Source organism: Meriones unguiculatus, chromosome X, assembly GCF_030254825.1.
Source record: "Meriones unguiculatus strain TT.TT164.6M chromosome X, Bangor_MerUng_6.1, whole genome shotgun sequence".
NCBI lineage: Eukaryota > Metazoa > Chordata > Mammalia > Rodentia > Muridae > Meriones > Meriones unguiculatus.
Window position 1 is genome coordinate 75,175,191 of NC_083369.1, and position 144,179 is coordinate 75,319,369.

The 144,179-nt window shown below is 38.1% G+C and overlaps 1 protein-coding gene across 4 annotated transcripts; it reads left to right on the top strand.

Annotated features, from left to right (window-relative positions):
* The first annotated feature begins 1,585 nt into the window (after nucleotides 1-1,585).
* Wdr44 (WD repeat domain 44) lies at nucleotides 1,586-117,526 on the top strand. 4 transcript variants are annotated; one of them, XM_060375566.1, is made up of 21 exons: nucleotides 1,586-1,712; nucleotides 2,016-2,201; nucleotides 32,563-32,596; nucleotides 55,407-55,481; nucleotides 60,624-61,257; nucleotides 61,991-62,121; nucleotides 63,089-63,184; nucleotides 66,930-67,066; nucleotides 67,825-67,908; nucleotides 85,325-85,431; nucleotides 88,123-88,274; nucleotides 90,720-90,858; nucleotides 93,103-93,167; nucleotides 101,046-101,159; nucleotides 107,462-107,584; nucleotides 110,457-110,648; nucleotides 110,798-110,899; nucleotides 111,098-111,213; nucleotides 112,203-112,330; nucleotides 113,790-113,924; nucleotides 116,384-117,526. In XM_060375566.1, exons 2-21 carry the CDS (start codon nucleotides 2,125-2,127, stop codon nucleotides 116,476-116,478), a joined length of 2,736 nt encoding a protein of 911 aa, XP_060231549.1. In that variant the 5' UTR covers nucleotides 1,586-1,712; nucleotides 2,016-2,124; the 3' UTR covers nucleotides 116,479-117,526. The 4 variants fall into 4 exon arrangements, with proteins under 4 accessions (XP_060231549.1, XP_060231548.1, XP_060231547.1 ...); XM_060375565.1 differs by lacking the exon at nucleotides 1,586-1,712 and adding an exon at nucleotides 1,720-1,933; XM_060375564.1 differs by lacking the exon at nucleotides 1,586-1,712 and having other exon boundaries at nucleotides 1,720-2,201.
* Nucleotides 117,527-144,179: the final 26,653 nt, after the last annotated feature.

The window sequence follows — 144,179 nt, forward strand, 5'->3', positions numbered from 1 at the left end:
GGATTTTATTCAGGGGCGGTGGCCCACACTTGTAATCCCAGCACTTAGGGAGGCAGAGGCAGGTGGATCTCTGTGATTTCCAGGCCGGTCTGGTCTATCAAGTGAGTCCAGGACAGTCAGGCTACACAGAGAAACCCTGATTCTAACTCCCTCCCCCCACCAAAAAAGTTCTGGATTTAGGCCTTCATTTTAAAAAATAAATACATATTCATATATATATATGTGGCCAGTCCTAAAAAGACATATGAGCAACATAAACAGTCTCAGTATGTTGTATTCATCTATTTATCATCTATCTATCTATCTATCTATCTATCTATCTATCTATCTATGACAATAATAATTTATAAAAAGGAGACCTATCATTGGGTCAGGCAATGACATGGGAGTGGGTGGAGGGAAAGGATAAAATGATATGAATATAGCACAAAATTTTTGTTTTAAGGAACTTATTTGACAATAAGTTCAGTAGTTAACTGAACAGAATGAGGCTGTACACTAATTTTTTGTTTACTCATATGAACTATCTTACGTTCTGCTGTAAAATATTGACATTTTATTATGTTGTGTTTTTCCTAACCCTTCTGGGATGTTTCAGAATCTATCTTATAGTATTTAAATTTATATAAATCCACCAGACCACACTAGACCTTGCCTGGTGTTGGATTGCTTCACAATACCTAGAGAACCCTATTTCTAATCTCTGAGGCTATGTTCCTGGTTCCAAGCTTTTCTACTGCCGTCTTGATTAACGGCTACACAAATAGCCCCAAAAGCGTATCATGACGTCAGTGGAAGAAATAAATGTGCCTCACGAAAACACTGAAAGTCAATATTATCACTTTAACAGGCAATGAATGATCCTTTGTTTCAGAAAGAATATCTCAGTCTTTCAAAATGTATCTTTTATTTTAGTCACTGGACATTGGGCAGTTGAGGATCAGAATTAAGTTACTGTGTGAGCATTCTCTCTCATATAAATGTGTATATCAATCACATATATATTTCATACACATATATCATATGTATGTAATTTGGCGGGTGCACATCTTGGGCAGTATAGAATTTCTCACATTGTGGGCAGCAACCACACATAACTATTGAGAAAAAGTAATTGGAGGTCTTATGCTGGCTCAGGTTCAGCAATAAATCCACCATTACACTTTGGAAATGAGACACACCCCAGCTATCTCTTTCTTATGGTCTTTGTCCTTTGCCCTTCTAGATCATATGTAGAGAGCTCAAGGTAATTGAATAAGACAGGTCTATCTCTATAGACTAGAGATGGTGAAAGTGCTAAAACCTATGGTGGGATATTTCAGACTTGGCCAAGACGAATAAGTAAAATGCAGACCAAAATGCCGACACCGTTCTTTCACGATAAACGGAAGAGACTCAAAATCATCACTTTCAAAGTGCTTTTCTTTGGGACTGCAGTTAGTAGAATTAATGACTAAAACGATAAGCGAAACCCCATATAAGTCGGGTGTGGCTCAGAGTTTTGGGAGCCAGCTGCTCCTGCGCAGGTCCTAGACTCCTCCCCTTCGAGGGCTAGCCACCTCCCTTATTCCCGCTACTTCCGGCCTCTACCAAAGCGCTTGCGCCATTTGACAGGCTTCTCCCGCATTAGAACATTGCTTCTCTGGGACCGCCTCCCGCCACCATCGCTGCCCCGCCCACGTTTTACCGGCCAGACCCGAAATCTCGCGAGGGTAGGTGCGCGTCGGTATTTTGCGGACTAGTAGCTTTCCCAGCAACTGTAATTGCTGCTGCGGGAGAAATTGGAGCTGTTGTCGCCGGCACGCCCGCTGCTTCCTCTCCTGGACTGAGAAGAGCCACAGCCTCTTCTCTAGCGCTTTTCATACACCTAGCACCCGGGACACCAGCAACAGTCCCAGACCCACTGCAGCCACCTCAGGCAGTCGCTTTGCAGGTCATCCCCTTAGCCCAGCAACTGAGGGTGGTCCCCTGTCCCTAACCGACTTTTCACTCCACGTCATCTGTGCCCTCCTTAGCGTCGCCCGGGATCCACCTCTCCACACTCTAACTGACAAGAAGGAGACGCTGAGAATCACCGCTTATCCAGGAGAAGCCAGCCCCCTCACCCGCGGGTGTGTCCTATAAATGGCGTCGGAAAGCGACACGGAGGAATTCTATGATGCCCCTGAAGATGTGCACCTGGGGGACGGCTATTCTGTAGGGTAAGTAACAGAAGTCCGGGCCCAGAACTCGGACACCCCAGTCTCTTGCTTCTCCCTATCCTCCCTCTACTCCTTTCCCAAATCCCGCTGTGTCCGTCACCGCTGTTATTAGTCCCACTTGGACATCTCATAACCAAGACTTGGGACTTCTTAGAGCAGGATGAGTTGGAGAGGGAATCCTCCTCCACCCTTTTCCCTAGTGAAGGGCCCAGGGACTCCTTCGGAAGCCCTCACTTGTCTTAGCCAGCCATTGGGTGGATGACATTTGTGTCGGAGAGACGAAGACTTGATTTGGGGGTTGAGAGCTTACCTTTCCAACATCTGTTTTAGCCCTCAGTGACCAAAAGGAGAGGTAGCAGGAGAAATTGAACTTCCTTGGCGCTCTCTCTCTCTCTCTCTCTCTCTCTCTCTCTTTAACCTCTAGGTTACCTATTCATTTCCAAAGCGGCTTTTCACCTTTTCTTTTACATAAAAAAGAAGCAGGGAGAAGGCAGATACTTATTTAAGAGAAGTCCTCCAGCCAGCCAATGTGTTCGGCATCAACTGTGTTTTACTGAAATAGCACTTTACTGTGCGCCAGAGGAAATTGTAGACAGGATCCTTACCATTAGAGAGGGTGATGTGGTTTGACTCGGCAGCGGGACATAAATGTACACAGCCGAGTACAGATGTATAAACAAGTGCTGAGTAATGTGGTCCTTGGAAGGAGAGCCCAGCTTTGTGCCCTTTATTTAATTTTGCAAAAATGTTTTACTGGTGATTAATATGGGTAGCTCTGAGTAGGAAGTTCATTAGTTGGAAAGCTTCTTGGACCATGATTTAGACTTACCTATTTCACTTGTCCACTTTTCAGAGTTAAGATAGCGCATAAAGTAATTTCACAAACTCTTCCCCTGACATGTCTGCAAACTAGAAGCAGTGAAATATATTCCCAAACTATAAGATCTTAAAAATTAATTGGTAAAATGTGTATGTTAGCATATGATTCTTGGAGTTGAAGTCTCTTTAGTTTTTATAGTTACCCCATGAAAGAAATACTCTGATAGAATTTAACTTATAAGTACATTTTAGAAGTCCTGAAAAATTCTGCTATATATAAAATGCACTCTATACCCAAAAAGTTACAGCAACAAGATCAGAAAGAAATGTATGTCGGTAGATTAGTAATGTGTGTGTTTCCAGGGACCTGTTTGTCACTATTGTGAGATTTTGGGATGATAATGATATACCTTGGGATAGCCTGAATGTCCTTGAATTTCAGTATATGATTCAAGTTCATAATGGTGTAGAACAGGGTAGAAAATGCATTTAGATTTCCAAACGTAATGGATTCTCTTGAAATAAAGTTTCTTTGTGGCTGGCTGTCCCTTCAAAGTAATGAACTGTCAGCTCAGTTTAAGTGAGAGAATAAAACATTTAGTAAGCGTTTATCTTTTTTGTTTTTTCTTTTTTTAGTTGGGAAGGAGAAATAATCAATTTTCACTACTAGCAATTCAGAGCCATGTGGATATTGTTCTTTCTCACTGAATAAAGTAAGTTTAATGTAGACAGGACAGTTATTTCAGAACCTCTGTGAAACTGCTAAGTTCAATACCTGTCACACAAAACGTATTCAAATGTGAATTCTTCCCTTCCGTTCTTGGGATTTCATGTGTTAACTTTATACAGAGATTACTTTGGGAGGAAGTATGCAGAACTAAGAACTGTTTTACTTATCTGAATCCAATGAGTCATTATGATAGAATTGATAATCACTCACACACACACTCCGGGATGATATAGCTTCTCAAGAACTTTATACTTTGATAGTAATTGAAAAGTTTTCTTTTTTAAAGTCCTTTGGGACCTAGCTTTCTAAATTTAACTGTAGCTTAACCCAAAACTGAGCATGTTGAGAGCTCCATAGATAAAATGACAAGATTTCTTTGGAAGAAAATAGACTTATCTGGAGAATTGGACCTGAAAACAGTAATATTTAGAGGACAGGGAAGGGATGGCATTGTTTATATTTTTCTCTATCCTCTGTGGCAGATTTGTAAAGTACTGTGAGCAGACTTAGCTTGTCAGCTAACAGCTTAAAAAACTCAGTGGTGAGAAATCGTGATTTCTGAAAACAGGTGGCATCACTTGCTAGTCGATCATAAGAAATGTGCTCTGTTCCTTGACATGAACTGAAGTGCAAACTCTGTGCAAACTTAAGAGACTAATTGAGTTAATTTGGCCACTTACAGAAATGATTATTGATGTTTATGTATTTGGGACTACACGGAGCATTTCACCAAATTGTACTAAATTGAGTAGACACTTGAGGCACCTTATGTTTTGTTAATCAGCAGAATCTAAATACACAGTCTGTTTCCTAATATTGATTTATTCCTTACATTTCTTATTTATTTGTTAATCTGTACTTTGAAAGCAATTTAATAAGCAGCCCAGTTTTTAGAATTTGAGTCCAGTGAAGTTATATTTCCACAGTGGCTGATCATCTCCTACCAAATTTGTATTGTGTACCATATTGGTTTCTTTTGATTGGTACTTTCTCCACTTTAACATATAAGATGTTAGAGAAGTGAAATACATTGTTCTAGGAGAAACAACTTGCAAGCAACAGAGCTGGCATTTGAAACCAGCTTACCAAACACTAGTCCAGTGTTTTTTTCTAATACGTCATAACTGTTGTACACTATGTAGAGAAGGGGCTTTCTCCCAATAGATCCCAGAGGAAAATGCTTTTGTACCAACCTTTTAAATTGAATTGAAACGTCTATTTAGTGTCAGCAGCCTAAACCTCTCAGTTCTCTTGGCTACAAATTCCCATTTTCTCTTTCAAGAATCTATATTTTTATTTTATTATGTAGGATTTTTATAATGTCATAGCTGTTATATCTAGAATGGCAATTAGTTAAACTCTTACAAAATGTTAAGAAAACTGTAGCCCAAAGAAAGTAGCTTATCTATGATGCCACAGTGAATTAATAACAGAACTATGTCCCAGATCAGTTTTATAATGTGGTATTCTTTCTGTTCTGCTGCTTAATATAACAGGAAAGGCAGGAAGAACTTTAGTATAGTAGAAAAGAGTCCCACACTGTGAGTCATCTAGTTCTTCAACTTTAAATTGAAATTACACTTTGAGAACCCTTTGAAATGTCTGTCAGTAGTGTGTGCTTTTATTGATAAACTTTTGTTCTTGGAGAAATTTATGGGTATGCATATATGTGTGTATATATATATATATATACATGTATGTTTCTGGTGTTGTTTTTGTTGTGCTGACAAATGAATCTAGGGTCTGATGCATGCTAGATATACTCTGCCACTGAGCTTTATTCCCAGATTAATTTTTGTTGTTTAGATTTTATTTTAATGTGTATCTGCTGTTGCCCAGGCTGGCCTGGACATTTGTAGCCCAGGCAGGCCTTAAACATTCTGACCTGCCTCAGCTTCCTGAGTAGCTCTTACAAGCTGGTTCCACCAGGCCTGGCTTACATATTTCCATAACCTTTTATTTTAACAAACATGATGGATTTGATACATGGCTCAGAATCCATAAATTAGAAATCATTTACTGCATAAATTACATATGAGTTGGATGCCTCTTCCAACTGTGAATTTTACCTACATGTTCTAAAGTTTACAACTGAGAACATGTTATAAAAATAAGTGTAATATTTTCAACATTATTTCTTTAGTGACCACCAAAGTGCTAGACTTTCTAGGCCTCAAGGCCTTAAGAAGAAGGATATAAACGCATGCATTTGTGTAACAGGAGTTAACTACACATAATTTGGCTTAGCCTTCCCATTTAACTGAAAGTGAAACCTAGACTCAGAGAAGGAAGTGATACATTACTTAGTAGGTCAAACTAAAATTCAAGTCTTTTGCTTCCTTATGTATGTGATGCTGCCACATTAGAATAGAGAGAATTATAACAGCTTATCTACAAACAGTGACTATGTAGTTTTATTTCACTTTTAGGAGTCTTAAACAGCAATCTACCATATTTAGTCTGGAGTAATGGTAAAGTATGGACTGAATCATGGAAACATAGATAAAAGTATCTGGAAGAATTGTTAGGTCTAGCTGAGCATAGTAACTTACTCACGTGTAATCCTAGCACTCTGGAAGCAGAATGACAAGAGGATCACTTCAAGTTGGAGTGATCATACAAGTTGGAGTATGCCAGCATGGTTTGCATAGTGACTTTGAGGCCAGCCACGACTATATAACAAGGCCCTGTCTCAAAACAATAACAAAGCCAAGCAAACAAACAAACAAAAAAAAAAAAAGAGCAAGACAGATGGCTCTCCATGAATACTTGCTATGCAAACAAGAGGATCTGAGTTTGAGTACAGATCACCCAAATTCAAGCCCTGCATGGCTGTGCTTGCTATAATCTTAGTGTTGGGGTCAGAAGCAGGTGGATTCTAGGAGCTTGTTGGCTAGCCAGCCTAGCCAAAACAGTAACCGTAGGGTTCAGTGAGAGACCCTCTCTCAGAAAAAAAGTTAGAAGTAAAGGAAAATCCCTTGTTAGCCTTTATATGTACATAAACCCATATACACATGTGCTTATATTCTGTACATATAACTATAGAGAAAATTAAAAAAAAATAAACAGAATTGTTATGTCTAAAAACAATCTTAAATCGAATAGCTTCCTTTGTTGAAAACTCAGTTTTCTCCCTTAGGCATCAGAAACATTTCACTCTGAACTGAAAATGTATATTTGTGTGTTGACAGTGACTTATATATAGCTTTGGTTGCCCTCAAACTCTTGATCCTCCTGTCTCAGCATCCTCAGTGTTGGGATTACAGGCCTGATCTATCACACCCACCTCAGCACACATTTTAATTTACAAAATATTAGTGTGTTATACATTCAGGAAAAATAAATCCTTGGAAGTGGATATTTTAGCTAGGCGTAGTCTCTCAAGTACTGACTTCTAATGTCAGTACTTGAGAGACAGAGGCATTGAGGATCAGGAGTTACGGTTCATCTTCAGTTCTATGGTGAGTTTCAGGCCAGCCTTGGCTACATGAGAACCTGTCTTAAAATAACAATGAAGGGGGGGTTAGAGAAATAGCTCAGCAGTTAAGAGCACAAACTGCTCTTCCAGAGGACCTGGGTTCAATTTGCAGCACCCACATGGCAGCTCACAAATGTCTGTAACTCCAAAATCTGACAGCATATGGGCAAAACACCAATGCACATAAAATTTTTTTAAAATAGTAAATTAAAAAAAACCCACAAAAATTGTTGTTTCTGTTTTGGCATTCAATAATAGATTATATTGATTGCTGTTGGCTCCGTGGATTGATAGAAATATATTTATCAATGTAGTTTTAACATACTTGTGTAATATATTGAAGTTGGGAAAAACCTTCTACATACTAATTAGTAAATTCAGGTTCTAAATTTAGTGACCTCCAACTGTCAATTGGTGACTCATGGAGGTAGGACAGTTGGTAGCAATATGGCAATTTGGAGACAATTTGAATCTGTACAAATTCCTTTAAGTTGAAAACTTTATTATTTTATGATATCTTATTTCATAAAATAAGACATAAAACATGATTTTCTAAAAATGTTAAAAACCAGACATGGTTTATACCTGTAATATTAGTGCTTGAGGAAATGGAGACAGTAAGAATCATGAGTTCTAGAACAATTTAGGCCCTATACCAAGAGCTTGTTTCAAAAAGCCAAAGCGAAAACAAAGTAAAATATAAAAAACAAGTAGTTATAGGACAAGGTAATAGGTGGTCTTGTTCTTTATTTTCCAATTGTTTTATTTTTAATTTTTATTGTTGTTGTTCTGTTCATTTGTTTGTTTCTGAGACAAGTTTTTCCTAGGCATAACTGGCCTGGAACTCACATGCAGCCTAAGCTCACTTTAACTCATAGAAATCCTCTTGCCTCTGCCTCCCAAGTACGGAAATTAACACTTGTCACCACTGTTCCTAACTCCATTGATTGTGTACATGTGTATGAAAAAGAAAAAGGAAATGAGAATGCTCTAGTGGGTTCATGTGCTTATGGAGACTAGTGGTTGATGTCAGGTTTCTTGCTCAGCATCTCTTTACCTTCTATTTTGAGACAGGGTTGCTCACTGGACCTCCATTATTGGGCAAGACTAGCTGCTCACAAAGCCCTAATAGGTGATCTCATGTCCCCAGTGCTAGGAATATAGGTACATATCACCCTACCTGTCTTTTTTAAGAAAAGATATATTTATTTTATGTGTATAAAATTGTACTGCGTGTGTTTCTGGTGCTTGTGGTAAGCAGACAAGGCAAGAGATCCCCTGCAACTGAAGTTTTCAATGGTTGTAAGCTGCCTTGTGGGTTTGGGGAACTGAACATGGATTCTCTGAAAGTGCTCTTAACCACTAAGCCATCTCTCCAGCCCCCATTCCTGTCTTTCAAGCCTTCTGGGTATCTGATGTCAGGTCTTCAAGCTTACATGGCAGGCACTTTATAGACTAAGTCCTTTCCTTGTCCCCTCATTGGTAGTCTTACAGAACAGATCATGTAACGCTGTCACAACAACCACTATATTCTATTCAATTTTATTCATTATTATCACTTTGATAAAGTCTGATACCTTTATCAACTGAGGGGATTTTTTTTCTCCTTATATTCCTGCGGCAAATTTGGTAGCTACTTTCTAGGTGTATAGTGGAGATAAGATGAGAAGGGTTAGTAGTTTGAGATCATAGAAATTGTGCTGGAAATGGAAGAGGTGAATGTCAACCCAGGTACCTAATATAGGGACCATATTTTGAGCTACATTCTGTGGCCTGACAGCTGAGATATGTTATAGTCATTTTTGTTACAGGGATACACATATGCAGTGTTAATTAAGTAACCCTTCCTATAAAAGATTAGTACCTAGTTTAAACATTGTTTAAAGTAATTAAATTTGTAACCACTTTATGATAACCTACTGATATTTTGCTTGAATTGATAACCTGTTTCTTTATTCTATTTACAGACATCTAAGTTATTTTTCATGACCTTCCTTCCATCAGTTCTGTTCCCCTCCTGCTTTGGGATATTTTTCAGCTAAACAGCTAAATCCTTAATTGGTTGCTTTCTTATCTTCAAAGTGGAAATCTCTCTTCTCTTATTTCCAGTTAAACAACAATCTTTATATTAGTCTACTCTCATGATTCAAAATTGAAGGAAAAGCAACCAAAATATAATATGGATTTCATATCTTATAGCAACCTTGGTGTTTTTTCCTCTACTCAGTATACAAATTTATCTTAGTTACTATAGCAACCAATCAGTCTACCAGTTATTCTTCTAGCTATTTTGCCTTCTCTCGGATTCTAGGATTTGCTGTATAATTAGGCTCTGGGAATGTGCTTCAAGGCCTCAGCGTTTTATTGCTGGCTGCAGCTGCCTAGCAGTTTACAATTTGTCATTACATCAGGGTTGATTGCTCTCAAGTTCAGTAAACCTTTTTGTCTCCAAACATGTAAAAAAATGTTAACGTACAGAATTAACAACAATAAAAACTCCATGTTCCTTATACTATTTTTCTGTTTCAGTGATAGCCTCTTGAAGACTGAATGCACTGCATCACTACCACTCATGTTTATCTCTTTGTAATGTCAATGAGAATGAATTCCAAGCCCAAAGGTGACCATTGAGAAAGTACATTTAACCAATAGGGTTTTGGATACAGCATCATCACTAAATAGCTGAAGCACCTTGAAAGAAAGCACCTTGATTCACCAACAACTACCAAATAAATAATCTGGCTTTTTAAAAAATAATTTTTTAGGCTGTTGGAAGACTGCTTAGCCTTCAAATTAATTCATACTAATTTGAAAAATGTTTTCTTTCTTTTGTAACCTTTGAATAAGAAAGGAAAAAACTGAATAATTATATGAATATTTAAATTTTTCCTATTCACTTAGTTAATTTTTGTCTTCTATAAATGTCATAACCTATGTGAATAAAATAGCTTTAAAATACACGTTTATCCTTCTGAAATATAAGGAATATTTAGAATATTCAAGTTGTTTCTTTTAATGCATGGTTTTGGTACTAATTGTTAATCCTGCAAGGTGTAGTAATAGTTTCTGAATGTGTATAGCTGTTTGGGCTGAATGCATTTTCGGTGGTTACTCTGTCAATGACAATACCGATATAGATGTTATTTCTATACATAATGACATGCTCCATTTCTTTTTAAAATCAAAGGAATTTTTTTAAAAAAAATCTGATATGTAAAAATATACATGGCTGTGGTATAGTATGATGTTTTGATATGTGTGTATATTGTGTGGTGATTGTCTCTATTTATTATTTCATTATGGTAAAAACATTTAAAATCCTTAACAGCTTAAAAACATTACAGTCACTACTCTGCAATAATACACGAGGATTTCTTGCTTCTGACTAACATAGCATCCATTTATCAGGCATGCCACATTATTCCTTCTTTGTTCTCTAACTTCTGGTAACCATGACTCTACTCCATCTATACGATTTACTAATTTGGCTTCTATATGAATGTGCTAAAGAAGTACTTACCTTTTGTCTGGTTTATTTCACCTAACAAAATGATATCCATTCCCACTTCAGTAGTCATAAATGATAAACTTTAATCCCTTGCTATAACTGAAGAGTAATCTGTTGTGTATCTATACCATGTTTATCACTTCATCAGCTACTAGACACTTATATTTTCATTTCTTGGCTATTGTGAATAGTGCTACAATAAACTTAGAGGTGCAGACACATCTTTTTGGTAGACTGATTTCATTTCTTTTGGCTATCTAATACACAGACACACACACACACACACACACACACATATATACTATATAAGGTTGTTGGATAATATAATAGTTCTGTTTTTAACTTTTAACGAAATTACATGCCGTTTTTCAGTGATAGCCATACTAATTTACATTCCCATCAGTTGGATGCAAGGATTCTTCTTTACTACTGCCCCAGCCATTTGTTATCATTTGTCTTTCTTTTAACTAGCCAATCTTATTAGAGTGAGGAATGCCTCGTTGTTCTGATTTGCATTTCCCTAATGATTAGTGCTATACTAATTCATTTGCCTTTTGGTAGTTTGTATATATTCTTTTGAGAAATTCATTTTAGGAATAATGCCCATTCTGTTTTGGATTACTAAGAATTTTATTTTGGTGTTAATTGATTTATTTATAGATTCTGAGCATTAACATTTTTGTCAGGTGGATAGTTTTCATCTTTTCCTATTTTGCATATTGTCTATTTATTGTTTCCTTTGCTGTGTCGAAGCTTTTTAATCTAATAAAATCCTATTTTTGTTAAAAAAAATGCATTTGTCTACTGTGCTTTTGGACTCCTATCTAGAAAAATCATTGCTTATGCCTCTGTACCTTAAAGTGTTCTCCATATTCTGTGGTCTAGTAATGTCAATTTCCAGTTTTATATTTATGTCTTTAATCTATTTTCAGTTGATTGTTTTGGAATTGGTAAGAGACATGGGTCTAATTTCATTCTTCTAAATTTGGATATGTGATTTCTCCAACTCTATTTATTGTCCTTTCTCCAATTTGTGTTCTTAGCACTTTTGTCAATGACAGTTGAGAATAGCTGTGTGAGATTTCTTCTGGGCTCCTGTCCTGTTCCATTCAGAAGTGTCTTTATGCCAGGGCTGTGCTGTTTTAATTACTGTAGCTTTGTAATTTGTTTTTAAATTAGGCAGAGTGATGCTTCCTGATTTGTTGTTTATGCTCTGGACTCTTGGCTGTTTCAGGGTTGTATGTTTGTGCAGGTGCGCATGCACAGCTACATAGGAACTTATGTTGTACTTGTCAGCAGTATAGCCCAAGATGGCCTCAATCTCAGTGCAGTCATCCTGCCTCACCTCAGCTTCCCAAGCATTGGGATCACAGAAAGGAACCATCACACTTCACTCCTTAGGGACTTTATAATGATTGGTTTTTTCCCTGTTCTATGAAGATCACTGATATTTTAGTAAGGATTACATTGAATATGTAGATCACTTTAATATGGACATTTTAGCAGTATCAATTCTTATAATTCGTGAACAACATGAACACATCTTTAATCAGCAGTGTTTTATAATTTTTATTGTAGAGTTAGTTTGATGCATGTGCGTACACATGTGTGTGTGTATGTTTCTTTGTTGAGACAGGTTCTCATATAGTCCAGGTTGGCAGGAGTACATAGATGAAGATGACCTTGAACTTCTAGCTCTAAAGTGCTGGATTACAGACAAGCCACCATGCTCCATTTGAAGAGCTCTTTCAATTCTGTACTTACTCAATTCTAGGTGGCTTTTGTTGCCATTGCAAATGGAATTGCTTTATTTCTTTTTTAGATAGTTCACTTGAAATATCTAGCAACACAATTGATTATTGTGTATTTATTCATTGGTTTTAAGACAAGGTCTCACATAAGCCAGGCTTGCTTTACATTTCAAATGTAGCTAATGATGGCGAACTTTTGGTCCTCCTGCCTCCCCTTTTCAAGTGCTAGGATTACAGGTATATGCCACCAAACCCATTTACTAGAACTTAACCTTTAATATATTGAATGCACTTTTTTTTAATTCAGTAAACCAAACAACTAGGTGTAACAATGTCCTATAGCTCTTCAAAGAGCAGGGAAATTGCAAGTTCAAGGCCTGTCAAAGGTAGAGATGGAGATCAAGGCCACTAAGAAGCTACATGATACCTGATCTTAACAGAAGGTATTTGCCCAGCATGTGGGAGACTCTAGGTTCCCTAGCTAGAACATTAAGTTTTTATATTTGAATTTATTCTTTTTCCCATATTTGGTGATGACTAATAGACTCAGAAGAAAAATCAACAGTCTTAAGTCTGAAAAATAAGATTACTATCAAAAGTATTTTTTTTAAACATATATGTATTTAGATTGGGGGGCCATGTCAATGTGGGCATACACTATAGCACAGGAGTGGCTATAGTGTATAGCCACTGATCAGAGGACAGCTAACCTTTAGAAGACAATTCTTCCCTCAGTCTCAGGTCATCCAGCCTGGCAACAAGAGCCTTTACACAATGAGCCATCTCACTGGAACCCAGAATAATTTTAAAAATAGGAGCTTTTGACAGGTGCTTTAGAGGCCCAATTTTTGCTTAGAAGTTACTAGTACTTACTTTTCACGACTAGAACTTCATTGATTTTATATGCTATAAAATTATATTTATACTTGATAAAGCGTTTGAAATATGCTGTTTGTTTTACCTTTTAAAATATTTTTTTATTAATTACAGTTTATTCATTTTGTATCCCAGCTATAGCCCCCTCCCAATACCATCCTCCCTCCCTCATCTCCTCCCGTGTCCCTCTCCAAGTCCACTGATAGGGGAGGTCCTCCTCCCCTTTCCTCTGACCCTAGCCTATCAGGTCTCATCATGACTGGCTGCATTGTCTTCCTCTTGGCCTGGTAAGGTTGCACTCCCCCCTCAAGGGGAGGTGATCAAAGAGCCAGCCACTGAGTGCATGTCAGAGACAGCCCATGTTCCCCTTATTAGGGTGCCCACTTGGAGACTGAGCTACCATGGGCTACATCTGTGCAGGGGTTCTAGGGTATCTCCATGCATGGTCCTTGGCTGGAGTATCAGTCTCAGAAAAGACCCCTATGATCAGATTTCTTGGTTCTGTTGTTCTCCTAGTAGAGTCCCCTCCAGGTCTTTCTATCTCACCCTTCTTTCATAAAATTCTCTACATTCTGCCCAAAATTTGGCTATGAGTCTCACCATCTGCTTTGATACCCTGCTGAATAGAGTCTTTCAGAGGTCCTGTGTGGTAGGCTCCAGTACTGTTCCCTGTTTTACCTTTTAAAAAAGGACTTAGCAGGCTTATTTATTTATTTATTTATTTTATTTCTTCTTAGCAGGCTTATATTAGGTCTAACTTCTCTAAGCAGGTAAACATTTATCACTTTCTATCAGATGTATTAGAGATTACTTTAAACTATTAATAGATCTCATTTTTATTCCAACCCACATTGACAAATTGTGATATTGTGATAATGCCACATTACTTTAATGGTATTACTATGTGTGCTTATTGAGTGGTTGGAAATGTATACAAGAGCATAGTTTAGTTTAGAATTTTTAAGTGAATTTAGTTTGGAATTTTTAGGTGAAAGGTTGTTCCTTATTTTGTTTTTGGTTATTTTATCAGTAAATATATTAAGTTACTCTTTTAGGAACATGACACAAAACAAGGCTACATAATATTTTTTGGAAAAGATCATATTGTTTTAGGCAAGATACAGTTGTTTAACTATATCTTTTATGTTTGTAATTTATACAACTTATAGTGACAGGTATGGATTTCAAAGTTTTTTTATTTAATTACACTTTATTAAAAATTAATGCCACAAAACCTTCTTTCGGGAAACATATAACCATTGTGTCAAATTGCCTCACCATCTATTTCTATTAATATCATTGATAAGTTCCTATTAGTTATTTTTGTATATACCCCAGTTCAAGGATTTCATAGTATTTAACATATTAAACAAAGTTTAAAAAGATGTTATAATGAAATTATAATATAAAAAAATAACATAAAAATAAGAAACTTTAAATTACCAAAGGATAATAAAAGTAGTGAATCATATCTTTAGGATTCAGTTAAAACTTATTTGATATTTGTAGTTGTATTCATATATATTTTTATCTTGTTAATAAACTAGCATTGGCTGTATACAAGGAAATCTGAGTAATAATTATTGTCTACTAGTTAATTAAAACATGACATTCTGAGCCTGGGGAGATGACTTAATGGATAAAAATGCTTGCTGTGCAAGCATGAGGACCTAAGTTTCACTCCCCAGCACTCATGTATAAAGCCGGACATGGCTCTGACTGGCTATAACTTAAGCGTCAGAGGACAGAGATGGGTGGGTATAAAATTTACTACTTTGCCAGCGCAGCAGAAATAGTGAGTGACTTTCTGGTTCAGTGAGAGTTCCTGTCTCAAGGCAATAAGGAGGATAGTGATAAAGGAAGACACAGGATGTTCTCTTTTGGTCTCTGCACCGTCAGGTTCATGTATCACATGCACATCCATACCATACCACATACATGATAAAAATGGCTTCTTGTAGTAAAGTAAGAGTAGATTATGATTGCACAGTTTATCCTACCATTCCTAGATTTTATAGGTTTTGCTGATGGCTCTTTTTATACTAGCAAAGTTAAAACAGGACCACGAGGAAATGGTTGTGGATGTGGTTATGGTTTGTGTTTCAAAGGCAAAGCAACTCATTTTTTTTTTTTAGATGCCATTTCTTTACTTTTAGTATATTAGTAAGTTGGAGGTTTTTTTTTTTTTTTGAATGCCCAGTTTCTATAAAAGATTTTATAAGCATAAAGTCAAGTAAAATGTTCCATAAGAATATAATAGCTGAGTGGTGATGGTGCACACCTTTATTCCCAGCATTCTAGGGGCAGAGGCTGGCGAATCGCTAAGTCCAAGGCCAACCTGGGCTACAGAGCAAGTTCCAGGACACCACAGAGAAACCGTGACTTGAAAAACAAAAAACAAAAACAAAAAGGCTGTAACTAATAATGATTGATATACTTATTTCAGTGCCAATATACAATATTACAAGTGAAATTTAAAATTCGCTTAGACAAAGATTTAAAAAGGAAGGCAAGACAGTATTATCTTGTTCTGTAAATTTGAATGTTTTTTATTTTTGAGGTTATAATATAATATATAATTATATAATTTCCTCTTTCCCCATTTCTCCCTTCAAACCCGCCCATATACCCTCCTTGTTGTCTTTAAAAGTTTTGTGCTTTCTTTCTATTAACTGTTGCCTCTGCAGGGATATTATGTATATACCTATATATTGCTAAATATGACCTGCTCAATCTGTGTATTGGTTCTTTATATGTTTCCGGGACTGGCTTTTTTTTTTTTTTCTTTTTTCTGTTCAGGATTGATTGTTTTGGTTGTACTTATTTATCTACTTATTTTTAGCTTCTTTCTCTTTTTTTCTTGCCTGCACTCTTAGGCAAAAAAAAGAAATCCTTATATTAGTTTTCAGAGCACCAGAAACTTTCCAAGTTCCTGTTTAAACTTTACATTTTAGTGTTGGCCTTCGTTTGCTATCAGATTTTATTGTTTCAGCTTTCTGGGCTTTAGAAATCAAAACCCTTGCCTTTGCTTCTTACTAGAATATATGACATGGGCCTTATCTCAGTTCATGCCCTATTCACCTCAGGGAACTTAGGATCCCAACACTTTCTTTGTAGGAACAACTTGGTTTTTGCTCTGCTTGTTTCAGTTGCTTGTTACACTGCCTTATCTTACTTTCATATTTTCCATGTGGCAAAAGCACAAGAGAATAAAGGGCAAAATGAATCTACAAAGGTGATTCTTGTTAGGCAGTTCTTTGTAATTACCTTCCTATATGAAATGTTTCCTAAGCAACCAGCTGTATTCTGCTGACTCACTCTAGGCACTTTCCTTTTGTGTCATTGTCCTTTTTACCTCTTTAGAACTCTGTCCGGGATTTTGCAACCTGGCTAGCTACCTAAGACCCAACCATCTTTTTTTTCCCCTCAGGACTAAAATAGACAGCTTTTTATAAACAGAAAGAAAAAAAAAAAAACCCAGTTTTTGTTTCTTTGTTTTGGTGTTTGTTTTCTTTTCCTTTGACTTTTGCTTGTTTGCTTGTTTGTTGGTGGTGATGATAGTGGGTAGGTGGGTGGGTGGGTTAGTGATTGGTAGGTTGGTTGGTTAGTTGGTTTGCAATACTGAGATTTGAGTCCAGGACTTTTCCTGAGCTAGGAACTTACTCTACCACTAAGCTACACTCCCAGGTTTTGGCTAGTTGTTTTAATATGTTTTCGTACGAATAATAAGGAGTGAGTACTAGATGATGAAAAAAAGAAAATAAGGAATTTAGAATTAACAACGTTAAGGATGAGATTCCTCTTGGCTGTTGTTTCTGCACACACACAAAAAAAAATGGGGGGGATTTTTATAAGAGGTCGCTTTGGAGTTTCTTGTTTTTTAATTGGATATGAAACAGGTGGCAAATGTAGGATTAGTCTGCTGTTTCCTCTTTGTTTGCCAAAGACTTACAGATTGTTTGTTTTCAGATAACCTTCAGGTAAGGGGAAGAGAAATAACAACCCCTACACCAAAGTAACTGTGGCTAAATGGGCAAGAAACTTTATGATGTTTTATAAGCTCTGGCTTTTGAAACTGTAAACATTTAACGTTCTGTATAAAAAGTAGTTTTTAGCAATTACCATTCATTTTAAGTCCTGATAACTCAAGGCATGAACAATGAAGATCTGAGCTTAAAACTGGATAAGATGTTTCAACAATAATTATCTATAAGCAGGGGTGCCTAAGGTACACAGGCTACATGGACCTAAAATTGTAAACTTATTTAGAACATTATATGATTGTTTTGTGGCCAGTTTTTGTAACTTGACTGTGTGATTTTTTGAACTTGTTCTTTATACATGACAGTGCTGTGTAACAATGTCACACAAAATAAATGTATGTTTGTTCTCACAGTCTAATGGGACATAGGTTGGAAAATCGTCCTGTGAGCAAAAAGCAGTTCTACTTTCAGTATGGCTTAGGGAACTAAAAATTTTGGACAGTCTTGGAACTCTAAAGGATCCCCTCACTGAAGCTCTGAAGGAAAATTAGTTAAATTACTATTATGATCATATCAACAGCTGCTTTCAAAGTGAGAGTTTCCCAGTGTACTGGGAAAGGCAGCCTTTGGGGCTAATTATACCTATATGAGTTCTTTTTTATTTTTTCAGTTTATTCATTATATATCCTAATTGAAGCCCGCTCCCTCAACTCCCCCCAGGTCCACTCTCCCTCCCTCTTCTCCCCAAATCCCCTTCCCCTAGTCCACTGAAAAGGGGAGTTCTCTGCCATTGCCATTTGCCATAGCTTGTTAAGTCTCATCAGGACTGCCTGGATCCTCTTCCTCCATGGCCTGGCAAGACTGTATCATGAGGTGGGAATGAACAAAGAGCAGGCAACGTAGTTCATGATAGAGGCAGCTCCTACTCCCCTCACTCAGAGATCCCCATAGAGACTGAGCTGTCAATCGGCCACATCTGAGCAGGTGGTCCTTGGTTGGCACATCAGTCTCTGCAGGAAACCCTGGCCTCAGATGTTTTAGTTTTGTTGATCTCCTTGTAAGGCTCTTGTCCTCACAATATCCCTCTATCCCCACCCCACTCTTCTTCCGTAAAACTCTTTGTGCTCTGACCAAAGTTTGCCTGTGAATCTCAGCATCTGTTTTGATCCCCTGTTGAGGGTATTCTTTCAGAGGACCCTCTATAGTAGACTCCCATCCTGTTTCCTCTCTTCTACCCCTTCTGGTATCTATCCTGTTTGCCATTCTTAATAAGATTTAAGCATCTTCCCTAGGGTCCTCCTTAGTGTTTAGCTTCTTTAGGTCTGTAGATGGCTATATTCTACAGCTAATATCTACTTATAAGTGAGTTTATACAAAGGCTGTCTTTCCATTTTGGGGATACCTCACTCAGGATGATGTCTTCTAGTTTCCAACATTTGCCTGCAAATTTTATGATCTTCCTGTTTTCAATAGCTGAGTAGTATTCCACTGTGTAGGTGTACCACAATTTCTGTATCCATTCCTCCATTGAGGGACATCTAGGCTGTTTTCCAGATTCTGGCTATTACAAATAAAGCTGCTATGAACATAGTTGAGCAAGTGTCCTTATTGAATGGTGGGGCATCTTTTGGGTATATGCCCAGGAGTGGTATAGCTGGCCATTTAGGTAGTGCTATTCCCAATTTTCTGAGGAAGTGCCACATTTATTTCCAAATTGGTTGCACAAGTTTACACTCCCACGAGCAATGGAGGACGGTTCTCCTTTCTCCAAAACCTCTCCAAAATGCATCATCCTTTGAGTTTTTTTATCTTAGCCATTCTGATGTCTGTAAGGTGAAATCTCAGGGTCATTTTTGATTTGTGTTTCCCAAATGACTAAGGATGTTGAGCATTTCTTTAAGTGTTTCTCTGCCAATCAGTATTCCTCTGTTGAGAATTTTCTGCTTAGCTCTGTACCCTATTTTTTAATTGGATTGTTTGTGTTTTTTTGTGTATAATTTCTTTAGTTCTTTATATATTTGATATTAGCCCATTATCGGATATACGGTTGATTAAGACCCAGTCTGTAGGCTGTTGTTTTGTTCTGTTGACAGTGTTCTTTGCTTTAAAGAAGCTTTCATTTCATGAGGTCCCATTTATTAGTTGTAGTTTTTAGAGCCTGAGCTGTTGGTGTTCTGTTCCGGAAATTTGTCACCTGTGCCCATGAGTTTGAGGTCCTTCCCACTTTTCCTTCCAAAAGGTTTAGTGTGTCTAGTTTTGTGTTGAGATCTTTGCTCCACGTTGACTTTAACTTTGTTCAGGGTGATAGATATGGGTCTATTTGCATTTTTCTACATGTGGACATCTAGTTAGACCAGCAGTATCTGTTGAAGATGCTGTCTTTTTTTCCATTGTATAGTTTTGACTTCTTTGTCAAAAATTAAGTTTCCATGTTTGTGCTTTTATTTCTGGGTCTTCAGTTAGATTTCATTGATCTACCAGTCTGCTTCTATGCCAATACCATGCAGTTTTTATTACTGTTGCTCTATAGTACAACTTGAGATCATGGATGTAGATACCTCCAGAAGATAACTGTAGAGGATTGTTTTAGCGATTCTGGGGTTCTTATTCCGTATGAAGTTGAGAATTTTTCTTTCAAAGTATGTAAAGAATTGTGTTGGTAATTTGATGGGAATTGCATTGAATCTGCAGATTGCTTTTGGTTAGATGGCCATCTTCACTGTGTTAATCCTACCAAGCCATGAGTATGGGAGATCTTTCCATCTTCTGATATCTTCTTCAGTTTATTTTTTCGGAGACTTGAATTTTTTTTTTTTCATACAGGTCTTTCACTTGGTTTGTTAGAGTCACACCTAGGTACTTTATGCTTTTTGTGGCTTTTGTAAAAGGTGTTGTTTCCCTTATTTCTTTCTAAGCCCATTTTTCTTTTTTTGCTGGAGGGCTACTGATTTTTTTTTTTTTTTTAATTTTGCATCCAGCCACTTTACTGAAGGTTTTTATCAACTGTAGGAGTTCCTTGGTAGAATTTTTGGGGACACTCATGTATACTGTCATCTCATATGCAAATAGTGATACTTTGACTTTTTTCTTTCCGATTTGAATCCCGTTGATCTCCTTTAATTTTCTTATTGCCCCAGCAAGAACTTCAAGTACTATGTTGAAGAGATAAGGAGAAAGTGGGCAGCCTTGCTTTGTCCCTGATTTGGGTGGATGTGATTTCAGTTTCCCTCTGTCCAGTTTGATGTTGGCTGTAGGCTTGCTGTATATTACCTTTACTATGTTTAGGTATGTGCCTTGTATCTCTGATCTCTCCAAAACTTTAAACATGAATAGGTGTTAGATTTTATCAAATACTTTTTCAGCATTTAAAGAGATGATCGTGGGTTTTTTTTCTTTCATTTTGTTTATATGGTGTATTACCTTGATCGATTTCCATATATTGAACCACCCTGTATACATGTGATTAAGCTTACTTGGTCATGGTGGATGATATCTTTGATGTGTTCTTGGATTCAGTTTGCAAGTATTTTGTTGACTATTTTTCTGTCAATGTTCATAACGAAGATTGATGTACAATTCTCTTGGGTCTTTGTGAAGGTTAGGTATCAAGGTTACTGTAGCTTCATAGAATGAGTTCGGTAATGTTCATTCTGTTTCTATTTTGTGGAATAGTTTGAAGAGTATTGGTATTAGCTTTTCTTTGAATGTCTGATAGAATTCTGCACTGACACCATCTGGCCCTGGACTGTTTTTGGATATGAGACTTTTGATGACCTATTCTATTTCCTTTGTGATATAGGATTTTTTAATTTGTTTACCTGGTCTTGATTCAGCTTTGGTAAGTGGAATAGATCAAGAAAATTTACCTTTTATTAAGATTTTCAAATTTTGGGGCGTATATGCTTTTGAAGTAGGACTTAATCATTCTTTGGATTTCCTCAGTGTCTGTTGTTATATCCCCCTTTTCTTTTCTGATTTTGTTGATTTGGATAGTGTTTCTCTGCCTTTTAGTTACTTTGGCTAAGGGTTTATACATCTTGTTGATTTTCTGAAAGGACCAGCTCTTCATTGATTCTTGGAATTGTTTTATTTGTTTCTATTTTATTGATTTCAGCCCTGAGTTTGATTATTTCCAGCTGTCTACCTGTATCTGCTTTTTTTTTTTTTCTATTGGAGAGTTGAGTTCATTCATGTTGAAAGAGATAAATGACCAGTAACTGTTAGATCCTTTTATTTTGATGTTGATTGTGGTAGTGTTTGTGTGCTTGGACACTTTTGTTAGGATTGTGCAACAGCGGGTTCACAAATCAAGCCATGTGACTCATCCCAAGTGGGAGTTTTATTAAGGGAAGAAGAAGGAGTCACAGAGACCATTCTCTGGGCAGGGTAGGAGAGAGAGAGAGAGAGAGAGAGGAGGGGCTTCAAGTGCTCTTATAAGGTGACCCTGAACATGCACAGGTAGTTTCAGGTGGTCCGTAGGTGGTCCATAGGTGTCCTCACAGATGCGTGATACCAGTTTGTCAGGTCCCTTTGGGCTGGCCCTAGAGATGCCTGCTTATGGATTCCACTATTCCTCCCTTTTTGTTTTATTATAAAGTAAGGAGCTAGGAAGGGGTGATGGTGGGGAGGGCATAGGGGCAACCTTTGCTCTTCAAGCTACTTCCTGTTGATTAGGGGCATTGTCATTCTCAGGGTATAGCTGGTCCCCAGCATCAGGGTCAATGGAAGGTCATTGACATCTGGTTCTGTGGGCAAAGGTTGATAATCCTGTAAGAGTAACTGATTAATGGTTTGGTTAGAGAATTTTTGCATTTGTTGTTGGAAGAATGTAGAGAGGAAGTTAATTAAGCAAGATGCAAAGAGCAAAAGCAGAAAGAAAGCAGAAGAGTTGTAAGGAAGGGCAGAATCCATTTCCATATGGGGTTCTCAAAGGCCCAAGATCTAGTGGCCTCGTGGTGTTCCCTTTGCTTTTGTAGCTCTGTCTGGAGTTGTTGGATTTTGTCTTTTACTATCCTGGATTGGTTGACATAAAAACAGCATTCCTCCTGGAGGTAGATGCAAAGGACACCTTCTTTACCTGGAGGAGATCCAATCCACGTCAGTTTTGAAGTACTTTGCTGCCAGCCAGTTGATCTGTCCTTGGAGAGTTAGTATTGTCTGAGCCACTTGCTGGAGGGCCTAGATGTACTGGGAAGAAAGTTGATAATACAAAGTCAGTGGGCTTTCTCATCTCTCCCATGGTACACCTTAAAGGCCAATACTAAGACTTCTGCCTGTGGAGTCAGAGGTTCTCTCTCCAAGCATTTAACTTAGCCTTGGTATCAGGGTAACTCTGGAAGAAAAAATAGGTTATCAGAAGTTGCCTGCCCGGTGTATTTTCGGGGTCTAGATTAGTATGTTATAAGTGGGCCTTTGTAAGTCACTCTAGGAATTGAGACTGGTTTTCATTCTTGTCCTGAACGATCTCCTGGAGCTTTTCAAAACTAACTCCTTAAGGGCAGCCTTGAGGAGAACAGCCAGGAGCCAGGTCATGAACTGATCCCTGGCTAAAATGCCTTCCAGGGTATTGTAATCCCATTGTGGATCCTGGTCCGGCACCACCTCAGCCCCAACCATGTGTGCTCTGTTTGTTTGGTGAACCTCATCTGCATGCATTCTAGCCTATTCACAAACTCGCCTGCATTCCTCAGGTAATCGGTTATTGGTAAGAATCATATATATCATGGAAGGTAAGACCATAATATTGAGTGAGATACTGAAATTCTTTAACGAAACTAGAAGGATTAGAGGTATACGATCCTAGTCTCTTTTCTACTTGAGAAAGTTCAGTTAATGAGAAGGGAACATGCACCCTAACTAAGCCATCTACACTGGCCACCTCCCGCAAGGGAAGAATTGAGGCTGGTTTATGCTGAGTAGAAGAAGAAGGGGGCTTTGCTATAGAGTGAGGGTCGGTAGCTGGGGCCTAATAGCTGTTGGTGGGGTGAAATGGGGTGCCAAAGTAGGATGACTAGGACATCCTGTTGCTAGGGAACGGGTGAGGGTTCTGGAGAAGTAGAAGAAGCAGAGGAGAAAGTAGAGGAGGAAGGGGAAGATGCCAGAGGTTGGGAAGAAGCTGGGGGTTGAGAACGACCTGGTGGAGGTTCATCCACAGGGTCAAATGTAGAGAACTCTTGAGGTTGACACTTTATAGCTAGAAGTTGGGTAGGATAACAGGAAGAACAGAGAAGGTTTAGGGTGGAAAAGAGAGAAAGCTTGAACATAATATACCTCCTTCTATTTATCAGATCGCTGACAGTAATTAAAAAGATCCTGTAAAATATTGATATTTAATGTGCAGTTAATCAGCCAATTCAAACCATTATGTAAGGAATATATAGGCCAAGTTTTATTACAGAGGTATATGAGTTTAGAGGCCTATAACTCAGGGTCTATGCTTAGGGCTTTTAAATTCTCCAGAAGACATCCCAGTGTGCACACTGTAGGAATGGATGAATGCACAGTTCCATTGGGAGGATAGGAGTCAGTGACTTGTCCATGCATCCCAAAAGCAAGGTTTGTCCCAGTAGATATGTTCCTACCTGATCAAACAGCTCATCAGCTTTGGCCAGAGACCAGGGGCACAGCTGCCTGTTAGGAGACACAGTTTACCTAGCGCTAGGATTTTTGTAGGCACATGTGTGGGGAGAAACTGTGTACGTAGAGGGAAAAAAATTCTCTCCCAAAGGAAAGAGGAAGCCCTAAATGGAGGTTAGCAAAAAGTGTCAACCATAGGCAGTGAAGACTGTGGTTGGGGGTACCTCTGCCTCAGAGCGTAGTGGGGAGTTTCAGGATGTTAAATGTTCAATGGTCAATTTTCTCCTACCAAGAGAGACGTTTATGTCAACCAATGAGGGGAACTCACCAATCCAGCCAGTGTTGCATGCAGCACATTCTGGTTGCCAGAATGTGGGTCACAGGCAGATTTCGAATGAAATAGATTTCTAGCAGCTCCGGTGGGGTGCTAACATGTGGCCTGCCTGCTGGAGGCACCTATTCCAGGCCAAGTGCACCAATGTTAGGATTGTGTAACAAAGTTACACATTGGGCTCACAAAGCATACCACATGACTGGTTCCATGTGGGAGTTTTATTAAGGGAAGAAGGGAACACAGAGTCTATCTCTGTGCAGGACAGGAGAGAGAGAGAGGAAGGGCTTCAAGTTCTCTCATAAGGTGACCCAGAGCATGTGCAGATGGTTTCAGTTGGTTTGTAGGTGGTCCATAGGTGGCCTCACAGATGCCTTCACAGATACCTGATCTCCAGTTCGTCAGGTCCCTTGAGGCTGGCCGTAGAGATTCCTGTTTACAGATCCCAACAACTTTCAGTTTTGCTGTAGTGAGTTCATTCATTTCTCGTGTTTTTCTGGTTGTAGTTAGCTTTCTTGGGTTTTATTTTTCATTGTGTAAGCTTGGATTTATGTCTAAGTAATGTTTAAATTTGCTTTTGTCATTGAACATATTGTTTTCTCTTTGTGTGACAATTGAGAGTTTTGCTGGGTATAATAGCCTGGGCAGACATCTGTGTTTTCTTAGGATCTGTATGATATCTGTCCAGGCCCTTCTGGCTTTCATAGTCCCTGTTGAGAATTCAGATGTGATTCTGATGGGTTTGCCATTATAGGTTACTTGGCCTTTTTCCCTTGCAGCTTTTAATATTTTTTAGATGGTCTGTATATTTACTGTTTTGATTATTATGTTGCAGGAGGATTTTTCTTTTTTGGTCTACTCTATTAAGTGTTCTGTAGGCCTCTTGTATGCTGATAGGCCTCTCCTTTAAGTTCAGGAAATTTTCTTCTATGATTTTGTTAAAAACATTTTCTGGGCCTTGGAGACAGGAATCTTCTTTTTCCTCTATTCCTGTTATTCTTAGGTTTTGTCTTTTTATGTTGTCTTGGATTTCTTGGATGGTTTGTGTCAGGAATTTAACATTTTCTTTGACAGATACATTGATTTCTTCCATTATATTTTCAATATCTGAGATTCATTCTTTCTTGTAGTCCTTTGATTATGCTTGTCTGTTTAGTACCTGTTTTTTCCCCCTTAGTTCTTCGTCTCCCTGATTTCCTCAGTTTCTGTTTTCTGTAATGTTTCCATTTCTATTTTTAGATCTTGTACCCTTTTTTTGATTTCCTTCACCTGTTTGTTTTTATTTTCCTGTTTTTCCTTCCATTCCTTCACCTGTTTGTTTGAACTTTCCTTTATTCATTTTATTTCTTTCCATGATTCAATTATTTCTCTGTAAAGAATCTTCCTGTATGTATTCACAGATTTTATTAATTTCCTCCATTATCCTCTTTGTAAGCATAGATGTAAGGTCACCTTCTTGAATTTCACTTATGTTAGGGTGTCCAGGGCTACTTGCCCCTGGATAACTGAGTTCCATAGATGCTGTATTGCTTTGGCTTTTGTTGATTGTGCTTTTACGCTGGCATCTACCATCTGGCTGTCTCAGGTGATACCTGTTAGTTTCTGGTGCCTGCTGGAGTTCTGGTGTGGGGAGAATCCCCCTGGCAGGAAGATAGTTGTTCCTGAAGGAGCTCTCTTCAACTTTTTGAGTATGATCACCAAATGGCTGGTTCTCTCCTCAGGTGTATGCTCCTATGTGGTAACTGGGCTTGTTTGGGAGTCCAGTTGCTCCAGAAGTCCTGGAGACAGCTGCCAGGGTTTCTTACTTTGAATTTAGTGAGCTGCTGCTGCTCAGACACTGTGTTTGCTTGGTGTAGCCCCTTTGAAGAACCAGAGAGCCCCGCAGTTTGGATGGTTTAGCTACGGAGACAGATTGAGCTTTGGAGCAGCATCTATGGCTGATCCCTTGGGTTCCAGGCTTCTGTAGGTCTGAGGTTGGAGCTCTGTGCCACAGTACCCAAGAGGTAACCAATGACTGGTGATCCTAGCACACAGGAGTGTGGCTTGGTTTTTGAACCCCCAAGCCTAGGTGAACCCAGTAACTTTTCCTGGGATTAGCAGGGTGCCCTGAGGTCAGACCTGATATTTAAACCCTTGACAGGAAGACCAAGTCTATGGTGTTTTGGGGCTCTACAGTTAAGTCTGGGGTGGTGATCAGAGCATGCAGGCACAGGCGTGTTGCTTCTAGCAGAAGACTGTGTACCTGCAGGAACACAGGAACTTTTCCAGGGGGTTGGCTGGATGACCTGAAGTCAGTCCTGAATGCTTCCTTCACTGTGGGATTTCCTCTTGACTGGGAAGCCTAATCTCTGGTGTTTGGGGGCCTATACATCTGTCTGGGAAGGTGAGTTGCATTCACAGATGTATGGTTCTGGGCTGGTGACTGAGAGTCTCCTGGATCCCGGGAACTTTTTGGGAATGTTGGCTGGCAGACCAGAGCTCAGTCAGACCCAATTGCATCCTTTACTGTAGTGTTTCCTTCACTGTGGGGTTCCCTCTAAATTGTAAATCCAGTCTCTGGTGTTGTACAGCTCACAGTTCAGTCTGGGATTGTGATTAGAGCACACAGTTGTTTGGCCCTGGGCTGGATATAGAGCGCCTGTAGGGAACTAGGGAACGCCTCCAGGATTTAGCTGGGTGACCTAAAATTGGACCTGATTGTTTCCCACACTGTGGTTTCATCTCAGCTGGGGAACATAATCACTGTTGTTTTGGGGGCCCAGAGTTCGGTCTGTTGGTTGCTGTGCAGTCACTGCTGACCTGTACATAAAACACAGTGTCCTCTTGGTACCACCATCTTGGATTTCCCCCACCAAAGTTTTAACAACTTTATACTTAAAATATGCTTTGAGAAGAGGGAGATAGAATGACCTGGAGGGGACAGGAACTCTACAAGTAGAACAACAGAACTAAAAAAGCTGGGCCCCAGGGGTCCTGCAGAATCTGATACTCCAACCAAGGACCTTGCATGGAGAGGACCTAAAACCCCTGTTCAGAGGAAGCCCATAGGCTGCTCAGTTTCCAAGTGTATACCCTAGTAAGGGGATCAGGGACTGTGTCTGACATGAACTCAGTGGCTAGCTCTTTGATTACCTTACCCTGGGTGTGCAGCCTTGCCAGGCCATAGAGGAAGATGATGCAGCCAGCCTTGATGAGACCTGATAGGCTAGGGTCAGATAGAAGGGGAGGATGTCCTTCCCTATCAGGGGACCAGGGAAAGGGTATAGGGTGGATGGGCCTTGGAGGAGACGAGGAAGGGGGCTGCAGCAATGATACAAAGTAAATAAATTATAATGAATAAATAAATTAATTTAATTAAAAAAATAAAATATGCTACGAATATGAGTGGTTTTGGGTTACCATGTTTTTGTTTAATAATATCACCTATTAGTTAACATTTCATTTTAATCACCAACTCAGTGTAATATGACTTTCTTTACTGTTTTGAAATGAGTTGTAGCTTTATAGACTGTAGAGTACCCTTTTGGGTTCAGAAATTAGTTTTTGACTCCTCACTACTTATAGCTGCCAGAGTACCATGGAAAAACCTGGAACAGTGCAGTTTGCTAAAGAAAGTACCATGTACAATGTATGTCTTCATACATTCTGACTAAATCCTCATATCAGTCCAAAGTAGTAATTTTTAACCACCTTTTGAAGAGAACAGAACAGCGTACCTTGAAGAAACTGAATCATTAAATGAAATTATCATATAGCACAGTGTTCAAGCAAATTTAGCCTGCTTAAAAGACTATTTTACTTGAATTATTTATTAAGCCACCGGAGTTTGTTTTAAGTCCTTTTCTCAGGTAGCTTGTACTTGAATTTCTTAATTCAGAACTTTATTAATCACCAAAGATAATCAAGCCATCTGCACCTTCTCCATAGCATGAGGACATTTCATATTTAGCTTTGTGTGACTGGCTCATTCTTAAGTCTGTAAATACGAAACTTTAAAATCTAAAGATATATGATTATCAAATATAAAGATATAAGAAAAGTGCTAACATATTTTGTACTAGGGGTTGAGATTGTGACTTAGTTGGTAGTGTGTGTGTGTGTGTGTGTGTGTGTGTGTGTGTGTAACTTTGAGGAACTAAGTTTAGATCTACAGCACCCAAATAACACAACGGGTACAATTATCATAATCTTTAATCCTGACGCTGAGAGGAAACTGGGTGGGAAAGTGTCGTTGAGCTTAACTGGCTAAATAGTCTCGCTTCAGAAGTAAGCCTCTGTTTCAGTGAAACACCTTGTTTCAAAAATGAGGTGGAGGGTGATTCAGGAAGACCACTAGCACTGATCTCTGTCCTTCACATGTACATATACACATGTACATCAATATACCATGAATACATACAAATATATCTACACAGGTTATTTTTACATTGGCAATAATTCAAGTTTTGTGAAATTGGCGAAATATAATGGGTGACATTCAAAAAAATTTGGTGATTAGCATGAATAAATATGAAACACACACATACACACAAAAGACTACTTTACTACATCCCTTGCGTCTTAAGAGGAAGTATTTGCTGTGTATGATCTGGAGTATCTTCATGAATGTCAACAACTGGTCAATAACTTAGATCCTGTGAGTCAACAGCCAGAAACCCATTGTATGCAAGAGATAAGTATAGCTTCCTTTCTAGTGGATGCAGGCAGTTAAGGAACCTGGCTAAATTCCTATAGGCATAAGGATTCTGGGGTAAACATAATTTCCTCCCTTCTCTACTTCATATGGGGTTCATTTATTTTGTTTTTGTTTTCAAACCACTTAAATCTTCTTGCTTTTGGAACTGTATTTGAAGGTCTGTACCTCTACATTTTCATTCAGAATCTGTGGCACATGGAAATTTGAGCTTTTGAAGGTCTTTTTTATTTTGATTGTACTTATTTGTTAGAAACACCATTTATATATAGTCTTTTCCCCCCCTTTGGAGTTAGACTAGCCCCAGTCCTAACCAGCTTTCTACATATAGGATTTTATTATACAGAAATATAGATTTGATAGAGAACCAAATGACTGTCAATTTGCCAGGAATATAATTCTGGAATTCAGGAGACCGAGGCAGGAAAATCTTGAGTCCCTCCTTAACAAAACAAAACCTGTTTTCATTTCTGGAAATTGTCCTCTGTTAAGACAAATTTATGTGGAACATACACTGTTAGTTAAACAAGCACTGCTTATCACAGTTAATTTTGTGTTTTTTAAATCAACCCTAGGAAAACAAACAATTGTCTAATTATTCTCCTTATCTTTAGTCTTGGCACATAGTGGTGTTCTATAACTGTTCGTCCAGTGAAGGGATTGGATGTTCTTTGAAAGTAATTTTGTTTCTCATTAAATTTTAATTAGACGTTGAAGATTACTATAACAACATCATACAAATTTGGCATATAAAGAAAAAGGTTAGTTTTGTTTCTGCCTTATATATGACTTTGAGAAAAAAAAATCAGCCTTTTTTTAATTTACTTTTTTCTTTATTAGCTCTTTGAGAATTTCATATAATATTTTTTTATGATACTTAGTCTGGTCCCCCAACTCCTCTCAGATCTACCACATTCCTACATACTTAATTTTGTATGCTCATTTAAAAAATCCCATTAAGTCCAGTTTGCTGCTTATGTATTCTTAGATGTATGGCCTTCCAACAATTGTTGAATTTCAGGCTACATCCTTAAAATTGACTTTCCTTCCTGCATGTAAAAATTGTCAATAGGTCCACAGATGTCTGAGGTGGTCATAACCACTGTTCACATGGACAGCTTCTTTGCTGTGAAAACAAAACAAAACAAAACAAAACACTGTTTCTACAACCTCTGCCTCTTACAGTCTTTCTGTCTCTGCTTTTACAATGATCCTGAGCCTTGGGAGGAAAAGCTGTGATATAGATATGCCATTCAGGGCTGATAATTCATCAGTTGCTATCCTCCACACATTAGCCACTAGGGGCTTCTGTGTTGATCACTGTCTACTGTACACAGAAAACTCCATTGAGAGGTTGAGAGACATACGAATCTGTGGGTATAACTGTAATCACTTAGTTTTTCCTGTCTGCACAGAAACACTGTGTGATTAAACGGTTTTGGTTAAAGCTTCCTTTCAACCCAAAGGAGTATCATCTATGATCATCGCTTTTTTTATTTTTCAAAATCCAGGAATGGCATAGTAATTATTTACTGTTGCTGTGTAGCACTGAGGTATAATCAGCAGCCATAAATCTGTTCTTTTGATTCTGCTTTGAAGCAAATATTAAACTGTATTTACTTGGAAAAAACAAAAAAGTTAGGAACAAATCAGTGAAAACAATTGGTGAGAAATTACTTACAAAATTACTTTATCTAGAGTAGTCTATGTTTAAGGGTAGAATATTTTTATTAATGTATTAGTTTTTCTTTTATTAAAATAGATTATTTTCTTAACTAATACATTCTGATTACAGTTTCCCCTCTGTCTACTCCTCCCAGTTCTTCCACACTTACCCTCCCATCTACTCCATTTCTCATTAGAAAACAACAAGCTTCTAAGGGATAAAATTAAAATATAACAGAATAAAATATAAGATAAAACAAAACAATCACATCAAAGTTGGTCATGAGAAGCCAGCAGAAGGAAAGGAGCCCAAGAGAAAGTGCAAGAATCAGAGACCCACTGATTTGCAAACTCAGGAATATTATAAACACTAAACTGGAAGCCTTAATATAAGTGCCAAGGACCTAGAGCAGACCAGTGCAGACCCTATGTGTGCTGCTTTAGTCCTTGTGAGTTCATACGAGCTTTGCTCATGTTGATTTATAAGGCCTTCTTCTCCTGGTGTCTTCCATTCCCTCTTGCTCTTACAACTTTTTTGGTGTATATTTTATGGGGTTCTCTGAGCCCTGAGAGGAAGAATTTGATGGACATATCCTATTTAGGGCTGAGTGTTCCAAGGTCTCTCACTCTCTGTGTAATGTCTACAGTATCTCCTATATATGTTTCTATCTGCTTCAGGAGAAAGCTTCTCTGATGATGGCTGAACAAGGCACTGATCTATATAAGTATAGCAGAATATCATTAAGAGCCATTTTTTCACTACTTGTTTTCCACTATTACACCAGTAGTATTTGGTTTTACCTTAAGTAATGGTAGAGTTTTACTCTAGTAGAAAAGCTGAGGTCAAAACAAAAATAATTCTCTCTCCAAAATCAATACATATAATGCATATGAAAAATTTCAGCCATCATCGAAATCAAAGAAGTGCAACATAAGACAAAAATAATATGTACATTTGATTATCAAGTTGGCAAAGAGTGTAAAAGGCTCTCGTTTTTGGCAAAGGTATAAAACAGACATTCTTAAAGCAATGAGAGCATAAATGAATGTGGTTGTTCTGGATAGCAACCTGAAAGCTTCCCCCAAATTTGAAGTTTTTATACTTTTGACCCACCATTTCATATTTAGAAAAATCGTTTTGTGTAAGTTTATTGTGGAATTCCAGAGTTTCTTAGGTGCACAGCTCCATATACTATATGCTATATATATATGAAGATAAATGGTAGGCTTATAAATAATTGCTTTAGCTTTCTTTCCTGCTTATTGTTTTCTGTTTTCCACATTTTGTTATATAAAAACAAGACTTTCCAGTAACAAAATACCTTACTTTGGGTTTTATTGCTGTGAAGAGACACCATCACCAAGGCAACACTTTTTTTTTTAAATTATTATTTGTTATACTTTAGTCACTTTGTATTCTGGCTACAGCCCCCTTCCTCATCTCCTTTCCTAGGCCCTTTCCCTAGTCCATCCATAGGGGAGGTCCTCCCTTGACTCTAGCCCAAGGCAGTTCTTATAAAGGAAAACTTTTCATTGGGGCTGGCTTATAGTTTCAGAGGTTCACCCATTATCATCATGGGGGGAAACATGGCAAGTCCAGTCAGACATGGTGCTAGAAAAGGAGCTAAGAGTTCCACATCTTGATCCAAAGGTAGCAGAAAGAGATTGTGTGTCACTGGGCATAGCTTGAACATAGAAGACCTCAAAACCCAACCCCAAAGCGACACACTTCCTCCAGTAAGGCCACACCTACTCCAACAAGGTCACATTTCCTAATAGTGCCACTCTCCATGAGCCAGGCATTCAAACACATGAGTCTATGGGGGCCAAACCTATTCAAACCACCACACAAAATATATCCCTGTCTTAAACATGCAAGCTTGTGTCTTTATTAGTATGTAGAAGTCTTTAATATTTCTTCTTTTCAATACCTTCTTTTGTTTCTGAACAGGTCTCCAGGAAAAGTTGGATTTTCATCATTCAAGGTGAGTTGTGTTTTCTTGAAGATTTAGGTATTTGTCACCTTCTTGCTACTTTTTTTGTAAACATATTTTTTTTCTTCAACAATAGTGTCATGATATTCTGATTTACCAAGGAACTAGACATCCCATAAATACCTAGGTGATTATTGAGCTATAATATATATATATATATATAATTTTTATATTTTCATTATTTTTTATTTGATTTATAATTTTTACAATAAAAGAACACTGTAAAAGACCAAGCATATAACTTAATGATAGAGTTCTTGTTTACTATATACAAAGCCTTAGGTTCAGACCCTAGTGTTTTAAAAAAGAAAATATATATATATATATATATATAAAATTATCAAAACACTTGTATACTTCTTATGGGTATATATTTTGACACTCTTAGTACAAATCAAAATTAATCCTAGCTTTATATGTATTGAGAGATGTTTTTGCTTGTTTTGTGATGCTGGGGAACAAACCTGGAGCTTAGTACATGCTAGGTAAGTGCTCCATCACTGAGCTGCATTCAGTTCCCTAAGAGCCATTTTAAGTACAAGAATATAATTAAGAAAATTTACTTCCATTAAATAAATTATATATAAGTATATATGTGCATTGTATGCTTTTTGTGTGTATAATCTTGAACATGCTCTATATTTCATATACTTTGCACACTTTATCATATATTTATATAGAATATTCTACAGAAGTAGAAATTAATGAATGAATTAATTATACACAAAACTGAAACGAGTTTCAAACATCAGAGTGTTTGATTGGAGGTACAAGGCACAGAAGAATACATACACTATGATTCCATTATGTTACGTTCAAAAGCATACAAAAAAATAATGTATTGTTTAGAAATATAATCATGGGATTTACCTGAGTCTCTTGGTTCAATTTCCTTAGTACCACATAAAATTGATCATAATAGCTCATGCCTAGAAATATGGAGGCAGGAGAATCAAAAATTCAAACTCATTTTTGTTTACATTGTGGGTTTGAGGCCATCTTGGTCTATATGAGACATTGTCTCTATCAAACAAAAAAGAATGAAAAAGAAACATAAACATGGTCAAACTGGAAAGAAAACAAATTTAGGCTGTCATTTCTCAGAGATATTATAAAGGAAAATGAGAATAATGTATGAGAGACTTGAAAGCTCTTTTTCTTAAACTGGATGCTTAAAGGATCTATCATAATTCTTCCTTGTATTTTATACTTAATATTTTCATAAAACATGTTTTTTCTTTAATTTATTTACTTATTTAATCTCTTTACAGCCTGATCCCATCACCCTGCCTCCTCTCCTCCCAGTCCTACCCTCACACCCCCCTCCTCATATTCCCCCTTCTCCTTTTCAGAGAAGGTGAGGCCCCCAAAGGACACCAACCCACCTTAGCACCACAAGTCTCTGAACTAAGTACATCCTCTCCCACTGAACCCAGACAGGGAAGGCCATCTAGGGGAAAGGGATCCAAAGACAGGCATCAGGGTCAGAGACAGCCCACACTCCCATTATTAGAGGGCCTATATGTTGAACAGGTTGCACATCTGCTACATATGTGTAGGGGGTCTAAGTTTAGCCTATGTATGATTATTGGTTGGGCCCCCATGGGCCCAGGTTGGTTTACTCTGTAGGTCTTGTGGTGTCCTTGACCCCTCTGGCTCCCTCTGTCCTTCCTCTCACTCTTCCACAGAACTCCCTGAGCTCAGCCTATTGTTTGGCTGTGGGTCTGTATCTGTTTCCATCAACTGCTAGATGAAACCTCTCAGAAGACAGTTATGCTGGGCTTCTGTCTGCAAGTATAGCAGAGTATCATTATAGTATCAGGGTTCACTCTCTGCCATGGGGTGGGTCTCAAGTTGGGCCAGTCATTGGTTTGCCATTTCCTCAATCTCTGTTCCATCTTTATCCCTGTGCTTCTTGATTAAACATGTTTTAAAAGTAATACAAATTGTTTAAATGTTCTCAGAGCAAAAGCTACATGGTAGAAATAGCCTTTCCTCCTATTCTACATCCCCTACCTCAGTCTCCATATCTAGAAGTGATTGTTCTTTACTTTATGTTTTCAGGTTTTCAAAGCCACTTGGCACATAGGTTTGGAGAATCTACTTTATTTCAGTAATCAAAGATTGTCCTTACTTGACAAAAATTAGATCAAATGAACATACTTAGAAAATAAATATAAGATTGGATATTATTCCCCTTTTTACTATTTTTAATTTCAAAATAAGAATGGAGTCACAGGAAACTACAAATATAGTATGAAGGGGTCCTGTGTATCCTTTACATAGTTTCCTCAATGGTTATAACTTAATTATAGAACAATATCAAAACCAGGAATTTAACAGTGTGAATGTATAATCTTGTGTCAATATTTTTTGTGTATGCCTGTGTAACCACCACAACCAAGATGCAGAACTGTATTGTTAACATCTGCCTTATGGTAACACTTTATATTTAACATGCTACCAACAGTCCATATCATTTCCAAGCTTGTTTTCCATCTCTGTAATTTTGTCATTTTGAAGAGTCTATAAATAAACTCATAGTATTTGCCCTGTAAAATTAGCTGAAAGTATTGAGATGCATCAAAGTTGTTGCATTCGTCAATGTTGTTTTCCTTTTCATTGCTTAATATTGTATGATGTGCATGTGCTGAGGCCTTAAGAATGTTATATATATGTGATATATCTACAGGTATCCTTTTAAAAGATTTCTTTTTTTCATATGTCTCTCTCTCTCTCTCTCTCTCTCTCTCTCTCTCTCTCTGTCTATACCACACAGATGGTAGAAGAGGGCATTGGATCCTATCCTATAGAGTTAGCATTACAGACAGTTTTGAGCCACCCAAGTCTGGGTGCAGATAACTGAATGCAAGTCCTATGGAGGAGTAGGAAGTGCTTTTCATTAGTGAGTTCTCTCCAGCTGCTTATCCACGAATATCTTAATTGGTACAAATAAAGGTCCTGGCTTGTGGTAGTTTTACAGTCTCACATTATGGATATGTATTCAAAGGGACAAAAATTCTTAGTTTTTGTAGAACAGACTAAAATATTACAAGAAGATTGCAGGAAGGAGTTCAAAATGTAGCAGACATGAGAGCACTGTTACCTTCAGCAATAGAAAACATTCCAAAAAGAAGATAGAATTTGTGCTAGGTTTAAAAAATTGGTAGATTGCATGGGTAAATAGAGAACCATTGGCAAAATATTGTGTTAGGTAAGAACAGTATAAACTAATATTTAATGTATGAAAATTTGTGGCAACATTGAAAACACTTAACTATTATGGCATCTGTAGAAGCTTTAGTGATAGAATGGTCAAAAAATAGAGCAAGTTGTGTTGGAGTCTGTTTTTTTAAAATCTATTTTAGTTGGGTTTATTATATCTCTACTTCCCTTCTCCACAGCAATCCCTTCCAACACCCCAACACCAAGTAGGAGAAAAAGAAGGTTAGAGAGAGCAGCCATAGTTCTCTTTGGCTACTTCCTGCTGGTTAGGGTCTTTTTTTTTTTTTTTTTTTTTTTTTTTTTAAGAAGTCCAATCTGCATAGTCAGGATATCTCTAACTTCTCATCAAACTGCAACAACAGCAACAAGGAGCAGCAGAAGGGAGCAGCAGCCCCGTTCTTCTTCCTAGGACTGTCCCAAGGCCTTTCTTACATAACATAGCTTGATTTTGTTGCCTATTTTTTCTTTTAGTGGCAGAAAGCTCTGTTTATTATTATTTTACAGTTTACTGGTTTTTATTCAATTACTTTTTGGAATGGATCTTTTTTTATTAATTAATTCAATTTACATCTCGGTCATAGGTCCATCTCTGCTCAGTCCCACTCACTCTCCTGCATCTTCCCTTCCCCTATTTTCTCAGAAATAGGTTGTTTTATCCAGACTCCCTAGCTCATCTATTCACATGAGGATTGAGTTCATCTTTCTCCTCTGTGGCCTGGTAGGAAAGTCCCATCAGGAGGAAGTGATCAAAAGTGGGTAGCATAGTCCATGTCAAAAGACACCAAAACTTCCACTACAAAGTGTTGTGATAGAGCAGGACATATGACTCACTTTGTATGTCTTCTACTTATTCTGGTCAGTATTTTTGTTTGTTTGGTTTTGTGGTTATGTGGGTTTGTTTGTTTGTTACAAGGTCTCACTGAATAGTCCAAGGTCGCCTTGAATTTGAGATTATTTGCGCTGATAAAGAGACAATGAAAATAACATTGAAATGAATGGATGGGTTGATATGATAGCCATTAAGAATTGTTGCTTTTTTATTATCTCAGCATAAGGAAATGAAAGTCACATTTTGAAAATTTTGGTCACTTTAATCTCTATTAAATATCTCCCTCTTCTCTTATAAAAACTGGGAGCCAACAGAATTTGTTTTTAACATTTTTGAGACTTTAATTGCTATATTTCTCTCTTTTTTTCCTCCAAATCCTCCCATATACTCTTTCCTTCTCACCTTCAACTTTACCTCCCCTTTTCTGAATTTCTTTTTAAGTATTTACTATTTGTAGCTCCATGTTCTTTATCCATCTAGGAACTTACTATGTAGCCACGGCTGTCTTTGTACTGTCAAAAAACCCTCTGCCTTGGTCTCTGAAATGCTGAGATGACAGGTGTTAGTCATCACACCTGGTTCCTAGTTTAATGTTCTTTCAAGATAATAACAAATATTTCTGTGAGTATGGATCGGATTTATAAAAATTAACTGTGAATATGCATTTTTACAAACTTTTACTGGACATTCTTATTTTTTTCTCTTTTATTGAAAATAGATTCTTCTTCTATACAGTTTATCCTAATTAATTTCCTCCATCTATTCCTCCCAGTTCTTTCCACCTCCTCTCACCCAGATTCACTTCCTTTCTGTCTATCATTAGAAAAGATAGATTTCTATGATATAACAACAAAATATAACAAAAGAAAATAAAAGATAAAACAAAAATCATCACATGGAAGTTGACAAAAAAGCAAACCAACAGAAGGCACAAGAAATAGCAACCCACTCATTCACACACTCAGGAGTTCCATAAAAATACTAAACTGAAAGCTATAAAATATTCACAAAGAACCTGGTGGAGACCCATGCAGGTGCTGTGCTTTCTGCTTCAGTCTCTGTAAATTCATATGAGATTGCTCAGTTGATTTAGAGGACCTTGTTCTCCTGGTGTCCTCCATCTGCTGGCTTTTGCACTCTTTCTGTCTCCTCTTTTATGGGGTTCCCTGAGCGTTGAGTGGAGGAATTTGATGGAGACATCTCATTTAGATCTCTGTGTTCTAAGGCTTTGCTCTATACATAATATATGGCTGTGGATCTCTGAATTTGTTCCCCTCTGCTGCAAGAGGAAGGGTCTCTGATGATAGCTGAATAAGGCACTGGTTTATGAATATAGCAGAATATCATTAGGAGTCATTTTATCACTATATATATATTTTTTTAACCAGTAGTACTTGTTTTTAACCTAGGTCTTTGGTTCTTGGTCAACCAAGAAGTATCAGGTATAGGGTCCATCTTAAAGAGGGGTTCTTAAGTCAAATCAGACATTGGTTGGTTATTCACACAAGCTTTGTGCCACCATTGCTCTAGCGTATTTTGCAGTCAGGGAAGCATTGTAGATAAAAGGTTTTGTGGCTAGATTGGCTTTTATGTTTCTCTTTTGGTAGCTTACAGAATACCTTCCTGTATAAAGACACTAGAACACAGGGGTGAAGGTTCTGTGTAGGCACCAATTAGACCTCTCCATTTTCAATTTGTTGTATGGGTGTTGTCTTCAGCAATGGAGCCTTGCAGTCAGTTTTGAAGAGTAACCTCTTGTCACGGCAACAGCCTGGGTTGCTTGGGGATTTCTATAGCCAACAACTTAATTGGATGTAACCCAGTCCTGGTACTAGAAGCTTTGTTTGCTGACAAGAGATAGCTAGTTAAGACTCAGTCTCCCTTATTATTTAGAGACTTCACTAGGATTGCCTTCATATATTTTAGGAAGTTTCCACTGCACTAGGTTTCCATAATATTGAATGCCCCTTAATTCTAGTTGTCTCTCCCTGCATTCCCTCCCTCAACCACATCTCTCCTCCCCCTCATTACCTGATCCTCCTGTTCCTTCACAATCATGCTGAGTGAGGTAACCCAGACCCAGAAAGATAAATATGGTATGTATCCACTTATATGTGTATATTAACCATTAAATAAATCATAACTAAGCTACAATCTGTAGCCACAGAGAGGTTAGGTATAGAGGAAGGGACTGGGTGGGGGACACATGGATCTTCCTGGAAAGTGGAAATAGAATAGATTTTATGGGTGAATGGGAAGTAGGGCATTGTGTATTAAAAGTAAAATATTCAGTCATATATTTAAGGACCATGTGGAAAGTACAGGCAACTCTATTAGCTAATGCAAAGGGAACATAACTTCTACATGGATGACTAAAAACTGAATCATGAATTGTACCTTTTATAAAAGCATGTTTCTGATACTATGATAGATAGGGGTTTGAGAAATGGCAAGATATTGGGAAAGCTAGGGCTTAGTGAGTCTTATGTTTTAGTAATGAACACCCCACACCATCAGAAGATACTGAAGACTGTCTCTTCAGTAAGAGTTAACTTAGTGATGTTGTCTTGTCACATGCTTTATTTTCTTTGTTTTATCCTGTCAGCCTGATAGAGGTGTTATCAGAAGAATCTAAGTTTTATATAATTAACTGCTATGATTTTCTCCCAGTGAAAAGTACAGTTGACTTACATATGCATTTACTAATAAACATTCTGATTATCTCCCTTCCCTGGAGAGCAGGTCTTTTGGCTGATAGCATATTACCCCTTTTAACTTGTGACTTCACAGCTTGCTACTTTTCAAGTTCAAACTGGCTTGTTTAGCTGTATAAAATAGAAATCTAATCACTGCTTAGCAGTTTTTGTTAGTGTAAGAGTGTTAAAACTAGGATTTTTGTAAATACTAATTAAAACAAATCAAATTGGGGTCCAAGAAGTTTTCATGTATATTTTTATTTAGCTTAAAATGAGAAAAATTTCCATTAAATTGTGTTGTAAAATGTTTTTTATTTTCTAGATAATAAACATTTGGAGGATAAGTGAATTAAAATACTTAAAATTGATAGCAATTACAACAGTTCCTAATGTAGTGACTATTCTTTTTTTAATATTAAAAAATAAAAATTTAATTAAAAAAGTTAATACAAATTGTAGGTGGACTCAGAACTATGTCAAAGAATCTAGTTGTTTCAGAAGTCAAGATGTCAGGAAGTTATGAGTGAAATCGCTGTGGTGTTTCTTTTTTTTTTAAACTTTTATTAATTACACTTTATTCATTTTGTATCCTCCCATACGCCCCTCCCTCCTCCCCTCCCAGCTCCTCCTCCCCCCCCCTTTCTGAATGCATGCCCCTCCCCAAGTCCACTGATAGGGGAGGTCCTCCTCTCCTTCTTTCTGATCTTAGTCTATCAGTTCTCATCAGAAGTGGCTGCATTGTCAGGGTTCTAGGTTATTTGAATTAATTGAATTAAAATACTTAAAATTGATAGCAATTACAACAGTTCCTAATGTAGTGACTATTCTTAAAGGTGATCTTTTATTCTCCATCTTGGTACAAATTCTTTTACTAAGTAGTTTTTATTAGGTCTTTAGTTTAACATTAACCTGGAGCTGTAAAGATGGCTCAGTGGTTAAGAGCACTTGTTTCTCATAGAGAACCTGGGTTTGATTTCCAGCATGTACATGACAGCTTACAGCCATTAACCCTCCACCTCCAAGGAAATGCATGCACACAGTACACATATATATGTACAGGAAAATAATTATGTTCATAAAATTTAAAAACAAGTAAATAAATACTTTTTAAAAGTACTTATTTTTCCATGAGGCTCTGCCCTACACAAAGAGCTATAGTAAACTAAGAAATGCTGAAAATGGAACAAATTGTGTTTGCCAGGGAGGAGGACCAATCAGATATCTAATTTCAAATCTTCAGTCCTGAAAATTTATGTTCAAGTAACATTATACAGACTGAAAAGCTTATATTTAGGAATCTATAAACAACTAATGAAAAAGTAGGCCATAAATTTGAAAGAACAAGGACAAGTATATGGGAGGGTTTGAAGGAGGAAAGGGAAGGAAAAATATTGTAATGATATTATTGTGATCTCAAAAATAAAAGGAAAAGACACATCCTTAAAAAAAAAGTAGGCTGGGCATGTTTGCACATGCCTTTATCTCAGCTCCTAGGAAGCAGAGGCAGGTGATTCTGAGTTCAGTTTGAGCCTGTTGTACACAGTGAAACCCAGGCTAACCAGAACAATATAGTGAGATGCTATTTCAAAAAAAATAAAATAAAATTTAAAACCAGAAATAAATTAAAGAATATATATATATATATATAGACAAAAGTTAACCAGAACACATATTATTTAACATTATTTAGCAGTGATTATTTAGTACAGTACACTGTTTGTGATATTGGGTAAATAGTGGTAGACTCATCAAGCAATGTCACTGTGCTTGTGCTTCTTACACTTTAGGATAGGAGGAAAAAAAAAATAAGCAAATACCAAAGCTCATTTCAAATACAGAAAAGTCACTTTAAGTTGCTTAGAAAAAGGGCTGGAGAGTAACTCAGTTGTTAAGAATGCTTACTCTTCTTGGTTCCCAGCACCCACACTGAAGTTCACAATTTATAGCTCCTGTTCCAGAGGATCTGTCCTGTTAGGCTTGTGCAACAGAGTTACAGGGCAGGTTCACAAATCATGCCACAGGACCGGTTCCATGTGGGAAGTTTATTAAGGGAAGGGGGGAAGGAAAGAGAGGAAGAGAAAGGGAAGAAGGGAACAGGGAAGAGAAGGAGGAAGGGGTCACAAAGATGGGCTCTGGGCAGGACAGGAGAGAAAGAAAGAGAGGAGGAGCTTCAAGTTCTCTTAGAAGGTGACACAGAGCATGCGCAGGTGGTTCCAGGTGTTCTATAGGTAGCCTCACAGATGCCTGATATCCGGTTTGTCAGGTCCCTTTGGGCTGGCCCTAGAGATGCCTGCTTTTGGATGCCAGCATTCCTTCCTTTTTGTTTCATTAAAAAGTGAGGAGCTAGGAAGGGGTGATGGTGGGGAGGGCATAGGGGCAACCTTTGCTCTTCAAGCTACTTCCTGCTGATTAGGGGCATTGTCATTCTCAGGGTATAGCTGGTCCCCAACATCAGGGTCAATGGAAGGTCATTGACATCTGGTTCTGTGGGCAGAGGTTGATAATCCTGTAAGAGTAACTGATTAATGGTTTGGTTAGAGAATTTTTGCATTTGTTGTTGGAAGAATGTAGAGAGGAAGTTAATTAAGCAGGATGTAAAAAGCAAAAGCAGAAAGACAGCAGAAGAGTTGTAAAGAAGGGCAGAATCCATTTACATATAGGGTTCTCAAAGGCCCAAGAGCTAGTGGCCTCGCGGTGTTCCCTTTGCTTTTGTAGCTCTGTCTGGAGTTGTTGAATTTTGTCTTTTACTATCCTGGATTGGTTGACATAAAAACAGCATTCTTCATGGAGGAAGACACAAAGGCCACCTTCTTTAGCTGTGGGGAGATTCAATCCAGGTCAGTTTTGAGGTACTACTGCTGCCAGCTAGTTGATCTGTCCTTGGAGGGTTAATATTGTCTGAGCCACTTGCTGAAGGTCCTGGATGAACTGGGAAGAAAGCTGATAATACAAAGTTACTGGAGTGGCTAGTTCTGCTGTCTCCGTCCAGCCAGCTCCTGTGATTCCTGCAACAGCTAAGAGGGGCAAGATTTGAATTGCCCTCTTATCCTGCGGGGCAGCTATTGAGTCCAAGACTGGGGTTGGTAGGGGCTCCTTTTCATTTATCACCCCCAACTTGGGGAGGAAGAGCACAAGTGTGCAAACTCCTGACCAACCAGCAGGGAAATGATGGTTGACCTGAGTGTCACAAAGAATTTTTGGCAGAAGGGCATTGGGATTGAGATGAGGTATCAAGGATTATAGTTTAAGTACACTCTAAGGAACTTAGCATTCCTACAGAGTGTGTCCCGGGTGCCTTGAAACAGCTTGCCATGCCAAAGGGGGTGATATAAAAAAGGTAGGGGGTTGTGGAAACATCAGAGTCAGGGCAGTTAGTAAATGGTGAAGTAAGGTTACTTTACAGAGTCACTGGAGAAGCTGTCAGCAGTAGTTCTGAATTGGTCCTATGTGGAAAACATAGCCAGCAAGCTTTAAAATGGCCCAGTTGGGTCACATTAATGAGCTTGTAGGCCAAAGTCAGAGTCTGAAGTAGGAGACAAAATGACAGGTTTTTATTATTTAGGAGGGGAGATGTCAGAGAGACAATAATCTTAGATGCTGGAGACTACCAGCAGAGTGAAACAGTTCCTGATTGGAGAGGGAGGATTGAAATAATTAAAGTAAGTCACATCAATACAAGAAAGAAGTTTGTGAAACTGCCAAACTTGTTTTCTAAAACTACTTCCCTATAGCAGATATGGTCCAAGGTCATGTTTTATAAAACTACTTCCTATAGCAGGTATGGTCCAAGGTGACACAAACAAGTTTTAAGGAACTTGGTGAAACTTCCTCTTTTCTGTCCCAAGGAGAAGGCCAGGGTGAAAACATGTTTTTCGACAAATAACAAAGCATTTTGACAAACAAACAGCTCTCCACACTTAGAAGAGTGTTTAATTACCTTCTCTACTTCTCCCATACCCAGGGATTGGGTAATATAACAGGCAGGATCCTAGAGCTGAATGACCACAGTGGAATGGTGTCTAGTGACAGAGGGGTTTTGGACATCCCATACTTGGGGGTTCACTTGAGAGGCTGGTAAAAGATGCGACGTGTCACAACTGGGTAGCTAGGAGGAGAGATAAGATGCTGGTGAGCTTGGGATCAGGCGAATAGGTAGAGTAAAGGAGATAGAGGCTCCCACTTTGGCAAAAAATTCCCTTCCCTTTAAGGGAACTGAACAGGTTGGCATCACTAAAAAGGAATGAGTAATGGGAACCCCCCTGAAAATACAATTAAGTGTTGGAGTCCAGCAAGGCTGTCCCCTTACCCTGACAATAGGGGAACTAGAAGGAGAGGTTAGTCCCAATACTCACTCAGGACTGAGTAAGCTGTTCTGGTGTCCACAAGGAAAGATATGGGCCACCCTGATACCATGATAATTACCGGTGGGTCCCTGCTAGTGATGACAGTGGTCAGGTCAAGGGAACCCGGGCACCTTCAGTCATCTGTAGCCAGGCCTAGGATATTGGCTGGAGGGTGATCTGGGAGTAATGCCCCATATCATGGGAGAAACAGTTGCAGTCAACACCCCAATGTCCCTCTTGGTGGCATTTTGGACATGGCCCTGGTGCCTTGTGGGGAGTTAGTACAAAACCGAGCCTAATAACCTTTTTGACCACATTAGAAACAGGGACCCCATGGTCCTCATGCATTAGGAGGCAAGAGAGCCTGGGTAGTGGCTGAGGCTGGTGCCATGCCTTAACCAGCATTTGGTATTTTTGCTTGTGGGCTTTCTCATCTCTCCCATGGTACACCTTAAAGGCCAACACTAAGACTTCTGCCTGTGGAGTCAGAGGTCCTCTCTCCAAACATTTATCTTAGCCCTGATATCAGGATAACTCTGGAAGAAAAAATAGGTTATCAGAAGTTGCCCGCCTGGTGTATTTTCGAGGTCTAGATTAGTATGTTATAAGTGGGTCTTTGTAAGTCACTCTAGGAATTGAGACTGGTTTTCATTCTTGTCCTGAACGGTCTCCTGGAGCTTTTCAAAACTAACTGGCTTAAGGGCAGCCTTGAGGAGAACAGCCAGGAGCCAGGTCATGAACTGATCTCTGGCTAAAATGCCTTCCAGGGTATTGTAATCCCATTGTGGATCCTGGTCCGGCACCACCTCAGCCCCAACCACGTGTGCTCTGTTTGTTTGGTGAACCTCATCTGCATGCATTCTAGCCTATTCGCAAACTCGCCTGCATTCCTCAGGTAATCGGTTATTGGTAAGAATCATATATATCATGGAAGGTAAGACCATAATATTGAGTGAGATACTGAAATTCTTTAACAAAACTAGAAGGATTAGAGGTATACGATCCTAGTCTCTTTTCTACTTGAGAAAGTTCAGTTAATGAGAAGGGAACATGCACCCTAACTAAGCCATCTACACTGGCCACCTCCCGCAAGGGAAGAATTGAGGCTGGTTTATGCTGAGTAGAAGAAGAAGGGGGCTTTGCTATAGAGTGAGGGTCGGGAGCCGGGGCCTAATAGCTGTTGGTGGGGTGAAATGGGGTGCCAAATTAGGATGACTAGGACATCCTGTTGCTAGGGAAGGGGTGAGGTTCTGGAGAAGCAGAAGAAGAAGCAGAGAAAGTAGAGGAGGAAGGGGAAGATGCCAGAGGTTGGGAAGAAGCTGGGGGTTGAGAACGACCTGGTGGAGGTTCATCCAGAAGGTCAAATGTAGAGAACTCTTGAGGTTGACACTTTATAGCTAGAAGTTGGGTAGGATAACAGGAAGAACAGAGAAGGTTAAGGGTGGAGAAGAGAGAAAGCTTGAACATAATATACCTCCTTCTATTTACCAGATCGCTGACATTAAAAAGATCCTGTAAAATATTGATATTTAATGTGCAGTTAATCAGCCAGTTTGAACCATTATCTAAGGAATATGTAGGCTAAGTTTTATTACAGAGGTGTATGAGCTAAGTGGCCTTTAACTCAGGGTCTATGCTTAGGGTTTTTCAATTCTCCAGAAGAAATCCCAGTGTGCACACTGGGGGAACGGATGAATGGACAGTTCCATTGGGAGGATAGGAGTCAGTGACCTGTCCATGCATCCAAAAAGCAAGGTTTGTCCCAGTAGATATGATCAAACAGCTCATCAGCTTTGGCCAGAGACCAGGGGCACAGTGGCCTGTTAGGAGACACAGTTTACTTAGCACCAGGATTTTCGTAGGCACACGTGATGGGTCGAAACTGTGCACGTAGAGGGGAAAAAAAATTTCTCCCAAGGGAAAGAGGAAGCCCTAAGTGGAGGTTAGCAAAAAGTGTCAGCCATAGGCAGTGAAGACCATGGTTGGGGGTACCTCTGCCTCAGAGCGTAGTGGGAAGTTGATGGATGCCTGAGGGTCAATTTTCCCTTACCCAGAGAAATGTTTCGGACAACCGATAAGGGAAACTCACCAATCCAGCCAGTGTTGAGTGCAACAGGTAGCAACCTAGTTGACTGAAAGTGGGTCACAGTTGGATTTGGAATGAAATAGGTTTCCAGCAGTTCCGATGGGGTGCCAGTGCTAGAAAGCAACCACCATATGTGTGGCTGCTGGAGGCACCTATTCCTGGCCAACACATCAATGGATTGAGCAACAGAGTTACATGGAGGGTTCAGAAATCATGTCACGCTACTGGTTCTACATGGGAGGTTTATTAAGGGAATGGAGAAGGGAAGGGTGAGGGGAGGGAGAAGAGGTCATGGAGACCATCTCTGGGCAGGGCAGGAGAGAGAGAGGAGGAGCTTTTAGTTCTCTTAGAAGGTGACCCAGAGCATTCACAGGTGGATCCAGGTGGTTCATAGGTGGCTTCACAGATGCCTGATACCTGGTTTGTCAGGTACCTTGGGGCTGGCCATAGAGATGCCTGCTTACGGATCCCAATATGTCCTCTGTTCAGAGGATCTGACCTTCATGGGCATGAGGTGCATACGTACACTCAGGCACACTCATGTACATAAAGGTAAATAAATAAATGTGTTGGGTTTTTGTTTGTTTGTTTGTTTTTCTTTATATGTATGGGTGTTTTGCTTGCACGTATATCTGAACCACTTGAATGTCACTGATGGACTCCCCAGAACTGGAGGTACCATGTGGGTGCTGGGAATTGAACCTGGGCCCTTTGGAAGAACAAGCAGTACTTTTAACCACTAAGCCACCTCTCCAGCCCCCTTGTTTTTCTTTATATATTTTCTGAAATTCTTTTTCACACAATATATTCTGGTCATAATTTGCCTTTTCCCAACTCCTCCCAGATCTTTCCTACCTCTCTACTTGCTCAAATCTATTCATTTTCTATCTTTAGAAACCAAACAGGCAAACAAAAAATAAAGCATAAAAAACAAAGTAGAAATATGCACACATACATACACACAAACCTATATCCATAAAAACACAAAATTAGAAACCATGATATATAAGCAAAAGGCCAGTAAGACAAAAGAAAATATCTAAACAAAACAACATGAGACAAAAAGTACAAAAATACCACTGAGTTACTTTTGTGTTGGCTAAGTACTGCTGAGCATAGAACTTATCTTTATGTGTGGTTAATATACCTAATGAGAATGCATTTGAAAGGTACTAACATTTTCTTTGTCAGTGGTTGTTAATTGGATATAGCTTCTTGGCTGGAGATTGGATCTCATGTCTAATTCCTTCTCTCAGTGCTGCATATTGTCCAGTTATGGCTATCTTTGTTAGTTTCCATCTGATATAAGAGAAGTTTCTCTAATGATGCTTGATCAATACATCTGATTTGAGCATATAAAGTACCTCTGCATGCTGTCACAGTCTCTGAATTTATAGGTACATCAGTCCCATTGTATCTAGAAAACACTATTTCCTTGGAATCATCCATTAGCTCTGGCACTTATTATCTTTCTGGACCCTGCATAGCTTTACAAGTCCTGAGGGGAAGGATTGGAGATTAAGCTCCATTTCATTTTGGACTGTGTGTTCCAAAATCTTTTCCTCTCTGCACATTGCCCAATAGTGGGTCTCTTTGATAATTATCATCTACTACAAGCGGAAGCTTCTCTGATGGCTGAGAGAGGCACTGATATATGAGTATAAAAGAATGGCATTAGGTGTCACCTTATTGCTGTTTCTTTAGCAGTACAGTAGTATTTGGTTTTTGTTTAGGCCCAGTCATGGTCATCTGAGCAAAGTTAGGCATGGTTTCCATCTCGTGGGTTGGTTCTTAAAACACACTCGGAGAGTAGTTGTTTACTCCCATATTTGTGCCACTATTGTGCAGCATATCTTGCAGGCAAGTCACCATTGTAGAATGCAGGGTTTGTAGGTGATTACCTTTCTTCTGGTAGTGTGCAGAGTACCTAAAGTAACAGTAGTGGTGAAGGCTCTAGTTATGCACCAGCTTGATTTCTATGTGTTCAATGAGGTATGTAAGTGTTATCTTCATTACCATTGTGGAGAGCAACCAATAGCCTTGGCAATAGCCAGAGATGTTTGGGCCCCCTTTGACCAATGATTAACCTAGATATAGTCCATTCCTGGCACTGGTGATTTCACTTGGTGACAAAAGATACCTAGTTGGGGCACTGTTTAAGAAGTTTCTGTTGTAGTAGTTTCTATATAACCCTTCAAATGGCCTTTAGTGTTAGTTGTCTCTCACCATATTCTCTGCCTCTGTCTCTTACAACCTCCTTCTATTTAATCTTCCTGTTCCAGTTTGCTCTGTTTCTCCATAACAGATATATATATAAATTAAATAAATGTTATATATGTATATATATAAATTAAATAAATGTGTTTTAAAAATAATGGCCAGATAAGGCCTCAATGAAAAAAATGTCACTTGTACCCTAATAGCAAGGGTACATTGAACTGTAGATATTGAGGGTGGTGATGAGAAGTTTCTGAGATATCAAGTGTGCAGGAAGAGGCCATATCATGTTAGGTCCTTATGGACTATAAGAGAGTTTAGATTTAAACTGATATTTAAGATTCTGTGGGGGTAATAAATGATCCTCTGTCAGATTCTGTAATAAAATTAATAATATCAGCAGTATTCTCTAAATATTGAAGATAAGTCCCAAGAAACATTTGTGATAGAAATATAGAGAAAACATTGCAAGGCTATAAAACATTTCAGTAGAATATTGACTTAATTATTCTAGTCAGCAATAATCTTTGGTGAAATTTCATTATGGACTTCTTGCTAATAAAAATAATCTTGAGGGGGGAGATGTAATATGGCAGCAACGAGAGGACAGTCTTTCTGGCTAGTAATACAGCAGGATCTGCACAGGGATCAGCAGATGGAACTCTGGGTCCTAAAACTCCAGCGATTGTGTTTCCCAGGTGAGAGGAAATCCCATGTTGTGGGACTAAATCTGTTTCAGGTCATAGAGCTAAATGATGGAAAAGTTCCCAGGGTCCTGCCAGACGATTGGTTACCAGCCAGAGCCACACGCTGGCGTCCTCTGATCACCTTCCCAGACAGAACTGTGGGCCCACAACACCAGACACTGGGATTTCCAGTCGAGAGAAACCGCCATAGTGGTCCAGCAGGCACGTAAGCCACCATCCCAGAGTGGTGTGCTTAGCTACAAGCACAGAGTCCTGCCAGCATGCCTAATTCACCATCCCAGACAGAACTGAGGGCCCCAGGGCACCAGAGACTGAGTTTCTCTAACAGGTAGAAACCCCACAGGGAGAGGAAAAGCGGATCTGACCTGAGAGCACTCAGCTGACAACCCCCCACTGAAAAGTTCTCGGGAAAGTTCCCAGGATTTTGCAGGCACCCAGTCGACAACAAGGTGAAACCACATGCCTGCGCCTGCGAGTTCTACTCCCCATCCAAGACAGAACTGTAGACCTCCTTCAGAACCCTGCCAATGGGATTCTCCCAACCCCAGTATTCAAGAAGGCACCAAAAATTAACAGCCAACACCTGAGACAGACAGATGGCACAGGCCAGTGTAAATGCACAACCAACGAAAGGCAAAGCAATATGGCATCTCCAGAATCCAGTTATCCAGGAGCAAGTACCCCTGGACACCCCAACATGAATGAAATAAAAGAAGATGACCTTTCATCTATGCTTATGAAGAGGATAATGGAGGAAACAAATAAAATGCATAAAGAAATAGTGGAAGATATAGTCAAACAAATTATGGCCATGCGTAAAGAAATACGGGAAGATGCAGCAAAACTGTTTGTGGCCTTCAGAGAGGAAATATTTAAATCACTGAAAGAAATAAAGAGAGAAATGTTCAAAGAAACAGGTGAAGGAATTGAAGCAAAAATAGGAAAATACAGTCAAACAGATGAAGGAAAACAACAAAACGGTGCAAGATCTAAAGATAGAATTGGAAAATTTAAAGAAAACACAAATGGAAAAAAATGGAGAGGACAAACTTAGGAATGAAAAGAGGAACTACAGAGATAAGCATAACCAACAGACTACAAGAGATGGAAGAAAGAATCTCAGGTGTGAAGGATACAATGGAAGAAATTGATGTATCCATCAAAGAAAATAATAAATCTAAACAATTCCTGACAAAATATCCAAGAAAATCAAGACAACATGAAAAGACAAAACCTGAAATTAATAGGAATAGAGGAAAAAGAAGATTCCCATTTCCAAAGCCCAGAAAACATTTTCAAAAAAATCATAGAAGAAAATTTCCCCAATTTATAACAGAGGCCTATAAGCATACAAGAAGCCTACAGAACACCTAATAAATTAGACCTGGAAGAAAATCCTCCCACCACATAATAATCAAAACAGTAAGTATACAGAACAAATAAAAAATACTAAAAGCTGCAAAGGAAAAAGGCCAACTAACCTATAATGGCAAACCCATCAGAATCACACCTGACTACTCAACAGAGACTATGAAAGCCAGAAGAGCCTGGACAGATATCATGCAGACCCTAAGAGAACACAGGTGGCATCCCAGACTAATATACCCAGCAAAACTGTTAGTCATCATAGATGGAAAAAACAAGATATTCAATGACAAAACAAATTCCAACAATACCTACACACAAATCCAGCATTACAGAAGATACTAGAAAGAAAAATAAAACCCAAGAAAACTAACTACTCTCAGGAAAACACAAGAAATAAATGACCTCACTACAGCAAAACACGAACACTACCATAGCCAACATCAAAATGAAAGGATCTAACTGCCACTGGTCATTAATCTCTCTCAACATCAGTGGACTCAGTTCTCCAATAAAAAGACAAAGACTAACAGAATGGACGTTTAAACAATACCCAACAATCTGTTGCATACAAGAAACATTCCTAAGTCACAAAGATGGGCATTACCTGAGAGTAAAGGGCTGGAAGACAGTTTTCCAAGCAAATGGACCCAAGAAGCAAGCAGGAATAGCCATTCTAATATCTTTCAACCAAAATAAATAAAAAGAAATGGGGAAGGACACTTCATACTCATCAAGGGAAAATTCCACCAGGAAGACATCACAATCCTGAACATCTATGCCCCAAATACAAGGTCACCTACATTTGTAAAAGAAACATTAATAAAACTGAAAACACATAGATCCCCACTAATAGTAGAAGACTTCAACACCCCTCTCTCAACAAAGGACAGGTCAACAAAACAGAAATTACACAAAGAAAAAAAATGACTCTGACAGAGGTCATGAATAAAATGGTCCTAACAGACATAGACAGAAACTTTCACCCAAACACAAAAGAATTTACCTTCTTCTCAGCACCTCATGGAACTTTCTCTAAAATAGACCATATAATTGAGCACAAAGCAAGCCTCAACATATGCAAGAAGATTAAAATAATCGCTTGTATGCTATCTAACTACCCATGGACCCAACAACAGAAATAGCAGAAAGCCTACACACACACGGAAACTGAACAACTCACTACTAAATGAAGGCTGGGTCAGGGAAGAAATAAGGAAAGAAATCAAAGACTTCATTGAATTCAATGAAAATTAGGGTACAATATACCCAAACTTATGGGACACAAAGAAAACAGTGCTAAGAGGAAAGTTCATGGCACATAGTGCCTTCAAGAAGAAATTCGAAGCATCTCATTCAAGCAACTTAATGGCTCACCTAAAAGCCCTAGGAACAAAAGAAGCAGATACAACCAAGAGGAGTAGATGGCTGGAAATTATCAAACTCAGGGCTGAAATCAATAAATTAGAAACAAATAAAACAATTCAAAGAATCACTGAAACCAAGAGCTGGTTCTTTGAGAAAATCAACAAGATAGATAAACCCTCAGCCAAACTAACTAAAAGTCAGAGAGACACTATACAAAGAAACAAAATAAGAAATGAAAAGGGGGACATAATGACAGACACTGAGGAAATTCAAACAATCATTAAGTCTTACTTCAAAAGCCTATACTTCACAAAATCTGAAATTCTAAATGAAATTAACAATTTTTTTATTGAATCAAGACCAGGTAAATCAATTAAATCTATATCCTATATCCCCTAAAGAATTAGAAGCTGTCATCAAAAGGCTCCCATCCCAGAAAAGCCCAGGGACAGATGGTTTCAGACAGAATTCTACCAGACCTTCAAAGAAGAGCTAACACCAATACTCTTCAAACAATTCCACAAAGTAGAAACAGAAGGAACACTACCAAACTCATTCTGTAAAGCCACAGTCATCTTGGAACCTAAACCTCACAAAGACCCAACAAAGAAAGAGATTTTTAGAGATTTTTAGGCCAATCTCCCTTATGAACATTGATGCAAAAATACTCAACAAAATACTTTCAAACCAAATACAAGAACAAATCAAAGATATCATGCACTATCACCAAGCAGGCTTCATCCCAGGCATTCAATGCCTCGGTAAGATGCTCAGTCCTCATTCAGAAAGGCAAAGAGGATGGATATGAAAATAGGGAGAAAACAGGGAACAGGACAGGAGCCTATCACAGAGGGCCTCTGAAAATCTCTACCCTGCAGGCTATCAAAGCAGGTGCTGAGACCTATAGCCAAACTTTCAGCAGAGTGCAGGGAAACTTATGAAAGCACTAGGAAATAATTATACCTGGAAAGGATAAGAGCTCCACAAGGAGTGCAAAGGAACCAAAAAATCTGGGCACAGGGGTCTTTTCTGAGACCGATACTCCAAACAGTGACCATTCATGGAAATAACCTAGAACCCCTGCACAGATGTAGCCCATGGCAGTTTCATGTCCAATTGATTCCCTAGTAATGGGAACAGAGACTGTCTCTGATATGAACTGATTGTCCTGCTCTTTGATCACCTCCCCCTTGGGGGGGGGGGTGCAGCCTTACCAGGCCACAAAGGAAGACAATGAAACCACTCCTGATGAAACCTGATAGACTGTGATCAGAAGAAAGGGGAAGAGATCCTCCCCTATCAGTTCACTGGTTGAGGGTTATGGGTGGGATAGAGGGAGGTGGGAGCTACAGGTGGGATACAAAGTGAATAAACTCTAATCAATAAAAAATATTTTAAATTAAAAAAATAATCTTGATGCTTGTATAAGTGCCATCTTAATACATATATATGTAAACGTATATGTATACATGGGATATATATATATATATATGTTATTTGCCTTCTATCACTTGTCTGTGAAAGTTATTTTAGCAACTTTCTTTTATGAATTAATTTTCTTTTATATCAGTAGTAGCACTAAAATCACTCCAATCACTGTACTTTATTCATTTATAAATTTATGTATAAATTTATATGTTTAAATATAAATTATGTATATCTTTGTTTTATAATAAACATAAAAACCAAGATTGAAAAGAAAATCATGCTGATATTTGTAAATACATGACTGAATTATCTTACTCCAATTTTTATAGTAATAATGTAGCTCATGTCTACTTTTCTAACCTCCTATATATATATAAAAATGTATACATATATTTGGTGGGTTTAATGTCTTTCATCTTTTAGTGTTTTAGAAAATTTTAAGTTTTGGTTTAATCTTTTTATCTAAAGCATAAAGAATTTTAAATATTCTCATAATGTCCTTTTTGTGTCAAGATTTTACTGTATTTTTTAATATCTGTTTATTTAGTTTTTGTAGGTATTGTGTTTTTATTTGTTTCTGTGAACCGTATTCATGTTTGGTGCAGAGGCAAGAAAAGAGCATACATTCCCCTGAAACTGGAGTCAGAAACTGGTGTTGTGAAGTACCATATATGTTCTAGGAATTGAATCTGTGTGGTCTGGAAGAACAGCCAGTGCACTTAATCACAGCCATATCTCCAGCCCCAGGAAATAATAATAGTTATCATAATAATAATAATAGTAATTATTATTATTATTATTATTATTATTTGGTTTTTCAATACTGGGGCTATGTATGTTGTTTGTTTTTGATCCTTAACGCTTTCCAGCTACTAATATATTCCAAATTTCATATTTTCTATTAAAATTTAAGTTAAAAATTATTATATTGGGGTATATGTATGCTAAGGTTCAACTCTGGAGATCAGAGGACAACTTGCCAGAGTTGGTTCATTCTATCCACTTTTTGTGTTCCAGGGACTGAACTCAGATTGTTAGGCTTACGACAAACACTTTTACTCTCTGAGACATCTCACCAGCCCTCTGTTACTTTTTTAATGTTAAAAAGATCAGGAGTTCTTTGTCAAAAATCAGGTATCTAAAGATGTGTGGGTTTATTTCTGGGTCTTCAATTCAATTTGTTTTATCCACCAGCCAGTTTCTATGTCAACACTGCAGTTTTTATTACTGTTGCTTTATAGTACAGCTTGAGATCAGGAATGGAGATGCCTCCAGGAGATCTTTTATTGTAGAAGATTGTTTTAGCTATTTGGGGTTTCTGTTCTTCCATATGAAGTTGAGAATTTTTCTTCTCAACTTTTGGTAAGAATTTTGGTGAAAATTGTATTGCATCTGTAGATTGCTTTTGGCCGGATGGCCACTTTTAATATGTTAATCCCTACAGATCCATGAGCATGGGAAATCTTTTCATCTTCTGATATCTTCTTCAATTTCTTTCTTCAGAGTCTTAGCCCATAGACATCTCAGACTCCATGTGGGTTCCCTAGTAAGAGAAGAAATGGTATTTGATATGAACTTGATTGCCTGCTCCTTGATCACTTCTCCCTGGTGGGGTGACCTAGCCAGCCCACAGCAGAAGAGAGTCCAGGCAGTCCTGATGAGACCTGATAGGCTAGGGTCAGACTGTAGGGGAGGAGGATTTCACCTATCAGTGGACTAGGGAAGAGGGATAGAGGAGGAAGAGGGAGAGACAGTGGGACCAGAAGGAGATGAGCGAAGGGGCTACAACTGGGATACAAAGTGAATAAATTGTAAATAATAATAATATTAAAAAGAAGAAGAAGAGATAAGCTCTGGGGCCAGAGAGATTCAGCAAAGTTAAGAACACTTGTTGCTCTTTCAGAAAACCCAAGTGTGGTTCCCAGCATCCACATGGCAGCTCATAACTATCTTGCAGCTACAGTTCCATGGGATCCAGTATATTCTGGCCTCTGTAGGCATCTGTTTGGTGTACATACATACATGCAGGCAGAACACTCATACATATAAAATGAAAATAAATCTTCAGCCAGGCAGTGGCGGTGCATGCCCTTAATCCCAGCACTTGGGAGGCAGAGGCAGGTAGATGTCTGTGAGTTTGAGGCCAGCCTGATGAGTTCCAGGACAACCAAGGCTACACAGAAAAACCCTGTTTCAAAAAAAAAAAACAAAACACAAAAAAACAAAATCAAAAAACAACCTACAAACAAACAGATCTTTCATGCTAAAAGTTAGGTTCCAATTTCCACATTTAAAAGTGAAATATTACAAATTTCGTGAATTTTTTTTTTCAAATCACCATGTTATAATTGGCATATTACCTGTGGGTACCTTCTATCTTTCTTTGCTGTGTTTTGTATTATTATTTTATTCTTTTACTTTTGAAGTTCGTTCTTATGTCTTTGCTTTATTAATGCTATATTTTTCCCTTTTGCACCCTTTTTGAGCAAACTTAAAGTATGTCATCATTTGGTCTGTTTCTTTCTTTCTTTAAATAGGAAGCAGAGAATACAGAAAACCAAGCTGGAAATGAGTCCCCTGTACAAGAATTGCGACAAGATATATCTAAAAAGGTGGGAAAAGTATAATGTATACTTTATTTTACAAAGGACATAAAATTTATATATTTAGAATATTCTCTGTATTGTTTGAACATACTATTCTGTACATACTAATTCTTTTATAAATGTTTCTGCATCTGTCAGCTTTATGGTTCAAGCAACATTGGCTTTTTAGAAGTCATGTTATCATCTACTTGGCAATTTTTCCTTGAAACAGTTGTTTGTTTATTTAATATGGCTGCTAAGTGCTATGGCGCAGACCTTTAGTCACAGCCCTTGGTAGGCAGGGTAAGGTGAATCTCTGTGATCTCCATAAAGAGTTCCCAGTCAGCAAGGGATACAGAGAGAGATTCTTTCTCCAAAATATCAAAACAATAACACCAACAGTAAAATATGGTTGTGATTACTAGATTATGCTTCCCTAATGTTGAGTTTACTATTAAAAGTTATAGATGCTGAACAGGACATAGTTGTGCATACCTTGAATCCCAGCACTTGGGAGTTAGAGGCAAGTTCCAGGACAGCCAAGGGTACACAGTGAGACTCTATGTCAGAATAGCAACAACAAAAAAGAAGTTACAGATACTGAAAGGCTCATTGTGGCATATTATGGTATTTTTAGGGGTCAGAGGTACCAGGAAGATCTTATGCTAATAGTGTCCTTAATACCTTTTTTTTTTTCAATGCAGTTTATTCAGGAACATTGAACAATCCTCGGACCCCGGGGAAAGCCAGCCCACAGCTTAAATAGCCTCTGGGTAGCCAACCCAGGCGTGCCACGGGGGCAATGCAGATAGGTCCACATACATGGAAGCAAGCCAGATCCTCGGCCTTAGCCAAATGTGGAGTTGTTCGTGACAGAGAGCACTCACCATCGGGAAGGTGGAAGGCGGAAACCAGCTCCATCTTTAAGGCATAGCATTCCGCAGCTCTCTACAGTTCCCCCTTTTTGTTTTAGACGCATCAGGCAAGAGTAGAGGTCTGATCTCTGATATTAGAAATAAATTGGGACTTTGTACAGATGTTCATTTAGGTGTCATCCACCCAAAGAGCATCAGACCCGTCCGATACCTTTTTCTCAGAGGCGGGACCTGGGGCATCAACCCGCATGCAATCAGACATGCTCTTCTCTGGGTCCAAAGCGGCTGACCCTGAGTGCAGCGTTTAGCCTCGCATCCTGAGCGTATCATTTTAGCTTTTTATGGTAGCCAACCATGCTTGGGGAGAATGTCCTGCTTCAATGGCTGTAAAGGCCTGAATGATCATGGCTGCATCACACTGTTGTGAGACTCTAATCTTGCATATATACCACAGGCAAACCAAGGAGACCAACACCAGAAGGCCTGCTAACACTCCCATGCCCGCCCATTCCTTCAGATGATTCATGGCTGCAGCAATCCAAGTTGATAATCCTGTGGCTAGTCCTGCGTCCACTCCGGTAGAATTTACTGTGACAATGGCCACTCTCAGCTGCTCCATCGTAGTATCGAATTCTCCAGTGCAATTACCTAAAATATAGCTAGACAATTGTTTAGACAGATTTGCAGCACAGGAAAAATTCTCATGTTGTATGCTAGTGACACAAAGTCCAGCATACTTTTATTGACAGCCAGGTTGAGTGATTTGCCATAGGGTATCAATTTGCTCCTGCAAGAGGTCAATCCTCTGATTGAACACCATCAAGCTTCCTTTTAGTTGAGCATTAATTCCTTTATGTACAACTAAGGCATGAGCTACATTGGCTAAATGATTATTCAGGGTCTGAGCAGTCTGCCCAGTATGACTCATGGCTAATGCCCTGGTGGTAGCTCCAACAGCCGTCAATGAGATGGTAGTAACAATGGTGGCTGTAGTTCCAAGATCCCTTTTCTGTCTGAAGAGAGTCATAGCGTGAGGGGCATCAATGGGCACAGGCACCCAGTGAGGCATGCGAGTAACCAGGGCATACCTAAATTTACTAGCATTCCAGCATTGGGCAAAAATGCAAGTATCATTACCACAATTACTTGGCTCTATCTGGCTAATAATGAATAAAAATGGGGGAATAATCAGTTTTGTAAGCTTTAGAAGTTAGTTCACATGAAGAGACTAAATGCATATTTTGGGGTTGGGGAGATATATCAGTGGCAAAAGCACAACTCTTCTCAATGGAGAACTGCTACTCTACTCGCTGTTTAAGCATGAGGACCTGAGTTCAAATCCCTAGAACCTATATGTAAAAAATGCTGGCTATGACCACATGTCATATGTTTGTAAGTGCAGGGATTGACACAGGTTGATCTCAGTTGAGCTTTCTGGCCTGCAAGCCAAAAGGCAAACTTCCGGTTCAGTGGCAAATCCTGTCTCAAAGGAATATGGTAGAGAGTAATGGAGGAAGATGTGGGCTTTCCTTATTGAGACTCTGCATAGAGAGCACACATACACACAGTCTTTAAAAAAAAAAAAGTAAGCATTGTTAAAATGGTCTATTTTTGGTAGCAGCATAAATTCCAAAGGAAAAGATATTTGTATTAATTAACTTATACAAGTTTTAAGTGTTTTTCCCGGCCATGGGCACTGTTCTAGCCAGGAAGTTTCTAGAGTCCAGCAAAATGGCTCATTCTCTACCTTAGAGTGTCTCCAACAGTAGCATTCGTCATATTCATTGTTGTGAAAGGTAGCCACCACTATTGTGTACATTCTAAAACTCTTCTACATATCTGGACACCAATAGTATTTCTTACCATCCTTTAGTCATGACAAACGAAAAAGTCTCTAAATCACCACATTTCTGCGATGGATTTGAAGCAAATTTACTGTCAGTAGAGAACTGCTGCTCTACCCTTATAAAATTTATAAATATAACATCATACTTTATATATATATATGAGAAAGTATATATATATATATATATATATATATATATATATATATATATATATATATATATGAGAAAAACCCCTTTAGGGAGAAAAGGTGCTCTTTTGTCTTAGCATATAGAACAGAAATGGAACTGTTAAGAAGAGGTTAAAAACACAAAATTCTACAATGGAACAATTTCTGATTTTTTTTAATGATTACTTCTTGGTTCTCAGACAATTTCATACATGTATTTTGTTCTCAATTGCAGATAGAATTTTACATTTTACATTTTATTCTTTCTCCACCTCCTCCTCTGTGTGTGTGTCTGTATGTGTCTGTGTCTATGTGTATGTTTGAGACAGTTAGTCTGTGTAGCCCTGTCTGTCCTGGAACACACCCTATAGATAGGCTGACCTCAAACTCACAGAGATCTACCTCCCTCTGCCTCTCAAGTGCTGGGATTAAAGATGTGCACCACCACTACCCAGCAGGAATTTTATTCTTACCATGTTTATATGTCCTTCATATCATTGATATGCTTCTGTTAAACGTTTTAGATTGTATTTAGCCATTTTTATTGCTAAAACTTGTTCTTTTTTTGCCATATTTCTCTTCCTCCTACTTTATAGGTGTTCACTACCACCCCAGTTTTTTATTTCTCCCTTAAAAAGTCAGTTTCTTACTTACAATTTATTCTGTCTATAGTTAATACCAAAGATATTTTTAGATACATCTTGTCTCAATACTTGTAGAGGGGACTCATTTCCACCTTTGATTTCTGTATTTCTCTGTTTCCTGTTTAAATAAAGAAACAGACCAAATGATGACATACTTTATTTAAGTCTGCTCAAAAAGGGTACTATTGCAAATAAAGCTTCTATGAACATAGTTGAACAAATATCCTTACTGAATTGTGGGGCAGCTTTTGGGTATATGCCTATGAGTGATATAGCTGCATTGTGAGGTAACATTATTCCTAATTGCCCATATATTCTTGGATGTGCGGTCTTCCACTGGAGCACAGTCAGCTTACCAGGGGTCACACTCACAGAGAAAGCTGATCCTCCCTCTTCACATAGTTGCCAATTGCCAGTAGTTACTGTGATAGAAGTGGAGCTTTTCACCTACCATTGTCTTTGTACTAGGATTTGGCTGGCTTGAACTTGCACAGGTCTTATGCATGATACTACAACCACTGTGAGTTCATAGTTCAGTTGCCCTGCTGTATGCTGGTTAGTTTCCTTGTACTCATTTACTGCCTCTTGCTCTTATACTCTTTCCACTCCCTCTTTCACAGTGATCCCATTTATTCATTTCATACACATTTTTATGACTCTTGTTACCACTAAACTCAATGCTGATTAAACATCTAATATGATAAACATTTTGAACCTTAGATAATATTACATGTGGTAACAATGTAGTAATTTCTAGTACTAATTTTTTTAAGATCGAGAAAACTATTACTTACAGTATTTTGGGAAATCAAGGTAATTCTTACTGAACAGCAGAAATAACCAGTTCTAGTAGTATGGAAATGTGAAAAAGCTGACCTGCATAGGTCTGTGAGATACTCTATTAACTTACTAGAGCTGGGGAATTAAGAAAGCAGGAATTATACAGGCTTGACAGGGTAGAAGGATAAGTAGATCAGGAAATTTAGTCTGTTAGTAATGACAAGACTGGATAGAAAATATAGTTTCTAATAAATATTACTTGAATATATAGAGTATGCATGTGTATTTTTCACTTACAGATGAGAAATAGAAGAAGTAGGATCAATGTGGGCTAGAGGTTGAGCTCTTTTCATAGATTTGCCCTCAGTCTGAGGACTGAAGCCTTCTTCATAGTTGATTCAACATGTTCATCTCTTTGCATTTGCTTGCATTTCTGATATAGTCTTGAGTTCAGAATGAAACAAATCAAATTTTTATCCTGGTGGATTTTGTTAACTAGAGATGACAGGGAGTTGTTGTAGCTGCTTTGGCAGAACTATGTAAATGAACTCTTGAGATTTGGGAATCTTCATGAGAAGATATATGACTTCATCTCACAGGGTTGACTGAAGTTTTATGACTGTATTAACACATTCTTTATTGCTTTGTTTAAGAGTATAGATTCTAGAAGCAAACTTCCAGGATTTATGCTACTTTTATTGCTGACTAGTTCTAAAGCATTGGACAAATCACTTGGTCCAATCAAGTAAATCAAAGAAGTGTTACAGACACTGCCTGGCATATACTGAGGTAGCTATTATTTTGTTATTTTAAATAGTTTCCTTATTTTAAAAACTGCTTTTTAAACTTTCATTAGATAATTGAAAGTATTGTTGAGGAACGTCAAAAAGTACTACAATTGGAAGATGACTCTTTGGATTCTAAAGAAAAAGGACTATCTGATCAGGCTACAGCTGATCCTTCTGTGGCTGAAACAGACTTGAATAACATACCTGGACTATTGGCCATAGAGCATGAACTACAAGATCATAAAAAGGCAGACAGTCAGAATGTGTCTGAAGGAAGTGATTTAGAAACACAAAAATGTTTTACTTCTGATGACACCTGCGAGAAGACAGTCGCTGAAACCGTTCATTTAAATGAAGTAAGTTCAGCTGAGCAGCTTGATGTTTCTGAACTGGAAACTGAAATATTGAGCAAGGAAGCAATGGAAGTCAAAGAAAGTGATGTTCTAGATCCCGCATCCTCAGACTCTTTATCTACTAAAGATTTTGCTGCTGCAGAAGAAGTGGCTCCTGCCAAACCCCCAAGGCACCTTACTCCAGAACCTGATATAGTAGCCAGTACAAAGAAGGCTGTTCCTGCACGTCCTCCCCCTCCAACCAATTTCCCGCCTCCTAGACCCCCACCTCCCTCACGGCCTGCACCACCTCCAAGAAAAAAGAAAAGTGAACTGGAATTTGAGGCTTTTAAAACACCTGATCTGGATGGCAAGTATTAATTGAGAAATAGTTGGGTTGGGAAAGATGAGAGTTGAAACCTTAATGTTTCTACCTTGGGTTGGAGAGAGGTAAGACAGGATTCTTTTATCACCCTGTCTAGCATGAAATTTCTGTGTTGACTGGGCTAGCCTTGATCGTGTGGAGATCCTTCTGCCTCGACCCTCAAGCATAGACATTTGCTATGATTCTCAGCTAACTTTTCGGCTTTTGTTTCAGTTTCTGCTAAAGAAAAAAAAAAACAAAACAAAACACACTGATAGCTGGTTTTTATAAATTACTTCGTGAGTAGGCTGAAAAAAGGTGAAAAGTGTTATGTTGGTCATAAGCTACAATAATTACTGAATATTTTTGCAGACTCCTGACTTTCACATCTTTTTCCCCTCTAAGAATTGTTGTGGCAATGGTGGAAAGAAAATGAGACTGGAAGACTTACAATCTAAATTTAAATCCTAGATTTTTGAATGTATAAACTGGTCTTGAAGAAGTTAAATAATTCATTTAAACCACTGTTTTTCAATAAAGAAAACAAGAATGATAAAAGCCATTATTCTCAAGGGCTTATTTCAAGAATTAAGTAAAGGTTAAAAGCCCTTCTCTCTGTGTGTGTGTGTGTGTGTGTGTGTGTGTAGTGTGTATGTGTGTGTAATTGTTGGTATTATTTTTCTGTTGTTAATATCATCATTTTTGTTATTATTATTAGTTATTTTTATTATCATTACAGTACCCAAAGATAGTGTTACATCTGATTCTTTCCTAACTACAAATATGGCTTCGGAGAGTACAGTTAGAGATTCCCAGCCTTCTCTCGATTTGGCAAGTGCTACAAGTGGAGATAAAATAGTAACTGCCCAGGTTGGTGAATTATTGTTATGTTTGATATGGGCTAATTCAAACCTTATACAACTGACTGATGTAATTATTAGAACTCTTTCTTCTCTAAGCCAAATTTTTTTTTTTTTTTTGCCTCCACACCTGACCACAATACTTCCATGTCTGTCTTGGCTACTAACTAGTTTAGTGAGGTTAGCTAGCTCTTTAGCATCTGAAAATCAGATGCTTCGTTGATAAAAACAGGGAAAAGATTCCAGTTTGAAGGTTTTCTATAAGAATTAAATGTGCTAATATATGCCAAGTTTGTGGCAGGTATTAACAGCAATGTTTAATATTATAAGTTCCCTTTCCTAGACATAAAATATTTCATGTACTAGGATGTGGGCCATACAAAAAAAAAAAAAAAAAAACTACATTTACCACAGATAAATTCTAGAACTCAGAATAATTTATATAGTACCTGAGCTGAGGGTAGTTAACAGACCTGGAAATGTGACAATACCATCTTCTGATAGCAATACAGTAGAGGTCACAAACAGCCTGTTTTTGTAGGATGGTGTTTTGCCTTTAAAAAGTATTTTTAATGTAGAAGAATATGCAGCAACAACTTTATGTAAAAATTTGAATATATTTGTTGTCTATCTCTTTATATAAGTAGAACTTGTTCTAACCTTTCTTTAGCAATATCTACATATGGCCTGAATTAATTACAATCTTAGTAAAGAACTGCTATTTTGGATGGGTTCAAGTAAAACAAATTGTTTGTAATACTGCTAAGGCATGATTTCACAGGCAGTAGTAGTTTTAGTGCCTAATGTCTTTTCAGCATGCAGAGAATAATAAAAGACTAAAATGGAATATTTTGTTTAAATTTTCAAGAGGCTGTATTATCTGATTTGTGGAATTGTGTAGGAGTGCACAGGGTAGTGAATAATTAAAATTGATAGAAATTGATTCAGTCTGTCTGTTTATACAATTATAATTTTAGGAAAATGGAAAAATACCTGATGTGCAGACAGTAGCAGGTGAAGTAATGGGCCCACAGAGACCTAGATCCAACTCTGGGAGAGAGCTTACTGATGAGGTAAAAACATAAAATGTAAAAATCATAATGGGAAAATGAGAAACTTCTAGAGATTGATCATGGTGTTGTTTGCATAGCACAGTAAGTGTATGTAATGACCCTGAACTAAATATAAGTTACTGTATTTTTAGTTGATATTTCACTTTTTGTGCATTTGGTTTGGTTTGGTTTGGTTTGGTTTGGTTTGGTTTGGTTTGGTTTTTAGTTTTTCAAGACAGGGTTTCTCTTTGTAGCCTGGGCTGTCCTCGACTCGATTTGTAGACCAAGATGGCCTTGAACTCAGAAATCCACCTGCCTCTGCTTCCCCGTGTGCTGGGATTACAGGCATGTGCCACTACACCTGGGTCACATTTGTACATATTTATGGGTTGTAATATGATGGTTTGATAGATCAGTATAGTATATAATGAAGAAGTCCAAGAAATCAGCATTTCATTTTTTTAAACATTATTTCAGTACCAGGAACACTGAACTTCTGTAGGTATTTTGACAGATATAATAAATTACTGTTTAGGCCAAAATCATTAAAATTAAGATTATTTTAGGTTTGGGATTTTACTTATATATTGAAGGTTGAATCTCTGATGTATTCTTGCCATTTCACAAAGCTGTGTGGTGGAATACCTACATTAAAGTAGAATCCAAAATGGGCTGATGACAAAGCAGGCCTATGATCCCAGCACTCAGGCGTATGAGGTATGAGGATCACAAGTTTTGGACCTACCTAAGCTGCAAAGTAAGCTCAAGGCCAGCCTGATGACTTTTTGAGATATTAAGTCAAATAGAAAACAGCAAAAATGTCTGGGGCTACATGTTTGATAGCATTAGTAAGGTCATAGAGTCCATTCCCAGTACCACATGCACACATAGCACAATAAGTCAGGATCTGTGTTTTATGAATGGTGAATTTTAAACTAACCTAATATTTTAGAAAACTTTTTAACATTTATTTACTTATTTGTGCATGTACATGTATTTGTGTTTATGGGCACACATGTACCACAGTGTGTGGAGGTCTGAGGATAGCTATCTTGGTTCTGGGGACTGAAGTTAGGCCAACACATTAGCCTTGACGATAATTCCTTTTATCCGCTGAGGCATTTCGCAATAATTTCTTACCTTGAATATTTAGAATGAAGGGCTAGAAAGATGGCTCAGCAGTTAAGAGTTGCACTTCTGAAGGAACCCACATGGAGCTGTTTGTAACTCCAGTTCCAGGATATCTAATGTCTTCTTCTGACATCCAAAGGAATTATGCACATGTGGTATACAAAAATGCGTGCAAGTAAAACACAATATACAAAATAGAAATTAGAATGCATTTATTGGTCAGTTTATTCAGAATGAAGGTTTATAACAAAGTAGGATTTTTTTTAGAAAGCCAGACATGGTGGTACACAATAATAATTTCAATACTCTGGAAGCAAGTATACAATAAGGACATTTGCTCAAACATGTTCTTAGGAGCTTTATTCATAATAGCCAGAATCTGGAAATAATCCAGATGGCCCTCAATGGAGGAATGGATACAGATTTGTGGAACATTTACTACACAGCAATTAAAAACAAAGAAATCATGAAATTTTCAGGCAAATGGGGGGAAATAGAAAACATCATCCTGAGTGAGATAACCCGGAAGCAAAAAGACACATGTGGTATATACTCACTTATAAGTGGATATTAGTCATATAATATAGGATAAACATGCTAAAAATCTATACTCCTAAAGAAGTTAAGAAGAAGGAGGATCCTAGAGAAGTTGCTTAATCCTCACTCAGAAAGCAAATGGGGTAGACATCAGACGAAGGAGAAAACAGGGAAAAGGACAGGAGGCTGCCACAGAGGGCCTCTGAAAAACTCTACCCAGCAAGATATCAAAGCAGATGCTGAAACTCATAGTCAAACTTTGCATAGAATACAGGGAATCTTATGAAAGCAGTGGGAGATAGAAAGACCTGGAGGGGACAGGAGCTTCACAGGGAGACCAACAGAACAAAATATCTGAGTCCAGGGGTCTTTTCAAAGACTGATACGCCAACCAAAGACCATGGAGGGAGATAACCTTGACCCCTTGTTCAGATGTAGCCCATGGTAGCTCAGCTTCCAAGTGGGCTCCCTAGGAAGGAGAACAGAGGCTGTCACTGACATAAGTTTACTGGCTAGCTCTTTGATCACCTATACCAGGTGTACCAGCTGTACCAGGCCACAGAGGAAGACAGTGCAGCCAGTCATGATGAGACATGATAGTCTAGGGTCAGATGGAAGGGGAGGAGGACCTCCCCTATCAGTGGACTGGGGGAGGGTCATGAGACGAGAAAAGGGAGAGCGGGTGGGAGTGGGAGGGGATGAGGGATGGTGCTACCAATGGGATACAAAGTGAATAAATTGTAATAATGAAAAAAATGAGGAAACAAAAAAAAAAGAAGGAAATCATGAAATTTGCAGGCAAATGGATGGAACTGGAAAAGATCATCCTGAATGAGGTAACCCGAAAGCAGAAAGACACACATTAGGATATACACTCATTTATAAGTGAATATTAGCCATATATATAGGATAACTATATTAAAATCTATAGTCCTAAATAAATTAAGCAACAAGGAGGACCCAAGGGAAGATGCCTAATCCTTATTCAGAAGGGCAAACAGTATAGATATCAGAAGTAGGAGAAGACAAGGAACAAGATAGAAAGGACAGAGGGTCTCTGAAAGACTACCCAGCAGGGAATAAAAGCAGATGCCAACACTCCTAGCCAAACTTTGGGCAGAATGCAGGCAATCTTAGGAAAGAAGAGGGAGATAGAATGCCCTGGAGGGAACAGGAGCTCCACAAGGAGACCAATAGAGCCAAAAAATCTGGGCTCAGTGCATCCTACAGAGATGTGTAAATCAACCAAGGACCATACATGGAGAGGACCTAGACCCCCCTTCTCAGAGGTAGCCCATAGGCAGCTCAGTCTTCATGTGGGTTCCCTAATAAGAGGACCAGGGGCAGTCACTAGCATGAAATTGGTTGCCTGCTCTCGTTGATCACCTCCCCCTTGCAAGATGGCCTTACTAGGCCACAGAGAAAGAGGATTCAAACAATCCTGATGAGACCTGATAGGCTATGGTTAGATAGTAGGGGAGTAGGACACTTTCAGTGGACTAGGGGAGGTACATAAAGGGGGAAGAGGGAGGGAAGGTGGGACCTGGAAGAGATGAAACAGGGTCCTACAGCCAGGATACAAAGTGAGGAAATTATAATAAATAATAATAAAGACAAAAAGAACTGTAAATATATTATTAGCCATTGATTTACATGTTTTAAGGGATTATGTTTTGTGTTAGAATTATATCTCAGTGAAAATGTGTAAGACTATTGCACCCAGTAGTGACTATCCAAAAAATCCTTAACTTTAAAATTTAAGGATTTAGTAGATTCTAAAAAGATAATTAAGGGCTTAAGAGATGTCTCAGCAATTAAGAGTGCTTATTGTTTTTCCAGAGACCTAGGTTCAAGTCCCAGCATCCAGCTCAGATGACTGACAACTATCCAGGTCCAGGAGATCCAACACTTCTAGCCTCTGTGTGCAACGCACATACATGTACAACGTGCACACACATACCTAACCACACACTCATGCATGCACCAAGCACAGATGCACACACACAAAACTACATATATATATGTACATTATCCAAAATAATTTTCAAAATTTAATTAAGTTGTAAGCCATCTTGATGGTTATCTGTTTAACCTCCAGGAAATTTTAGCCAGTGTAATGATTAAGAATCTGGATACTGGAGAAGAAATACCTTTAAGTCTTGCTGAAGAGAAGTTGCCAACAGGTATTAATCCTCTCACTCTATACATCATGAGAAGGACAAAGGAGTATGTAAGGTATGGCTTAATGTTATTTAACATTTACAACATTTCAGTGTGGTAGTGATTATTTAGGCTTGTTAACTATTAACTATTCTTATTTAGTTAAACTCAGTCTTCTTTGTTAATCTAAAAGGTAAAATTAGATCAAGTATGTATTCTTTACCTTTGACCTCTGTTATAGTCATATAGTTACTTGGGGAGAATATTCTAAATTTTAAAACTCATACTATTTATTTTCTTGCCTTTGAAAATGTTTTGTGCTAGACACACTATTAAAACATTACAACCAAGAAGCAAACTGTGAGGATCACTTAGTCTTCTAAAACTATGCTTTTAAGTATTTGTACTGTTTATTGTGGTTGAAAAATTGCTTTAGAGTGAAGTGACTTATTTTTGTTATGTAATGATGTCTATGGAATAAGTTCTAGAAAAAAAAAAGAACTTTTATTAAATGTAACACTTGGTGTACCTTATGGACTAAGAAAAAGCTATCTGCAAGTTACTTTATTGTTAATATGTACAGCCTTCTTATAGTAGGATTTTCGTAAAGTATTAAGTTGCATTCATTTCAATTTTGTACATTGCATCTTGCTTTAATTTTCTAGTCTTTAATCTTGAAAGCCATTTACTAATTCTCCAGCTCTTTATTAGTTTGAAGTTATATAAAACTTATCAAGATAATTTTTATTCTGATTTGCCACTGCTTAATAAACATAGAAACATATTTTGAGAAGAGAAATTATTTCTCTTAAAATCACTTCTTCTTCTTGTAGCAATGATGCCACACAGTCAGATGATGAAGAAAAGTTACAATCACAACAAATAGATACTGATGGTGGAAGGTTAAAACAGAAAACGTGAGTGTCACTACATCTCTTTTCTTCTTTTTAAGTGTTTATTAGACAGGTAAAAAAATTGCCAGGTATATTTTTAAACAAAAACAATAATACAAAAATGTTCTTGGCCCCCTTTTTTCATTATTGTAAAGCAAGGCCTTTAAAGAGATTTATCACCTGTACAGCCCATTGTTAAACTCATTCTAAGTCTTCTAATATGTATTACCTTATATTACCACTATCACAGTGTTGTTCTGTTGCCACTACTAATTGCCATCAGCAGACACTGATCTATCATAAAATTTATAAGCCGATCAAATCCTTGCAATATTGCTTAGAATTATCTGCTAACACTTAATTTCAGTAACTTCTTTATCATAATTTCTTTCAGCTTGAGAGAGTTGTTTTGAAATGGAATATGTGGTCTCCCTCCACATGGTTTGAAATTAATGTTAAATGCCCAATCCACACCACTATTCCCTACCCTCAATCTGTTGATTATGAATTTCTTATATTTGTATAGGCCACCTTTAAAGCATCTAATATAAAAGAAATGACCAATATATTTTGTATCATCCTCTCTGTACTATCTCATGCTGGTCTTATACTCACAACCTCCTGCTTTTTGTTCTTGGTATTGCAATTACAGGTGCATATCACTATGCCCTATTAAAGCTCATTTTTTTAAGAGAAAAAAAATTCAGCTTTATTCAGTCCCATTCTTGACTCAAACATCATTTCTTAAATCACTTCATCCAGTGCCTGCAAACCATGACATATAAGTTGATATGTCACACTGTTGGGTAATATTCTGATTGCAAAATTATAATCAGAAAATGGTAAGAGGACCCATAAATAAAAGAATAGTCTTTGTATACAGGAGCTCTTTCCAGCTTTTTCTCTTACCATGCTACACATAGAATGTCGAAATATTTGCACTTGAATCATGGGGTCAACCAAAAAGGCACCCAGTGGCCAAAAGACAATGGCCCATAATTCTTACTTTTTCTGGTTAACAAGCTTTTTTATTCCCCTTCTTTTTATTTTTTTTTTTAGAATTTTTAATATTGTCATTTATTCCAATTTATTCAATTTGTATCCCAGCTGTGTCTCTTCCCAATCCTACCCTCACTCCTTCTTCTCCCCCTTTGCACCTCCCCTAGTTCACTGATAGGTGAAGTCTTCCTTCCCTACTATTTGACTATAGCCTATCAGGTCTCATTATAACTGGTTGCATTGTCTTCCTCTGTAGCCTGGCAAGGCTGCAACCCCCAGAGGGAGTTGATCAGAAAGCCTGTCACTGAGTTCATGCCAGAGAAAGCCTGTGTTCCCCTTATTAGGGACCCTACTTGGAGACTGAGTCTATGTGGTACATCTGAGCTAGGGTTTTAGGTCTTCTCTGTGCATTGTCTTTGGTTGGGGTATCAGTCTCTTAAGGGGACACAAGACTCAGTTTTTTTGTTTGTTTGTTTGGTTGGTTGGTTTTTTTGTTTTTTTGTTTTTGTTTTTGTTTTTGTTCTGTTGGTCTCCTTTTGGAGCTCCTGTCCTGTCCAGGACTTTCTATCTCTCCCTTCTTTCATAAGATTACCTGCACTCTGGCCAAAGTTTGGCTATGAGTCTCAGCCTCTGCTTCCATACTTCAGTAGAGTCTTCAGAGGTCCTCTGTGGTAGGTTCCTGTCCTGTTCCCTGTTTTCTCCACTTTATGATGTCTATCACATTTGTCCTTCTGAATGAGGACTGAGCATTTTCTCTAGGGTCTTCCTTGTTGTTTAGCTTCTTTAGGAGTTTAGTATGTTTACCCAGTGTTATGTGGCCAATATCCACTTATGAGTGAGTATATACCATGTGTATCTTTCTGCTTCTGGGTTACCTACTCAGGGTGATCTTTTCGAGTTCCTGCCATTTGCCTGGAAATTTCATGATTTCATTGTTTTTCATAGCTGAGTGGTAATTGTAGTGTAAATGTACCACAATTTCTGTATCCATTCGTCCTTTGAGGGACATCTAGGTTGTTTCCACATTCTGACTATGACAAATAGAGCTGCTACAAACATGGCTGAACAAATGTCCTTGTATACTTGAGCATCTATTGGATATATGCCGAGGAGTGGTATAGCTGGATCTTGAGGTAGCACTATTCCCAATTGTCTGGGGAAATGCCCGATTGATTTGCAAAGTGGTTGTACAAGTTAACATTCCCATCAGCAATGGAGGAGGGTTCTCTGCCATTCGATATTTGGGCTCATTCATGTATACTATCATATCATCTGTAAATTAGGATACTTTGACTTCTTCCTTACTGAACTGAATCCCCTTGATCTCCTTTAATTCTTTTATTGCTCTAGCAAGGATTTCAAGCACTATGTTAAAGAGGTATGGAGAGAGTGAGCAGCCTTGCCTTGTCCCTGATTTCACTGGGAATTCTATAGAGAATTCTCTGTTTAGTACTGTACCCCATTTTTTAGTTAGATTATTTAGTTTGTTGATGTCTATTTTCTTGTATTCTTTATATATTCTGCATATAAGCCCCCTTTCAGAGGTAAGGTTGGTGAAGATCCTTTCCCAATCTGTAGGAGTCATTTTGTTCTGACAACAGTGTCCTTTGCTTTACAGAAGATTGTCAATTTCATGAGGTCCCATTTATTGATTGTTGATGTTAGAGCCTGTACTGTTGGTATTCTGTTCAGGAAATTGTCTCCTGTGCCATAGAGTTCAAGACTCTTCTCCACTTTCTCTTCTAACAGGTTTAGTGTGTCTGCTTTTATATTGAGGTATTTGATCCACTTGGATTTTAGTTTTGTGTAGGGTGATAAATGTGGATCTATTTGCATTCTTCTACTTGTACACATCCATTTAGACCAGCACCATTTTTTGAAGATGCTGTCTATTTTTCCATGATTTTGGCTTTTTTTGTAAAAAATCAAGTATCTGGATATATGAGGATTTATTTCTGGGTCTTCTATTGGATTCCATTGATTCACCATTCTGTTTCTATGCCAGTTCCATGCAGTTTTTATTACTATTGCTCTGTAGTACAGATTGAGATCAGGGGTGGAGATACCTCCAGAAGATCTGTTATTGTATAGGATTGTTTTAGCAATTCTGAGTTTTTTGTTTTTCCATATGAAATTGAAAATTGTTCTTTCAAGTTCTGTAAAGAATTGTATTTGTATTTTGATGGGAATTGAATTGAATCTGTAGATTGCTTTTGGTAGGATAACCATTTTCACTGTTTTAATCCTACTGATCCATGAGCATGGGAGATCTTTCCATCTTCTGATATCTTCTTCAATTTCTTTCTTTAAAGATTTGAAGGGTTTTTTGTTGTTGTTGTTTTTATTTTGTTTTATCATACAGGTCTTTCACTTGCTTGGATAGAGTCACACCACTGTACTTTATTTTATTTGTGGCTATGTGGATGGGTTTTGTTTTCCTAAATTCTTTGTCAGCCCTTTTGTCTTTCGTATACAGGACTATTGATTTTTTTTTATTTTTATTAATTACAGTTTATTCACTTTGTATCACAGATGTAGCCCTCTCCCCCATTCCACTCCAAATCCCACCCACCCTTCCTCTTCTTCTTCTATGCCCCTCAACAGTCCAATGTTAGGGATGGTCCTCCTCTCCTTCCATCTGACCCTAGTCTATCAGGTCACATCAGGACTGGCTTCCTTGTCCTCCTCTGTGGACTGGCAAGGATGCTCTTCAGAGACTGGAAGTTTTTTTTATACATGTCTTTGACTTCCTTGATTAGAGTTACACTAAAGTACTTTATGTCTTTTGTGTCTATTGTGAAGGGTATTGTCTCACTAATTTCTTTCTCAGCCCCATTTTTCTTTTGTATACAGAAGGGCTACTGATTTTTTTTTTTTTTTTTTTTTTTTTTTTTTTTTTTTTTTTTTTTAGTTGATTTGGTATCCGGCCACTTGGCTGAAGGTATTTATCAGCTGAAGGAGTTCCCTGGTAGAATATTTGGGCTCATTCATGTATACTATCATATCATCTGTAAATTAGGATACTTTGACTTCTTCCTTACTGAACTGAATCCCCTTGATCTCCTTTAATTCTTTTATTGCTCTAGCAAGGATTTCAAGCACTATGTTAAAGAGGTATGGAGAGAGTGAGCAGCCTTGCCTTGTCCCTGATTTCACTGGGAATGATTTAAGTTTCTCTCCATTTAGTTTGATGTTGACTGTAGGCTTGCTATAGATTTTCTTTACTATGTTTAGGTAAGTGACTTGTATCCCTGAGCTCTCCAGGACTTTAAACATAAATGAGTGTTGGATTTTATCAAATGCTTTTTCAGCATCAAAGGATATTATCATTTGGTCTTTTCCTTTCAGTTTGTTTATATGGTAGATTTCATTGATGCATTTCCATACATTGAACCACTCCTTCATACCCAGGATGAAGCCTACTTTTCATATTGTCTTTGATTTCTTAAACAGTCTGTTTCTAGAATTTTTTGATTTTGACATTTTCTTTGACAGATATATCGATTTCTTCCATTATATCATCCACACCTGAGATTCATTCTTCTATCTCTTGTAGTCTATTGGTTATGCTTACTTCGGTAGTTCTGTTTTCTTCCCTAAATTCTTTCTCTCCTTGATTCCCTCTGTTTGTGTTTTCTTTAATTTTTCGAATTCTATCCAGATCCTGAGCCATTTTGTTGATTTTCTTCATCTATCTGATTGTATTTTCCTGTTTTACCTTAAGCTGTTTGTTTGAAATTTTCTGTTTCTTTTATGTCTTTCAATGAATGAATTATTTCCTCTGTAAAGGCCACAAAATGTTTGATTGCATCTTCCCGTATTTCTTTACGAATAACCATAATCTGTTTGTCTTTATCTTCCTGTATTTCTTTACGGATGGCCATAATCTGTCTTTATTTTCCTGTGTTTTTTTATGGATAGCCATAATCTCTTTGTCTGTAGCCTTCTTTATTTCTTTATGGATGGCCATAATCTGTTTGACTTTTTCTTCCTCAAATTCTTTTTTTTTTGTTTTGTTTTATTTTATTTTTTATTTTTTTATCAGTTACATTTTATTAACTCTGTATCCCAGCCGTGTCCCGATCCCTCATTCCCTCCCAGTCCCTCCCTCCCTCCCTCATCTCCACCGTGCCCCTTTCCAAGTCCACTGATTGGGGGGCACCCCCTCCCCATTCATCTGATCCTGTTTTATCAGGTATCTTCAGGACTGGCTGCAAAGCCCTCCTCTGTGGCCTAACAGGACTGTTCCTCCCTTTGGGGGTGGGGAGGCCAAAGAGCCCGTCATTGAGTTCCTGTTAGAAATAGTCCTTGTTCCCCTCACTTTGGGAAACTAATTGGTTACTGAGCTACCACAGGCTACATCTGAGTGGAGGTTCTAGGTTATATCCATACATGGTCCTTGGTTGAATGTCAGTCTCAGAAAAGACCCAGATATATTTGGTCCTTGTGGAGCTCCTATCCTTTTCCCATCAGACTAACTCCCCTTCTTTCTTATGATTCCCTGTACTCTGCCAAATCTTTGGTCATGAGTCTTTGCTTTGAAAACACTGCTAGTTAGAGTCTTTCAGATGCGCTCAGTAGACTCCTGTCATACGTTCAATGCACATCCCATCTGTCTTTCTAAACGAGGATTGATCATCTTACCCCATGTCCGCTCAATTGATTATCTTTTTTAGGTGTATAGATTTCATTATGTTTATCATATCTTATAGGTCTATATAAGTGAGTATATCCCATGTTTGTCTTTCTCCTTCTGGGATATTTCACTCAGAATGATCTTTTCTAGATCCCACCATTTGCCTGCAAATTTCATGATTTCCTCCTTTTTGATTGCTGAGTAGTATTCCATTGTGTAAAAATACCACAATTTCTGTACCCATTCCTCCGTTGATGGACATCTGGGTTGTTTCCCGGTTCTGGCTATTACAAATAAAGCTGATATAAACATGGTTGAGCAAGTATCCCTTTTGTGTACTTGAACGAACTTTGGGTATATACCTAGCAGTGGTATAGCTGGGTCTTGAGGAAACACTATTCCTAATTGTCTTAAAAAGCGCCAGATAGCTTTCCAGAGTGGTTGTACCAGTTTACATTCCCACCAGCAGTGGAGGAGGGTTCCCCTTTCTCCACAACCTCTCCAGCATGTGTTGTCGCTTGAGTTTTTCATCTTGGCCATTCTGATGGGTGTAAGGTGAAATCTCAGGGTCGTTTTGATTTGCATTTCCCTGATGGCTAATGAGGATGAGCATTTCTTTAAGTGTTTTTCTGCCATTCGATATTCCTCTATCGAGAATTCTCTGTTTAGCTCTGTTCCCCATTTTTTAATTGGATTACTTGGTTTGATGCTTTTCAGCTTCTTTAGTTCTTTGTATATACTGGATATTAGTCCTCTGTCAGATAAAGGGTTAGTGAAGATTCTTTCCCAATCTGTAGGCAGTCGTTTTGTTTTGATGACGGTATCCTTTGCTTTACAGAAACTTTTCAGTTTCATGAGGTCCCATTTATTGATTGTTGCTCTTAGAGCCTGTGCTGTTGGCGTTCTGTTCAGGAAGTTGTCTCCTGTGCCAATGAGTTCTAGGCTGTTCCCCACTTTTTTTTCCAATTGATTTAGGGTATCTGGTTTTATGTTGAGGTCCTTGATCCACTTTGACTTTAGTTTTGTGCAGGGTGATAAATATGGATCTATTTTCATTTTTCTGCATGTAGACATCCAGTTGCTCCAGAACCATTTGTTGAAGATGCTGTCTTTTTTTCCATTGAATGGATTTGGCTTCTTTGTCAAATATCGAGTATTCATAGGTGTGTGGGATTATTTCTGGGTCTTCTATGCGGTTCCATTGATCCTCCTTTCTGTTTCTATGCCAATACCATGCAGTTTTTATTACTGTTGCCCTGTAGTACAGCTTGAGATCAGGGATGGAGATACCTCCAGATGATCTGTTGTTGTACCGGATTGTTTTGGAGATTCTGGGTTTTTTGTTTCTCCATATGAAGCTCTTCCTCAAATTCTTTATATATTTTATTTGTTTCCTCTATTATCCTCTTCAGAAGCACAACTGTATGGTCATCTTCTTTAATTTCAGTTATGTTGGGGTGTCCAGGGCTGCTTGTCCCTGGATAACCAAGCTCTGGAGTTGCTATTTTGCTCTGCCTTTTGTGTTTTTTTTTTTTTTTTTTTTTTTTTTTAACTTTTACACTGGCCTCTACCCATTAGGCTATCTTAGGTGTTGGGTGTTAGTTTCTGGTGCTTCCTGGAATCCTGGGGTGGGGAAAATCCCTTGGCAGGAAGATGATTTTGCCTGAAGGAGGCTTCCTCAGCTTTTTGGGTATGGTCACTAAATGGCCAGTATTTCTCAGGCATTGCCACAGCTCACGTCAGGCGTATAGACTTGCGTGCTAACTCTGGTCTTTGTTAGTCAAGGGGGCTCTCCTCTCACCTGGAGAAGTCCTGGAGACAGCTGCCCTGCTGCTGGGTTTCTTGCTCTGAATTTAGTTAGCTGCTGCTGTTGTTCTTACACTCTTTTCAAGGCATAGCCCTCTTGAAGAACCTGGGAGCCCCGTGGTTTTGTCACTTTAGTTATGGATAACTGGTTGCCCCGTAGAGCAGTATTTGGGGGATAATCTTGTGGATCCCAGGCTTCTGTAGGTTTGTGCCCCAGTACCCAGGTGGTAATCAGTGGCAGGTGAACACAGCTCTCGTGCGTGTAGTAGAAGTCTAGAGCCTGGAGCCTGCAGGGACCCAGAAGCTTTTCCAGAGCTGGGTTTCCTGAGGTTGGACCAGATGTTTAACCCCCTCTGTGGGGTTTCCTCCCAGAGAGACCCAGTCTGTGGTGTTTTGGGGTCCACAGTTCCGTCTGGTGTTCAGTAAAGAGTATGTAAGTGAGTGGTGGCTCCAAGCTGCCAAATGGGCGCCTGGAGGAACCCAGGAACTTTTCCCAAGAACTTTTCTGTGAGGTTGGGGCTTGGGTGTCAGCTCAAAGCCCTAAGTTCGGACCTGCTGATTTCCTAGCTCTGGTGTTTTCTCCTGACAGGGAAACTCAGTCTCTGGTGCCTGGGGCCTATAGTTCTGTCTGGAATGGTGAGTCGGGCAACCAGCAGGTCTCTGGACAGGTACCTGAGGGCCTTGCTCTGGGTTGGTGGCTGAGGACCCTGCTCTGGGCTAACAGTTGTGTGCCCCACTCTGGGCTGGCAGCTGAGGGCCCTCCTCTGGGCTGGCAGCAATGTGCCTGCTGGTCCCTGAGACCTTATCCAGGGACTGACTGAGTGACCTGAGGTAGGTCAAGATTGTTTCCTTCTCTGTGGGGTTTTTTTTTGTGACTGAAAATCCCAGTCTCTTGTATTTTGGTGCCCACAGTTCAGCCTGGGAAGGTCATTAGGACACTCGGGCATGTGGCCTTGGGTTGGCAACTGAGTGCCTGCTGGGCCCGGGGAATTGTTTATGGTTTTAGCTGGGTGACCTGAGAATGGACCCAATTGATTTCCACACATTGGGATTTCATCTCACCTGGGAATCACAATCGCTGGTGTTTTAGGCCCCAGAGTTCAGTCTGTTGATCACTGTCCCAACACTGCTGTCCTGCTCCTCAGACACAGTGTCTTCTCAGCGCTGCCATCTTTTATCTTTCAATTTTTTTTTTTTGAGTTAATGTTGTATGCAGCCACTCTGCTGAAGGTGTTTATCAGCTGAAGGAGTTCTCTGATAGAATTTTTGGGGTCACTCGAGTATACTATCTCCTTTAGTTGTCTTATTGCTCTGTCTATGACTTCCACTGCTGTGTTGAAAAGATACAGAAAGAGTGGGCAGCCTTGCCTTGTCCTTGATTTCAATGGGATTGATTTAAGTTTCTCTACAATTACTTTGATGTTGGCTATAGGTTTGCTATGTTTACTCTGTTTAGATATATGCCTTATATCCCTGATCTCTCTAAAACTTTAAATATGAATGGGTGTTGGATTTTGTCAGAAGCTTTTTCAGCATCTGAGGAGATGCTCATGTGATTTTTTTTGTTTTGTTTTTTCCCTTCTGTTTGTTTACCTAGATGGATTTCTATATATTCAATCACACCTGCATTCCTGGAATGAAGCCTACTTGGTCATGGTGAATGATATTTTTTATGTGTTCTTAGATTCGGTTTGCAAGTATTTTATTGAGTATTTTTGTATCAGTGTTCATAGAGAGATAGATCTGAAGTTCTCTTTTTTTGATAGGTCTTTGTGTGGTTTAGGTATCAAGGTTAATGTTGCCTCCTAGAATGAGTTTGGTAATGTTCCTTCTATTTCTATTTTGTAGAATAGTTTGAAGAGTATTGGTGTCAGCTTTTCCTTGAAGGTCTGGTAGAACTCTGAGCTGAAACCATCTGGCCCTAGGCTCTTTTTGGATAGGAGACTTTTGATGACTGCTTCTGTTTTGTTTGGGCTATGGGACTGTTTAATCCATTTACCTGATCTTGGTTTAGCTTTGGTAAATGTAATCTGTCAAGAAAATTGTCCGTTTCATTTAGATTTTCAAATTCTATGGCATATAGACCACAGAAGTATGACATAATGATTCTTTGAATTTCCTCAGTGTTTGTCATTATGTTCCCCTTTTCATTTCTGATTTTGCCAATTTGGAAGTTTCTCTCTGCCTTTTAGTTAGTTTGGCTAAGGGTTTGACTATCTTATTGATTTTCTCAAAGAACCAGTTCTTGGTTTCATTGACTCTGTGTTGTTCTCTTTTTTGTGATGTATTAATTTCAGCCCCGAGTTTGATTATTTCCAGCAGTCTATTCCTCTTGGTTTTGTCTGCTTCCTTTTTTATTTCTAGGGTATTCAGGTGTGCCATTAAGTTGTTTGTATGAGATGTCTTAAACTTCTTTCTGGAAGCACTTAGTGCTATGAATTTTCCTCTTATCTCTGCTTTTATTGTGTCCCATATGTTTGGGTATGTTGTGCCTTCACTTTCATGGAATTCTAGGAAGTCTCTAACTTCTTTATTTCTTCTGTGACCAAGCTATCATTGAGTAGAGAGTGATTTAGTTTCCATGTGTATGTAGGCTTTATGTTATTTCTGTTGTTGTTGAGGTCTAGTTTTAGGCCATGTTGGTCTGATAGGATTATTTCAATCTTCTTGTATATGTTGAGGCTTACTTTTTCCTGTCTATATCTTCAGTTTTGGAGAAGGATCCATGGAGTGCTAAGAAGGTATACTCTTTTGAGTGTGGGTGAAAAGTTCTGTAGACATCTATTAGGTCCATTTGATTTAGGACCCCTGTAATGTGTCATTATTTTCCTCTTTAGCTTCTGTCTTGATGATCTGTCCCTTGGTAAAAGTAGAGTGTTGATGTCTCCCACTATTAAGGTGTTGGGATCGATGTGTGATTTAACCTTTAATAGTGTTTCATTTACGAATGCTGGTGCTCTTGTATTTGGGGCGTAGATGTTCAGGAATTGTGATGTGTTCCTGGTGTATTTTTCTTTTGATGAGAATGAAGTGTCCCTCCTTATCTTTTTTGATTAATTTTGGTTGAAACTATATTTTATTAGATATTAGGATAACTCTTCCAGCTTTTTTCTGGGTAAGCTTACTTGAAAAACTTTTTTCCATCTCTTTACTCTGAGGTAGTGTCTTTCATTGTTGCAAAGGTATGTTTCTTGGATACAGCAGAATGTTAGATCCTGCTTCTGCAACCATTCTGTTAGTCTGTGTCTTTTATTGGAGAGTTAATTCCATTGATATTGATAGATAATAGTGACCAATGAATGTTAGTTCTTTTTATTGTATAGTTGGTAGTGATAGTGTGATAGTGCTTGTTTTATTTTGATTTTTTGTTGTGCGGTTAACTATGTCCTGTGTTTTCTTGGGTGTAGTTGATATCGTTGGATTGGAGTTTTCCTTCTAGTATCTTCTGTTGGGCAAGATTGCTGTGTAGATATTGTTTAAATTTAGTTTTGTCATTGAGTATTTTGTTTTCTCCATCTATATTGATTGAAAGCTTTGCAGCGTCTAATAGTCTGGTTTGACATCTGTGTTCTCTTAGAGTCTGCATGACATCTGTCCAGGCCCTTCTTGCTTTCATGGTTTATGTTATGAAGTCTGGTGTCTGCCATCTGCCTTTGTATGTTACTTGGCCTTTTTCCCTTGCTGCTTTTAATATTTTTTCTTTGTTCTGTAGATTTAGTGTTTTGACTGTATTGTGATGTGAGAAGTTTTTTTTCTGGTCTAGTCTATTTGGTGTTCTGTAAGCATCTTGTATGTTTAAGGACATCTCTTATTTTAAGTTGGGAAAATTTTCTTCTATGATTTTCTTGAAAATATTTTCTATACTTTGGAGCCTGGGATCTTTTTTTTTTTTTTTTTTTTTTTTTTTTTTTTTTTTTGGTCTATTCCTATTATTCTTAGATTTCACCTTTTCATGGTGTCCCTGACTTCTTGGATGTTATTTGTTTGGGACTTTTCTGGTTTTACTTTTTCTTTGAGAGATGTATCTGTTTTTGCAATTGTGCCATCAGGACCTGAGATTCTCTTTTCCATCTCTTATATTCTGTTGGTGATGCTTACCTTTGTCTTTCCTGATCTTTTCTCTAAGTTCTCCAGCTCCAGGGTTTTCTCTGTGTTTTCTTTATTGATTCTAGTTCTGTTTTCATATCTTGCACCATTTCCTTCATTTGTTTAAAAATGGATTTCTGTCTTTCCATGATGGCATCTATTTTTTTTTATTGATTTCCTCTTTATTTGCCTCTAGTTTTGTGGCTATATTTGACTGTATTTCTTTGAGAGCTTTGTTCATGTCCTCTTTATGTGCCTCTATTTTTGTGGCTATATTTGTCTCTATTTGTTTGAGAGATTTGTTCGTTTCCTTTTTATGTGCCTGTAATATCTCAATAAACATAGCTTTAAAATCATTTTCCTGTATTTCCGATGAATTAAAATATCCATTGATTTTGGGGGTTGCTGGTGAAGCCATGATGTCCTGATCTTTATTGGATGTGTTCTTAAGCCTGCCTGTGGCCGGCTGATGGTCAGTAGCCCTTGCTAGTTGTTCCTAGAGTCTGTCCAGCAGACTGGGCACATCTATCTCTGAAGTCTGGAGTATTCTTCAGGAAGATGAGATAGGTCCATTGGTTTGAGAGTACGTGTTGGTGTTTCAGATGAAGCTAAAGTAGGAAGGTCGCAGGCACAAGTGTAGAAGCATAGGAGTGTGCTTAGAGGTGTGTCTGCCTGGGAGGGTGAAGTGTAAGGGAGGAGCTCAAGCTCAGGTGGTGGGGTTGGCCCATTTCGCAGGTGCGGTGAGCATGTGCAAGTGTCCTGAATGGCAGTGGTTCACAGGCCTGTATCAGTATTGTGCTCCAAGCACTCAGACATGCCTGAGCTGCATCATCTTTTACTCAGCTGGGATACCCATAGAACAGGGGTTTTAGTGTTGAGAATGCTGACCCAGACATCCCTAAGTTGTCCACAGTGGGGGTGGGGGGATCTAATATCTGGCTGCTAGTGTAGTGGCACCCAGATCTAAGGCTCTGTATGCACTCTCTAGCAGACATGTCTGGAAAATGTAGAGTGCCAAAAGGCACTCACTCACAGGTGTGTTTCAAAAGCGCTGAGGACCCACAAATTCACTTGCAGGTGTTTGGGAAGTGCAGAGGGCCCACAAGCACTGGATGGCAGGCTATTGTGGAAAGCACAGAGTGCCTGAGTACTTACTAGCAGGTGTATGCTATATGCTCAGAGAGCTCACAGTTTTCTACTTCCAGATCTGCACCTCCTGTTTGGCCATTAGAATAAGGAGGCACCCTGTACCTCAGGTTATACACTGCCGGCTGCTGCTGCTGCTGCTGCTGCCTGGGCAAGCTGAGCAAAGGAAGGTGCAGCTGGGAGTTCAGGGGATCAATAACTCACTACTCTCAGATCCCGGAGACATCCAACTGGGGAGCTGGAAACAATCTGCCCCAACTCGCATGTTGTCCCCTCCAGCCTGGGAAGCCTCAGAGTCGATGCTCTGCCTTAAGCCACCCATCCACTCACCAGTTTTGGAGTTTCAGATTTTCTGCCATTCAGAAACAGTGTGTCCTGGTCACCACCATCTTGGAGCTCAATCTCATAACAAGTTTTGAAGTATGAGGGAACAATCAATAATTGAGCCTAAGTGAGTCCTGTTTTAAAATCCCTGAGAGTACTATGAGTAGAATATTAAGTGCCATATAGGCATGAAAGTCTACATTTTACAAAGTCACATCTTCAATAATTTGAATGTCTTCTTTGCTTTTAAACAATAATCATCTTAGTTTTATTTCCTTTTCATATGATAAAATACCCTGACAAGAGCAGTTTAAGGGAGTGTATTTGGCTTACAACTTATAATCACAGGAATACAGCAGTAACTTGAAGCTGCTAGTCATAATGCATCCACAGTAACAGAGAGCAGTGAATTAATACCTGCACATTAGCATGCTCAGCTTACTTTCTCTCTTCTTTTTATTATTATTATTTTTAATATTAGTTACAGTTTATTAACTTTGTATCCCAGCTGTAGCCCACTCCCTCATTCCCTCCCAACCCCACCCTTCCTCCCTCATCTCCTCCCTGCCCCTTTCCAAGTCCACTAATAGGGGAGGACCTCCTCCCCTTTCATCTGACTCTGATTTATCAGGTATCTTCAGGACTGACTGCAGTGTCCTCCTCTGTGGCCTAGCAAGGCTGCTTCTCCCTTGGGGTGGGGGGTCAAAGAGCCCACCATTGAGTTCATGTCAGAAGTAGTCCCTGTTCTGATACACTTGGATACTGAGCTACCATGGTAGCTCATGCTACATCTGAGCAGAGGTTCTAGGTTTTATCCATACATGGTCCTTGGTTGGAGAAACAGTCTCATAAAGGACCCCTGTGCCCAGATATATTTGGTCCTTGTGGAGCTCCTGTCCTCTCCAGGTCATACTAACTCCCCCTTCTTTCATATGATTCCCTTCACTTTGCTGAAGGTTTGGTTATGAGTCTCAGTATCTGCTTTGATACACTGCTAGGTAAAGTCTTTCAGAGGCCCTCTGTGGTAGGCTCCTTGCCTGGAGACTGCAACTTTTGCCATTCTTAAATGACCCAAGATCCTCTACCCAGGGAATGGTGTCAGCCAGTCTTCCCGTTGATCAAGATAATCCCCTTATAGACATGCTCACAGGCCAACGCAGACTAGACAGCGCCTTATGGAACCATCCTTTTCAGGTGATTCTAGAGTGTGTCAAATTGACAATTAAAAAATAAGCATCACTGTATAAACATAGTTATGCATAACTTTAGACACCTTATTTTGGTTTAGAAACTGGTTTTATAAGGATGGAGATGTAGCTCAGTGGTTGAATGCTCATCTAGTATATACAAGACTCTGGGCTCAATACCTAGCACTACAAAAATAGTTTATCATCTCTGTTTTCTGATAATTGAAAATAATAACAGAAATATATAAATTGAAAATGAAAGTCTATAAATCACCAGATTTATGAATCATCAATATTTCTGATATATATATTTTACAAACTGGTGAATCAAAACTAGGCACCGGCACATGCTAGGCAAGCACCCTATGACCAAGCTATACATACCCACAGCCCTAGAATTAATTTTGTTCATTTCTTACAAGAGAGGGATTACATCATGCCTGTAGATCGTTAGCTTGCATTTTTGTATATCAAGTAAGTCATGAACATCTCTTCACAGTAGCACCAAAGATAAATATATTACACTTTTTCAATGAATCACACATAGAAATCAGTTGCTGTGGGTACAGTGGTTAAGACAATTACACTCTGATACCTATCCTGATTGCCTTTCTGAGTGAGGATTGATCATTTTACCTAGGGTCCTCCTTCTTGATTAGCTTCTTAAGTGTACAGATTTTAGTATGTTTATTCTATATTGTATGTCTAATAGCCACTTATAAGCGAGTATATACCCTGTGTGTCTTTCTGCTTCTGGGATACCTCACTCAGGATGATCATTTCTAATTCCCACCATTTGCCTACAAATGTCATGATATCCTTGTTTTTAATTGCTGAGTAATATTCCATTGTGTAAATGTACCATAATTTCTGTATCTATTCCTCAGTTGAGGGACATCTGGGTTGTTTCCAGATTCTGGCTATGACGAATAGAGTTGCTATAAACATGCTTGAGCAAATGTCCTTGTTGTATACTTGAGCATGTTTCAGATATATGCCTAGGAGTGGTATATAGCTGGATCTTGAGGTAGCACTATTTCTAATTTTCTGAGAGAGTGCAGGATTGATTTCCAAAGTGGTTGTACAAGTTTATATTCCCACTAGCAATGGATTAGGGTTCCCCTTTCACGACATCGTCTCTCGCATGAGTTTTTTATCTTAGCCATTCTGATGAGTGTAAGGTGAAATCTCAGGGTCATTTTGATTTGCATTTCCCTGATGACTAAGAATGTTGAGCATTTCTTTACATGTTTCTCTGCCGTTCGATATTCCTCTATAGATAATTCTCTGTTTAGCTCTGGGCCCCATTTTTAAATTGGATTATTTGGTTTATTGTTGTTTGCATTCTTAAGTTCTCTTTTGATGACTGTCCAGTTTGCCTTTCTGAGTGAGGATTGAGCATCTTCTCTAGGGTCTTCCTTCTTGCTTAGCTTCTTTAGGAGTATAGATTTTAGTATATTTATCCTATAAGAGGGGGAAAAATAACCGGGAACAGTATGGGAGCCTACCACAGGGGCCTCTGAAAGACTCTACCTAGTAGGGTATCAAAGCAGATGCTGATACTCATAGCCACTTTGAGCAGAGTTCAGGGAATCTTATGAAAGAAGAGGGAGATGGAAAACCTGGAAGGGACAGGAGCTCCACAAGGAGAATAACAGAACCAAAAAAATCTGGGCCCAGGGGTCTTTTCTGAGACTGATAACTCCAAACAAGTACTATGCATGGAGATAACCTAGAACCCCTGCACAGATGTAGCCAATGGCAGAGCAGTCTCCAAGTGGGTTCCTTAGGAAGGGGAACAGGGGCTGTCTCTGACATGAACTCAGTGTCTAGCTCTTTGATCTTCTCCCTTGGAGTGGGGAGCAGCCTTACCAGGCCACAGAGGAAGACAAAGCAGCCAGTCCTGATGAGATCTGATAGGCTAGGGCTAGATGGAAGAGGAGGAAGACCTTCCCTATCAGAAAACTTGGGGAGGGGCATGGGTTTAGAAAAGGGAGGGAAGGTAGGTTTGGGAGGAGACAAGGGAAAGGGCTACAGCTGGGATACAAAGTGAATAGATAAATCAATAAAAATAAAATATGAGAAAAAATTTAAAAGATTGCTAGAAAAAATACAGTTACACTCATGCCTTCATGGACCTTTCATTTTAATGAGTGGGCAGATACTCAGAATGTAATTATGCACAAAATACTGCTGCATTTATAATTGTTTTAAACTAAAACAGTAGGTACTGTGGAAATCTACAACCAGAAAATATGTTGTGGCTCAAGGAAGCCCTTTTTGACAGATTATTTGGTTTGAGACCTAAAAAGTAAATAGAAATTATTAATCATTGCTGGAGTGTTTGATTCAGAAGTAAACATTTGTGTGTGCAAAGGTCATGAGGTGAATAAGAGGTGACTAAGCCTAGCAGTTCAAAGAACAAGACTTTGTTTTATTATATTTTATACCAACATTTATTTATCCGTTATAAATGTTGATAGACATTGTACTTACTTTTTAATAGAAAAGAAAATATGGGGAGGAAGACTCCCCTATCAGTGGACTTAGAGAAGGGCAGGGAGGAGATGAGGGAGGATGGGTGGGATTGGGAGGGAATGAGAGAGGGGGCTATAGCTGAGTATAAAGTAAATAAACTGTAATTAATATAAAAAATAAAAATTTAATAAATATATCATGTTTATGGAAGATTTTGATATTTGTGTTAGTTTGTGTTTGGGGTTGTATTTGGGAGACCTCAGCCAAATTTTATTACAGTGAATACCTCAATGAAAGTAAAACACAAGGGTTCATCTTAGATTTCCCTTGTATGCATTCTATTTTGTAGATAAATGGCTTTTTTTTTAACCCTTCTTTTTGTTGGTAAAATGTGTTCTTAGAGACAAGTCTCTAAAGTAGTCTTCTCAAAATTATTTAACTGAATATTTGTGGCTTCCTATAAGCTCTTCAAATCAGATTATCTGGTGATGGGGCCCATAGATCTGCTGAAACATGCCCTTCCCCATCCCACTACTGTCAATCAATTCTTCACACTTGAAAGTTGTGGCTCTAGAATGTATGATAACTGTTAACTGGGAGAAATCATATATGTTTTCTTTAAAGGACTTTGACTTGAATATGTTCATTCCTTAAAACAAGGAATTTGAGAACTTGAATACCTACTATTAATGATTTAAAAGATATCTCTTCCGTTTGTCTGTGGATAGTTCACCTTGTACTAGTTGTGTCAATACAGTTTTTCTTTATTTTTCTTCAGGACTCAACTAAAGAAATTCCTTGGGAAATCAGTAAAGAGAGCAAAGCATCTGGCTGAGGAATATGGTGAACGTGCTATAAATAAGGTTAAAAGTGTAAGAGATGAAGGTCAGTAAAATGACGACAGAATCATCCATTAATGTATATTTTCTAAATGTAGCTTGTCATTTATAAGAAGTAATTTGTGTCAGTGAATATAAAAATGTTTATAGCCATAAGTGAGTCATTTAATTTTATGAATATGAAGGAAGATAATATATGTTTTAAGTATGAATTGATTCAGTATTTAGTGATATTGTTTTTGTCAGACTTTTTGACTTTTAAGGATATTTTAAGGGATTAGAGAAATAACATAGTGCTTAAGAGCACTGCTGCTCTTTCAGAAAACCCATGTTACATTTCCCAGCACTCATATGGCAGCACAGAGCTATCTGTCCGGGGATGTGACCCCCTCTTCTGGCTCTCACAGCTACCAGGCATACATGTAGTTCACAGACATTCATGCAGACGAAGCACTAATACCCATAAAAATAGAGTTGTAAAGACTTTTTTTATTAGGTAAATAATTTGGGACCAGGAAATTGTTTCATTGGGCAAAAGAGCTTGCCATGCAAGTCTTATGGGAGTCCTTGGAACTCATGCAAATGCTAGATGCTGTAGTGTGCATTTGTAATGCCAGCATTTTTATGATTATGTAGGAGATGGAGAAAGAAGAATTGTCCTTAGGTTCACAGGCCAATTAGTCTGCAGTATGTGGCACAGCAGCAGAAAGGAAAAAAAAATAAGAGAGATCTGCTTCAAAGGTGGAAGAATAGAGCCACTCTCAAAAAAATGTTCTTTGATCACTACTCTTGTGCCTTGGTATGTGCATGCATCCATATCCATACACATGTACATACATATACACACACCGCACACACACACACACACACACACACACACACACACACACATACATACAACAGAACAAAACTGGGGAACAGCAAGTTGGCTCAGGGGGTAAAGGAGCTTGCTGCCAAGCCTAACAACCAGAGTTCGATCTGTATAATCTATATGACAGAAGTGCAGAACAGATTCCATATGTATCTCATGGCATGCACATGTACACACAATAAATAATGTAAAAATAGATTTTTTTCTTAATTTGCAGAGATTGTAGCCCACTGTGCCTTTGTCATTATTGTTCTCATTTGTTTTATTAATAAGTAAATTTAGTACTTATGCTGTGCCAGATTCTCTTCTAAGAATTAACATAAATAAATTAATTTAATCTCATAAAAACTCAATAAAGTGAGTATCATCATTCTCATTTTATAGGTGAGAAAACTGGATATTGATAGGTTGAGTAACTTCTTTATAGTCATGGAGATTATAAATAACAGATGAATTCAAATCTAACCAATCTAGCATCAGACTCCATTTTCTCAGTCACTGTGTTATGTTCACAGTAATGGACAAATTTCACAATGACTAGTCATTATTCAGCTGCTGCTCTCGACAAATAACTGGAAATACCTGGACTTCGAATACGTTAGAGAAAAGTCAGTTTTTCCTTCTGCTTTCTGTACATGGCCCTGGTTCTTTAAGTCTTGAGCAATCATATTTTCTTTTTTTTTTTTAAACTAATTCAGTTTACATCTCAGTCTTAAGACCCTCCCTTCTATCTTCCCATTCTCACTCTACCTTCTGCTATTCCTTAGAATAGGGGACCCCTCCTACCCAGACACCCCAGCTAATCTATTTGCATGAGAATTGAGTTAGTCTTTCTCTCCTGTAGTCTGGTAGAAAAGTCCCATGAGGGAAAGCTATCAAAAAGTGGGTAAGGTAGTCCATGTCAGAGATATTTCCCACTCCCCTAACTAGTGAGCCCACATGAAGCCTAAGTTGCTCATCAGGCTTATCTTCTTGGGATCTCTGCATTGTAGTATGTCTATCCTATACTCCATGACTAAAAACTACTTATAAGTGAGTATATACTATGTATGTCTTTCTGGGTCTTTGCCCACGAGGAAACTTGCTAACGTAGGAAGAAGTGGCAGAAACATTTCCAAATATTTATAGAATAAGGAAGGACACTTCATGTTAGAAGCTGGATTAAGGTGTTCAGAGACATCTGGACACCAGGTCTAGACCTTCACACTTGCCCAGACCACAGCACTTTCCTCTGTCTAAACACCACTTGTCAAATGAGTCAATCTATTCATTTATCTGAATGTGTTTGCTCATCTCCTCTATTGGACTATAAGGTCTCCGAGCTAAGAATAATGTCTGTCTTGCCCACTTCTGACTTCCAACATGTGACTCCATGTTCAGTAACTGCTCACTGCTATAATGAGTGGACGATAAATGGTGGTTTCCAAGCAGCACCCTGCAAGAAAAGATGCCATATGTCTCAGCCTACAATGGGTAGCAAGCTACTCCTCCCAGAGTAGTGTGCTGGGTATTTGTAACTCTCACCATCCTCCCAGCTCCTATAATGTTATTTCTGAACAATATGGTGTGCCAGCAGTCAGTTCTTTTATTACATATAGAAGTCATACAATCCAATACAAAAAATAAAATAAAATAAACAGCCCTGTAGATATAGAAAATATTTAAAAAAAACAGGTTATTTATAAAGTACTAAGGAATATATTAAAGGCTATTAACTCTCAATAGTAAATATGCAGATAAAACAAAAAATAGACAATTTAACTTCCCTATTTACTAAAAGTATACTTGATGATCAATATCTTTGAAAATATGATTGTAACTAGATATATATTAACCATTGATGATTTTTGTTGCTTTTCTCTTCAGTGTTTCATACTGATCAAGATGACCCTTCATCAAGTGATGATGAAGGAATGCCATATACAAGACCAGTTAAATTCAAGGCAGCACATGGTTTCAAAGGACCTTATGATTTTGATCAGATCAAAGTGGTGCAGGATCTTAGTGGCGAACATATGGTAATCAACCATTTCATTTTTCATGACTGGTAGGGTATTTTTTGAGGCTTCTATCAAACTCAAGAATAGTAATTTTTTGTTAACATATATAAGTGATGAGTTTGTCTCTGAATTATTGTTTTAAGAAATAACATTTTAGGCCGAGTGAAGTTTATAATCCCAGATTTATAACCCCAGCATTCAGAAAGCTGAGGAAGGAGGACGATGAGGTCAAGGCCAGCCTGTCCTGCATAGGTCAGCCCAATATAAAAATAAAAGTGAGGTTTAGAATAAATGAATTCTAGGCTGGCCAAACACACTCCTTTAATCCCAGCACATGGGAGGCAGAGGCAGGCAGATCTTTGAGTTCAAGGCTAGGTCTGGTCTACAGAGCGAGTTCCAGGACAGCCATGGCTACACAGAGAATACCTTGTCTTGAAAAACCAAAAATGTAAAATAAAAAAGAATTCTGTGTTTTATTACTGAGAAAAGTATGGAGAGGGACCAAACTTTAAAGCACTTAAATTAGGAAATAGTCTGACACTTTAAAAAAAGCTTAAATATTCCCAACCATAATTTAAACAAATATTTCAGGGCTAAGAAGATGTAGAGCATTTATACAACATACAGAAAGCCCTACTTTCAATTCCTATCACTTTTATAAAAAAAATAAAAATATTCAGCCAGGATTCAGAGAGGCTTACATTCTTTCAGAATTCACAAGTACCAGACTGGGAGTGTGGTTTGGTGGTAGAATGCTTCCTTCATATCTGTGAGGTTCTGATTTGATCCCCAACACTGCAAAGAAAAAAAAAAAATCAAGCCTACCAATGTAGATTAAAATACTCTTTAGATTGTATTGCAGTTAGCATCTGTAAATCTAGGAACACAAGGAAGATAGGAGTCAAACTGTAACTTAGGTAAACTCTGCCGAGGCCTTGATCAGGGAATCAAAAAAAGCTGAAATGTTGCCCTAACTACAAAGCCACATTGTAAATTTAAATTGTTGTTCGTATAAACTGATCAAATATTTTAATCATTTACAGTGTTTTTATTTTGGAACTTAATGAATTTTCTTATACTGTATTGAGCCCATCTTTATTACCTACTTATGTTAAGATATATCGGGATTAAAATGATAGGCTAGGGTCAGAAAGAAGGGGAGGAGGACCTCCCCTATCAGTGGACTTGGAGAGGGGCTTGGGAGATGATGATGGAGGGAGGATGGGATTGGGAGGGAATGAGGGAGAGAGGTACAGCTGCGATACAAAGTGAATAAACTGTAATTAATATAAAAAACAATGATAATATTTTTTACTATATTTTACTTTTATGGAAATTAATGATATTTAAGAATCTATAGACAAGTCATCTTTTTAGTACACATAAATGTATGTTACAATCTTATTTGTTGGAATAAAATTTGGCCCTTCCATACTAAAGACCCCTATTCCTTATTTATTTATTTATATCTATTTATCTATGTATATATTTACTTATTTCAATTCTTTCAGTTTGTATCCCTGCTGTAGCCTCCTCCCTCGTCTCCTCCCAGTCCCATTCACCCTTCCTTTTCTCCCTCTATGCCCTTTCCCTAGTCCCTTGATAGGGGAGGACCTCCTCCCCTTCTATTTGACCCTAGCCTAACAGGTCTAATCAGCGCTGGCTGTATCCTCTTCCTCTGTGGCCTGCCAAGGCTGCACCACAGGGTAAGGTGGTCAAAGAGCCATCCACTGAGTTCATGTCAGAGACAGTCCCTGCCCTCCTACTAGGGAACCCACTTGGAAACTGAACAGCCTATGGGCTTCCTCTGAATAGGGAAAATTCCAGTTCTTTAACATTCTTCTGAACATACAATTGTCCAATGTTTTCAGTTTCTATGAGAGTGTAGCCATGTAATGTAGAGGAAAAATAAGTAAGACTATATTATTAAGGTACCTTGAAGTGCTTCATGCCATGGGTGCCACAGGTAGGGTAGGCTTTATTCTTTTCAGTCCTGGTAGGAGTTGTTAGTGACATTTGAGGGCTTTCCCTTATCCCTTCATGTTCAGTTAAGGGACTGAGATTTCCAAGCTGTGGTCTGTGCTTTTCTAAACTACATTTCTGGCTACTTAGGAACTCTGACAAATTGTACCCGAGGTTGCCCTCTGACCTCTATACACATGTTCACACACATGCATGTATATATGCAACAAAAAATATTTCTCATTTTTATTAATATATAAATATAGTTCAGGATTTTTAAATTTGTTAGGTTAAACTATGGGAAATGGTATTGATCCTAACAGACCTTTCTTCTCAAAGTTTCCGTTTGTGATACTGTAGCACCATTACACCTGTAGCCATAAGTTGTGTTAGAGAACTGAGTTTTATCTTACTGTGCATAATGTGACATAACTTCAAAGGTTGAATTAAAGTAATGCCTCTTAAGCTTGTAAAGTCATTTTGAACCTTCTGTTTTCATAGGGAGCTGTTTGGACCATGAAATTTTCTCACTGTGGCCGATTACTTGCCTCAGCTGGACAAGACAATATAGTGAGGATATGGGCTTTAAAAAATGCTTTTGACTATTTCAACAATATGCGAATGAAATACAATACTGAAGGTATTTTTCATTTCTTTAAATACCTAAGTAAATCTGGAATTTTTGTGTTTTAGGTGCCATATTTTTTGAGCATCCTCCGTTCCTAAATCCTAAATGCTTCATAATCTGAAACTCATTAAACACTGGGAAAATGCTCAAAGTTTTCTAATTTTAGAAGAATTTCAGGTTTCTTTTTTTTTTTTTTTTCAGATTAGGAATGCTGAACTTATAAAGACCATACATTTTTTTTAAAAACCCAACAAGCTCCAAAACCTAATAAATATTCAAATGCACTTCTCTCCTTAACTTACTCATCTGTAGTAACCACTAACTTATCATATAATACTCAGTATATACATGGCATGGTGTTGTGCACTTATAATCTTGACCCTCTGCAGGGTAAGGCAAGAACATTTCAAGGTTGACCAGGCTTACAAAGCAAGACTGTTTCAAAAAAAAAAAAATTTTTAATGCAAACAGCAATAGCAAAAAAATCTCTAGACCTAATGAAAAAAAATACCACAAAGCTTTTGATTTATACCTTTCCAAGTATAGTATGTAATTTTATCAATTACATCTAGAAATTTCTTGGATTCCCCTGGCAACCTTCAGTTCTATTCCAAATTAAAACAAAAGATCAAATTAAATTGGAAAAAGAATAAGAATACTACGTATACTAAGTAAAGAAAGATTAAAAAAGCAGCCATGAAAAACAAATAAAATCTGTCATAATAATGGATATATTAAAAAAAAAGCTGTTAACTGACAATGAAAATCTCAGAATTTTATGAATTTATGGTAAACACTGAGTATACCTAAATAAAATATTCTTGTCATGTGATGATTTCAGAAAGCAATGAAGAATTTAAGTAAGTAGAGACTCTGATTTTATGAATTATTTAGAGTTTTTAATGTAACAAACTTTATTTACAAATCACCCTTTTCCAATCATTTAAAAAGTTAAGATTTGGGAGAAAGGGAAATAGAATTAATAGAATTAACCATTGATAAGAGAATATAGAGTGTAATTGAAGCACCAGGTGAAGGGGAAAAAGTTTCTGTAGATTCATTTAACCAGCTAGTTAGACCCTATGTTTTGGGTGTCTGTTTGTTTGTTTGTTTGTTTGAGATTTCTTAATATTAGAAATTGAAGCTAGGTACTCAAATATACCAGGCATCTATCATTAAGTACTATCATTAGGATATATTTTCAGCCTCAGTCTGCCTCCCACTAAAAAACTTAATTATGCTATTGTGTCTCACAATGTTTCCCAGTCTGGCCTTGGAACTCTCTTTGTAGCTCAGACACGCCTTAAATTGAAATATATTTGCCTCAAGCTTCATGAGTATCTGAGATAATGGGGCTGTGCCACCAATTCTGGGACCTTATATTTTTTTTAACTTTTTAAATTTAATTTATTTTTTTAGTTGTTAACAATTATTCACTCAACATCCCAGCTGTAGGCCCCTCCCTCCTCCCCTCCCAACCTCCCTTTCCTCCCTTTTCTCCTCCCATGCCCCTCTGCAGGTCCACTGATAGGGAAGGTCCTCCTCCCCTTTCTTCTAACCCTAGTCTATCAGGTCTCATCAGAACTGGCTGCTTTGTCTTCCTCTGTGGCCTGGTAAGGCTGCTCCCAACTCAGGGGTGTGTGATCAAAGAACCAGCCACTGAGTTCATGTCAGAGGCAGCCCCTGTTCCCTTACTAGGGAACCCACTTGGAGACTGAGCTGCCATGGGCTACGCCTGAGCAAGGGTTTCTAGGTTGTCTCCATGCATATTCTTAGAAAACCTTTGTGAGTTTCTTTAATGTATATTGTAGTTCATAATTGAAAATGGTGATGTGTTTGACAAGACAAAGTTGTAGAGTGAGTGAGCTTTTCTTCTTCTACCTGGTCATTTTTTTCTTGTTCTACCTGAGGCGAAAAGAATATTTCATTTGCCTTTGAGACCTGACTTCAGCTCAGACCCTTTCTTGGGCTTTGGTTGTTTTCCCTTATTACTTTTTACTGTAAGAATGTATTTATTATGAATTAGAAGGGTTAAATGATATTTTGTTTACTAATTTAGGGAACTGTTTAAGCCATGTTATATAAATTGTTCTAAATGATAAAGAGAAGTATGTGGGTGCTGTGTGGTTATAGTTCATGTTTAAAAAATGTGTTTTCCCAGGGTATTATATTCTGCGACTGTCATTTCACAATATTTTTGTTGGTCGATAAGTATATGTAATACATGCCTTTTTACAATTACTATGCTGTTTTTAGGCCGTGTGTCACCGTCACCATCTCAGGAAAGCCTAGGTTCATCAAAATCTGACACAGACATGGGGGTATGTTCACATTTTATGGTTACTATAGTGAAATGCTATTATTTGTTTGATGCCCTAAAATAGTTTCCGGTTATTAAAAACGTGTTCTGCCAAGGTATTTGATTAAAATAAACATGTACTATTAAAAGTATTTCATCTGTTAGTATTCCCAAGTGAGAAATTTTCAAGTTTCAAGACTGCCAAATGGTGAATAAAATTATTCAAGGCACCAACCTACTGATGCATACTTAAACAAACCAATCACTTTTCCTCAGTCCCCGTTTAATATTTTTAAAATAATTATGCCAATTTATAGTTTAATTAATTATAGTTAAGTTTTTCAAATGTCTCTTTAGTACCTCTAGGAAAGATACTTCTTAATATTGCCTTATGCTGCCTTTCTAACTCAGTTTTATTACTCTGGTGTCTGTGACTTCTATTTTCCATGCTGGTCTTTATCCTAACTATTCTTTCACATTGATTCTTTTCCCGTGTTTTTGTTTTGTCCAGAATGCCCTCTCTGGATTCAGCTCAAATATCTTATGTTCTCTTATTTGTTTCCCTAAATCCAGCAGGCTCATGTGTTTTGATAACCTATCATATGTACTTTTATATTCATATTGTTTACTATATCTTCCTTTTCAGCTTGTTTTCCTATTTAGGTTTTGGACTAATCCTGGACATCTTACTCCATGCTGACTGCAGTAGGTGTGCAGTCAGCATTGAATTCCTGCCTCTATGATTTTATTCTAAGTTGGTCCCTTAACTGGATGCTTCCATTGTCCCTTTTTTCCATTCAAACTATGCCCATTTTTCATGGTCTACTTTTTCTCTAAAGCCTTTACTCACTAATGTATGGTGACAGTTTTAACTGTTTTGCTCTAGGAAAAAGGTCTGTTTACTAGCTCAATTTAGTATAAAGCTTCTAGGTTGTTTATTACTTTTAAAAACAGCCTGTAATGTATAAAACTATCCTGTATATATGCTTAGCAACTTATAGATTCATAACTACTGCCAACCCCCACCTCTTATCTCTAAGTATAATTGAAATGTTAATTGAGTAAATAAATGAGAACTATTAAAATTCCTTAATAGAAAAGTTAATCATCTTCTTAATACTATTTGATTTTTTTTTCTTTTGAAATGAGTAATTTATTATTTTCAAGAAAAAGTCATTTGTGATTCCTTTGACTCATGATTGTTTCTCAAAACACCTGAAAGTGGTCTTTATTTGATGACTTTTAGAATTATTTTTAACCTAACTATAGATACAGTAGAACACAATAAGCACAGTGGAGATCATTTTTATATGCATTTTATCTGGCTCATGGTAGTGATATCTTTCCCCTTTTGAAGTGCTTTCACATGTTTTCTCATCATGTGAAATAAAGTAGAAAAGAACCTTCTGAACAATTGAGCAGAGAAAGATGAACCAAGGTCACTCACCTACTCACTAGCAGTGTTCCTAAGCCTAGAATTCTGACTCCTATGATGTTTATCTTGATTCCCAAAAGTAGCTCAGAAAGTGTAAGGGAGATGCATGCTTAGCTTTCCCTGCTGCCTAAAGGTTTAAAGACTTGTAGAGCTGACTTTAGCAGGGACCTGTAGCCTTCCCAATTTCAAGGAATATACAGTTGTCAATTCTGTGTAAAATTTGTTCAATATTTTAAGTGCTATAAATTTTAAGTGTGCTTCTTCATCTAGAAATTAGCAGTTTCTTGGGTAAGTTTTTGTTTAATATACTTAATTGGTGGAGTATCAGTAAATATTAATTATACTTAACTGCTACTTAAAATTTTGGGGAACAGAATAGATCATTAAAATGCTTTGTGGAGAGTAGATCATTAGCCTCTTGAACTTCAATAAAGGTATCTATCGGTCTAGAAGGGATTGAGAAACTTTGAGTGATGTTTGTATATAGAGCATTTCATAAATCTGTAGTGCTATTAATAACTATTTTACAGATAAAGAAAAAGAAAGCTTTGAAATGGTAACAGTTTCACGGTTGATAAATATAGCATCAAAATTAGTACACAGCTTTATCTCTACAATGCTCTTAAGAATTATTCTGCACTAGTTGCCATCTTGATATCTGGGACTTTGTCTTGATTCCATCCAAAAAAATTTGAGTTCCTACCACATATTAATGACTTTTGAAAGAACTATGGAAACAGTAAACAAGGAAAGAAGACAAAGCTGTGATATAAAGATTACATGGAAGAATATAATTTTATAAGACACATTATTGAGGCCCTGCAAAATGGTTCAGTAGACAAAGGTGCTTAGACCACTAAGCCTTATATCCAGAGTTGGACCCCCAGGACCAACATACTAGAAAGAAACAACTCCCATGAGTCGTGCTCTTACTTGCATGCACTCATACACGTGCACAAATAGATGTAATAAAAAACATTTTAAGGATACTTTACTGAGTTATGACATACAAAAGCCACATATACTTAACATATATAATTTAGTAAGTTAGGAAATAAATGTACAACCATGAAAGCATAAACACAGTGAATGCCAAAAATCTATTCATCAACTTCAGTTGTTTCTTCATTCCCCTTGTTTATTGATTTCTGTGATAAGAATTTTTAAACTATCAATTTTTAAGTGTACAACAGTATTATTAATCATAATCATTGTTCTTTGTTCTCTAGTACTTACTAATGTTGTACAACTGAAACTTTATACACTTTGACTAATACTGATTTCTCTTTCCCATGAACCCTGTCAACCACCATCTTCTGCTTCTGTGAATGGAACTATGTTACATTCATCATTTAAGTGGTGGTATATACTATTTGCCCTTTTATATCTGTCTTATTTTACTTACTTTCTAAGTTCATTCTTGTTATCACAAATGGCAGCATTTTCCTTTTAGAATAAATAGAATTCTATGATGTTTATAAGCCACATTCTCTTTTTTATTAATTACAGTTTATTCACTTTGTATCCCAGCTGTAGCCCCCTCCCTCATTCACTCCCAATCCCATACTCCCTTTCTCATCTCCTCCCATGTACCTCCCCAAGTCCACTGATAGGGGAGGTCTTCCTCCCCTTCCATCTGACCCTAGCTTATCAAGTCTCACCAGGACTGGCTGCAATGTCCTCCTCTGTGGCCTGGCTAGCCTGTTCTTCCCTCAGGGGAGGTGGTCAAAGAGCCAGCCACTGAGTTCATGTCAGAGACAGTCAAAGTTCCCCTTACTAGGGCACCCACTTGGAGACTGAGCTGCCATGGGCTACATCTGAGCAGGGGTTCTGGCTTATATCCATGAATGGCTCTTGATTGGAGTATCAGTCTCAGAAAAGACACCTAGGACCAGATTTTTTTTGGTTCTGTTGCTCTCCTTATGGAGCTCCTGTCCTTTCTAGTTCTTACTATCTCCCCTTTCTTTCATAAGATTCCCTGCATTCTGCCCAAAGTTTGGTTATGAGGCTCAGCATCTGCTTTGTTACACTGCTGGATTGAGTCTTTCAGAGGCCCTCTGGTGTAGGCTCCTGTCCTCTTTCCTGTTTTCTCTTCTTCCAGTGTCCATCCTGTTTGTCTTTCTGAGTGAGGATTGACCATCTTACCCAGGCTTCTGCTTCTTGCTTACCTTCTTTAGGTGTACAGATTTTAGTATGATTATCCTATATTGTATGGCTAGTATCCACTTATAAGTGAGTATATACCATGTGTGTCTCTCTGCTTCTGGGATACCTCACTCAGGATGATGTTTTCTAGATCCCACCATTTGCCGGCAAATTTCATGATTTCCTTGTTTTTAATTGCTGAGTAGTATTCCATTGTGTAACTGTATCACAATTTCTGTATCCATTCCTCAGTTGAGGGACATCTGGGTTGTTTCCAGGTTCTATTTATTACAAATAAATCTGCTACAAGCATGGTTGAGCAAATGTCCTTGTTGTGTACTTGAGCATATTTTGGATATAGGCCTACAGGAGGTATAGCTGAATCTTGAGCTAGCACTATTCCTAATTGTCTGAGAAAGCACCAGATTGATATCCAAAGTGGTTGTACAAGTTTACATTCCCACCAGCAATGGAGTAGGGTTCCCCTTTTACCACAACCTCTCCAATATGTGTTGTCACTTGAGTTTTTGATCTTAGCCATTCTGATGGGTGTAAAGTGAAATCTCAGAGTCGTTTTGATTTGCCTTTTTTTGATGACTAAGGATGTTGAACATCTTTTATCTATTTCTTTATTCAAGGACATTTAGGTTACTCATACGTGTTGGCTGCAGTGAACACAATAGTGCAAATCTTTTACATCCTGACTTTAACTCCTTTGGATGTACATCAGGAAATGTGATTACTGGATCATATGGGAACTCTATTTTAAATTTCCTGAGGGATGGCCATACTACATTCCTGGTGGCTGAACTGACCAATATTCCTACCAGCAGTATACAGAGTTAGATTTTCTCCAAATTCTTGCCAGCTTTACCTATATTTTGTTTATAGATAATTTTTTTCATATAATATATTCCAATAATCGTTTCTCCTCCCACATCTCCTCTGATATCCTCCCTACCTTTCCACCCATACAACTTCATGCCATCTATCCCTCTCTTTTTAGAAAACAAACAAGTAATTTTTTTAAAAAGAAGTTAAAAAAAAACACAAAGCACAAGAAACACATACACAAATAAAACCGATAAGAATACAAAACCAGAAACCAAAATATACAAGCAAAAGACTAGTGACGTTAAAAAAAAAAAAGTTCCAAACAAAGCAATGTAAGACAAAACTCTCCAAAAATACCGTTGAGTTCATTTTCTGTTGTGCAAAAAGTGTGAAGGTGGTAAAGTAGTGATCCTTTTTATATCTAGAAGGTGGTATAGCAGGTCTATTGTGTTCAAGAAAAAGCATCTATATCTAGGTAGTCAGTGGGCAAGGGGGAAAGTAACAGAAACATAGATCATATAGAATATGTGGGTGCTGGGAATCAAACCTGGGTCTTCTTGAAGAGGAGCCAGTGCTCTTAAACTTTGAGACTTCTCTCCAGCCCAAGGAGACATTTTTAAATAATCAAGAAACCAGTTAAACATCCAAATTTGAAATCTAAAACATTTTGTGTATCAATATGATACTGTAAGTAGAAAGTTCCACATCATGAAATTTTTTTTCATGTACAAGATGATTAAAAATAGATCTGGTGTAGTGGCACATGTCTTTACGCCCTGCACTTGAGAGACAGAGACAGGAGGATCTCTGAGTTTGAGTCCAGTCTGGTCTACAAGGTGAGTTCTAGGACAACCAGGGCTACACAGAGAAATCCTGTATAAAAAAAACAAAACAAAAAATATTAAAAATATTGAGAGTCTGGAGGGCTGGATTAGATCTCCACTACCAAAACGTCATGGGGAGGAAAAATCAGTGTCTGAAGAGAAGAGACCTGGTGGTGGGTAGGGGCCAGGGTCTAGACAGATGGTTCAGAATACTTGTTGCTCTTGCAGAGGATATGGATTCAGTTTTTGGCACTGACATGGTAGCTAACAACTTTCCGTAACTCCAAAGCCATGGTACCTAGAACCCTCTTCTGACCTCCACGGCATCCAGCATATTCTTGGTATACATACATACATACATGCATGCATACATACCTACATGTAGGCCAAACTTATACACATAAAATAAAACAAATAAATCTGTTTTTAATTAAAGAGGCCTGCAGTTGCTGTTAGGGGGAATGTGTTTAAGCATTAATGAGAAATAAATAACTATTAAGCAAGAACTTGACTTTTATGTAATGAGGCAAGAATATTAATGTCTTTCATCAGGACTAACTAGTCAAAGTAAAATTTGGGGAAGAAGTTGATAATTAGAAGTGATTGATAAAAAGTCCAAAGCTCACTGTTCTAGTCTGCCTGCATGGTTCCTGTGAAGATGTTTTTATAACTCTTAAAGTTCTGTATAGGACTGGAGGGACAATACAGTATTGAGAGTTCTTGTCTAGCATGCATGAGACCCTACTGTCCATCCCTAGCACCAAAAGTCAAGCTCCAGTATAAACAAATAATAGTCATACCTTACTGTCCTAATTGAAGCCCTCATTTTTCCTATATTTTGATTATTTTCATTATTAAAATATATCATTTTCCTCATTCCCTTTCCTTATTCTACCCCCTACTCCCCCCCGACACACACACATACACATACACATTGCTTCCTCTCAAATTCCTGGCCTCTTTTTCTTTAATTATTCTCTCTCTCTCTCTCTCTCTCTCATAAATATTTTAATTTAACCTGTTTAGTACGGATAGTGTTGTTTATGTACACATGAATTCAGGGTTGAGCACTTGGTATCATACAAGCAATCAAGGAGGCTCATCTCCTCTCTCAACATTATTACTTTCCTACAGTTGTTTGTCTTGAGGTAAGATCCCATGACATCTCCCCCTTCCTCATTGCATTGTTATAGGTACAGCAATAGCTGCACACTGACCACTTGAACACCAGACTCAGATTGGTGGAAGTTTATTGAATGCTGAACAAACACGGACCAGTCAGGGCCAATCAGGACTTGGGAGCCAGACTATGATGCTGATCTGTTTCTAAGGAAGTTTTTTAATAGTACTTTCCTAAACTATGAAAGGTAGTCCTCAGAGAAGAAGCTTTCAGGTCAAATCCAGATCATATGCTCCAAGACCTGTATCTGAAGTCAAAATTGCATTCTTATACTTTATTTTTCCTGCTCTCCTTGCTCCATCTAAACAATATTTGACATTGTTCAGTTTTCTTTCTAAAGCTCCAGTCATATCTTGTTACTTTTCAGAATTCTGCATTGGTTCTCCATTGCCCTATACCACCTAAAATTTTGAGGTCAAGTTTGATATCCTTTGTGAGGTGGTCTCAAAAGTCTGTTTCTACACTAGTAACTTTTTTATAATTCCATGAACTTTTATCTCCATCCTCGTTCTAGCCATTCTTCCCTAAACATAAAGGATTAGCTGGAACTCTACAGTTTTTCTCATGCTATGTGCTCTAAAGCAATTGAAAGATAAATCTGGATTTTTGAGTTAGATAACATATTCTGCCTTTATTCTTTTGTTCACAGGTTGTTGTGTGACCTTTTAATATGTTGTTTTAACCTCTTAGGCCCACAGGTTTTTTTCTTGATGTCGTCATAGTCACAGTGTTAATAACTATTTCAAAGAGTTGCTAGGATTCATTCAGATAATACACAAAGCATGCAATAACTAATTTTGACATGCATATATGCCATTATTTTCTACACACTTCTGTAAAATTACAGACACCTAACTAATAATGGCTTAAATAACGAGGAAGTGAGTCAAGAGGTAAGGCTCCTCAGGGCTAGTTAGCTCAGTAGTATCTATCACCAGGGATACAAGATTCCATCAACTTTCTGCTCTTTACTCTTTTTATCTTGGGCCTTTCCCTGCCTTCTGGTCCTAAGAAGGTAGCAACTGTCTTAAGTGTCACAAGGAAATGTTTAAAGACAAGAAAAAGGATAAAGTCTCTTAAGTGAGCTATGTTGAACACACCCTGTGGCTAAACTAGTCATCCTTGGGAAATGGAGTGAGCTAATCTTTAATGAGTTTAGCCCAGTCATGACTCACTCCCTGGTCCTGTTTCTCCTGAAGAAGCAGATGCTAAGAAAAGGACAAAGGAAGGGGCTGCCTTAGAGAAGGGAAAGAGTATGGTACTAGGGTATATTGCCCCAGGAATAATTCTAATTTGTTATTTCATGGAGAGAAAGAAAAGTGGTCAGTAATAAATGAGCATAAATAGGGTGCTTTGGGTGACTTGAGATTTAAGTTGGGCATCATACACATTGATGAGAGAACAGTTGTGTGTGAAAAGTCTGAAGTTCTTGTTTTGATAGCATTATATCTCATTTTTAAAGTTTGTTTTATGTCTACCTAGGTATGTGGTGGAACTGATGAAGACCCAGATGACAAAAATGCACCATTTCGGCAGCGGCCATTTTGCAAATATAAAGGACATACTGCTGATCTCCTTGATCTTTCATGGTCTAAAGTAAGACATTATTTGAATTATGCATTAATCTGTATGACTTTGACATTAGTATTTTAAAATGTCTTATTTGTGTGATTATCATCACACTAGCAAACTTTGGCTGTCCTCATTGTAAAGTTTTTACAATTTAATCTAAGTTCTAAAAAGAGGAATTTCAACTAAATTTGATACTGCATAACAATTTAGATCTCTATGTATTATTTGCTATTTGCTTTTTATATGCAGTGATTTAAAAAAAAAATGATCCTTAATGAAATGAATATGACTTCAGCTACAGAGATCAAGTCTGGTCTATCTTTAAGCCTTCTTTAGAGCTAACTTGCTCCCTTCATGGAGTTATTCATTTTTCATTAACAATTCATTTTATGAAGTTTTTCCCATAGGGCAATATTATATCAGAAGTAATGGGACAATTGTGCCACTGAATACCTCAACAGTTTTCTAAAACATTAGGATGTTTCAAATTTTAAATAAGGTATTTAAACATGAGACACCTTAGAATTTTTCTTGATACCTTAAATTTTGTCAGTAATCACAATCTAAACTATATTTAGAATTTAAGAAAGAAGCTAATCAAGAAGGAGGACCCGGAGTAAGATGATCGATCAATCCTCACTTAGAAAGACAAATGGGATGGGCATTGAAAGAAGGAGAAAACAAGAAACAGGACAGGAGCCTACCCCAGAGGGCCTCTGAAAGACTCTGCCTAGCAGTGTATCAAAGCAGATGCTGAGACTCATAACCAAACTTTGGGCAGAGTGCACGGAATCTTATGAAAAAAAGGGGAGATAGTAAGAACTGGAAAGGACAGGAGCTCCACAAGGAGAGCAACAGAACCAAAAAAATCTGGTCCCAGGTGTCTTTTCTGAGACTGATACTCCAATCAAGATCCATTCATGGATATAAGCCAGAACCCCTGCTCAGATGTAGCCCATGGCAGCTCAGTCTCCAAGTAGGTGACCTAGTAAGGGGAACTTTGACTGTTTCTGACATGAACTCAGTGGCTGGCTCTTTGACCACCTCCCCTGAGGGAGGAACAGGCTAGCCAGGCCACAGAGGAGGACATTGCAGCCAGTCCTGATGAGACCTGATAAGCTAGGGTCAGATGGAAGGGGAGGAAGACCTTCCCTATCAGTGGACTTAGAGAAGGATATGGGAGATGAGGGAAGGAGGGTGGGATTGGAAGGGAATGAGGGAAGGGGCTACAGCTGGGATACAAAGCGAATAAAATGTAATTAATGTAAAAACTAAAAATTTAAATAAAAATGTATTAAAAGTTATAAGTTTTCCTGTAATAATTATCTTTAATGAATTTCCTAGTTTGAGTACATAGTATTTTTAATGCTATTTTATATATTGTACAATTTTGTTTCAATTTCTTCTTTAAATGTTATTTTTAAGTTCATATATAAAGTTTATATAGAGATCGTTTTAACATTTACTTCTTAGGTTAACTGTATCGTATTTCACTGTCAACCAAAAATGCTTTACTACCCCATTTTACAAAATTTAAGATTTTCTTGGTAATTTAAATGTCCAATGAATAAAAAAAAATCCAAATGTGTTTGAAAAAAAAAAAGAAAAAAAGAAAATAATATTTAAACAACTTGAGTTGAGAAAAATGAATTGCATTAACTAGACAGTAATATCTGGGATACAAGTGGTACTCATATATTTTAATTATGTCATTAAAAGTTATGTAGCACAGAGATATTAATGGTAAATTAAATCAAGCTACTCCTAAGCTCTTCTTGCTTGCTTGCTTGCTTGCTTGCTTATGTCATTGAGACTTTGTCTCTGTAGCTATGGGTGGGCTGACACTCACTCTGTGACCCAGGTTGGTGTCATACTCACTGTGATCCTCCTGTCTTTGCTTCTGCTTCTGCCTACCAAGTATTGAGATCATGTAGGTTTTGATCAACATTTCCTACTATGCACCAACTTTGAATAGTCCATTTGTTAATTGCCAGTTCTCTTTAGATGTTCTGAGTGTTTTATGTAACCCTTCTGTCATAATATTTCTCTCTATCATCTCTCTCTCTATCTCTCTCTCTCGCTCTCCATCCCTCTCACCTTCCCTCCCTTCTTTTCTCCCTCTGTCCCTCTCTTCCCCCTCTCCTTTTACCTCCCCCCTCTCCCTCCTAGTCTGCTTTTTAAAAGAAACATCTTACAAACTTGAGGACCTGAGTTTAATCTCAAAAGAAACAGTAAAAAAGAAAAGCCAGGTATAATGGCACACATTTATAATTTGAGCACTGGACAGGAAGAGACAGGTAGACTCATGAGGCTCTCTGGTAAGCCAGGCTAGCCTTCTTGGAAAGTTCTAGACCAGTAAAATACTCAGTCTCATAAAATGAATAGCACATCAGAATAACATCTAAGATTGTCTACTGTCCTCTACATGCATATACACATGTGTACATGCATATACACAAAAACAAAAAGAAACAGAGCCAGTTTTTTTAAAATAATCGAATTTTTAGTCTTAAATTTTTTTAAAATTACATGTATTCATTCATTCTTTCATTCATTTATTTAATTTGTTGCATGCACCTGTGTGCATATGTGCCTAGGTGTGTGTATGTAAGCCAGAGAAGAACAAGTCGGATTCAGTTCTTTCCTACCGTCCGTGTCCCAGTGATTGTACTCAGGTCATCAAGCTTAATAGTAAAGCACCTTTGCCCTCTGAGCCATCTTGCTCTCCCAAGAACCATTTTACATATAAATAGAGTTTTATTTCTGACAGTTGTTATATTTTAGTTGATACATGACAAGATATATATATTAATGAAGGATAATATGATAATTTAATATGTATATATAATAGAAAATTAAAAAAAACAGGTAATTGACATCTATCTCAAAATATTTACCATTTTGTATTTAGTGCCTGCAGACTCCTGTTTTCCACTTGTTTTGAAAATCTATACTAAATTCTTATAGATTATAGACACTATCCTGTACTGTGGAATACTAGAATGTATTCCTCTTACTTAATTGCATTTTGGTGCAAAACTAAACAGACTCAGCAGGTCTTTGTGTGTGAGTGTGTGTGTGTGTGTGTGTGTGTGTGTGTGTGTGTGTGTGTGTGTGTAAGAAAAATAGTCAACAAAAAAGAGACCATCAGTTCAAGAGGGAAGAAAGGTCATGAGAGGTTTGGAGGAAAGGAACATGGGAGGGTTGGGAGAGAGGAAAGAGAAAAGGGAAACTGATGTGATTGTTTTAATTAAAATCAAATAGTAAACTGAGAATGTATAAACATCTGCCTGCTTGATATTTTGTATTTCATATTCACTCAAAACATACCTGTTGTTCACTTCACTATCTAGTTAAAAGCATAACTCTGGAGTGAGACTTCTAGGACTCATATTCTAACTACTTTGCTCCTTATAGTTGTGGGATTTTTGACCTCCTTTTTAAACTTTACCATGCCTCACCTACAAAATAGGCATAATAAAGGAATAAATTCTACAAAAAAGATTAGCTGCATAAAGATTAACTCCATAAATACAAAACACTTATATAGGGCTAAAGAGATGGCACAGCAGCTAAGAGGTCTTGCTGATTTTGCAAAGGATCTGGTTTTTATTCCCAGCACCAACCTGATGGCTCACAAACTGCTTCTCCAGTTTCAGGGGATCCCACAGTCTCTTCTTGCCTTCATGGGCACCAGGTAGGCATGCAGTACTCATACATTCCTACCAGCAAAATACTCATACACATAAAATAAATCTTTTTGCTAAATGCACATACTTGGCATAGAGTAAATACTCTATTAACATTATCTATGAATGGGGCTATCTCCCAGCCTCTGCGTCGAGTAATTTATAGCTGTCCCCTAGTTCCAGCTCCAAAGGGATATCTTTGTTCTCTGCAGGCAGCTACACTTAATGTACAAATACACCTGTACACATGTGTGCATACACACACACACACACAAGTGCACATACGTACACAAACAGAATTAAAAATAAATTTTAAAATGATCTATAAATGTGCCACACAGAGGATTTTAAGCACCGAGGACACCAAATTTAAGTATTTTACATGTGTTCTCTATTTGTGTTCAATCAAAACAGGTGAAGTTACTGATATCAAAGATTTCAAAAAGATTTGTATGAGTTAAGGAGCATGCTGACAGGCATGTAGCTACAGAGTTTAGAACAGTACTCTAGTCAATTCCTATGCCACAAAAGCTCATTACCCTATAGAAGCTAGCATACAAAAATCAAAAATGCAATGATTTGCAAAATCATAAATTCTTCCTTTTCTGCATTCTTTATAAATTTTGTAGGTCAGAAAAATATATTGGGTATCAGTGTACATATTTGCCTTATGATTGGTGATAGTTTGTAAGCTTGGACTTCCTGATTCTTGATATACATACTAGCCATAAAAAGATAAATACACAAAACAAGAATGTAACACTTTGTAAACTTTTGTGGAAGTTATTCACATCAGTGTGTGTGTGTGTGTGCATGTGTGTGAGTTTGTAAATAGATAAATACAATCAGATTAATATAATGTTGCTTGTATATTATGTTTTCAGGGATATCCATTTGATATTGGATAACAAATTGGTGTGCTTTTTGCTGGGAAAGACCTAACTGTTACTGTCCTTATTACTTTTCTATTGCTGTGAAGAGATACCATAACCAAGGAACCTTCTAAAATAAAGCATTTAATTGAGGGCTTGTTTACAGTTTCAGAGGGGAGGGTGAGTCCCTGATTATCATGGCAGGGAGCATGGCAGAAGGCAGCAATTGATACAAGAGAGTGATAACTGGGACTGGCTTGGAATTTAGAAACCTGAAATTCCACTCCTCAGTGACACACATTATTCAACAAGACTGCACCTCCAAATCCTTCCCAAACAGTTCCAACACAATAGACCAAGCCTTGGCATCCACAAATGACGAGATTAAAATCATTAGCTACTATGTGTGGCTTCAAAACTCTATATTTTAATAATAAGATGTAATATCTATTTTAAAATAAATATTTTAAGTGTGTTTTATAGAAGTTATATAGCCAAAATTTTATAATTAGTCTTTTTAGTTATTTTTTATGATTTTTTAAAACTTGTAGCATGGTGTCTTCAAGCTTACTATGTAGCTAAGGATGTCTTTGAATTTCTAGTTGTCCTGCCTGCACATCCCAAAGATTACATCTGTGAGCTGCCACAGGAAAAAGTGGCACTTTTCTGCACTCTGCAAAACATGTTTAGAGCCTAGACCTGGAGTCAGATTACTTGGTCTTGATCCCTAGCTCTACCACTAACAGGCTGTGTAATCTTAGGCAAGTTATTTTAGATTTTTGTGCCTCACTGTTCTCCTTTATCAAAAAAGGATGATATTAATATGCCTATTTTACAGAGTTGCTGTATACTGCTAAGAACAAAGCCTTTAGCAAATTACATGTGCCCAATAAATATTATTGCTACCTTGATTGTTTGTCATTTTTGACATTTCAAAAAAAATACTAGAGTCCCTTTGAGCATTCAGTAGTGTATATATATATATATATATATATATATATATATACATTTCACAAAAATACTAGAGTCCCTTTGAGCATTCAGTATAATATAGAGTTCTGTCCTTTAAATACATAAGTTTTAGAAGTTATTAAGACTGTCAACCAGAAGCTTTTGATGGGTAGATGTTTGGTTCCAGAATAAGTGGGCAAATACAATGCTTAAATCAGTTACCCTACCTCTTCCCGCTCTGAAAGTTCTGTGATTTATTCTGAGATATTTGACATTTTCTATTCTCTAACTTTCTTGCCTAGAATATGACAGGAGCACAATAACTTTTTATTTCTATGCTGCATTACAGAGTAATCTTTTTGAAGACATTTTAAGTGACAATTAAGATCCATGTAAGTTAGAACTCACCAGTGTTCTTGGTGTGAAAAATAACTAAACTGACATAATCAAATTAATAGATATTATGTATTCATAGTTAAGTTTAAATATGTGCAGGTTATAACAGCTAAGATACTCTTTAATCCTCTGCCAGTACCTGACATATTTCCTATCATACATGTAAGATTCGTAGTAATATAACAAGTAATGCTAAAAATGTCTTAGAGTGAGCAAACTATACTAGATAATAATTTGAGAAAATAATTTCTCAAGTGAATTGAAAGAGCCATATTATTTATGATGCTGCATATAGCAATAACATAGTACATAAAACTAAAAACTGGGAAATAAATCTGTAATCTTAGTCGAATTTTGTTGGGTAAGGAGTGTTTTCATATATACAGTAATAAAATAACTGATATCATTTTCTCTATAGAACTACTTTCTGCTCTCTTCTTCTATGGATAAAACAGTCAGGTTATGGCACATTTCTAGAAGAGAATGCCTTTGCTGTTTTCAACATATAGATTTTGTCACTGCCATCGCTTTTCATCCAAGAGTAAGTAACCATTTATACACTCTTTGTCATACTAAAAGGAAAATGAAAATGAAGGAACTTGATTTCTGTGGAGAACAGTTGAGACTACAAGATTAAAAAAAGAGTTAGTAGCCACATAATGAAGAACAATTTAAATTAGTGTTCTATTCTGCTTTAGAAAATGTTCTGTCTAGACTGGCTGGCCAGCAAGCTCTCCAGAATCCACTTGTCTTGTCCTCTGCCCAAGCACTGGGGTTACAGACTTGCTACCATACCCACCTTTTATATAGGTGCTAGGGATCAGAACTCAAGTCCTTCTTGTTGGGTAACAAGCATTTTACCCAAACAAGCCATCTCCCCAGCTCTTGTTAGTCTTAATCTTGTTGTTTCTTGTTTACTATCTTTTTGAGATTAGGGCTCACTGTGTTGCTCTAGCCTCAAGTGATCCTCCTGCCTCAGCATTTTGAGTAGCTGAGGCAACATACATATGTTGCTGATCCTGGCTCACATTATTTTTCTATTTTATTTATTTTCAATCTAGAAAAGCCTGTACAATCTACTCTTAGAATCCAAGTATTTCACCAGGTGTGATGGTACTTCCCTGGAATTTTGAGGCAGGATGATTGCGAATATGAGGCCTGCCTAGGCTACATTGAAAGTTTCAGGGTAATGTGGGATGTATAATGAAACTTGGTCTTGAAAAAGAAGAAAATAAAGAGAAAGCAAAATCTCTCCACTTATTGAGGTAGCAGTACAGAAAGGAAATACTAGGGTGGAATAGTTTTCTAGTATTTTATTATTGAGGTCTCAGTTCAGACAATTATTTTTTATGATTTTCTTTGAAAACCTGAAAGCTATAGTTCAGAAGTCTCACTGACCCGAAGAGGTTTTGAGAGGGGCTGGGGAAGAGCATAGCCATGTCACCATTTTCTTAAATAATGTGATTCTACTTTAATGTTACCTGGAAAGAAAGTAACAAACATGTAAGCAAAAAATAGGAAATTGGAGATACAAGCCGATAATCCCCAGAAATGTGTACCATGTACAGATCATCCATGATAGGCTTCAGAAGTGACTAAGAATAAGAAGTGTCTTATATGAAGAAAATGTCCTAATTATTAATATGTAATACTTGTGTTTATGGGAGTGGCAGCTGTAATGTATATATGTGCCCTCTTACCTTATTTTTTTGAGATTGAGTTTCTCACTGAACCAGATTAGCAAAATAGCTAATCTGGTTGGCCAGTAAGCTCTAGAGTTCTGCCTGTCTATGGCCCCCAGCACTGAAGTTACAGATATGTGCCCTTACCATATATATATGTATGTATATGTATACACATATGTATACATATATGTGTGTGTGCTGGGGATCCAAACTCAGGTCCTCACATTTTACGAACTGAACCATCTCCCCAGCCCCTAATATGTAATTGTTACATTACCAAAATTTAGTCCAGCTGAGTGGTAAGACTAGTTTAGTTTACAGAGGATTTTTCATCTGTTGTTTTTAAAAAACTAAATCCCAATCATTTTATTTTCCCAGTAAAGACTCAGGAGCCAGATTTTGGGATAAAAGCCTGCTCAGAGAGGGAGAGAAAGAACCCAGCTGAACTTCCTACTCGGCTGACATCCCAGTAGAAAAAAACCTTTTTCTGTTCAGCTCACATTCCAGAAGGAAAAAAAAAACTTTCCCTCCTTCTCCACACTGTCTTAAATACCCATCAACTCAATGACCCTTCACCCTTCATCCTATTTCCTGTGCATCTCTCTATCCAAACTCCAAACTTCCTCTCACTCTCTATGGTTTTTCCCATGTTCACATCCTGTCAATCTGAGTGTTTGTTTACTCTGCCTCTTGACCTAGAGTTAACTTTATTTTTAATCCTGTGTACAGAAAGCTTTTGGATTAAAGGTGTGTGCTAGGGCTGAGCCACACCACAAGTACTTGTTTACAGTAAACAGAAAGCTCTAGGATCAACCACTGAACCATACTATAATTAGAAACAGGTTTTTACAGTTCACAATCTTGGGGTTCACAATGGGATCAAATATCCTGCAATATTCAACCTTGACTCTATTGACATTTTTTGTTGTTTGGAGAGGTATAGATGTTCTGTCTGTATATTGTAGGGTAGTTAGTAGCACTTCTGGCCTCTACTTACATGGTAACATCCTCTCTTACACCAGATTACGACAATCAAAAATGTCTATGCACATTGCAGTGTACCTAGGATAGGGCCAGTTTCTCTAGATATAAAACTCCTGGTCTGCAATTCAGTATAAGACTTCCTTATGAGCAGATTCAGTATGTTGTAATTGGTATTAACCTTGTACCCAGTGTTGCACATGACTAAGAAATAAAAGCATGCCCAAAGTAAGTCCAGGGTAAAGTAAATTAAAAAGCTGCTACCTACTTTATCTCCCTTTTGGATTCAAAATACAGGTTAACCAAGAATCCTGTTTATGTTTATACTCCAGAATTTCTTAAATTTAATTGATTATAGACATTATTTCATGTCATGCATTTATATTACCATCCCTACCTTGGAAAAGCAGTTTGAAGATAATGATGAAGTGACTCAGATTCCATTTTTTCAACATGAAAGCTGACATGTTTAATTGTTGTCTTTTTTTAGTACACAAAATGATGCTAACTTGAAGACCAATACTTTGTGGCTATGTGCAAATGTAGTTTACTGATAGAGCACTTGCTTTCATTCAAGAGGCCCTGACTTGATGCCCTAGTACGGAGCCTTCAAAATAAAAAGAAAATAACAGCAATGAATACTTTTCAGATAGGACTTCACTTTAGAATATCATTTCTAATCACTTAATGCATTAATGAGCTTTCCATGATGTGAAAATAAAAACATTTTTTTTGCCACCTTTTTAGGATGACAGGTATTTTCTCAGTGGATCACTGGATGGAAAGCTCCGCCTTTGGAACATACCTGACAAAAAAGTAGCTTTATGGAATGAAGTCGATGGTCAGACAAAGTTGATCACAGCTGCCAATTTTTGTCAGAATGGCAAATATGCAGTAATTGGGACATATGATGGTAGATGTATTTTCTATGATACAGAGGTAAGACCCTAGTGGTTTTAGACAAGTTATTTATATCCTCTGGCCTGTAAAACAGGGCAAAAAGAGTAATATCTGAAACTTGGAACAAATGATCTTTAAGGTTTCTTCTAATTCTGGTATTTTTAATTTATGATTTTTTTTTGTTTTAGCATTTGAAATACCATACACAAATACATGTACGATCTACTAGAGGACGCAACAAAGTTGGAAGAAAAATTACTGGCATTGAGCCCTTACCTGGAGAAAATAAGGTACTGTAGAGTATTCAAAACCATCTTTCTCTAGGTATGGATTCTTTAAAGTTGGCTTTAATATCTGGGCAAGAACATAGGAAAATATTGCTGTTGTAGTTTTGCTGTTTACTTCCATTTTATGTAACACCCTTGGTATTATGTCTTAATTTAGATTAAAAGATGATTCTTTTGACCTTGCTTTTGGTTTACTTTTAGATACTGGTAACCTCAAATGATTCCAGAATCAGACTATATGATTTGAGAGACCTATCACTGTCCATGAAGTATAAGGGTTATGTCAATAGCAGCAGCCAGATCAAAGCAAGTTTCAGGTAAATTGGCATTGAGAAACTCCTAAAAGTATGGCATTTCTTCACTCTGTTTTCCATTATATGAGGTTTTTCAGTCTTTACATTTTTATAACTGTTTTCACCTAGTATCATCATCATACATTGCTTACTTCGCCTACCTGTAAGAAAACTATCCCTCTTTTGCAAATAAAGAAAGCAAAACTCAGAACATAAATTATTGTCCTAAAATCATAGTTACTTAGACATTTCTTAGCTCGAGAATGTTTACTTTTGAACTTTTATGTAAGCTTTTAAGAGATGCCTCACCCCACTACTACCCCTACACACACACTCTCTTATCCCTTTAGGTGCAGGAGCTAAGAAAACATTTTATCACCCTTAAAGCAACATACCTTGTCATTGTACCTGTACTTGTCATTATTTGAACTCTCAGTTTGGGATCTGTAAGTCCTCCTGAAATAGAATTAGCTGCTCAGGTTTTTTTCTTTCTAATCCTCCTTTTGACTCTTCTCAAAAATCTGTTCTTTTCTTTTTGAAGTACCCAGTAATTACCCAGCCATTCAACTGATGAAGTATTCTGTTATACTTTAAGTCACTCGTTCTCCAGAATGGATTAACCACCATCACAGTTACCAGGGCTTTGATGAAAATAATATTAGTAGAGTCTTGGTTAGCATAATGAGGCCCTAGCTTTGGTCCTCAGCACTAACAATTAATGTTCAAACTGTGAACATAGCTAACACCTCTGTGTCTGAGAAGATTAGCATGGTTATCCCTAGAGATAATATAGTTGTTATCACAGTGCTAGAACAAGTGAGTAGCAATGAGCAAAGAGCATCAGAAAAGCTTGGCTATGCATCAAACCATATTCAGGATTTTCAGAATGAGAAGATGGCTCTAGTTCTCAACAGTCTCTCTCAGGTGTTGTTTTAGATAAATTAAGAAGCACTGATAGAAGGAAATCTTGATCTTTTTCTGTTTATTTTTTGACCTGTCCTGCTCAAATATAGCCATGACTTTACTTACCTCGTTAGCGGTTCAGAAGATAAATATGTTTATATCTGGAGTACTTACCATGACCTAAGCAAGTTTACTTCAGTCAGGAGAGATCGTAATGACTTCTGGGAAGGTATTAAAGGTAAGCAAATGCAGCTTACATATATATGTACCTTATTATAAAGGAGTAGAGATTTGTTGTAACCTCACTATGCTGAAAACATAGATGGACATATTTATGTCTTTCTACTATGTCATAATTTATAGAATAACAATAAATTCATAAGTTACAACATTTTTATTGGCTGCAATTTCCCAAGAAGTCCCAGTTTCCTTTGGTAGATGACCATTGGCCAACAAAAATTCTTTTATCCCAGTATTTAAAAATTTATTACTTGTGTGGGGGTATTGTGGGAGGTATAGTTCCACACATGACACAGTGCAAATGTGGAGGCCAGAGGACAACTTTGTGGAGTTGGTGCTCTCTCCTTCCCCCTTTACGTGGGTTTGGGAGATCAAATTCAGGTCTTCTGTAACAAGAACCTTTACCAACAGGGCCATCTCACTGGCTCTTTTGTTCCAACCTTAATTATGAATATTAGGTTTCAAATCACACATTGCACATGGCATAGTAATTAGTAGCTTATAGAGTGCTTAAAAAAATGGTTAAAGAGGTCACACATTTCAAAGAGGCCTTACTGGGGCAGAGGCAGATAGATTATGCAAAGAGAGACACTGAGGTAGTTAGATAAGATATTAAGGAACATATCTGAAGAGCTTCTGGAGGCTCAGGAGAGCAAACCCACAGCCAAACTATAAAAGTACAAGGCTAAGAAACAGGTGACAGGACGGCAATTCAGGGGACACTTCAAGCAGAGAGGACTAAGGTGAGCTGACCCTTAGGGGATAATTGTGTGTTCTCTGTTTTTTACATAGACCAGATGGTCAGATTGCAGTTCACTGGGCTGGTAACTATTGTCATTAAAGTGATAGGTTCTATCTTTTCATAGGGTCCAAATAAGAGTATCCACCTTTTGATGTGTTCACAAAATTCTCAGACTCAATTTTTTTCTGATACAGTTTTAATAAGCCCTTGTAGTCATATGCTTCCAATCTACTTCGATGAGTTAAAGATTCTACCTTTGTTGTTTTAATAATCACGTAGAAGTCTGTGCTTGTAGTTAGTGCTGTACCCTGGTGGTGTCTATGTGTGCAAATAAGATGTAAAATCTTCCTACTTCTGCATTTCTATTCAAAATGGAATCAAATGCTGCTAGGTACTATAGAGCAACCCAAAGCAAGACATGTAGAAACTTGGAGCAATTCAGAGCTTGGTCCTCACAGATACACAGGAAGGTTAGCAACTATAGCTGGTTGTGTTGCATAGCTGACTATTTGATTTCCCTATACTAAGGAAAATTTGGTCCTGGCCCAAAATTTGAAAAGTTAAGGAAGTGCAGAACTTATGGGAGACAATTTTTAGAATGTATCTGTGTTTTAAGTTAGTCTTATATGTTTAAAAGATATTTTTCATATTCTTATTTTTTAATTGATGCTTAGTATAAAATTTCTCAGTTATCCTAAAATAAATATTTTCCCAGCACATAATGCAGTTGTTACGTCAGCCATCTTTGCTCCAAACCCAAGTTTGATGTTATCCTTGGATTTGCAACCTGAGAAATTTGAAGGGACTGATAAAAGTGAAGATGCTGAAGTTTTGGATAGCACAGCTATGGGTAGGTGCCTGTGTTTTATTTGTTGTATGTTTTTTTTTTCTTTTTCTAGCAACCTATGGTAAGATTTTCATGCATGTAAAGAACATTTCTTGTGTACAACATAGCAGTTGTGAGATAACCATTTCAGAACATTCTAATAACATGTTTCTTGCAAGTGTTACATCTTTAAATTCATCTAGGAATTTTGTAAAATTGGAAGTTCATCATCTTTATAGGCAGCATTATCTGAAGAGAAATCAAAATGAGGGTCAGCAGTGGTTGCTTAGCCAATAAGGCCTCTGCTGCCAAGCCTGACCCAGTTGATTATTCAAATGAAAGCAAGGTACTTTTGCTTTCTACAGATGCCTTTCTTCTTGAATTAGGCAGCTATTCACAAACAGCAGTTTGTATCACTTGTGGCATTTGCTTTGAGAATGAGTAGTAATTTCATTTGTTTCTTTGCTTGTTTTGAGGGAGGACTTTACTGTGTAGCCCTGGCTGGCCCAGAACTTGCTTTGCAGACCAGGCTGCTCTTGACTTCACAGAGGTCTGCCTGCCTGTGCTTCCCTGTGCCTGTGCTGAAATTAGTTTCAAATATTTAACATGCTCAGAATAGGAAGTGAAAAGAAACTGTCAAAAGTAAGAGTAAATGTACCAAACATTTATAGAAAAATATTCTGTACTAGTCCTTAAGAGTGTGGTTAAGAACATGATCTTGTGGACCAGTTAGTAAAGAAAATAAGCTTATATCAGGTAATTCAGTCATAGAATACTTTCTTAAACATTTCTGTGCCTGAAGACAGACCTTTTAGAGAGCTATGAAATCACAGTAATCAGTAGGATGTATAGATGGCGCTGTTTTGTTTTGTTTTGTGTTGTTTTGTTTTGCATTGTTTTTCGAGACAGGGCTTATGTATGTAGCCCTGACTGACTTAGACTTGACTGGCTTCACACATCAGAGACTTGCCTGCCTGAATGCTGGGACTGAAGATGTACAGCACCATCCCTGGCTTCAGAGGGTGCTTCTTAAAGTACTTGAATTGCTGAAAAGTTCTTAAGCACTTTCAATTAACTGCACCAATAATGTCGTTTATACTATCCATTCCACTTCATGTGCTATTCTGTCTGAAGAATATTCTTAGAAATAAGGATGAATTCCAGCCTAGCACTTCTTTTAACCCAAATCATAATCATTAAGCTTTTACTAAACACCTACTTAGATATAATGTATAGTATATTTTTTAAAAGCTTTCTCAAAACTGGACCACATTAATAAGGTCCCATAAACTCTCTGTATCCTTTTTGGAGAGGCATAAATTTTAATAGATTATTTTCAAATTTTGTATCAAAATTGTACCTTAGGTATATCTAAGATTAAACTGATAACCCAGGGTGTGGGACCATAAAATGAAAACAGTTGCCCTCTTTCTTTATTCCATTTGGTAGTTTGGGCTTTCCTACATTACTCCCACCCAGGTTTGGGGTGATCTGGCTTATGCCATGCAATAAGAATTAAATGCAATGTAATGTAGTAGTGTCATCCTGGAACTCAAGTCTACCTGAAACAATCTTATGTATTTAGGCTGGTCCCCTCTAACTTTTTAGTGCTGAAATTCGGCCACCATGTCAGGAAGTATTATTGAATCATCATAAAGAATTTTTATCTTCTTCTGCTTTTCTCATGTCTCTAAATCTTTACTACTGCTGCACTGCTTGCATTTAGGATGTGCCGGAAGGACTATAAGAAATGCTCAAAGGCTCACAAGATGGTATTAACAAACCTAGAGTGAAAAAGAAAACGTTTTATCTTACTCATCCTGTACCGAACTTTTCAATGAAAATTTAAATTCCTCTATCCTAAGTAATTAGTTCTCCTAATTATTTAATACATATTATATATTATATATAATCAAGTTAGTTAACATGGAATTTGTCAAATGCTTCTACGCAGCTGGTAAATACAAATGTAAATATTTTGGCCATTCAGTGTAGCCACGTAAATCTTCAATATGGACCATAAAGGTAGAGTGCTGTCAGCATTTACAGAACAAATGTATGTACTCATTTCATGTTAGTTTCAGTGTGTCAGTGGTAAAGCCAGCCTTATTGATCACCTTAGAGACCCTTCTTAGCAACAAACTTACCCAACTAGTACATTGTACCAACATTCCAATCCTGGGATTGAAATGGATAATTTAGAGGCCTAAAATACCTTCAGTAACTTAGGCATTCAGGCTCCAAGGAACTGTAACATCCCTAAGACAGGAAAAGAACATCTAAGTTAAGTAGAAGTGTGCTTTAGTCAGGAAGAAAAGTACCATAGAATGTAAAAATTATTGAGAAACCTAAAACACAGGCAGTTGGAGAGGAACTTCCACACCAAACATAGAAACAGGGTCATGATCATAGAATAATTGTGGCGACAGGCTTCCTAGTCCTTTAAAATCAACTAATAATATCTTTTTTCCTGTGCTTTTCAGGAATTGTGAAGACAGATAACACAGAAGTTCTTCTCTCTGCTGACTTCACTGGAGCAATCAAAGTGTTTATTAACAAAAGGAAAACTGTATCTTAATTTGAAATTATATTTAAAATAAACATCAGTAAGTTTCTGTATGTATCAGAAATGAGAAAAGTATTGTAGTGTTTCAGGCTAACATCCTTTTTTAACTTTTATTGAAAATTGTTCAAATATAATATATATTTTTTGAAAGGCAGTGATCTAGGAACTTCTAGACTGATAGACTAGAAAAGAATGTGGCTAGATTAACATTGCCAAGCATAGAGTTTATGTTTTGTTATGTTTATGTTTTGTTATATAATTATAAACATGCACAGGTTTCTGCATGAAAAGATATTAATATATTAATCACGTGTGCGTGCCTTTTGGTTACATGCACTAAATCTAACAGTTAGATTATTTTCGTGGCTCTTTTGGCCTCCTACTGGGTGATAATCTTATTTCTAGCTCTAAACTTTTTTTTGCACAAAATTTTGTTTTTAAGAAACGTGGTATCTTTTGACTGAATTATTATTTTGAAAATTTTATTTAGGTTTTCGATAGGTCAATAACCACGTATAAATGGTTTTTTATAAACTTCTCAATTTGGGGACAAGATTTTTTGTGATCTAAATTGTCGATTTATTCTTTACTTTGTATGTGTGTTTATATATATATATGTATATGTATATATATATATATATATATATATATATATAATTTTTTCTTTGCCACACTGGAGCACAATGTTTCTATGTAAAGAATTCTTTTCTTTATCCATGAGCACTAGGCTTTGCTCACTTAAAAATAAGCCACATTAAGGAGTGAGTCTTCTTTTTTACAATAATGTAAAAATGAACTGTTTACATTTTTTTAAGCATTGTAGTTTTTAAAAACTAAGCTGTTTTGTTTTGTGTTGTTGAATTTGAAAGGCTTTGTATATACCAATACAATGTACCAATGAAATAACATCTGGGACAGTGGAACCCTGATAATGTTGTTGATGGTTTGCATATGTTTCTCAAAGTTAAATATGTATCATTAAAGTTGGTCATCAACACTTGTTAACAGTGAACTATTTTCAGATAACTTGAATAAATCAAAAGATGCAAGAAAAACAAAATTTTGTCTTAAATAGATTTTAAGCAGGTTTTAAATCCCTAAGTGATGATGTATTAGCTGCATGCCTTTAAAACTTTGTCTCATTTTAATTCTAAAGTGAGTAACACTGTCATCTCTGCCCACATGTTCTTTCTGTATTTCCTTCCAGTATGTGGGAACCTATGGAGTCACCATAATATCATAGTTAATCCAGCATGGTCTTGATCTTGAGAGTTCTTATCTTTCTACTTGGCTGCTTGTCATCTGCCTTCTGATTTCCCCTGCATTGCCTTCTTTCTTTAGACAGCACACTCTCCTCCTATCCCTTCATCCTTGCTCACTCCTCTTCTCTCTGTTTCCCCTTTTTATTCATGTCTCTTGAATCTCTCATTCTCCTCTACTCTAAATGACAAGTTGAATTGTTATATCATTGTCTTTCTAACTAATCATAGATTTGTTGTTGTTATTGGGTTTTGTTTCGTTGGTTTTTCAAGACAGGGTTTCTCTGTGTAGCCCTGGCTATCCTGGAATGCACTTTGTAGATCATGCTGGCTTCACAGAGATCTGTCTGCTTCTGCTTCCAAAGTGCTGGGATTAAAGGCATACGCCACCACCACCTGGTTAATCATAGTTAAGGTCTTAAGGTCTGTATGGCAGATCCAGGGCCACATTTTAAGAGTTATTTATTTATCTATTTATTTATTTATTTATTCACTTTACATCCCAATGATAGCACCTCCCTTCTCTGCTCCCTATCCTACCCTTCCTCCCTCTTCCCCTTAACTTCCCTCTCCTACCTACCCCTCAGAAAGGGGGAGCCCCGCACACACCCCAGCACATCAAATCATATCACGACTGAGCACATCCTCTTCCTCAATGGCCTTGCAAGACAGGCCCACCAGGAGGAAGTGATAGAAAAGAAGACAATAGAGTCCTTGTTAGATACAGCCCCTCTCCCCATACTAGGGAACTCACAGGAAGACCAAGCTGCCCATCAAGTACGTATGTGTGGCCTAATTCCAGTCCATACATGATCTTTGGTTGGTGCTGCCATCTCTGCAAGCTCCCCTGGGCCCAGATTAGTTGGCTCTGTTTGTCTGCTTGTGAAGTTCCTGTCCATTCCAGGTCTTTTTTATCCTTCCCCCCAACTCTTTCATAAGGCTTTCTGCATTCCACCCAGTGTTTGCCTGTAAGTCTAAACATTTGTTTTGATTTATTACTGGGTGAGACATCTCAAAGGACAGCTATGTTGGCCTCCCATCTGCATGCATAGTAGAGTATCAGTTGGTAGGGTTTATCCTGCTTACACTTTACATTGTAGCTTATTACCAAAGGAAGTCAGTATAGGAACTCAAACAGGGCAGAAACCTGGAAGAAATTGCTGATGTAGAAGCCATGGAGGGGTGCTGCTCATTGGCTTGTTCCTCATGGCTTGCTAAACCTGCTTTCTTGTAGAACCCAGGACCAACACCCACAATGGACAGGGCCCTTCCCCATCAATGGCTAATTTAAAAAAAATGTTGTATAGGCTTACCTGCAGCCTGATAGTATAGGAAAATATTCTTAATTAAAGTTCCCTCTTCTGAGATGACTTTTACTTGTGTCAAATTGACATAAAACTAGCCAGTACACCTAAGCTGGATTCAAATTCTATGTAGTTAATGATGGCCTTTAACTCCTGATCTTTATCTCCAGAGTGTTGTGATTGCTGGTATGTACCAGTATACCAGGCTTCATCATAAGTTTTCAAAAGAAGTTTTTTGCCAGTTGCACTAGTTTCTGGATTCCCACTTTGCTTATTAATTAGATGCTGTGCATGAAGTGCTGGGCTGAGACAGTAAACTGGAAGATGAATGTGCCAGAAGAGATCAGTATCTGGAGAGAAGATGGCTACAGAAACAAGAATCTTGGAACTGTCTTGTGACTAGAGCCTAGATGGAGCTTCTCTCCCCAGCCCTGTGTATTTTACCATAAGTAATACATGGCAGACACTAGGTTATTAAACTGCTCTTAGTTAATCTCATGTAGAGCCCTAAAGATAATATGGGTCAAAAAGTTTGTACATAACACACAGATAAGGCAGAAAAATGGAGTACTATCGATGCTATCAATATTTTTCTTGGTCTCTGACCCTTCTTCTTTTCCAGCTCTAAGAACCACTGGCCTACTTCAAAAAACAAAACAAAACAAAAAAAAAAAAAAAAAAAAAAAAAAAAAAAAAACCCTTAACCATCTCTGTTTTGAGCTATGTGGTTAACAGATCTTTCCTCCCAGTTGTTTTAATTGTTGCATCCCTTCTGAAAGCTGGCCCCTTTTTGTTTTGTTTCATCTTCTAATCTGAGGTCATCTAGTTTCCTCTGTTCACCACAGCCACTTTTTTTCCCAATAAATATGTGTACAGGAAATACACCCATAGTGTTCTAGAAGGAGCAATATTGAATATCAAGATATGTGTTCAAGGTTGTGGTACCTGCTCTGGTCTTCAGTCTTCCTAGAGGGAAAATATCTGGAAGTCTGTCTGTATCACTTAACATTTCCAAAACTTGACTGAACTGAGAGATATGACTAGTGACATTCTGTGAAACCAAATATATAAGACTCTGTGGAAAACAGGTCTCACAACAGGTATAAACAGGACCCAAGCTCCAATAATACTATTGAATACTAACAGTAGGGCAACCTGTTCTTTATTCCTACTTTTTCTCCATCTTTTTGGTGTTTTCATCTTCACACTTACCTTGCTATATAGTGGTCGTTGCAGTGAAATGTTACTTGTGAGAATCTTTCAGACTGGCTCATGGTTAAGAGTGTATGCTGCTCTTCCAGAGGATCTGAGTCAGGTTCCCAGCAGCCACAGCATGTGGATCACAACTCTCCATGACTCCAGCTCCAGAGAATCTGCCACCTCCTTCCTGGCCCTCTCAGGACCTACACACACTGACATATAAATACAACTAAATCTTAGATCAAATAAAAAAGTCTGTGAGATATGAAAAACCTACAGAATGTAATCCCCTGTTCTCACACATTTTTGTAATAATAAGAAATCAGTAATCAACACTCTGTAAATGACTTAACTGTTGCATTCATAAATCTCTTGTGTGACATCTTTCTTTAAAAAAAAAAAAACCTTACATTTCCCTTTGAAAGAGTTCATGTTTTATAATTTTCTTATACTGTGGGGGAGGGGGGGAGTTGTTAACTCCAGCCCTATTTTATTATGTTTAACTTCATTTTGTACGTTTGTATTTAATTGAACAATATCATTGAAATAATAGCTATGCTATGTATCAATGGCATTTTGCATGTAATTCATAGTATGTAAATATTCTATCTTATAGGCACAATTTAGACAACCTTCTACCATTCACTAGCCACCTGTTTTACCACTGTAACAATGGAAGATAGAAGTAATGTATCTTTCATGATTTCTAACAGTTGGTTTGGGGTAGATCTTTAAAATGTGAGTGTAAAACACAAACTCTTAAGGAAAAATGGGAATCTGAGATTACATGAATGTCCTGAATAGTAGTTGGAACCTGTTGTTTGAAGTCCTGGTTCTAATAGTTGATGACATTTAAAATCTTTTAGTGCATATTTTTCATTACCTGTATAGAAAGACCAATAGCATAATTTAAAATATCCAAAACAAAATGCCTTAGATGTTCAACACCCCCTGATTAGGGTAATGAGAAGGTGGGAAGTACCCCAGTAGCAGATGCCGGGGCTTTACTTCTGTTAGGATAAGTACCAAACAATGTGAACCAAACAGAAGCAATAAATTACCCTCAGCTTTTAATGCCCAAAGAGATTTCAAGTTTATAGTGAACCATGAAATTAACCTCAGACAGTCTTAAAACAAAAAAGATTATTTAGTAAAGTAGTGTAAGCTAAAACGGAGCCTTTTTCCTAAACATTTAAACATCACTAAGACAACTATTAAAATTCAACTACTCAGGAGGCTGAGACACAGACCACAAGTTTGAGGCCAGCTTATACAATTGGACAACTTAGCAAGATACTGTCTCAAGGGGGAAACAAAAACACCTGGCCAAAGAAAGTTGAATTAGAACCTAATCTTTTTAAGTTTGGATCCTTAGAACAGTCTTCCTCAAGGTAATTTTGGTTATAGCAAAACAAAGGGCACATTTACGTGGTCCTGATGATGTGCTAAGTATGGAAAGATCAGAAAAGGTAAATGCTAAACTCAGGTGGGGAACAGAGCATGTGCAGACAGATTGCAGAAGCAGCAGCAACTGGGGCATGTGCTGGCAGCAGCAGGAGAGAGAGTTGTGGAAAGCCTTCAAAACCACTGGGAGTCAAGCTGAAAGAGATAAAGAAGAGACCTGTCTTTCATTATTATTGATTTTTATGGATGGACTTCACCCATGGAAAGTACCTGAAAGTCAATAGTAAGTCATTAGAAGTATGAGGCACTCAACAAATGCCCAGGTCAAATATAATCCACGATGGTGTGTAGGGCAATAAGAAAAAGATTAGAAAAACTGAAGCAATCATAGAACCCTTCTGTGACTTTGGCTACAATTTTTGCATTCAATAAATCTAAAGAATCTGTAGGATTCAGATTCAGGGTTCAGTGAACCAGCCTTTCATGCCTCTCCATTGAGGGAATGATTTGTTTTAAGCTAATAAATATAGACAACGACATGAAAGCATTTCAGTGTGTTAATTGCTAAGAACAGACTATTTTGTTTTCCTTTTGTCAAGTTCTGCTCCATCTGATGAGGACTTGTCAAATGGTACTCTGTCTGCCTCAGGCTCTTTAGAATCCTGGGGAGTCATTGGAGGGGACTTGTTAGATTCCTGAGACATGGTGAACCACAGTCACTGTGGCAAGGGATGTAGGGCTCTGTTTTCAACAATTTTCTAGGAAATTGATTCACACCCTCATATTGAAGAAACTGTGATCTAGGAATAGAATTTCAAGTAACTCATTTGCATAAAAGCCACAGACAATTAGGGGCATAGATTGCCCAAGGCCTATAGTCCTTCAGCAGTGTGCTCCTGAATGCTGTATTTAATAGTGGGATCTCAAAAAAACAAACAAACCAAAACAATCAGAATTGTTTCATTTGCTAGTTTCCACAGAACAAATATACCTATGATGTCCAATTTGAAGCTAACAACATGACTTCACGTAGCATGGTGTGTATACTCTTAATACAAGATTTGAACATAGATACAGTCAACATAAATAATCTTAGGATAGCATAATAACATTAGAAGGTGATGAGGGTTGCCTTTATATTTTGTTGCTATATAAAATATAATTATGGTACTCTGGGAGGCAGAGGCTAGCCTGGTCTATGAAGTGAGTCCAGGACAGCCAAGGCTACACAGAGAAAGCTTGTCTCAAAAAAAATGTAGGGAGCTGGAGAGATGGCTCAGAGGTTAAGAGCACTGGTTGCTCTTCCAGAGGTCCTGAGTTCAATTCTCAGCAACCACATGGTGGCTCACAACCATCTATAATGAAATTTGCTTCTCTTTTCTGGTGTGCAGACAGAACACTATATACATAATAAATAAAACCTTAAAAAAAAAAAGAAAGAAAAACATTTTTTTAAGTGTAATTATCGGAGCCAGCAAGATATCTCAGTGGGTAAAAGTATGTGCCACCCAGCCTGACAGCCTAAGTTTTGAGTCCCATGCCTCCCAATGGTGGAAGGAGAGAGAACCAACTCCTGAAAGTTGTCCTCTGACCTCTACGTGCACACCATGGCACATGATGCAAAATTACCTATGCACAATACACATGCAAATAATTAAAAGTGATAAAAATGGCAAGATGGCAGCAACCAGAACACACCATATCTGAGGGGTACAGGATGCATAACTCTGAAATTGGTGAGTGGAGGGGCAGCAGAAGCCAAAACATCTACATTGAGGCTTCCTGGGCAAGAGGCAACAACCCGTGAGCTAGGAGAGTTTGGATCCAGGTCACCAGATATCATCTCCGGGAACTGAGAAAGGCAAATATTCAACCCTGCTACACGTCCACTAGCTGACTCCCTGCTCAGCAGAGGTGGCCAGGAGTGGCTGCTGCCCCAAGCTCAGGCCTCCCTGCTCAGTGGTGGCTGCAATGATTGCCCCCACCAAGAGCCTCCATGCTAAGTGACTGAGACGGCAGAGGTGGCTACCCCAAACAGGAGCCTCTGTGCTTGGTGGCTGAAGCGGCTGTCCCAAATACAGATCTCCCAGCCTGGTGGCCAAACAGTGGACACCACTGAGCTGATGGATCTCCCACACTCTCATTTGGCCCTGTGGTCCCAAATCTGAGAGTAAAGAACAGAGGGAATCACTGTGCATTCCATTTAGACCTGCAAGCAAGTGAGTGTGTGCAGAGCCTCAAATCCAGGGTGCCTCTACACTGGCAGCCAGACAATGGATCCCACCCACCCACACCCCCACTGTGAACAACTTAGGGATCCTAGGAACAGCATTGTCAACATTGAAGCCCTGTTCTGAGTCTACCAATGGAGTCCAGGCAAAAAAATTCCTGGAGCCCAGACATATCCAAATACCAGGTGGACAGTACTACAGGGGTATAGGCCACAGACGTATTAATGGCACCTGTGCATGCACATTGCACCCATGAACAGCACCAGTACCCCCTCCTGTGCTGAAGTTCCACATTGCCAGCCATCTACATAATCTACACCCTGTCCTTCAAGGCACACTTCCAGGCAAACCCCAATGCTTGCTCACATGCACCAGCGACATTCTTCTCTTAGCTACAGCTGAAACACCAATACCCATTCTGAAAACAGTGGACCTCTCTCATATTCCTGAAAAATACTCCATACACCAAAGACAGGCAGACCCACTCTAAAGTACAGACTCCAGGAACGAGCAGCAAAGGTTACAGCTAGGCAGATGGCTAGAGGTAGATGTAAGAACACGTCCAACAAAAAATCAGGACATCATGGCTTCACCAGCAACTCCCAAAATCAATAGATACACTAATTCATTGGAAACACAGGAAAATGATCTCAAATCTATGTTTAAGCAGTTATTAGAGAGACATAAAGAAGAAACAAACAAACTCTCTAAGAAATACAGGCAAATACAGCAAAAAAAAAAAAATAGAGGCACAAGTAGTAGCATATAAGGAGGAAACGAACAACAACAACAACAAAAAAAAAAAAAAATAGAGACCATCATGGAAAGACAGGAATCCACATTCAAACAGATGAAGGAAATGGTACAAGACATAAAAACAGAATTAGAATCAACAACAACAACAACAAAAACACAAACTGAGAAAACACTGGAGCTGGAGAACTTGGAGAAAATATCAGGAACCACAAAGGTAAGCACCAGTAACAGAATACAAGAGATGGAAGAGAGACTCTCAGGTGCTGAATATACAATTGCAGAAACTGATACATCTCTCAAAAAAAATAGTAAAATTGGAAAAGTCCCAAACACAAAACATCCAAGAAATCAAGGACACCATGAAAAGACAAAATATAAGAATAATAGGGATAGATGAAAAAGAAGATTCCAGGCTCCAAGGTCCAGAAAACATTTTCAAGAAAATCATAGAAGAAAATTTTCCCAACTTATAGACAGAGATGTCTATATCATACAAGAAGCCTACAGAACACCAAATAGACTAGACCAGAAAAGAAACTCCTTATGTCACATAGTAGTCCAAACACTAAATCTACAGAACAAAGAAAAAAATACTAAAAGCAGCAAGGGAAAAAGGCCAAGTAACATGTTAAGGTAGACCTTTAAGAATCACATCAGACTTCTCAGCAAAAATGATGAAAGCCAGAAGGGCCTGGGCAGATGTCACGCAGACTCTAAGAGACCACAGATGCCAACCCAGACTACTATAGCCAGCAAAGCTTTCAATCAACATAGATGGAGAAAACAAAAGATTCTATGACAAAATTAAACTTAAACAATATCTACACAACAACCAGCCCTACAGAAGATACTAGAAAGAAAATTCCAATCCAATGAAATCAATTACACCCAAGAAGACAAAGGATATAGATAAGTTCACAACAAAAAAGAAAAGAAAACAAGCATAGAAAAACAGTAATACCACCAACTCCACAATAAAAGGAAATAACATTCATTGGTCACTATCAACATCAACAGACTCAAGTCTCCAATAAAAAGACACAGACTAAAAGAATAGTTGCAGAAACAGGATCCAGCATTCTGCTGCATCCAAGAAACACCTCTGCAACAAAGACAAACACTACCTCAGAGTAAAGGGCTGGAAAAATGTTTTTCAAGCAAATGGACCCAGAAAACAAGTTGAAGTAGTTATCCTAATATCTAATAAAATAGACTTCCAACCTAAATTAATAAAAAAAAAAGATGGGGAGGAGCACTTCATTCTCATCAAAGGAAAAATACATCTGGAGGACATCAAAATCCTGAACATCTATGCCCCAAATACAAGAGCACATGCATTTGTAAATGAAACATTATTAAAGCTGAAATCACACATCAGCCCAACACCTTAATCGTGGGAAACTTCAACACTCCACTCTCACCAAGGGACAGATCATCTCGACAGAAGCTAAATAGGGAAATAAAGACACTTACAGAGGTCCTAAACCAAATGGACCTAATAGATGTCTACAGAACTTTTCACCCAAACTCAAAAGAGTTTTCAGCACCTCACAGGACCTTCTCAAATATTGACCATATAGTTGGGCACAAAGCAAGCCTCAACAGATACAAGAAGATCAAAATAACCCCTTGTATCCTATCAGACCACCATGGCCTAAAACTGGACGTCACCAACAACAGAAGTAACAAAGAGCCTACATACAAATGGAAACTAAACAACTCTCTACTCAATGACAGCTTGGTCAGAGAAGAAAGTGAGAAAAAGAAATTAGAGACTTCCTAAAATTCAATGAAAATGAAGGCACAACTTACACAAACTTATGGGACACAATGAAAGCAGTGTTAAGAGGAAAGTTCATAGCACTAAGTATCTCCAGAAGGAGGTTGGAGACATGTTATACAAGCAACTTTATGACACAACTAAAAGCCCTAGGGGAAAAAAAGAAGCAGACACAGCCAAGAGGAGTAGAAGGCTAAAAATAATCCAAACTCAGAGCAGAAATCAATAAATTAGAAAGAAAGAAAACAATTCAAAGAATCAATGAGACCTACAGCTAGTTTTTTGAGAAAATCAACAAGGTAGACAAACCCTCAGCCAATCTAACTAAAAGGCAGAAAAAAAAAAAAAACCTATCCAAATCAGCAAAATCAGAAACAAAAGAAGGGACATAATGACTAATACTGAGGAAATCCAAGCAATCATTAGGTCTTATTACAAAAGCTCGTATGCCACAAAATTAGAAAATATAAATGAAATGGAAAATTTTCTTGATAGATTCCATTTACTAAAATTAAATCAAGATCAGGTAAATAGATTAAATAGTTCTATATCCCACAAGGAAATAGAAGCAGTCATCAAAATCTCCCTTCCAAAACAAGCACAGGGCCAAATGGTTTAAGCACAGAATTCTACCAGACTTTCAAAGAAGAGCTAAGCCAAATTCTCTTCAAACTATTCCACAGAATAGAAACAGAAAGAACACTACCAAACTTATTCTATGAATTCATAGTCACCTTGATACCTAAAACACTCAAAGACCCAACAAGAAAAGAAGACTTTAGACCTATCTCTCTAACGAAAATTGTTGCAAAATACTCAATAAAATACTTGCAAACTGAATCCAGGAACATATAAAAGATATCATCCACCATGAACAAGTAGGCTTCATCCCATGCATGCAGGGGTAGTTCAATATATGGAAATCCATCAAGATAATCAACCATATAAACAAGTTGAAGGAGAAATACCACATGATCATCACCTTAGATGCAGAAAAAGCATTTGACAAAATCCAAACCCTATTCATGATTAAAGTCTTGGAGAGATCAGGGATACAAGGCATTTACCTAAACATAGTAAAGGTAATATAGAGCAAGCCTATAGCCAACATCAAACTAAATAGAGAGAAACTTCAAACAATCCCACTGAAATCAGGGACAAGGCAATGATGCCCACTCTCCACATCACTCCCATAGAACTTTAAGTCCTAGCCAGAGCAATAAGACAACTAAAGTAGAACAAAGGGCTACAAATCAGAAAAGAAGAAATCAAAGTTTCACTATTTGTAGATGCTATGATAGTATACATGAGTGACCCCAAAAATTCTACCAGAGAACTCTTTTGGCTGATAAACACCTTCAGGAAAGTGGTTGGATACCAATTAACAGAAAAAAAAAATCAATATCCCTCCTATATATGAAAGACAAAAGGTTTGACAAAAAAAATTAGGAAAACTACACCCTTTACAATAGCCACTAATGACAAATTTCCTTGGTGTGACTCTAAGCAAGCAAGTGAAAGAACTGTTGAAAAAACATCAAGTCTCTGAAGAAAGAAACTAAAGAAGATATCAGAAGATAGAAAGATCTCCCATGCTCATAGAATGATAGGATTAACATAGTGAAAATGGCCAAAAGCAATCTATGAATTCAGTTCAATTCCAATTAAAGTAGCAACACAATTATTTACAAAACTTGAAAGAACAATTCTCAATTTCATATGGAAAAACAAAAACCCCAGAATTGCAAAAATCATCCTGTACAACAAGAGATGTGGAGGTATCTCCATCGCTGATCTCAAGATGTAATAAGAAGCAATAGTAATAAAAAAACTGTCTGGTACTGTCATAGAAACAGAATGGTGGATCAATGGAATCCAGTAGAAGACCCAGAAATAAACCCACATACCTCCGGATACTTGATTTTTGACAAAGAAGCCAAAAGCATACAATGGAAAAAAGACAGCATCTTCAACAAATGGTGCTGGTCTAACTGGATGTCTACAGGTAGAAACATGCAAATAGATCTGTATTTATCACCCTGCACAAAACTAAAGTCAAGGTAGATCAAAGACCTCAACAGAAAACCAGACACTCTAACCCTGATAGAAGAAAAAGTGGGGAAGAGCCTTGAACTCACTGACACAAAGGACAACTTCCTGAACAGAACATCAACAGCATAGGCTCTAAGATCAATAACCAATAAATGGGACCTCATGAAACTGAAAAGCTTCTGTAAAGCAAAGGACACTGTCTTCAGAAGAAAACAGCCTACAGACTGGGAAAGGATCTTCACCAACTCTCTATCTGACAGAGGGCTAATATCCAGAATATATAAAAATGTTAAGAAATTAAAAATCAACAAATCAAGTAATCCAATTTAATAAACGGGGTACAGAGCTAAACAGAGAATTGTCAGTAGAGGAATATAGAATGGGAGAGAAACATTTAAAGAAATTCTCAACATCCTTTGTCATCAGGGAAATGCAAATCAAAACAATCCTGATATTTCGCCTTACATTCATCAGAATGGCCAAGATCAAAACTCAAGTGAAAGCACATGCTAGAGAGGATGTGGAGAAAGGGGAACCCTTTCTCTTCTGGTAGGAATGTAAACGTGTACAATCACTTTGGAAATCAAACTGGCACTTTCTCAGACAATTAGGAATAATGCTAACTCAACATCCAGCTATACCAGTCCTAGGCATATATCCAAAATATGCTCAAGTACACAACAAAGACATTTGCTCAACCATGTTCCTAGCAGCTTTATTCATAATATCCAGAATCTGGAAACAACCCCGATGTCCCTCATTTGAGGAATGGATACAGAAATTGTACATTTACACCATGGCATACTACTCAGCCATTAAAAACTAGGAAGTCATGAAATTTGCAGGCAAATGGTGGGAACTACAAAAGATCATTCTGAATGAGTTATCCCAGAAGCATAAAGACACACATGGTATATACTCACTTATAACTGGATATTAGACATATAATATAGGATAATCATACTAAAATCTGTACAACTAAAGAAGCTAAGCAAGAAGGAGGACCCTGGGTAAGATGATCAATCCTCATTCAGAAAGGCAAACAGGATGGACATCAGAAGAGGGAGAAAACAGGGAACAGGAGAGGATCCTACCACAGAGGGCCTCTGAAAGACTACCCAGGAGGCTATCAAAGCAGATGCTGAGACTCAGCCAAACTTTGGGCAGAGTGTAAGGAATTTTATGAAAGAAGGGGGAGACAGAAAGACCCGGAGGGGACAGCAGCTCCACAAGGAGAGCAACAGTACCAAAATATCTGGGCCCAGGGGTCTTTTCTGAGACTGATAGTCCAACCAAGGACCATGCATAGAGATAACCTAGAACCCCTGCTCAGATGTAGCCCATGGCAGCTCAGTGTCTAAGTGGGTTTCCTAGTAATGGGAATATGTGCTGTCTCTAACATGAACTCAGTGGCTGGGTATTGATCATCTCCCCTTGAGGGGGGATCAGCCTTACCAGGCCACAGAGGAAGACAATGTAATCAGTCCTGATGAGACCTGATAGGCTAGAGTCAGAGGGAGGAGGACCACCTCTATCAGTAGACTTGGGATTGGTATGGGAGGAGATGAAGGTGGGAGGGTGGGATTGAGAGGGAATGAGAGAGGAGGCTACAGCTGGGATACCAAATGAATAAACTGTATTTAATTTAAATATTAATAAAATTTAAAAGATATTAAAATGTAATAACCATTAAAATTTCAATTATGGCTTGAAAGTTTCACCAGCCGGCTTGCACAGCACTGCACACAGTCAGTCTTTAAAGATTTAGCCTATGGACTAATCACCCCAAATGAGCAATCATGGAGAACCTCTCTCTTCTGCCAGATAAGAAGAGAAAAGTTGGGAATGATGCAAGAAGGCACTGTTTAGGCATTCACTGGGTCAGTAACCAACATGAAGTACCATTGACCCAATTAGGCAGCCACTTTAGTTTCATTTTGAGGCTTGTCATGTGTTCTGAGCTAAGAAAATTTACCTCAAATAGTTGGGAGAGTGTACATGCTTTTACCTTGCCATTTTATATTCTAGCTCAAGCTATCACAGCACAATCAATTTGTAAAGGATAGGCGAAGAAGAAGAGCACTTAGAAAGTAGAGTTGTGGGCCTAATAACAAGTATGGACTCAGAATGACTGGGAATAGGGTCTGGAATGTATATACTTAGTCTTTCCAAGAAATCTGACAAGCACCTAAATTCAAGAACACCTGGATTGAAGCAGCTAAAAACAATGGGTACATAGTCTTCTGAGGAGGCATGGCATCTTCAGAAAAAAAAAAAAAAAAAAAGAACTTTAAAGGCATCAATGTCCAGCTCATTATTCCATGGCCTCAAATTTCCCAAACTCTATCTGCTCCAGAAAGCACACAGCATATAGAATCTCTCTTACCTCCCCTTTCGTGGTTGACAATCTTCCTTAACAAAACAAAAGTATAGTTCTCAGCCATCCCCACAATTCAGAATGGCACATGACTGCAGAAGATAACAGGGAAAGAAGGTTGAGGGACAAATGTAAATACTGAGAAAAGTTCCTCACTCTCTCTCTCTCCTCTCTCTCCCTCCCTCCCTCCCTCCACAGGCAGGTGGCTCATTTATTGTTTTCAGCAAAATTAATTTCCAGCTAATTTTTAAAATAACTTTGACACTTGTTTTATATAACTTAGAGTTCAATGAAATAAAAGCATTGCTATAACAAAATTTCCATTTTTTATTTTTTAATGATTTTTTTATTATTAATTACACTTCGTTCACTTTGTATCCCCCCATAAGCCCCTCCCTCCTCCCTTACCAATCCCACTTTCCCTCATTGTTCTTCACGAATGCCTCTCCCCAAGTCTACTGATAGGGGAGGTCCTCTTCTCCTTCCTTCTGATCTTCGTCTATCAGATCACATCAGGAGTGGCTGCATTGTCATCTTCTGTGGCCTGGTAAGGCTGCTCCCCCCTCAGGGGGAGGTGATCAAAGAGCAGGCCAATCTGATTATGTCAGAGGCAGTCCCTCTTCCCATTACTATGTAACCCACTTGGACACTGAACTATCATGTGCTACATCTGTGCAGGGGTTCTAGTTTATCTCCATGAATAGTCTTTGGTTGGAGTATGAGTCTCTAGGAAGATCCCTGTGTTCAAATTTTCTGATTCTGTTGCTCTCCTTGTGGGGTTCCTGTCCTCTCCAGATCTTACTATTTCCCACTTCTTACATAAGATTCCATTCACTCTGCCCAACAGTTGACCATAACTCTCAACATCTGCTTTGATAGTCTGCAGGGCAGAGCCTTTCAGAGGCCCTCCATGGCAGGTTCCTCGGTTGTTTCCTGTTTTCTTCTTCTTCTGATGTCCAACCTCTTTGCCTTTCAGGATGGAGACTGAGCGTTTTAGTCAGGGTCCTCTCTCTTGATTAGTTTCTTTAGATGTACAGTTTTTAGTAGGTTTATCTTATGTTATATGTTTATATGAGTGAGTATATACCGTGTGTGTCTTTCTGCTTCTGGGACAGCTCACTAAGGACGATCCTTTCTAGGTCCCACCATTTACCTGCAAATTTCATGATTTTCTTATTTTTCATTGCTGAGTAATATTCCATTGTGTAGATGTACCACAATTTCTGCATCCATTCTTCAGTTGAGGGGCATCTGGGTTGTTTCCAGCTTCTGGCTATTACAAATAAAGCTGCTACAAACATGGTTGAGCAAATGTCCTTATTCTGTACTTGAGCCTCTTTTGGATATATGCCTAGGAGTGGTATGGCTGGATCTTGAGGAAGTGCTATTCCTAGTTGTCTGAGAAAGCACCAGATTGATTTCCAGAGTGGTTGTACAAGTTTACATTCCCACCAGCAGTGGAGGAGGGTTCCCCTTTCTCCACAACCTCTCCAGCATGTGTTGTCACTTAAGTTTTTCATCTTGGCCATTCTGATGGGTGTAAGGTGAAATCTCAGGGTTGTTTTGATTTGCATTTCCCTAATGGCTAGTGAGGTTGAGCATTTCTTTAAGTGCTTCTCTGCCATTCGGTATTCCTCTACAGAGAATTCTCTGTTTAGCTCTGTTCCCCATTTTTTTTAATTGGATTACTTGGTTTGCTGTTTTTCAGCTTCTTTAGTTCTTTATATATACTGGATATTAGCCCTCTGTCAGATAAAGGGTTGGTGAAGTTTCTTTCCCAATCTGTAGGCAATTGTTTTGTTTTGATGAGGGTGTCCTTTGCTTTACAGAAGCTTTTCAGTTTCATGAGGTCCCATTTATTGATTGTTGCTCTTAGAGCCTATGCTGTTGGTGTTCTCTTCAGGAAGTTGTCTCCTGTGCCAATGAGTTCAAGGGCCCTCACTTTTTTTCTAACCTATTTAATGTGTCTGGTTTTATGTTGAGGTCTTTGATCCACTTGGACTTTAGTTTTGTGCAGGGTGATAAGTATGGATCTATTTTCATTTTTCTACATGTGTACAAAATTTCCATTTTTTTCTACCTAAATTTGAAAATACCTTCCTCCAGGTTTATATCTATCTAAGAAAGTATAAATAGAGTTGATATTCAGCACTATCTTCTCCCAGTGAGAAACAGAGGTCAACAGAAATGTGACTTGATTAAAAATGGCTTGCATGTGTCACTTAGAACTGAATTTCCAATGAAAGTTGATTTCTTACTCCCATTAATTATTGAAATTGTTGATATTTGGGGCCCGGAGAGGTGGCTCAGGATTAAAAAAAAAAAAAAAAAAACTGTCTTCTCTTCCAAAGTTCAATTTCCAGAAACCACAAGGTGGCTTGAAAGCATTTATACTGGGATCTGATGCCTTCTTCTCGCATGCAGGTGTACATGCAAAGACAGCAATTATATGCATAAAATAAATAAGAAAACATTTAATTAAAAAAGAAATTTTTGACCCTTGCCTATCAGGTCTCATCAGGACTGCCTGGATTCTCTTCCTCTGTGGGCTGGCTAGGTCATTCCACCAGGGAGAAGTGTTCAAAGAGCAGGCAAGCAAGTTCATGTCTGAGACAGCCCTTGCTCTCCTTACTAGGAAACCCACATGGAGACTGAGATGCCCATAAGTTACATCTGAGCAGAGGGTCTAGGTTCTCTTTATGCATGGTCTTTGCAGTTCTCCCTGGGCTCACTTTTTTTTTTTTTTTTTTGCTTTGTTGGGCTTCTTATGGAGCTCCTGGAGAGGAGGAATCCCCCTTTTAGTGGACTAGAAGAGGGAGATGGGGAAGAAAGATGGAGGGAGGTTGGGACAGAGGGAGGAGATAAGGGAGAGGCCTAAAATCATGATATAAAGTGAATTGTAAATATATATATATATATATATATAATAAAATTTTAAAAAGAGAAATTGTTGACATTGATGGCAAGGATATAACAATATCACTTGTAAAGCTCATTCAATTCAGGAGAAAACTAGAGTATTATAGCCACAGGGATTTATAAATAATTTTAAGTGTAACATAAACTTCTCCAAAGAAGTCTAACAGAATATTCAATAACAACATTTTCAAGAATGAAAATAATTTGCATTAGGTTAAAGAAATCTCAGGGAGAAGAAGAACGGGGTTCTATGTTCAAAATAAAGGAAAGGACATGCATTCGTCAACTGTTGCAAAGGTGCTTATTAGTGTTTTTGAAAGGAATGATGGTAATGGTGAAATTGCTGTAGTATCTTGCATGTGAAATATGTCTTCATAAGGCTATTTAAGAAGTGCAAAAGTATTATACTGCTATTAGGATTCTACTAATGATACTGTAATATTTCTTTCGTGGTGCTTAGAAAATTCTGGAATCCCACCCTTTGATGTTTTCATCTGTGTTATAAACATACAGGTGTCTATTTTTAAATTTATCAGAAGGGACTGTGAATATAGCTCAATGGTAGAGTACCTCCCTAGGACTGAGGTTTGATACCATGAAGTCCCTGGTTTTGTTTTTGTTTTTTAAGTGTCAGAAATTATTTTGAATGACACATCCTAAAGCAGAACTTAAAAGATAAGTAGGGCTGGGGAAAGGTGAGCTGTGGCTGAGTCACAGAAGAGCTGTTGGCCATTGGGACAGAGTTTTCAAAGCAACAGGCTACAATACGGAAAGGGGAGTGAGTGGGTAGAGAAGGTTCAAGAGGGATAAGTTCCACAATTGCCTGTAATTGCAGATCCAGAGAGCTAGAACTCTTCTGGCCTCTTTAGGCCACTGCGCTCAGGTGTATACATCCGTACATGTACACGTGCACACATTCAGGCACACACACATATTTCAAAGTAATAAAAATCATTTTAAAGAGGGTTAAGAGAGGATGCATTCAGTGGTCCTAGGTCCCCTGCATATATAGAGAGATGTGCAGCTTGGTCTTCATGTGAGCCCCAAATAACTGGAGTGGGGCCCTCTCTGACTCTGATGCCTCCATGGAATCTCATTCTCCTAACCGGCCTACTTTGTCGGCTCTCAGTGAGAAAGGATATGCCTAGTTCCGCAGTGACTTAATGAGCCAGGTGGGTTGGTATCCATGGGGAACCTCCCCCTTCTCTGAAGAGAAGGAGAGGGGAGAATGGGAGCAAGAGTTTGGAAGGGACAACTGGGAGGAGAGGGGGAGATAACCATTCAGTTTATAAAGTGAATAAATAAATAAATATGAGAGAGAGGCGGGGTTAATAGCAAAGACTGAACAGTAATCCTGGTAAGAAATGGCAGTGGCCTGGACCAGAGTTGTAGCAGTTGGCTGGTGATTCCCTCGCAGGAGGATTCCTTTGAAGATGAAGCAGTGATCAGGAAAAGGACCCAGTGTGGCACAGTGGAAAACAGCTATTACTGTTGCTAACCACAGACCTATTAAAACAATGTGATGTCTTATACTACAAAATCAAAGTATAAATCACCAAGAAAGATGAAGTGTTTGGTACGTTCATACACCAACACTGGTTATTTAGAAATCACCATTGCTGATACACAGGAACTACAATCTGCCCAATTTGTCGTGGCTATTATGTAAACTCATGAATTCACACCAGCTATGGTTGCCCACATAAAACCTATGCAAGATCAAGCCAGCCAAAATGCCCTTGTACACGATCCCACCTCTTACTGAGGAGCTACTGGCAATTAATAGCTGTTGGGGGAGGGAGAATCTCTGCTCTCTGAGGGTGTCATCCATTGTAGGTTTTCCATGCTCCAGTGGATGGTCCCCACATCCATGCACATGTGGGCAGTATTAACTGGAATTCATGGGTTATAAAAAAAGGCATGATGTTAGAAAGGGGAGGTATTGTAAGGTAATATTGGAAACAGGGAGAGGCAAATGGAGGATAGACACATTTCATTATATGTTTATAAAATTCTCAAATAATTGTAAAAGGCATTTCAAGTCTATTTAAATAGGCTATTTTAAAACACTTCCTTCTAAATTGACAAGTGGAGGGTCTACATGCTTTAAACCTGAAATAGTCATACATATTTATAACTACATCTTGTATTCAGACATATACACAAGTTGTTCTGAATTTGCAATGCTATCAGTTGGGTTGAAACCATCTCCATTGATTTGCATCTGTCTGGATGACAATTTTTGTTAATCATTTCTTCCTTCATCAATCTTAAAAATAATTGAGTTAGTCCTGATACTACATATCTGAATCCCAGAACCTAGGGTTCCAAGGTGAGGGGGTTGTGAGTTCGAGAAACAGCCCACCCTCCCTACATAGTGAGATCTTGTCTCAGAAAAACCAAACAGGAAATAAAATGTGTATTGGATAACATTATAGTAGTTTGTACCTTTGGACTAACTATTCATTGCCCACCCCATTCCTGAAAATGAGTTTCTGAATATGCACATGGACCAAACATAAACAAAATTTAATAAGCATTTCTTTCGAGTGCTGGGGACATCAGTCTGGGACAGTTAGGCTGGACTTCTTGAAAACTAAATTGAATAGGCAAAAAACAAACACATAAGAAATGTGGAGATCAAAGGGAGCTGAAGTCTCAATTTTGTGATCAAATTAAGGGGACTGAGACTGAGCTTCAAGAGATCATCAAACTCCCCACCACCAAGTGCAAGAAGTCATTGAAGGAGAGCATCTGCCACCCTATCTCAAGTTGTGTTCAAAGGAGGGAGTGTAGCCACTTTGTAAGATGTTACTAAAGGAGGGTGAGTGACTCAGCAGCACTTCATTAACAAAGAGGGTGACCTATGGTAAGACGTCATCAATGGCACTGTAAAACATCATCTAAGGTCGGCAGCTGGCTCTGTTGTAAGGCATCATCAAAAAGGACAAACGCCATCAGAGGAGGGCAGGCCAGCCTTAAGAAGTCATCAGAGACTGGCAGGTGGCTTTGCTACAAGACATCATCAAATAGGGTGGACCCTCTGCAAGACTTCATCAGAGCAGGCTCCCCTGAAAGACGTCATAAAAAACTGATTCTGTTGCTACATGTCATAAAGGGAGCCCTCCTTTAAGACATAATGGGGATGCTACTTTGCTCTGCTATTGTCATCAAAAAATGCTATTGTGTCTGCCTCAAGACATCACCAAACAGGGAAGCCCCTGTGAAAGTTATCATCATCGGAGGAGGTCATCAGAGTATGGCTGCTGGCTCTATTGTAAAACCTTATAAAACAGAGTATCCCCTCTGCAAGATGTCCTCAAAAACCTGCAGCAAGATTTTCTTGAAAGGATGGCAACCTCACTACAAGAGTTCAACAAAATAGAGTGGTCTAGCTGCATCTTAAAGGTTGGTAGTAGTGCAAGGCAGAGGAGAGACCTTTGATGATATCTTGAATCTTGGCTACCCCCTACCTTAACATTTTCCGTACAGTTAGGTCCCGTTCAAGTTTTTCAAGCTCTAACTGCCTGATTCTCCTAATTCATTGGTTCTCAACCTTCCTAATGCTGTGACTCTTTCATACTGTTCCTCATGTTATGGTGACTCCCAACCATAAAATTATTTTTGTTGCTACTTCATAACTATAATTTTGTTACTTTATGAATTTTACTGTAAATATCTGTGTTTTCCAAGGATCTTTTGGAGTCTGCAATTCACCGGTTGAGGACATGATTACTTCTTTTCCCCCCCGCTGTTAATGAGCCTCTGCCTAATTTCAGTTCACTTCCACTAGAGGGTGGCCAAGGAAAGGAAATGAGGCTCAAACCAAAACCTTGTTTTCTTTGCAGTCAGTCTCAGAAAGGAAAAAAAAATAATGTAAGCAGAAAAAACTAATGCTACATGGAGTACAAAATTGAAATTGAGATGTCTGATTTCTGTTGGTTTTTATTTGTATTCATCTATGATCCTGTATTAACAAAGAAAATATGAGGGAGATGTTCTATATAATTTTCTTTTTAATAAATATATAGAAAGCATACATACACACACATATATGAAATGTTTTCAACCAATTAATCCATAAATCCAGCCTTTATTAAGGCTTGACAACCATGTAGACTTCCCATTCTCCTTATTAGAATTCACAATTGAGAATTCTTATCAGAAACTTCATGGCTCCCCCCTTTGATCAGCACAGAAATTTTTGGTACTCTGAACATCTAATCACTGTTGTTTCCCATTACTCTCTGGAAAAATACTTTGCATTTCCAGGAAAGCATTTTTTAATAGAAATACAACAAACATAATCTTGGTGCTTGTAAAACTAATGCCCAGTTACCTAATAAGAGCTATCTCTTTAGGTGGTAGTTTAGCATACCTTTAATCCTAGCACTTGGGAGGCAGAAGCAGGCAGGTCTCTGTGAGTTCAAAGCCAACCTGGTGTACAGAGTGAGTTCCAGGACAGCCAGAGCTAGATAGTAGAGACCCTGTCCAAAAAAAGAAGGAAGGAAGGAAGGAAGGAAGGAAGGAAGGAAGGAAGGAAGGAAGGAAGGAAGGAAGGAAGGAAAGAAGGGAGGGAAGGAGGGAAGGAAGGAAGGAACTACAAAACTACAAGCTGGGGTCACAGGATCATATGACACCAGAGGTAATTAGCTGATTTCAGTACGTGGTAAGGTAGGCATAGGGAGAATATATTGCTGATTGAGAAATTACAAGGCACAAAAATAAGTGATGGGGATAGGAAACAAGGATATGAACCATTTTGAAGGTGTCATAGGGTAGAAGACACACACAAAATTAAAAACTAAACTAAAACCATTGGGAATATAAAAATATAGAAAGCCATGAGTCCATGCTACTACTATCTAGATAAAAGCTCAGCAAATAAAATGAGGCAAGGGGATCTTGCTTACAAAACTATTCATTGTTGAGTATGGAGGAAATGGTAGAATTGGAAAGCCAGCATTCTGTGACCATCATGGTAAATACTGATTCAGAGAAGAATACTCTTCTTTATACATATTGTACAACATGGGTTGGGAAGATGGAGAAAGTTCTTAAAGCACAAATTTAAGGAACTCCTGATCTCAGATGCCTGGATCCCAGCTAGGACAAAGGGCTAAGAAATGGCTGAGCAGCTAAGAGTAGTTGCTGCTCTGGCAGAGAACCTGGATTTAATTCCAAACACAGACAGACAGCTCACAGACATCTGTAATTCCAGTTCCAGGGGATCTAATGCTCTCTTCTGGCCTCCCCAGTCACCAGTTATGCACATGGTATACAGACATACATGTAGGCAAAACACTGACATACATAAAATAAAATACTTTTTAGAAAACCTTAAAAGCCAGGCCAAGTAGCACACATCTCCTATCCAAATACTCCTCCTCCCATTCGGCACGATGAGACAAGAACTCCCAGAAGCCTACAGACCGATTAGTCTGGTACATGTAGCTGGACTTTTGGCTATTGTATTGGTTCCCTTTTCCTACTTCCCTACACCATCCCTATACCTTCCAAGCCCCCAACATTAGGTGGGAGAAAAAGAAGAATAGATGGGGAAGGGGGTGTCATTACTGTTAGACTACTTTCTGCTGATTAGAGGCATAGAGTTCCTTGGCAACCAAAAACCAAAAATCCAGCAAACAGTAACAAAAAACAACCAGCAACAGGAGCAGCAGCAGGAGAAGACTCTGCCGCCACATCTACATAATCTCTCAAGGGTCCCCAGAATTTCAAACATAAAATAATCACACCCGTGCTTCAGCACAAGGCTGCCATGGGAAAGCTGAAGCAGTTCCATATCCCACACCTGGGATTAAAACAAAAACATATTTCCATAACATTTCTGTGAGGATTTTTATTAATTATTGTTTTTTATTAATTTATGTATTTAATCACTTTACAGCCTGGTCTCAGGATTTTTCCTTCTCTTCTCCCTCACACCCACTTTGGAAATCAATCTGGCAGTTTCTCAGCCATATCACTCCTGGGAATATACCCAAAAGATGCACCACCATAGCACAAGAACATTTGCTCAACTATTATTCATAATAGCCATAAACTGGAAAAAAACCTAGGTGTCCCCCAACTAAAGAATGGATACAGAAATTGTGGTACGTTTACACAATGGAATACTACTCAGCTATTAAAAACAAAGACATCATGAAATTTGTAGGCAAATGGTGAGAACTAGGAAATATCATCTTGAGTGAGGTAACACAGAAGCAGAAAGACACACATGGTATGTACTCACTTATAAGTGGATATTAGCCCATATAGTACAGGATAAACATATTACAATCCACAGACCCAATGAATCTAAGTAACAAGGAGGGCCCAAGGGAGGATGCTTGATTCTCACTTAGAAGGGGAAATAAAATAGACATCTGAAGTAGATGGAGGGAGGGAACTGAGTGGAAGAGGGGGTGGGAAGGGGAACAGAGGTAGGGATCAAATGTAAAAAGAGAGGGGAGGAGGGCTGAGAGAGAGAATGAAATTGGTGGTGGGGGGGGCATCGCTGAGACAGGGAGGCTCCTGGGAGTCTATGTGGGTGACCTTGGCTGAGATTCCTAGCACAGGGACATGTGGATACTGAAGTGGCTACTTACTTTAGCAAGGTGGAACTTCCAGTGGAGGGAGGGGAACACCAAACCATCCATAAAACCTTCGACCCAAATTTGCTTTGCAGACAAGAAGTGTAAGGTTAAAGATGGAGCAGAGATTGAGGAAAAGGCCAACCAATAACTGACCCAACTTGAGACCTACCCCATGGAAGAGAGCCAACCCCTAACACTATTATTGATACTCTGTTTTAATTACAGGCATTTCTGTGTTTTTAAAGAAACCAAAAATTCTCACTACAGGCCCATGCAACAGATTCTTACTCAAACAAATAGAAGACAAGAACCAACACCCTGCAACCTCGGCAACACGTCTCTGACCTCCAAATTTACTCTCATGCGCGCACACACACACATACAAAGATACAAAAATTAAATTACATTAAAAATTTAAGGACTGCATAATAAACCCTACTCTGTCATAATCATAGTTATTTTGATAATTACATAGTAAACAGTAAATAATGACCAATGCAAATGTCATCTGATCAAATGGTTAATGTTAACATTACCGGTAAGAAGCAGATGGATTACTTGTCTTTCAGATTGGGAACCTGAGACAGCTCCAACATCATTTGTGTAATAAATTAAATATCCAGGTATGGTGGTGCAAGCCTTTAATCCCAACACCTGGGAAGCTGAGGCAGGAGAATCACAAGATTGAGTCTATTCCTCAAAAAAGCCCATAATATAAAATTCTGGGAATACAAGTTAGTCTAGGCAGAACACTTGCATAGCATATGTGAGGCACTCAAATTCCATTCACCTAATCTAATCATGAGATGCTAACAAAAATTAGAAGCAAAGAACATTTCATAGGGTAGGGAAAAGAGGAGATGGTGGAGACTGTATTCATAAAATATAGCAATGTCATGAAAGACAAAATCTGTAGAAGTATATCCAGATTAAAGAAGATTAAAACAACATAACAATTATAGGGTTTCCTGATCCTAGCCTGGATCCTGTAAATCATGAGGGGGAGAATGCTGTAATGGACACTAACTGGCTAACTAGACAAAATTGGAATATGGAAATTTGATTGGATTAAATCATTGTATCAACATTAAGCTGAAGTGGATCATTACTGTGATTACTTATAAGAACAAACTTCTTAGGAAATATTCACTAAGATATTTGGGGCCCATAATTAATGGAACATGCAAGTGGTTCACACAAATATGGATAGCTATAATGATTGATATATATGTGGCTTTTGTAAAAATCATATTCTGAAGCTTTTGGGTTATTTTTAATTTCTTTGTTTCGTTTTTCTGTCTTGAGCCAAGCTCACAAGATTTTCCAGGTTGGCTCTGAACTTTTAGATTCTCTTTTTAGATTCACCTACCCCTCTGTCTGGAAGCCCTGTGGCTTTGCAGTTCTATCAGGAATGATCCAAAATCATTTTGTAGAATAGGGGTCATTGCCCAAGTTTGGAAGAAAATATTACAAACAGGCCAAAGCTTGCTTAAGAGATTCTGAAAGGGGAACCTACAAGCTGGGGTAGGTCTGGCCCTGCGATCACAGACTGCATCTGGAATGCCTGGAAAAGTAGGATCCTGGATGCTGACACTTGATTTCTGCCATAATCAAGTCAAGTCAAATAGAAACATATCCACTCTTTCCCCCAAAACTCCAAGACACCAACCATGTAAGCAAAGGTAAAAAAAATAAAAAAAAAATCATTACACAAGTTTTGATGGGGAAAAAAATCACTGCTGCTAATTTACTTAGTTATACTGAATGAATCTTTACTTGATAAATAAAATGGTCCTCATTATCAGCCAGCCTCTCAGAGACTCTAAGCAGTCAGAGATGCTCAAATGAAGAAGCTAGTTGTTAAGGTTCAGGAAGAAAATGAATGCCTGCCTATGAACACCCCAGAAGTATCTCAAAGATAGGTATACAAGTACTGCTGCAAGCACAAAATTTTGTTGAAGTCTCAGGTTTTATTCACAAAATATATGCAGTGTTCACTTTCTATTCCACAGTATCACCAAGTTTTGGTGGGATTTTATTTGTTTGTATCTCTGATGCTGAAGATTAAACCCAGAGCCTGACTTTGTGTCAAGTAGTCTATCAATGAGCTACACCCACCTAACTTCCAAGCTTAATATAAAATTAAAACTTAAAATTAATTGCTGTTTAATAAAATCAGCAGTCCTGAAAGGTGCCCCTTACATATGACTCTCTTCCTCCCACCTGTCCAACCCTTTGCTGGGCTCATTTATTTCCATTTGGCAAGCAGACCGTATGTAAAATAATTGTTTATGTTATTGACCAGATTATTAGATTTATATCTTCATGGGTACACCTTATGTAAAAAGGCGTCCTAAAGAGATGCCACAAGGAACGGAAAACCCTTTAACAAGTAGAAACCAAACATTCACAGTCAAAAAGAGAAACATTACTCTAAGGGACTTGGAGTACTCCTCCAAAAACCCATTTTCTTTTTTACATTTATTCATTTGTCTTGTGTAGGAGTGAGTGTACATGGTCTGTGGTATGCATATGAAAGGTAGGGGATAACTTTTAGGAGTCAGTTCATTTCTTTCACTATGTGGGTCCTAGGGATTGAACTCAGGGCATCAGGCTTGGCAGCAGGTGTATGTCCTGCTAAGCCCTATCGCAAGCTAAAGGGATTCTTTTATGTGTGAGACAGAAAGTAGCAGAGAGGGCAGGTTTTTGCTCTTCTGTGCCCTGGCTTATTTTGAGAAATCTCTACAATTCTGTTGTGCTTCTGTAATTCCCATCCCTGGAAAAGTCACCATGCGTTTGCACAATTGAAAAGTCTGGTGTGATAAAAAGCTAAAATGTTACGCTCAGGATGCGAGGCTAAGCACTGCACTCAGGGTCAGCCGCTTTGGACCCAGAGAAGAGCATGTCTGATTGCATGCGGGTTGATGCCCCAGGTCCCGCCTCTGAGAAAAAGGTATCGAACGGGTCTGATGCTCTTTGGGTGGATGACACCTAAATGAACATCAGTACAAAGTCCCTATTTATTTCTAATATCAGAGATCAGACCTCTACTCTTGCCTGATGCGTCTAAAACAAAAAGGGGGAACTGTAGAGAGCTGCGGAATGCTATGCCTTAAAGATGGAGCTGGTTTCCGCCTTCCACCTTCCCCATGGTGAGTGCTCTCTGTCATGAACAATTCCACATTTGGCTAAGGCTGAGGATCTGGCTTGCTTCCATGTATGTGGACCTATCTGCATTGCACACGTAGCACGCCTGGGTTGGCTACCCAGAGGCTATTTAAGCTGTGGGCTGGCTTTCCCCAGGGTCCGAGGATTGTTCAAGGTTCCTGAATAAACTGCATTGAAAAAAAAAAAAAAAAAAAGAACATAAACGAGTTACCATTAGCTACTCCACTAAGAAAACTTTTTTTTTCCCCCAGCACTCAGAAACTTAACTGCCTAAAGATAGATCCTCAGGGAGCAAGTAGCACCACAAGAGCCTCCTTTCCTCAACATCACTCTATGACCTGGTCTTCAGCTCTAGTTAATGGTAATGTGAGGTCTTTATAACATATTGGGCAGTCTAACAAGACATCTCTGGGAATTACAAACTCTTTTATCACAGATGACTCACAGGTTAAAAATCTTAAAATAAAATTACCATGTATGTTTCATCAGCCTTTTGAACCATACTGTAGCTTAACTCAGGAATTTAAAATCCATTTTGAAGTCTGTCTTAGTTAGAATCCTAACTAAGACATTACATTTCCACATCACAGTCCATCATCAAAGGGAAGTCAGGGCAAGAAAGTGGAGGCAGGAGCTGATGGCCATGGATGGAGTGCTGCTTACT

Coding starts and splice junctions, on each gene's coding strand:
- Wdr44 (XM_060375566.1), top strand. CDS start 2,125: ATGGCGTCGGAAAGCGACACGGAGGAATTCTATGATGCCCCTGAAGAT. Junction 93,168..101,045: donor AATCTGACACAGACATGGGG/GTATGTTCACAT, acceptor ATGTCTACCTAG/GTATGTGGTGGAACTGATGA. Junction 110,649..110,797: donor GTATTTTCTATGATACAGAG/GTAAGACCCTAG, acceptor TTTTTGTTTTAG/CATTTGAAATACCATACACA.